The 144179-nt window shown below is 33.7% G+C and overlaps 2 protein-coding genes across 2 annotated transcripts; one reads left to right on the top strand and one right to left on the bottom strand.

The window, feature by feature from the left end:
- Positions 1-25920: 25920 nt before the first annotated feature.
- Positions 25921-51088, bottom strand: LOC150105596 (uncharacterized). Its single transcript, XM_090393989.1, has 5 exons — positions 51046-51088; positions 41679-41893; positions 28834-28969; positions 28366-28508; positions 25921-26262 (listed from the first exon to the last, which is right to left on the bottom strand). The coding sequence occupies exons 1-5, from the start codon at positions 51086-51088 to the stop codon at positions 25921-25923; spliced, it is 879 nt and encodes a 292-aa protein (XP_090250115.1).
- Positions 51089-105188: 54100 nt separating this feature from the next.
- On the top strand, positions 105189-134919 carry LOC150105595 (sodium/potassium/calcium exchanger 5-like). The gene is made up of 10 exons (XM_090394935.1): positions 105189-105500; positions 117546-117761; positions 118432-118515; positions 120806-120912; positions 121666-121766; positions 123808-123898; positions 128103-128319; positions 129736-129975; positions 134315-134416; positions 134559-134919. Exons 1-10 carry the CDS (start codon positions 105332-105334, stop codon positions 134891-134893), a joined length of 1662 nt encoding a protein of 553 aa, XP_090251061.1. The 5' UTR covers positions 105189-105331; the 3' UTR covers positions 134894-134919.
- Positions 134920-144179: the final 9260 nt, after the last annotated feature.

Below are 144179 nucleotides of genomic sequence, written 5' to 3'. Positions count from 1 at the left end.
AAAACTTATGATGACAAGAAAAAATTTTAAAGGCTATTAATGGTAGGTAATGTGAAAGAGCGAATGACAGTAATTTTAAAGAACCATTAGTCTTAAATATATGCTTTATAATTATTCCGAAATAGCTTCATTAATCTAATTGAATATTTAGAATGATAACAAAACTGGAAACAATAGTCAACGAAATATAGTTTATTATTAGTATTATTCCAATGCTCAGAGCAGAACCAAAATGATGAACGGATATTGATCTTGGATCTCAAAAATGTAACTCTTGGTAGATAAAATCACATTTGACATCTCTGGGACATGCTTTTATCGTACAGATCAAATGAATGGGTCACCACTATACATTCGAGTGAAGTGTAAGATTATGACTATTGGTCCATTGTCGATCTTGTAGAACACCCACTTACTTCGATTAGTGATAGTCGAAAGGATAACACACCTGGGTGAATCCATAATACAATCAACGCAACCAACCAACCAAATATATTGAAAAGTCGATTAGTTTTAACTCTGTCTGTGTTCAATATGACTACCGAAGCGTGTCAACATCATTCGAATAATAATGTCGTGGCCAAGTTCGCCACAGGAATAATTTTAGACGAATACGATTAGATAGCGATATTTATTACATCAGTTTTTCCCTTTCATTATATTTTATTTTATCCTTCCTATTTTATTCTTTTGTTATTGCTTATTATTTTCAATGGGAAAAAGTTCTCTTTCATATTTTGTCTACGTTCATTATGACGTCATAAACCAGAAAGCATTCTTGCGAATATCAACAGTCGTGGCAAAACTTTTATCGATTGTTTTGCCGAACACTGTAACTGTTGTGAGTTTTAGATGAGGTAGGGTTTATTTTAGCTGCATGCAGAAAATCTGCAAACCAGATATTTGCATTTTAATAAAAATTATCATTAAAAGAAATATCTCTTTTGGAATACTTTTTTTTCCCTATTAATATAAAACTAATTTAACTGTGAGAGGTTTTTTTTGTATTTATTACAGTGCTAGTTTTTCCTCTTATTTAAATTCTAGATACAGTATTATTAAAATATTTATATGCAATCTAAAATCAGAACTACGTCGGGATTTTCGAAATAAATTATTCATGTTGCCTTGAGATATACTATGGCAATAAAATCAACCATTTAAAAATCTTCCAACATATTAATGAAAGCATGGGAGACCAAATGTAACTGAATGAACTTGGATGAATCGAAGCTAAACTAAAACTAATGAATATTTCTGACACAGAAGTATTGATTAGTTTTAATTTAGAATTAAGACTCAGAAGTCGCCATTATAAAGCAAAGTTATAGCTTTGCAATGGCTTAAACTTTTGCTAACAATTAACTCTTAAAATGATAAAAAGCACAATGCAACTAATTCAGTCATTTTAATTGCCGTTTTTATCATCTAGATTGGATTTTAAGATTTATTCAGTACTGCTCGATACATATAGACTTTCATTGCGAAATGAAAAAAAAAAAAACTGATGTTGCTAAGCAAATAATTCTAGATTTGTGGGTGTATTAATACCTCACACTCCATTAGACTTTTGCTTAATTATAACTGTGTTGCATTTTTGAGATACTCTTTACTAGTTTCTCAGAAATTGAACACTATGTTTATGCTCCTGCATCTTAAGTAATATCGATTTCATGTCTAAAAATAAAAATGCATGATTCTCTTTTGTTCCCAAGGAAAAGCGATCAAGAAATCGACCAGTTTCTTCTGCTTCGTGTTATTACGAAATGTTTCGAGGTATTCCGAAATAAAGCTTTGGAACACAACTGTAGTTGCAAAGTTGCGAGAATGTGCTGGATTGTTCTCACCGCAGAATCGTTCTTTTGTTTGCTGTTATATTTTGTTTTAGAAAGAAGAAGAAGAAGATGAAGAAAAAAAAGAAAACAAGAGCAAACGAAGATGAAAAAATAGGGGGAAAGTATCAAGATGAAGAAAAGAGGAGAATTTATCAGGAAGATGAAAAAAAGAGGGTAAAATTATCAAGACGATTAAGAAAAAAAAGGGGAAGTTATCAAGAAGATAAAGAATTAGAGGGGAAATTATCAAAGATGAAAAAAGAAGGGAAGTTATCAAGAAGATGAAGAAAAGAAGGGAAGTTGTCAAGAAGATAAAGAATTAGAGGGGAAATTATTAAGAAGATGAAGAAAAAGGAGGGGAAATTATCAAGAAGATGAAGAAAAAGAGGGGAAATTATCAAGGAGATGAAGAAAGGAGGAAAATTATCAAGGAGATCAAAAAAGATGGAAAGTTTTCAAGAAGATGATGAAAACGAGGAGAATTTATGAAGAGAAAGAAGGTAATCAAGAAGTAGAAGAAAAATTAAAGAAATTAATGGTATTTTTGATATTAAAAAATAATTAAAAAACTTCTGATGTGATGTTAAAATAAAAAAAACCACACTGAGAAACAAGACGTAAATAAATTACTCCAAAATGATAAAATGACGAATTTAATGGGAAAAAAACAGAAGAAAAGTAGAGAAGAACAGGAAACCAAACCATGAGATGAAACTTGGCAGGTAACCGAAAGAGAGAGAGAGAGAGAGAAAGAGAGAGAATGAGTGAAATAGATTATTATAATACCCAGAGGATTAACAAATCCTATTCTATCGTAATTATTTCTGGCTAGAACACGAAGATTTTCGTTCGAAGCTTCGTCGTCTTCCTTCTTCCTCCTAACTTACTTTCGTTGTAATTTTCTAAATTTCCCATCTTAGGTTGCATCTTTCGACTCCCAAGACGCTAAACTCGCATTCCATTACTCTATTTGCCAGGTCGATATTGCATTTCTGGAGGACTTTCATCTTCCAAACTACCCCTTACCTTACGCTAAATGCGCATATTCTGTCCTCCTCCAAGTCGTAAGTCACCGAAGTTTCTCCGTCTCTATTTGCTTCGACATCAGAGAGCGAAATGATGTCCCCACATACCTCAAGGGGAAATACGGAACACGCAGGGCCAGACTACATTCCTTAAAGAAAATCCGCTGCACTGAGTGAAACGGTCAAGCTGTTTCGATGTAACTTTCTTAACCTTAAGAGAGAGTTTTTTTACTTCATTTTGTTCTTTTTTTTTTTTTTTCAAGAATAGCAGTAGAGGAAAACTCCGCTAAAGAGTCAAGTTGCTCACACACATAATACTCTAAGAAACTACTTACAGAGAAGGATGCGAAGCAGTCTGCTATTGAACGAAGCATTCCTGTGTTCAACACAAAAAAATTGCCTCTGGCTTTCCTAAACACCAGAAAACGCGGATGAAACCAGAGGTAGAAAGTCCTGACGAGTGTTTGGTGAAAACGTTTTTCGAGTAGTCGATGATTTCGGCAATACTCAGAAAGGGTTATTTGGCTGTCCATTTATGCTAACTACATTGAAAGAAGTTATTATAATAGTGAAAAATATAAGAAATTATAGAAGTTCATAGAAATTCGTTACCGACCGCATAATCGGAGAATTTCATAACCAGACAAGAAAATCATAGACTTTCATAGAAAAATAGTAGAATTTTTGTAACAAGACACAAGAAAAATCACAGAATTTCACAGAAATCGATAGCAAAGAATCAGAAAATGGGAGGATTTCATAAAACTTCATAGCAAGACGTGAGAAAATCGTACTTTCCTAAACTTTCATAACAAAACAAATAGGAAAGTTGTAGTTTCATAGACATTCATAACAAGCAGATGACAAAATCGTAGAATTTCATATGCTATTATTTCATAGAAGTTTTGTCCGCGCGGTTAGCCTAGTGGCTTTGTGCTTCTCAACCATATGAATGGGGAAGGAGTGTCCTGGGTTCGATTCTCGTCGACGACGTGAGGAGCTTAAGGATCTTCCTTTGCCATAACCAAGTTAGCCGGACGTGGACAGCAGGATTTTTTCCGACAGTTTATCTGGGGTTTTTCATCCCGAAAAGCAGGCAAACCGCACCCGTGAACACACACACACACGGATTACAGTCAGTAATACTGACCCAACCATAGGCCTGATTCTTCAGCTATGCCGGTTCCGGAGCCCGGATAAATTTGGGAGGGGGGGGGACTAGATGGTGCCGTATCTCCCTGTAAAAGGGGACTCACGGTCATTGCACCATCACACGAATTTATTTTATTTATAGAAGTTTGTTACGAGTTCACAGAAATGGTAGATTTTTATAGTGTTTTATAGCACGATATATCATAATAATTCATATATTCTAATCAATGTATAATATTTCCTGAAAACAGTTCAAATAATTCATAATACAATTCATAATAGTTCAACATAAATCAATTCATAACGTTCCAGTGAACGAACAATAGCGTACTCACTTTAGTATTTCGTTTTCTAGATTTTTCTTATAATTCCTAATAACAAACAATGCTTCTGTAGTTCAGTAGGTTTCAACGAACCCGCCCTTTTTGGTGGAAAGACCTGGATTAGAATCCCTCCCCCCCTTATGACGCAACGAACCATTATCAGGGCTTTTCACTGAAAGGGCTTCGCTGAATAAGTTGTCTTTTAAATACAATAAAAACAAGATAAATACCTCTCTTTAAAGAATAGTTTTGATCACCGTGTGGCTGGCAAAATGCATCCCAAACTCCTATGAATAATTTGAAATGGTTGTTTAATATTTTCACAGAGTTCTATGAGATATTTCCCTTAAGTCCCAAATGTGTAGTTCACTGGTTGTTCATTTAATTAACTGTCTTAACTTTGACTAAGAAAAGTTTCATGGAAAACTTTTTTATCTCACGAAAGTCGTGATAAGAAGAGGAACAAAAAAAACTTCATTTTTTATTACGTCTGAACTTTGCTGGGTATCTTTTATTACCCCATGCGCGATACCCAGCGATAAAACTCTTTACTAGAAGTTCGCACCAAGAAAAATCAACAGCTACACTGAAGGATGACACTAATCGCGTCAAGCTTAAATTACTTTACAGATAGCAAATCCGGAACTAAAAGTTTCTCTAAGAAAATGGCCTGCGGCAAGAGAGATACAATTGCAGGAAATTAACGGTGTCTTCGTGCTTACAAAATGTTGTGAAACTGCCCGTTAAGGACTATTAGACAGTTTCTATACAGGAAATGAATGAAATTTGGATTTATAATTGCTGTAGTAATGAAAGCAGGAGTTTTGTTCTTCCGTTTGGAATATAGAAAAAAGAATATCGGCATTCATCTATAAACATATTCAGTCTCTCTCTCTCTCTCTCTCTCTCTCTCTCTCTCTCGCTTATTCTCTTCTTCTTGTTGTCCTTCGTCATAATTCGTATATTATCATCATAATCCACATAATAGTACCTATATCATCATTAGTTCATTCATCTCCATCATCTTCTTATTCTTCATCATTTTATTGTTTATTATTCATTTTCATTTTTCATCATCATATTGAGAGGTCGACAAAGTATGCAAAACCCTTACTCGCAACAAAAAAAAATTACTAATATATATATATTAGGATAACCAAGTTATTTTATAAACTTGGTTATTTTAACTCCTAATCCCAAGTATGCAAACAATTAAGTTTGCGCCTGAAACAAAGTTCAAGTCTACAGATGATACAACACCAGGGCAACTCATTGTAAAGGTGGGCAAAGCTCTGATCACTATTCTTAGTATTTTCCCATAATGTAAAGCACATCTCACTAGAAGATGTATACTGCAATGCATTATGAATGGGGTCACTACCCAGACTATTTTCAACCTTTTTTGAGGTCTAGACCCTAAATACCAAGGTTATATGAAATAATAATAAAATAAAATTAAAAAATTATTACACACACACATATATATATGTGTGTGTGTGTGTGTAATAATTTTTTTATTTATATATATATATATATATATATATATATATATATATATATATTGACTTAACTAAAGCATTTGACACACTTGAACATGACATACTACTCACCAAACTATACTCAATAGGTATAAGAGGAACACTGCATACATGGTTCAAGAACTATCTCTCAAACAGAACACAAGTAACAAAAATAGGTACGTCTCACAGCCAGGTTATACAAATAAAACACGGTGTCCCTCAAGGCGCCATATTATCACCCACTCTATTCAATATATACATTAACGATGTTCATAACCTGGCCAGAAGAAGTCAAATATTTCAGTACGCAGGTGACACCGCACTATTAGCAATCCACACAGACATGAACAAGGCTCTTTCTCCAAAGCACAAGACCTAAATGAAATCAAAACATACTTCTACCAAAACGCAATTGTAATTGTATTATTAATGTTAATAATACACAACCCGAGAATCATGCGCCCCGCGCCACTATCGATACACTGTCACACATACCTCTGCATTAACAACAAAAAATCTGACAATATCCCGAAATTAAACCTGTAACACATGCAAAATACCTTGGTCTCTACATAAATTGCCTCCTTAAATGGACAAAACATGTAGAATACCCCTACATATGTTACTCCACATCATCGCAGCAAAACTCTTTTAAGTAAAAGACATTATTCCATCTAACATAAAAAACTCCTATATCACAGTATCTGCGAATACCTACTCCGTTTGCATAGACTATTACGATATATAGTTTATGCAAACACATCAACCAGCCACCTAACAAAATTAGAAATATTACATAGGAAAATTGTGTCAACAGTGATTTGGACACCTTATACCCAATAGCCAACATCCGACCAGCACATGGCGATACACAGAATCCTGAGCATTAAAAACCTGAAACACTACATAACATTAACAAGGAATTATTTCAACATCACTTATCGAAACAGCAGAGATACATATCGTATAACGCGACCTACAACAACTCTCTACATCCCCACACCCTTCAACAACCCATACGGTTCTTTTGTGAGATCACATCAGATACCCACGCTACTAAACATTTACCAAGAAATTTAAAACACATAGATAACTACAGAACATTAAAACCCGAATTCTAAAAAATATGCCAACAAAGTTAACAAACCATTACCACTAATATACACATCACAAATCACCAGCATCCATACATAAACAGTAACAGCAACATAAATAGTGAAGGCTAATCCCACTCTCTTCATAAAAGCTAACCCAAGCTTCGAAGTAGGTGGGATTAATTCGCCTCATTCAACTACACGTAACGCTCATAATCAAGACTGCAGATTATGTAACAAAACAGTCAGTACGGTGTATAATAATAATGAAGATACTGATATTAAAAAAATGTGTATATGTAAATAGGTTGTATAATAATAAGCTATGATATTGATATTGAAAAAAAAATTATGCACATTTATATTTAAAAAAAATCACTGCACTGTGCATTTTGTACTGAACAGAAGTGTAATAGTATACTTTATTGTATATATACGTAAATACTCTGTATGATGATAAATAAAATGTTATTACAGTTCAAAAAGAAGTATAGCGATGTTCATTACCATTCCATCTGAGCCTCCATAGCTTAGTTGTTATCGAATGCCCTTTAGTTGGAAAAAACTGGATCTGTATTCCGTCTAGGAGACGGAAAACCTTCATCGTGGGTTTTCAAGTACTGTACAGGTGAATTAGCCGATTTCATTAGGAGGTGGCGGAGGTTTTTTCCCGGAACACGGATTTTCATCCGGTAATCGTGTTAAACAGCCAGGATAACATAAGCAATTTACATACAAAATAATGAGGAGGATATGGTACGGAAGAAGAGTTATTATTATTAAACTTCAATAACTTCAATGCCATTTTTTCTTCATCATTACCATGTTGTTGTTGTTGTTATTGTTCAGGTTTCTTATTCATTCTTCATTATCACTCTCTACATATTAGCTGAATTCAGACCTTTCTCTTCTTTCTTTCATCAAAGATTGCGCTTCTGCCTTTTCTTTCGAATTATTTGCTACTGTATACATTCTTAAATCCTTCGATGCATTTGCTGATTTAAGGTAACGACTTAGCTTTTTCTTTTTCGGAGACAATCATATTAACAATTTGCTGTCACCATGAAAAAGGATGACGTGTAGAAAAAAACGAAGAGAAAGTTTGACAATGATGGATTATGTTATTTCTCTTTCCCCCAAACTATCTTTCCCCCTATAACAGATGGAAATATTATACAAATAATTATTATAATTTTTGTGAAGAGGAAAAAAAAAATGTGAAAAATTGTCTTTGCTTCGAGAGATGATTAGAATGTTAAAGGCATAAATTAAGTAAATGTTAATCGGATTATAAGTTTCTTGATGGTTCCAACCAATTTGCTACATCATTTATCCACACTAAAAAAAGGAATAGATTGAACTAAGTCAGTATCGCTGATACCATCTACCAGACACTTGAGACAAAATATCCGGGAGATTATTTCAAACATTTGAAATTATGTTCTAAAATACAAAACCCCAGAAACAAAAAAAGACTTATCGTCATTCCTTAAATGACAACTCATAATAAACCAGAGTGCGCTTTTATTAGATGTCAAAATGATCAGAAAATAATTAAAAATCGTAAAAATGATAAAGGTGAATGCCCAATTTAATCAAGCAAAAAACATAATGAAAAAACAGACGAACGTAATTAAAATTGTGCTCTGGCTGGTAACAAAAACAGTTGCTTTTTCTCTTTAGTGATAAATCAAAGAAAAATTAAATTACTAAGAGATTATTATTACTTGGTAGATAAGACACAGACGGACAAATCACTTGACTATAAACAGTAATAAAATGTACAACAGAATATCAATTCTGTAAAGACTTACAAGGAAATACAATCATTGAAATGATTCTGTACAAGCATAAAATTGAAGTCAAGAGAATTAAAATTAAAAATAAAAAGTCTAATAATATAAGGCAGTTTTTAATGTCAATACGTCAAAAAAAAAAGTAGCCTTTTAAAAAGTGCAGTTAAAAACTGATAAAAGGTACCTAAATATGTGAACAAATATTGAATAAATAAGCCACACAGTAGCTATTAATGTATATGTTATAAAATTAATCTATTTTAACTGAAATATTATGTATTTGGTGTATTGATTTTAAATCATTTTGAGACAAAAAAAATGAAGTTATTATATTTAATAAACTTTTTCGATATTCGCCATAACAGTATTCAAAATTACTGTTTTTCTAACGAAATCTTTATATTAAACTACGTTATATTAAACTTGATTTATAAACAAAGCTCAAAATTTACGAAAAAAAGATATGAGGTAGAATCCCTAAAGAGATAGCTTCCCTTCCTCATATATAGTTTCATGTCTTCCCTTCTTCATAAAAAAAAAGGAAAAAAGGGGGAAAAAACATCGAAAGCCATAAAGGTGTTCCAGAATGTAACAGTTTAGCTAACTTTCTTTGCAATACGTTAAGAAAAACTTAGAGCATTTACCAGATCGCATGTCAAATAAATGCATCGAGGGTATCAAACGGAGAAGATGATCTCGCAATTCTCTGTTAGTAAAAAGCTCTGGAAAAACAAAACCTTTAAGAAGTAGGAGCAAACGACAGAAAACAAAAAAAGAAAAGGACATAGACCAATGAGTAAGACATCACGCAAAGTAGAGATCAGTGAGAATCGACCAAATATTAACACAAGACAGTCTTCGTTATAACAAAAAAAAAAAGGTGCTGAAGCAAACTTTTCCCTTTATATTGATCTCCCAGAATTCCCTAGTCATTTAGTTTTTTAAGAGCCACTTTTATCACAAAAAAACAGGACAATAATTTTTTTAAAAAAATTTAATTAGGACAATAATTACAACTTCGTTTTGTATTAGTCGACTCCTATAATAGCAAGAAAGAATAACTAATTATAACGTTGTGTGTAATTTAATATAATACACAATACTGTGAATTTCATCACACGGAAATGAGCTACTAAAAATTCATAATATTCACTTTTCAAATCTATTCGGAGAGGATGTTTTTTTTTAGGGAATTGCTTGTTAATTGAAGACAGAAAACATGCACATTCTATGCAGTCACCGGAGTAAAAATTTTATTTTTCCATTCTAAAAATAGCCCAGCTGCTACCATCTAACTTATCTGTTTCTTTGAGTTACTAAATTAACTTCCAGATTCTATGATGTTCCTGATTAATTGATGTCTTTTCCGGAAGATAAAAATGGAGCATGCATATTACATCCTGCCGATTAGAAATTTCTTAACATGGCGCGAGCAATTTAAGCCTTATAATTAAAGAGACTTGCGATGCTCAGCTAAAGTACTGTTAAATTTCAAAAAAGAAAAAAAAAATAATAATAAAGAATAGATAATAAATATAGGTGTCGCTTCTGTGAGTAGACTTTTATAAATCTGTTGTTAGTGCACTGGTAATCAAATTATTAGTAACAATGAGGAAATGTAGATGTTGCAAAATAATGGATTGCGTGTTAATTGTTATAAATATTGGCACGCTTAGAGGAATGTAGATGTCACTAGTGTATGACTATTTTATAACTGTATTCTAACAACACTGAAGAATGACAGTAGATAATTAGTCGCTAAATTAGGTAACTAAGTGATACCAATTACTTGCTAAGTTACTAAGAAAATAGTTCAATTTTACTTATCTTTTACAATGGCTAATTCTAATTTCTCCCTTCTTCATCTTCTTTTGAGTGTGAAGCTATAGAAAGAAGTCAATACAGACGTCAGGACCAGTTGACAGCTTTTAAAAAAAAAGAAAGAAAAGAAGTAAAAAAAAAACTGAACTTATCCCTTACTTTCTGAATTGCTACAGATTACTCGGAGTTACGCTCGTGTCATTAAAGGTTCTTTCGTAACAACTTTTTTTTTCTCCCAACACTTGAACTACGATTGCTCAATCTAATTCTTCAATTTCTTGATGAGATTCTTCGACAAAAGAAACAAATTTCTAACATAGCGTTCACTACGAATGTGCAGCACACAATTGAAGAATAAGGAATCAGAGAGAGAGAGAGAGAGAGAGAAGAAATTCGGCACGTTTCCCCAAGATGAATATAGAAGACATACGTGCTTCGGAAAGTTTTCTGCCCTCTTTTAGCTCTGTTTCGTTTAACTTCTTAAGCCAATACTACACATAGCAACGTAGTGTGTGTGTGCGTGTGTGTGTCTTACTTTCTTTGCTCTGATGGGAGTCAAGCTCCAACATAAAAGGTTGCTAAAAGAAAATAAAACAACTTTCTGTGTTTCGATTATGGAGGTTGGCAGCTGTAGACATACACCATTTAGACATTCAACAGACGCCTTATCACTATTCTAAACTTTGGAATGACTGAAAATACAATTCTTTTTGGAATGAGAAACATGCGTGTGGTGCGTTTTCTGTATATTTTGATTGAGAATAATAATGTTATTATAAGCACAAAAACGGACACAATTTTTTTTTTAATTTTTGTCCAGTAGAGAATTGTCTTCGTAATCTCATAGCAATGGGATGGACCACCATGAGAAAATTACAGAAAATCTGGAAAACAAACAAGATATCTAAACAAGTCAAAATCAAACTATATGAAGCAATAATTATACCAACAGTCATCTATGGAGCAGAAGCGTGGACAGTTAAAAAAAGAGAGGAGAAAAAACTGCTGGCATTTGAAATGAAATGCTTAAGAAAAATAAATAGAACAAGTTGGATAGAAAAGAAAACAAACATCACAGTCAGACAAGAACTATTCTATAAAAAGACAATAATAGAAAAAATTAGAAAACAACAACTGAGATGGTTTGGACACACTGTACGCATGGATGCAGACAGACTTCTTAACGTCCTAATCAATACTTTTCCAACTGAAAAAAGAAGACCTGGAAGACCAAGAATTACCTGGCTGAAATTAATAAAGAACATCTCGGGATGCAGAACATATAAGGAACGTTTTCGAACAGCAAGGAACAGAGAAGACTGAAAGATCCTGCTCAAGAGAAGACTCAACCCGTCTTAGACGGAAGAGAAGAAGAAGAATCTCATTAATAATTTATAAATCCAAATCTGTAAATGGTGCCAGTGATTACAACGACAGAACTCGAATTGCGAACCCGCGTGCTATAAGGTCTTCTAGGATAGACTTAATCGATGCAATCTAATTCTAAACTTTAATATTTAAGTCACTGAAGAGTTCATTTCTAAAAATGAAACGACTTTAACTTCAAGTTAAATTATTCAATATCAATAAATAAAATGATAATAAAACTTTATAGTCGCAATTAGCTGATTGGAAGGCTGAACCATATCACATAAGCATTAAAAAAAAAAAAAGAATTGCTGCTCCAGCAATTTTTCCTGAAGTTTAATCAGCCGAATCACAAGAACATGCAACACCTACCTGAAAACGCCATTAACAACGTAATGCTAATAAAAGAAATCTTACCATTCAAGACATTTCAATGTAATCTTCATACCTTTATCCATTATCCATGGTTTACCTTTCTCACCTTGGCCTCTCAAAGGGACTTCGTTGATACATTAACATATCCACATAAGCTTGGGCTTGCATGTCACAATTAAAAAAATTTTATGCAAACCGAAATTGAATACAATTTTATGTCATAATTCATTTGAAAATTCTATTAAGGAATCCGTAACAAAATTCTATTATAAGATATTATAAAATAATAGGATATATCCTATTATAGGATATTATAAAATAAAATGATGTATCCTATAATAGGATATTATAAAATTATAGGATATATCCTATTATAAGATATTATAAAATAAAATGATATAGCCTATATATCCTATTATAAAATTATAGGATATATCCTATTATAGGATATTATAAAATAAAATGATGTATCCTATAATAGGATATTATAAAATTATAGGATATATCCTATTATAAGATATTATAAAATAAAATGATATAGCCTATATATCCTATTATAAAATTATAGGATATATCCTATTATAGGATATTATAAAATAAAATGATGTATCCTATAATAGGATATTATAAAATTATAGGATATATCCTATTATAAGATATTATAAAATAAAATGATATAGCCTATATATCCTATTATAAAATTATAGGATATATCCTATATATCTTATAATTTTATAACTTTTATTTCTCATACTACAAAAATTGTAACTTTGGTCATTCGAAATCTCGATATTGAAATGTATCACATCTGAAATCACCTCTTAATGGTTTTTAGACTTTGTTATGTACTTTTGCAACCTTTCAGACAATAACTCTTAAGGGTTCTTAAAAACTAAAGACCCTTAATATCACAATAATATAATGATCTTGATGCTAGAAGTCCAGACATGTGAACACCTAGTTTGAAGACAACGAAATTCCAGAATTAATATAAGGTTTATAAACTGCCATTATTATTCAAAATCGACAGATTTTTAACTGTCCTTATTATCCATGGTCTATAAATTATTAATTTATTATTAAAATAATTTTATTCATTTAGCATTGCTAATGGCCATACGGGCACTTCCGAATGGCTATTTGTGTTTCAACGCATACACAGCACACAACACAAACATTAATAGTCTGATTTTGTTTCCTTCATATCAATAATTCTTCACGTTTAGCATAAAACATAACAAAGAGCGAAACAAGCTGTGACCTACTGGTCAAACGAACTACCACACCATTCAGCATATCTACGTCGAAAATATTAGGCATAAATCCCTCTTCCCGCCTCTGCTAAATAAAGTCAACCGATAACATACCACAAGGAATACGTCATAGGCGCCGGCTTTTAAATAGCCGTGGAATGTTTCCAATAGCGTAGTGACGATAACACAAGCAGCGAATTATCGTGCATGATCATAACAACCTGCTTACGTTTCAAGGGCATCCCTTAAGTGTCCCTGAAACCAGTAGCCAGATTCCAACCAAGTGCACTCAATTATGTTAGTTGTGACTGGATCGTAATTACGATAGAAGCAATCAAGGACATACACACACACACACACACACACACATTATATATATATATATATATATATACCCTACTAGGAAAGAAGTCAACGGACACCATAGTGTGAGGAACAAACAGCCATGGCGCCTAATTTAATAAGATGTTCTACATCTTATGGACCAATGGTCCAATTTTGGACCATTCTTCCCTTAGCATATAATGAGATCATGGACTGTTGTTTGGTAGACATCCAACCAATCCCTTGACCTCGCCCGACACTCCAGTTCATCCCACAAACGCTCAATACCGTTGAGATTATGGTTCTCAGGAGGCCAGGTCAAGAGTGGTGACGTTCATGTCCACAAACCACGCAGTTACAGACCAGCCTTATGACATTTGCTGAAAGAGACAACGGTCAGTTCCATAGAAACATCACAAAGTAGGAAGTATTGCATTGTCCAGAATGTTCAGTTACCTCTCAGATTTCAATGTTCTTGGCACCGTAAACAGAGATCTGAAGCAAAACTAGGAAAAACAGGAAAAACTATCACACCGCCAGCTCTGAAGTTCATAGTTGAGGGTTACGCACTCTGGTAAGAGGCCTTCACCGGGTATCCGCAACACCTACATTAGTCCATCTACTCGATAGAGGGTGTAACGTGATTCCTCTCTTTATGACATAGCTTTCCAAGCGTTCACGTCCCACTGTACACTCTCTTTGCACAACTGGACGACGCTGTATGTAGATTTGGGTAAGGTTGGCTTGCATTGCTGTCCTACTATGGAAACCCCATGTTGTGAGCCTCGGTTCCGAATGTTTGTGTGCAGATTCGTGTTCCAGTTGATGCCAGGAACTCCGCATTCCACGTGTCGGGCGACGAATGACGGTTTTTAAATATTATGCTTCGTAGCACCCTACGATCATGTTCGATGAGTGTGGTGAGTTGTCCACTGAGGATAGCACTCAGTTGACTCCCTACGCTTCCATCTTAGTATGGTATCCATGATTGTTCACTGGAATGGCCCAATTTGTCAATAATTTGCCGAATAGATAGGCCCAATATGCAGGCTATGTTACAGGCTTGTCTATCACCATCTATCAATCACTCTCCTATTGCAACGCCTCTTTCCAACTCCGTCAGTTCCCTTCGCGCATCCATTTCACCCGAACACCGTTGCGCTGAGAGCATCATACTCCTCCAATTTATATTGGCTACAAACACGTGATTCGTTACATGTTACGATGCACCTTGCACATGGAGGGTGTCCGTTGACTTCTTTCCAAGTGGTGTATATTTTTCGTTTTGACATCACTGAGTAGATCGGAATTTATGCCAAGTTTAGTCCTTCTTTTAACAGAAGAACTATTTGTTAGTTTTATTTTGTAATGAGAAAAACTAAATTGTTCACTATTTAAAGAGTGAGGTAAAAGTTATCGGGGATAAAAGTTTTGTTTTCTCTTTTATGCAGTTGCAAATCAAATTCTATGTGTCTAAATTGCCAATTATTCTAATTATCCCCGAGTTAAATAGCGAAATAAAAGATAATTAACGCACTAATTCAACAAAATCTTCAGTAATTGAAATATTTTAAAGCTTGTTTTCGTTCATGTTTTAAACAATTTCACTAATTATTCAGCAATGACTTTAAAGGAATTCTCCTACTTTGAAGTCTCGTTTGGGAAATCAATCGGTTTTCGACAAACTAAAGTATCCCGAACATTTGATTTTGTCTGACACTTGCTGAGGATTTTAATTATTTGCTTGTTACTGGTCACGCAAGAGACTTTGCAGTTTAGATCATTTTAACCGCAAGATAATCAATAAAGGTATATCTGATTATGACTTTTACTTAGAAAATGTTTACAAGCTCATTTTATGCTTTAGAAGAATTTCGGTAATTAGTTCCCTGCATGTTCTGCAGAGAATGAACAGATACACAACTCTGATTTCATCATTAGCTAAAGAATGATGATCTATTCATCAACATCACATCATCACCATCCGAAGGTGGAAGCGATTATTGTAGTATAAATATTTTATAAATATCTAATGTGTGTTCTTCAATCGTGCATTTAATCTTAGTTCCAAAATATTACTAGCAGGCTTTTCCATAACAGCGTAGTCGATATTTTCTTGGTATGATTTTTTGGCTCTTGGAGAAAGTGGTCTCAGGAATTGTTCTAAAGACAAGAATCGCATGAAATGAAAGAGTAGGATGAGATGTTGGTTCAATAAGGTTGAAGCCGAACGATGTACACGTATGAGTGCTGACCAGCAGTTGTCCTTGATTTTTCACGCTTGGAGGAAAATGCAAAAATGATGGTATCCGATCGAATTTGCATGGATCAGCTCCCGAAAATACCTACAGAAGAAGCATAAATCGAAAATAAAACCTTGTTGAAAAATTGATTGGGTTTGTGAGGGGGAGGGACGTCCCACCTACAGAACTTCGTAAATCTATTGTACATCGGTATAGTGGGTGGGCTAAAGGTTACATACTCCGGAAAGTCTGATGTAAATATATCCGTACACATCAACTTTCATAAAAGCAATTAATGGTATTCAAGACCCCCCATACTCAGAACCCATCGAAAATATCTTACCCTCCGACACTTCACTTTCTCACAAGCTTCTAACTCAAGTAACACTATAACAATCGCAAAGGTTTACTCCATACAATATCTTTGATTTCAATTTTAGATTTGATTTCATACTATACATTTTAAAAGAATAAGATTAAAAGAATATGATCCTACATAAAAACACTAATAGCAAAGCATCGTGTAAAATATATCCATTGGTCATATCACGGATTAAATTTCTTTCAAACAACAAGATCCCATTCAACAAAATACTTCGCATATACTCGTAAATACAATAATAGCTACATGAAAGCCTTCGGGACTTTTATAAAACCAATATGACCGACAGATTACTATTCGATAAGAGAAGATTTGTGACCAATACATATTACAAGCTCAATACATATTAAGAGACGGAAAATTAAATACCATAATCTAATGAATAACTCTAATATACAAATAAAAACCCAGGTGGTTCAATGCAGTCATTGTGCCATTAATGTTTTTGTTTGATAATGCATACATATATACCTAATGATGTAAACATCTATGTAAACGTAGTTCTTTATATACTACACTGAAGTGCACGTGCAGTTAAGGGCATGCCTATTGTAATGTGGATATTAATCAGGACCACTAAACCGTAGCTGTCCAAGATCATCGGAATAAACTTATATCATTTATTCTGGCGTTTATAATATGCCAGAATAAATGATATAAGTGCTGTGCGACTGTAAAACGTATGTAATAATATGAATGGATTATTATTATTATTATTATTATTATTATTATTATTATTATTATTATTCAAAAAAAATTATTATTGTCGACCGTGATTCTATAAAACATTACTGAGATAATGTTCTTGCTTAATAAATTATAAAACGGAATAAACACGGATAATTTACAGATAAATGAACTGCTTTGGGCATAAAGTTTTCGACGGAGTATGTAGGTATCTTCAGTTTGAAAAATGGAACAGGATGACATACAAAACAGAAAATATTCAACATATTAACACTAATGCTTTAATAAGGTAGCAGTGGTTAATTATTACTAGAGACAAAATTATATAAACACAGACAACGAACAGAATATGGGAGTACAGTGTTCCATAAGAGAGATAAAAACATGCAGTCGGACCTGACCTGCTCAGATTATGACGAGAGTTAGCAAAAATGTTTTTTTTTTTTTTTTTTTTTTTTATAAAGCCTTTTTTTTTAAGAAATCTACTCTTTCGTAAGATCTTGATTTTCTTCGAAAGTATTCCGTTCGGAAGAGATGGCTTATTCCGCAAGGTCGGACTGTTGAGGTTCATGACCCTTGATGTACAGTTTATGTTTTTCTTAACAAACAAACGCAGATCCTCTAAAAAGGACTGAAATATGACAAACACGAATGCAGAAAATCTGATGGACAGACATCTGAAAGTCTAATGGACGAAGGTTTCTTTGATTGAAGAAATAATAGCAAAGGTTTTCTTAACAGGAGGACACACTACTTGAACATTAAGTGGCCTGAGAATTGTAGAGAAATTACAATACTTCTTTTACTGTCAGAATTTTGAATTATTTTCTGTTATGTGTGAATGTTTTTCTGTTACATTTTTATACTAAAGATATCTATTAAATTTGTTTGAAAATTGCACACAAAATACTCCATTTTATGCCAGTTATCCGTATTAATTCAGTTTTATCCTTGTCTATATGCATTCCAATTCTATAAGTAATCTATTCATACTTTTTGATTTAACCAACACATTTGTAAAACTTGATCACGAAGTTCTATTTACCAAATTATATACATCTGGTTTAGGAATTATCTCTCAGATAAGACACAAACAAAAATGACACAAATCACAGCAAGGGTATAATAGATGGTGCATGGAATCCTTCAATAGTCGAACTGCAATAACAGTAACAGTTGTCATTGCCTGGAAATAAATCACACAATACTGTTATCATTACATAGACTGTCAACAGACAAAACACCACTCCGATTTATTGCTACAAAACGCTTCCAAACAAACAAAATGCTCATCTATCACACGAATGTGTGAATCCATTCTCAGATACAATATAAATCCACACAAACATTGCAAACTCACTTTTTAAAAGAAGCATTATACAGATCTATTTGATGCTACTTTGAAGGCATCAAATCTCTTTAGCTAATGAGTAACTCTTTACACAAGCAGGAGCAACAACAACAACAACCACCACTGATACAATGCATCTTTGAGAGCGTATTTCCTACTTACGCTGTTCAACAATGTATCACCCAAACCAAAATAGTTACAGAGCACTAATTTATCAACATAATTAGTCGAGCAAACGCTAATCACATTCACACCGAATAACACAAAAAAATGAATAAATAAGATTGACATTTTATCCAGAAAAATACAGACATAAATAGGATATATTATTTATTCCAATTCTCTTCACAAAAAACCGAAGTTAGTAATGCCGGAAGTAACACAGGAGTGCGTTTTGATGTGAAGTAGTTTGCTTTGATGTTTTATCATTCGTTAATAAGGTATGGAGATCATTATTTATTTTGCTGTAGCAAAACGTCCTCGATGCATAGCAAGTTTATTATTCTTTTTCTTACGGAAGGTAAATTATGGAGATCCTCCCTTTTGACACTATAACTGCTAATATGAGATGATCAACATTACACGTCACAAAAGATGGATTACATTCTATTTGATTACTCATTATACACACTCTCCCAAGAACTAGGACATTCCAACGCCAAAGCAAAGTCAGCAAATCCAGCTTCGTGATGGAGATAATACGACAAAGTTAAATAAATAAATATACTGAATCATAATACGTTTGCGTGTGGTATTTTTGAATTAGCTGATGTGGAAGAATGGAGTTTTTTTATCGCTATATGATTTTGACCAATAATCTTTATATCATCACTGAATATGTTTATCATTCAATTAAAAAAGGCGGAAGCGAGAAATAATCTTAAAGAAAGTATATGTATAATAATAATAATACTTTTTTACCCAAATATTAATATTCTTTCCTGAATTTAAGTTAATTCTTTATTTCTAAAATTAGAGAGAAATAATTATAAAACAAGCAGCCGCGACTGATTCATCTAATTTAAATAATAACTCTACAAATAACGCCTATTCCATTATTTTCTATTGAAATGAAACTAGATGCCAATGACGTTTGCATAATTCAAAGATTACACTAGATGATCCTGCGTAATATGTGAATAGAATTTACAAAATTAAATCCCTTCAATAGTTCGCTATTTAACTCAAAATCAACACCAGCACGGTAGCGTGTAGGATTTGTTAAATAATCATTCAATATAAACACGAAATTGATAGGAAGAATAAGCAGTATTCTAACTCGAGTTGGAACAGCAATAATTATTCTCTATTTCTAACTTTATGCCATTAGTTTTAGAAAGATATCCTTAAATGGAGTAACAAAGAACTGATTACTCTATCTTTAAAGTAAATAAATCATTAAATAGATGTCTAGTCCGCGCAGTTAGCCTAGTGGCTATGCGCTTCGCAACCATATGCCTGGGGAAGGAGTGTCCTAGGTTCGATACCCGTCGGTGACGTGAGGAGCTGAAGGATCTTCCTCAGTCATAACCAAGTTTAGTCGGTCTTGGGCGTGGACAGCAGGGTTTTTTACCCGGTTTATCCTGGGGGTTTTCATCCAGCAAACCAGCCTTGAGAACTCAACACTACGGACATAGGATACACCGGGGCGTAGGGCTGACCACCTTATCTTGTGAACGGTTTGAGATCCGATGATTAATAAACCCTCGACACCGCAAGCTAAAAGAGGGGAAGATGAGATAGATGTCTAACTGCTGATTCTACTCTTGGTTGACAAAAACTGTAGACATTCGTAATGTAATACTGTATATGATCACTTGAATTCACTTTTATGATCTTGGAATTTCCTATCGAGGACTACAAATCATAAAAATGAAAAGAGCGATCGATTAAATCCTTGCTTGCTAATGAATATTGTTCACCCTTCTTTCGATTCTAATTTCATAATGTAACCAGGTGCTTGTTATTTCTACAAGTTACAAGCGAGACATTAATTCAGCTTACGTGAACTCTTTTGTGAATATTTTTTTCAACAAACAGGCGAAGTTTCTTCAAAAATTCAAAATGACAAGAATTCTCCTGCGGTTCTACGTTCTTCCCCCCCCCCGCACGCACGCACCTTAAAAAAGAAAAAGAGGAAAAAAACTTATCTATGCACATACTAGTAGTCTCTTGGTAATATAAACAAAACTCCAATATCATTCAAACGTATATGATACAACAACGTTGAGTTCTCGCGTATGTATAATTCACTATCATTTAATATGTATGAGACTAGATGTTTCTACTCCCAAAAAAGAGTGCCCGATAAATACATCACTGCTACGCGAAATGTATGAATAAAATAATACAATATTTTCTAACCATACATCGTCTGACTAACAATTATTTTCATTCTTACGTCATACACCAATTTCGAATAATTCAGCAATTCAAAATCGCATTGTTAAAGTTGGCTGGTAATTCTGAAAGACTGCATTGTATAGAAATGACTCGATTATGCAATTTTCTCTTTGGGATTGTTGTTTGGTCTATATTTATCATCTTTTCTGCTTCGGTTACGCACGGAAAAAAGGTGAAAAACATATTCCTATCCTTTATAATAGAGCTCCATGGAAAGTAGCTATATCTTGCTGATTTAATTTGTAATCATGAATGCTAGCATCTGGTCCATGACTGGGCACATCGGAGATATGATGCTTTTGAATTAAATGGAAAAGCTTTTGCTCTTGAGGCCGATTCCAATTTAGCCCAAACCAATCTTGTTCAGAAACCTGACGCATCTTTTCTTATAAATACTAAATCGACGTTTACCTTTAACAACAATTTTTCTATTTATAATTTAAATTTCCTCCCTAGAGAATTTTCCTCAATATGTAATACTCAAGCGTAAACTTCTATTTGATATGTATTTAAAATACCTCGTGAAAGATAATTTAACACTTCTGATGTAGAAGAGCGTTATTAATACATTAATGTATCATATTCTTTCTTTTTTACTTGCAAGTATTTGTTTATTCATCGAGCCTTCCTTTGTTACAGTCTGTTTTCCCGATATTATCTAAATTGATTTAATTATTCATAAGTTGGCGGTCTTTTATGTTTTAATCTTTCTCGTTTGCTTATTAATTTTGATTTTATCAAATCTCATCACAGCACTCGAGTACTAGCTATTATAAAAAGTGATCACTTTTATAACAGTAGTTGCCATTCCCGTCTATAAAATGTATTCTTATATAAATACACTTCATAGCAGCAATGCGCGCATACGTACGGATTGCAGAAATCTAAAAGTATTTATCCATTGTTTAGTTTCTGTGAACATTAACAATTATTGAGATGTAACAATGCAATTCAGTAAAGCTCGCTTATCTAACTTAGTTAACTGTCGTTTGCATTCTACGTGAGAATAGAAATAACTGATATTTAATATCGTCTTCGATGAAAACACAAAATGAATACTTAATAATTTGTGTCGTTAACGCAAACTTGTCTAATATTTCTCCTAACGGAGAATATATTGTTGTATGATCCAATTATCACAGTTATTTAAACGTACCCATTAAATAGAAGCGTTCGATTTTAATTCCATCTGTAATATAATTATCAACGGCTTTTCATATACATATTTAAATAGTAGAATATAATTCTTTTCTGTTAATAATACTGCAGGACACACCGAAAGGAGCAGATATAGTTTATGAAAACTGGATGCATGCCTAAGGAATTCCGATGCTAAATTTAATATATATTTAAATGAGCATTTCTCGCTAATATTATACCAAATCCCTGTGGATATTTTAATGATTTTCAAGCAAACTTCCAGTTAAAATCGATCACGATTTCACAGTTACGAAGAGAGAGAGATATATACTATGAAAGTAAATAAAGAACACAGGAAAATGCAGTAAATGGTCTAATATTTATTTTATTCTCTCTCTCTCTCTCTCTCTCATAACATATTATTTGTGGCATAGCAAGAAAAATGGTATTCTCGTAATTTATTAACTGCAGATTCCATTATGTCAAAGTAAAATAATCATCGTAAAGTTTGAAATATATTATTTTTTAAAATCAATTATCATTCGTTCTTATTATTTTTTCTTCTTCTCAAGTAAGTTCACATAAGTAACAAATGCTGTGTGAAGAAATAACAAAAATAGCTTTAATATTTATTTCAGATAGCATTTGATCATCTACACAAGAAAAAGAGAAGAAAACAAAACATAATATATTGCAATCCTGTCAACTTCTTTGACCAAAAGAGAAAATTAAAAAAAAATACGTCGAAATACATTCTATAATTATTAGTACCAAACTATTTGAAGTTTTCTTTACAGCCTACTAAACATAGGCAAGTAATCGCAATTTACAATCTGATTGTTGCCTTTTTCCAATAGGCAGTTGTTTACATATTAATTGTTGTCTTTTTTCAAATAGGCCGTTGCTTACATTCTAATTGTTGCTGTTTCCAACAGGCAATAGTTTACATTTTACTTCTTGTCCTTCCCGATAGGCAATGATTTAGCGATTATCTTTTCCAGTGGGCAGTTTTCAGTTTAATTGTTGCCTTTTTTTCAAGTAGCCAATTATTTATATTTTAATTGTTTCCTTTCGCTAATAGCAATGCTTATAATCTAATTGTTGTCATTTCCAATAGACAATTATTATTATTACAATAATTGTTGCTTAACAATTAGCCCATAAAATATGCAAATTAAAGATTAGGATAATCAGCTATATTATACTTGCTGATTTACTGAATAGTCCCTGTTCTATCTCCTTTTCTTTCTCTCTGCCTCTTACCAAGTAATTATTTTCCACAATAGAAGATATCAGTCTTCATTGAAACACGTCTCGTCCAGAACAATCATTTCTTCGAAGAATATCTCGCACAATAGATCAATAAAGTGTCAAGTAAGTTTCAATTTGAGCACAAAGAATTATTGTTTCTTATTGCCCCATCCTTTAAAACTTGCAAGGAAGATTACGAACGTCTGCATCGAAGCATGAATGTGACAGGCATTATAACTAAGAAGGTTTCACGAAATCAATTTTCTGTGAAGTGTCAGCTCTGAGAGAGAAAAAATTGTTTAAATATGACATGGTAAGGCTGTTTAACAAAGAAGATTACTAAAAATAAAAAAAATGACATTTTCATAAAAGCTCTTTGGCAGCCTTTCAAATTGAAAGATTTGGCTCAGAACGACTTTAAATTGTTGATCACGTGCGCCTCTTTATTACGTCACAATGATCCGCGTTGAAAGAGAGGCAACAGCTTGTATATATTGTCTGTCTTTTACACTTTTGTTCTTTTCACCCTTTGTTTTTATGTCCAAACAAAAAATGCCTTTTCCCGTATTTCCTTCGCCAGTGTTCTTAATGAAAATAAATGCCAGTAAACTTTCTAAGACTGGTACTATCACATCAAATTTCGTTTTAATATTTTTATAATTTCTTATTAAAATATTTTTAAAGCATAGTAATGGTTATTAAGCATACCACAAACCCGATTTATTAGTAATTTTAGGTTTTAATTAAATAATTAATTTATCTAAAATTTAACATCGAATCAAGCTTAATTTAATAAAATTATTTTAGTTCCACAAATTAGCCTCAAAGCTGTGTGAAAAATTAAATATATATTTCTTCTGAAAACTGGTTTTAATTAATAGTAAACTATGAACTTTTGTGTTATTACTTTTATGAGGTTTTCGAATTTATTCAGTGATTTTCTGAAGTTGTGCATATGATAAAAAGCGAGTGATCTTAGCCTTTCAATAATAGGAAAGACCTAATAATAGGTCTTTCCTATTACTAAGTAAGACCTAATATTATTAGGTCATACCTAATAATAATATCTGGATATCCATATTCTATTTTCCAAGCATTTGACCAATGGAATCCATTGGTCAAATGCTTGGAATCCATGCTATGGAGAGTTCATCTTCTTGCACACAGAGTATCATTACAAGGAAAAGATAAATGGTTCACTTTTTGTCGATAAAATAAAGAATTCGAGGATATCATCTTTTCCACAATGCATATTTAGTGTACATTAATAAATAGGTAATTAAATAAAATAATATTGTTAATTAATTCTGTGAGACTACTCTGTTATGTCTGTAAATTTAGATGTTCTTTTGGGATGAACACACGAAACAAACTCAGACTTTCCTGGAATAAAATCAACAGCCTCCGTATATTCGTAAGACCGACTAACTCATCTTAAGTTGAAAAAAAACTAATAAAGATCTTTCTCGTCTTTATTCGACAGAGAGGCATCGTCGGCACTACTGACTGGATTTTTCTAAAACAGGCAAATGTTTCTCGTAAGATCTACTGATAGTAAAAGCAACTGAATCCTCTTGTTAGGATAATTAATTAATATTTAAGTTGATTACGTCACTTATGTTCAATTTATAATTCAGTGATTGCAATTTAACAATATTTGCACATCTCAATCTTGTATATACATCTCAATCTTGTACACATTGTATATTTATAATTCAGTGATTGCAACCTAACAATATTTGCCACATCTCAATCTTGTACACATTGTGTACACATTGTATATACATCTCAATCTTGTACACATTGTATATTTATAATTCAGTGATTGCAACTTAACAATATTTGCCACATCTCAATCTTGTACATACTGTGCACACATTGTAAATATCAATAGTCTTTATAGTCTTTATAAGGACTGGCTTAAAGAGGCGAAACAAGAATGCTTTTCATCTTCCCCTTTATCTGTAGAGGAGAGTGTATGGATAAGGTGTTATTGAGCTCTTAAAGCTTTGATCATGGCAGGAGAGTAACAGCAATAGCCGAGCCTCGGTTAGAACTTCATTGGCTACAGCACTACCATCCATCACACTCCAAGGGTATTAATCACCGCATCTCAGGGTCAATTTATCCTCCCTCTTTCCCCTGTATATATATATATATATATATATATATATATATATATATATATATATATATATATATATATATATATATATATATATATATATATATATATATATATATATATTTATATATATATATATATATTGATTCATGTAATCTACAATCATTCTGAAGAAAAGTTAAATAATTTCTTAATGTTGCAAATTTATTGCAACAAATATGAAAAAAATTGTTGTCTAGCAAGCATCCTTTCTTGTTAGGCAATAAAAATATGAACTATAAATTTTTCCTCCAAGAAACGCCTTTATCGGTCTCTGGAGTTAAGTCGTTTGAAACTAGCACACTTAATGTAAATATCATTATCAGGCCTCTCTCTCTCTCTCTCTCTCTCTCTCTCTCTCTGTAAATAAAGTTATAAATTAAAGTGATTCTGTCAATAATCAAATCGACCCTTTAAGAAAAAATCCACTTTATTATACAAAACACGAGAATTAAAAGATTGACAAAGCAATTTTTAAAGGCTCCATTTGTATGCGTAGAAATGATGATCTCTGTTTCTTCTTTTTCTTCTTCTGTCACATTCTTTTTATAGCTGGAAGACTTCTGAAGGCCAACCACAACAGCTTCCTTGGTTACCATAGTGACCAGATTAGCAAAACTAGCCGTGCATTTTAATATAAATTTGTTATGGCGAACTTTCTCTTTAGATAGGAGGAATTGTAAGCTTAGTACTGATGTCTCTAATTTGTCTGGATGTAATGTGACACTGTAGTCTGTTGTGTACTGTGGCTCTACCTGGGGAGAAAAAAATAATACATAAAATTAGAAATATGAAAAAAAAAATATATGATAATAGATTTTGGAAAATAAAGTTAGAAAAATCTTTTTTTTTTCCTTCCGAAAAACAATAGGAGTTGATAAATTTAGAATATGAGCATAAATGCTAAATAAGAATAATTAGATGGCAAATGAACTAATGGTGTATAATCGTCATTTATACAATGGATGAAACAGTAAATGTATTTTATGGTAAAATTTGTTTTCGATAACCATTAAATCAGCTTTTATTATTTTTTAATTTATTGTATAACAGGCGAACAGTAATTGGTAATAAATATTATTAACTTAGTCACAATTTATTTTGCCAAATGGTAACACGTCAGGAAAAATTTTTTAAAAATATCACCAGTTTCCGCTAGACTAACTGCTGTTACCTTTGGCAATATATAATGGGATACTCATCACTCGAATACGTCTGGGACAGTAGTCTTGGAGATACAAATTGTCTGTTACATAGCACAGTTTATTACATAACTCCACAAAGTACTGATGCGTTCTGCTAAATCTATTTTTTGATTTCTAAACCTCATTATTATTTAAATGATCTATTAATTTTGGAATCAAGTACGGATTATATTATATTATTATTATTATTATTTTAATGTTATTTTAGCATTATTACCATCATTTTAAAAATTTCTTCTTTCGAATTTTTACGTAAATTTATACGATATTTTTCATTCATTGTGTACAATTTATGGAGACAAAAAAAAAGTGTTTCAAAGCATACGCGTGTTCTAACATAAGTGTTTACGTTTCCATAAATTCTACACAATGATTCATTATTAAGATTATACCCATGGTTTTAACAACATTTTATTTATTTTATGTGAATCTATTGCTGAAGATAGCCATAAAAATAATGTCGGTCCTAAATAAAAGAGATAAATTCCACGAATGAAACTCCCATAGCGTGCTACAGGAGGTAAATATAGCTGAACATAACTCAGGTAATGTACACTAATATGCTTTCTATCGAAACGGAAATTGAAGTAGTCTTCTGAATGATAAAAACATCTTAATTAATGATGGATGTATTAATATTAAATGATGGCCACATTCTCCAACACGTGGGATTGCAGCACCTGAGACCTGAGTACAATCATTAATATTTTCTTTTTTCAGCAGGTGATCTTACAAAATCTTCAAAATTTCACTGTACATGGAAATATTAAGTACAAAAGCGGCAAAGAAAACATTTCTAAAAATCGTAAACATAACAAGAAAACAACAAAATACCGAATGTTTTTGAAAGACCATCAAAATGCAAATATTAATAATTAATATCAAACATGGGAACTTAAAGAGTGCCTAATGAAGTGTAGGTCTATAAACGAAAGTAAAGACTGCAACAACGTTATTATAAAAAAAAAGAGATAAGATGTTTAATGATAGAAATGATTAAAGTAAGGAGAGGAATTATCATATTAATATGATGAATATGTCATCTCTTACAGCCGGTTATTTGAAGCAGGAAATGATAATAAGAATTTCAAATTGCATTTGTATGAAGATCACGAAAATTATCCTAAGGAACAGAGAAACTATTAAGAATATCAAAAGGAATAAAGAAACTCCCTGAAGAATATCATAAGATATAAAAACAACTCTGTGCATAAAATGATGCTAAGATGCTGCGTATTTAGTGCTATGGAAAGGCTGATATGAAAACAAATATAAAGAAGTTATTCGGTTCTTTTTTCATGGAGTACCTCTGCAAAAGAACAAAGAACTTTACATGGAGGAGATGCAGAATCTCTGTATTGAGAAGAACAAAAGATATTTTATTCTTCTTACAAAAAAGCACATCTATTCTACAAATCCTCAAACTTGAAGCACCATAAAAAGCAAAAACCTAACTATTATAATTATTCCCCATTGAATCCTTACTATTTGAATCAGTCATTATTCAAAATGATTACGAACGTAAAAGTTAAAAATAGGATAGTGATAAATAAATTAAAATTAGTTCAAGATTTCTCAAAGCAACTAAACCTAAAAAAAGTAATATTCCTAACTATATATCAAGATATAGAAAAACCACAATAAGAAATTTACCTCGCTGACTGCATTGTCATTTATATACCATTTTAGGAGCGGAACTGGCTTGGACTTTGCGGAAGTGCAGGTCACTGTGACATTATCTCCTAGTTTATACCTTGACTGTTCCCCGCTAATGGCAGGACCTTCAGTGGGAGGCACTTAAAAAAAAGATTTAGTTCAGTTTTAGTAAAATAAATTACGAATGAGTTATTAAATTAAAAGTAAACCGATTATAATAATTAAATAAAGAAGTTATTGAAATAATTTAAATTAAATAATGCATATTTTTTGCATGACAATTGTGTTATTGGCTGGCGTATTAATAGAATATTATAGGACCCAATATAAGCGTTGAATTTAGGAAATTCCAGTTGTGAGTTCGTGTAAGTAAAAGTTTTGTTTCTAAAAAGTGAGTAATCGTTGCTAAAATTCTTAGCTTCGCCTCTCTACGTAAATCATTGTATTTTTTGGATATATACTCACCGATAATTTTTAACTCCTTCTTTTCTTGGACACACATATGGACAGAAGATTCTGTAGAAACTTGACACGTATACATACCTGCTGTGTCTAGGTCAACGTCTCGCAAGTAGATAGCACTACTACCAGATTTTGATAACTGCATGAAACAAAAAAAAAAAAACTTTGGTGTAATATAAAGTTAGGAAATACATAAAATATTGTTAAGTTGATATCACGAAAAGATGATTTTAGAATCTCATTTCTATTCTAAAAAAACACCAATTAAATAGAATTTCGTGTTCGAAATTAAATTTAAACAAAATTTAAACATTTTGTTTAAATTTTCAGTGCTTCATATCTTTCAGTCCCTAAATGATATGAAGGTGCTTTGCTTATTCCTCTTCTTTTCATCATAAATTTATTTATAACAAGCAATCGCAGTGTGTACTTTCCCTCCTACTAATAAGTAGCGTTCAACATTGGGGTCCATGTCTTCACCCATTTTGAGAACATTTCTGCAAGACCCTTCACTGTGAATTGCCTAACTGCTTCTTCTTATTTCTCTTTTCCATCTTCCTTTTCTTGTTTTCCTCTTCTGCAACAGTTGTTCCTCCAGTTCGACCAACTCTTCGTTGGTCAACTCTTCAGGGGAACTTTCTATGAGTTGAATTATGTCGTCATCATTCACTTCGAGATTCAGATTGTTTGCTAGGCCCATTATTACAAACTTCCAAAATCATGCACAAACCTTTTAATGTCTTTTTCCACATGCCACTCAACATTGAGAGATCAATTCGTTCCAAGCCACGGCAATATTTTAAATCATGATAAATATCGAATGCTTTCCAGTATTGCATGAGAGGCTGATCATTTCCTTCAGTAGCAAAAATGGTTTGTGAAAAAGTTCTCCGTAGAAAATAAGCCTTAAACACTGCAAGAACTCTCTGATCCATTGGTTGGAACAATGAAGTAATGTTTGGAGGTAGAAACATGACCTTGAATTTCGTGAAGATCACCGCCATAAGACGGATGACCTGGAGCATTATCTAGAATTAATAAAATTTTAAATTCTTCATTTTCTTTCACACAGTACATTTTTTTTTCACTCGCATAGCAGCTGATTAAGGCATCCTCAAACAATTTTTGACTCATCCACGACTTCTTATTGCTCCGATAATGAACTGGGAGTGTGCTTCCTAATGTGTTTGAAGATTCGTGGATTCTCAGTGTGCCATATCACAAATGGTTTTAGTTTATATCCAGCCACATTACCCGTAACAGAATCGTAATACTGGTATTAAGAGCATTGAAACTAGGTATAGATATCTTTTTGTAAATGAATATCCGCTTGGCTATTTTTTTCCGAAACAAGAACGTTTCGTCCATATTAAATATCCAATTTTTCCACAAACTCCTTGGCAGCCTTCTCAGCACTTGCAGATTCCCATACATTTTCACATTATGCAGCGCAAAACGCTGCTTGAATCTCATGAATATGAATTTGTAGTCGTAATCGGGTCCTGCTTTCTTCTTCTTCTTCAACATGTTGAAGAGATTTAGTGCCTTAGCAGTCATGGTCACAGTGCTAAGGGGATACGCGCTTTTGGTTCAGGTCCTCTATCATGATGCAAGTAGCTTTTCCATATCAGCGATAAGACCTTGTCGTTGCTTCGTCACAATCGTAGATTTAATGGAAGCAGATCCTTTCACAGTCTCTATGATTTTAGCCTTATTTTTCAAAATGGTCGTCACTGTAGAATGAGACAATCTGAAGTCATGTGCGATCATATTGACGAGCTTACCAGCTTCATGTTGCTTTATAACTTGCGACTTCGTTTCAAGATCAATTGCTCGCCTATTTTTCTGTGATTCTTCACTAGGTTCTTTGATTGGGCAAGTAGCGGCCATGTTGCACAAAATATCACGAAATATTTAACGATAAATACACAAATGACCCATTTCTAAAGCACAAAATCAACAGAGGAACTGTTGAAGACACGTGCCGAATGCCGAGGGAGGTTGCCGCTGAAAGCGCTGTTGCCACTCTGCATGCTTTACCTTACGCTCGCTTGTACTTTTTCGAAAGTATAGCCGAAAATGTTATTTATTCCCTTATAGAATCACGGACGTATCTTCGAGAGGATGTAGCTCGAACGAACGTAAGTCGAGGGATGACTGTACATGCATATTTTATTTCCATAATGCATCTAGAATTTCAATACCAAAATTAGGCGCAATTACATTTACTAAGGGTGAGCTTTTGTATCATAATACTAGATAAATAACGACAAAAATATAACTTTTAGACGTAGTAACTCTTCCAATTAGTACTTTTATCAAATAGTTGAATTAGCTTATTACTAAAATGCCAAAAGTTTTGGAACTGCTTAAGGCAATGGTCAGTTTCCACACTTTGCTAACTTGTGATGTAAATACATAGACTATTTTTTAATGTTCGGCGCTTACCCCTGTGAATATCACTTTCCAGTGGTACAACAAATGTCTACAGTGAAGTCGTTATTATGCAGGTGATTTTTCGTTAACAAAAAAAAAAACACTTGTGTGTGTGATTGTGTGAAATACAATTTTTTCCTAAAGGAATAAGACTCCGTGAAAAAAAATCTTATCCCACAATTAAGAGGAAGTGAGGAGACCTTCAAACATCAGATTCACTCTTGAGAATAACTTTTTTTCCGTACAAATAGTCCCTGTAATCTAGTTTAGTTTTCTAGAACTGGAGTGACCCGAATAGCATTAGCATTTAACAGAATGTGGATCTATGTGGGCGCTTTTTTTTCTTTTTATATTTAGGATTTACAAAAGAGAAAGGCAACAAAAACACATCTTGTCGAAGAAATTAAAATGTAACAGGAGACGGACAAAAATACTCAGTTAAAACGTGTTGAATCTGTATATAGAATAAAGTGGTGGGTCAATGACCCTTAACACTGCAGCTTGAAGAAGATTAAAAGTGTTTTTATTTGATTTTTTATTTTTTTAGAGTTCGGAAATAATCAAAAGACACAAAAGCGAAACAGACATCTCTGGATGAATTTAATCTTAGGGTTTTCTTTTATTTATGTGTAAGCAATAATATTTTGCTATCTGCTATAAAAAATTCATTCTAACATTCATTGATGTTTTTCAAAACCGTTTTATTGCAACTTTAGAAAGGTGCGAACCATTTGGAAAGAATTGAGAAAGTACAATAACGGCAGCAGCGATTCATGCTGTAACCTTAGCTCTCTCAGAGTTCAATCAGCGATCTGTCTAGACCGGCGACTCGCTCCGTGTTGTTTACAAACTCTTGGGATTTGAGAAATATTTAAGGCAATTGCCGAGAAACTCACTAAAAAGTTCATACTGATCGAAGTAAATACTTCTGTTTCCAACAATTGTTCTTACAAGGATTACTTGACATTTTCTAGAGAAGGTGTTATGCAGGTTTTTCTTGTCGTTTATAATATTGCAGCAAATCAAAAATGAACAGCAACTTGTTGATCCTCTTATTAAATTTTTTAAGAATTCTTAGTTATGTTTTCAAAAAGTATTTATCCCATATCTCTTGACTATTTCGAGTAAAATTGAGTGTATAAATGAAAGTGTGGACAAAAAAAAAAAAAAAAAATTCGCGGTGCCTCTGCATCAGCTTCGTTTCTCTTTAGCGCAGATGTGGTCATGCAGGCTGAAGTCTTGTAACATGTTTGCTAGAGAGGCAGTAATAACAGCGGTCAGGTTTGTAGGTGCCGTTTGCTGATTCTGTTCTGGTGTTGACTTGTTTGAACGGGCCACATCTGCGTAACTTCTTGTCTGTCGTTGGTATTCTCTTTTCTTGAAGATCTCTGATTGTGGCCAATGAGCCTCTGGCTGTAGTACAGGAGCCTCTAGCATTCGTATACTTGAGGAGGAAGTCTGTTTGGGTGTATGTCTCCAAACGTCTGTTCTTCGGATGTTGAGTACATCCCTTATAATTGGCTGGATGAGGGCCACCGCAGTTGGCACATTCACCCGGGGTGTTTTTTTGGCTTGGTGCAGGTGTTGGTGGGCTGGCTCATCCCGCACTTAAGGCATCTGAACTCTGCTCGGCACAGTTTCTACGGATGGCGATTTTCTGGTTTCTGTGGCACTGTCCTGTTGAAGCCCTTTTCTTTAGAGGTTCAGGACTGATCTTAAGTCCACAGATCAATGTCAAGTCAAGTCGTAGATGTTTTTGTAGGCCTGATGGATTTCGGCCAAGATCAGAGGCATCGGGCTCTTGTCAGCTCTGGTCATTCTGCTGACCTATATGATGGTAGGTCTTGATAGCGGAAATCAGCGGCGATTTCATCTGTAGATATGTCCTCAGAAACACCTCGAAGAACCACCTTCAGGTTTTTCTTCGAGCTGAGGGAGAAGGTGAGATATTGTGCATATTGCGAGTCTAACTCTTTAGTCAATCTTCTGTAGTCCATTACAGTGGCGGGCTGGATCTTTATGCCATCGTTCACAATTTTGGCTATTTTGTATGATATTTGCAAAGTCCGCGCGGGTAGCCTAGTGGTTATTCGCTTCGCAACCATATGCCTGGGGAAGGAATGTCCTAGGTTCGATTCCTGTCGAAGACGTGAGGAACTTAAGGATCTTCCTCAGCCATAGCCAAGTTAGCGGGTCTTGGGCGTGGCCAGCAGGTTTTTCCCCAGTTTATCTGGGGTTTTTCATCCCGCAAGCAAGCAAACCGGCCCCGTGAACACACACTGATACAGTAAGGAATACTGAAGACAATCCCTCTAGCCATAGGTCTGAATTGCCAACTATGCCGGTCCCGAACCCGGATTAAAATGTGGGTGTTGAGGTGGTGCCATACCTCCCCCATAAAAGGGGCTCACGGCCGTTGAATCACCATACGAAATGAGTGAATGAATGAATGATATTTGCAGATCGGACATGGTGGTTCTTAAGGACGCCCATCTACGCCTTTCACGGAGAATGATCGGGGATACCTTCTCTTCGCAGAGGAGTTCGTGATTGGCCATCTTCATCCATTCCATTCCATGTGGGGAAGTGGAGACCACCAAATCCAGCTTCTCCTCCATATGGGCAGTGTCTTCGCAAGGAGTAGAAATTAAGGATGTCGGGCCACACGTGTTCAAATTTTCATATAATCTTTTTGAGAATGCTGAGCGCCCGCCCTTTGTTGAGCGATTCAATGTAAGCGTCGTGTTCCTCCTCGCTCATGGTAATGACCGGGAAACTTCTTGCAAATTAAAATCTTGCAGGTCCAGGGAACTGCCAGCAATATCCTGTAGACTAAGGGAGTCTATTAGTAGAAGAAAATATTTGTGTCGTGTGCACGGGTGGTGGTGCTGGAGGGAGGAGGGGGGGTGATGCCCTACTTGGCTCAGCACAAATATCCTACCTCCATAAAATGCAGATATCCACCATTGGTCCTCTTCGCGGGTGGGGGCCTACACGGCCATTGATCTCGTACACATTTAGAAAGTGTAGGAATTTGGAGGAGAAGGGAGAGAGTAAGAATTTAAGATGGGTTAGCCAGTGTGATGCAAGAATCACAACACACCTCCGATAGTGGAATGGTAAAATCTAAAGAAGCGCAGCTATGTAGTGAACACGTCCGTCTTCGTCCGAGTCTCGATCAAAAATCTAATCAGTTAATTTATTATTGACAATTGACATTAATGGCTTTAGTGTGTGAGGCAAGGTGCTTTTCATATTCCCCGCTATCTGTTACGATTATGGTGAGGAAAAATTTTATGAGCAGTTTGCTCGCCCTCAGTGGGCATGGAGATTATGTATCGCTACAGGAAGTTAAAATGGCTTTTGGTCTTTTATGTTTAAATATGTCCGTTGCCTCTTAGGCTTCAGCTTGCTGAATTAGATCGTTTGGGGTGTGTGGACGTTTTTAGAAAAAACTTTGTTGCTAAAGATTATAGGAATGAGACGATATAAGGAATATTTATATCTCCATGAAGTTGATTGTTTCTGACGAACCATGGTACGTTTAGAATCATTCGCAAGCACTTGTTTTGTACACGTTGCAGTTTGAAAATGTTAGTATTGGAGGCATGGATCCAGGCTGAGAAGCATAAGTGACTATGGGACAAATCATCAGCTGGTATAAAAGCAATTTGATTCTGATGTTTAGTTTGCTGATCCTGTTATTTAGGGGGTAGATCTGGGAGATGGCTTTAGATGCCTTTGCACACGTAGTCTTGATGTGTTGGTTAAAAGTTATTTTTTTTGTTGAGCACTACACCAAGATATTTTGTTTCTGTTTGCCAGGGAATTTTAGTATTGAATAGTAAGACGTATCCTGCTGGAGATATCGATCTTTTCGTGAAGAGAATGGCTGAACTCTTTTGGGGATTTACTTTTAGTCTCCATTTGGAGAACCATTTCTCTTAAATTTTTTTTTTTTTTTTTTTTTTTTTTTTTTGGCTAGATGGGCGAAGCAAGAATGTTTTTCATATTCTCCGTTATCTGTAGAAGACAATAGAAGGATAGGGTATTATTGAGCTATGCGCTCTGATCATGGATGGAGAGTAACAGCAGTAGCCGAGCCTCAGTTAAAACTTCATGGGCATCCATTACCCTCCCTGGGTACCTATTTTAGTCGCCTCGTACGAAATGCGTGGGCTGCAGTGGGATTAACAAGTAAAGCCACCTTTAAAAATTAAGACGATCCCCAGACCACTCCCTACGAGTAGCCGAAAGCTACTCGTAGGGAGTGGTCCGAGGATCACTCAGCGTTGGTTCCACTCTGTGACGGGCTCCTCCACCACTGAGCAGAACCGCTCATATTCCTGGGAAAAGCATCCACCGACAAGGCCCCTCACGGCCATGCCGGAGAACGCCCTGCAGAAAGAATCAAAATGCTCTCCCAGGCACCCACCCCCGAAATCTTAATCCCCCTCACCGGGAGCAAAATTCCGGAAGAAACCTAAGAGAGCGAAATTCTGCGTCCATTTTAGTCGCCTCTTACGACATGCATGGGTTGCAGTGACACTATTCTTATCTCGGCCACTACACTAAATTAAAAGTATATTAAAATATTAGTTTCTATTAGGTAAAATTTCCATGTTACTCCCCTTAAACACTATTATTATAATTATAATTACGGCTATTATAGGCTGTTTTTGTTTAGGAGTGTCCCTTATTTTAAATACATTGGCTATTATTACTCAAAAAAGGGGTGTATATATATTTTAGGGCATTATGGGTGAGTATAGAAGGCAATTATAGCAGAATAAAAGAGGTGGAAAAATTTTGTACATACCTCGTTTTGATTCCAGGATGTCTTCCAATTTCATGATCCTGCTGAACGTTGTTTATAAAGAGGGCGGAGGAAGGGAGCGTGGGGGTGTGTTTTGACGTGGGAAAATAAATTTGGAAACCCGGTTTCCAAATTTATTTTCCCACAAATAACCTTATTATGTTATGTATTTATTTTCCCATAAAATAAATACATAAAATAATAGGGTAATGTATTTATACATAAGCCTATTATTAATAGGGTTATGTATTAATAATATATATATATATAAAAATATATATTATGGTGTATAGGGGCGCATTTTGTCGGGGAGAAGGGTTTACTTATGTGGAAACTGGGGCAGGGGACGGGGTTAACGGGGTGGGGACCGTTTCGGTCGACTGACCATCATAGGAACTTTTTTGGAATGAGTGTAGGGCTATGTCAAGACTGTAAGTTCAATCTGCCAAATAAGGGCATTTGTTGTCGCTAAATGGCCGGAGGCATGGCTTAATTTGTAAGTTCTGGATTGTCCAACATTCGGAAATTAGGTAGGGGCAGTGGACGTTGATAGAATTTTCATTCCTATGACGGTCGACTGACCATCATAGGAACTTTTTTGGAATGAGTGTAGGGCTATGTCAAGACTGTAAGTTCAATCTGCCAAATAAGGGCATTTGTTGTCGCTAAATGGCCGGAGGCATGGCTTAATTTGTAAGTTCTGGATCGTCCAACATTCCGAAATTAGGTAGGGGCGGTGGACGTTGATAGAATTTTCATTCCTATGACGGTCGACTGACCATCATAGGAACTTTTTTGGAATGAGTGTAGGGCTATGTCAAGACTGTAAGTTCAATCTGCCAAATAAGGGCATTTGTTGTCGCTAAATGGCCGGAGGCATGGCTTAATTTGTAAGTTCTGGATCGTCCAACATTCGGAAATTAGGTAGGGGCGGTGGACGTTGATAGAATTTTCATCGCATTTTATGGCAATAGTTTCGGATATTCTTAGCATTGTTTCGTTGTCTTGTTTGTCTATGATTATGGCCTTGTCGATTTGGGGGGACATGTTTCAGTTCAAGGGCGTGCGCTGCAATCTCTGTCTTCCCTGTACTCTGTGTTTTATTTTTCTTTTTGATGTTGCGATGTTTTTTTTTTTTTTGTGTTCAGATATTTCGGAATGGGAATATTGCAATCCCTTGTAGTCTAGTCCATAAGAACCTAATTGTAGAGCCAGTGTAGGTAACATCACAGACTTTTTGACAAGGAAATTTATAGACTACGTTCGAATATTTCTTTGTGTGCGAAAGATTTAGTGGGTTTTAGGAGAATTAGCAACTCTCCTAAAACCCACTAAATCTTTCACACACAAAGAAATATTCGAACACCACAAAGAAGTCTACAAATTTCCTTGTCAAAAAGACTGTGACGTCACCTACACGGGCTCTACAATTAGGTCCTTATGGACTAGACTACAAGAGCACTTCAGGGATTGCAATATTCCCATTCCGAAATATCTGAACACAAAAAAAAAAAAACATCGCAACATCAAAAAGAAAAATAAAATACAGAGTACAGGGAAGACAGAGATTGCAGCTCACGCCCTTGAACTGAAACATGTCCCCCAAATCGACAAGGCCATAATCATAGACAAACAAGACAACGAAACAATGCTAAGAATATCCGAAACTATTGCCATAAAATGCGATGAAAATTCTATCAACGTCCACCGCCCCTACCTAATTTCCGAATGTTGGACGATCCAGAACTTACAAATTAAGCCACGCCTCCGGCCATGTAGCGACAACAAATGCCCTTATTTGGCAGATTCAACTTACAGTCTTGACATAGCCCTACACACATTCCAAAAAAGTTCCGGTGATGGTCAATAGAACGAAACGGTCCGCACCCCGTTAACCCCCTCCCCTGCTCCAGGATCCACATAAGTAAACCCTTCCCCTTCTCTCCTTCCCCCCACAAAATGCTCCTAAACACAATAATATATACATTATATACATATACACACATATATACATATTATTTATTTATTTATTTATTTATATATTATTAATACATAACCCGGGTTTCTAAATTTATTTTCCCACGTCAAAACACACCCCCACCCTCCGTTCCCCATTCCTCCCACCCTCTTTATAAACAACCTTCAGCAGGATCATGACATTGGAAGACATCCTGGAATCAAAACAAGGTATGTACAAAATTTTTCCACCTCTTTTATTCTGCTATAATTGCCTTCTATACTCACCCATAATGCCCTAAAACATATATATATATATACCCCATTTTTGAGTAATAATAGCCAATGTATTTAAAATAAGGGACACTCCTTAACAAAAACAGGCTATAATAGCCGTAATTATAATAATTAGTTTCTATTGTTTATTGTTTTCAAAATATATAGTATGAAAGGACTTCAAGTTCGCAGTTTGTTTATTGTTAAAAATTATTAAAGTAATTTAAAATTTCATTCTTAAAATAGATAAATTACGTAAAATCTATAACTGTTTTTTTTTTTTTTTTTTTTTTTTTTCCCAAACCCAGCATCCACTCCGGATAATCCTTTGGGTCTATAAAGGCCTACGCGGCGAAATAATGATTTGAAGCACCTTTGATGATTCTAATATAGAAAAAAAAGCTTTGATAATCAATAAATATATAAATGTAAAATTAATTTTAAATTTAAAATATTTATCTATTTAATATCAATAAAAATATTGCAGAAGTAAAATAAAGTTTGATTTATAGAAAATAAATCAAAATTCTTTTAAAAAATTAATTTTTTAATTAATTTAAACCAACATTTCAATTATATAATGAAAAATCTAGTGTCACTTTAATTTATTAAGCAATAAATTAAAGTGACAATTAAAAAGCAAATAAATTAATGTAAAATAGGGCAGTAATAAATTATTACTGCCATATTAATGTATCGCATTATAAGTTAACAGAATAAAACCTAAAATTATTGAATTGTTTATGCTTTTCTCTTGTTTAACTAAAAGTTCTAAAATTGCAACGAAAAGTTATTTTCTTTCTTAAATAAAGATATATTACTTGGGCTAAAATAGATTTGTTTGAGATGTAAATAAGCTAATAACACAATAAATTATTTGATTTTGCTGGAGACATGTTAGTTAATTTCAAACCTATTTCTTGCTTTTCTCTTGATCTGTCTCGATATATTTTTATTGTCTAAATTTCTTTGCTTTACTTCGCCCATTTGTTAATATAATCAAAGGAAGTTCTTTTTTTTTTTGTTTTTTTTTGTTTTTCAAATTAAATTTTTTTTTTCGTACAAAGAAAAACTTCTCTTCTATATGCAAACTAATCAAAGTTTCAATCACTTATGTATTTTTACTATCATTTGTCAACACATTTTTATAAATATATTAAGATTTAAGATTTAAACGAACGATTGGCTTTAATTCTTTATTACTAGAGGACGCTATAGTCACGGTGACTATTTCCGTATAATATTTCTGTATTTTCACAAAGGCAGGTTTTATTTATTTATTTATTTATCATGTTTTTATATATATATTTATTATTTTATGAAATAATAAATATATTTTTTATATATTTATTATTTCATCGCTGTATAATATCGATCTAACAAACCACATTGCTATGCGTAACATTTTTATTTATTGGTTTCATAACTCCATGTTTTACCCAGTGATGGACAGTGTATAATTTCTTCATTTCCATCTCTTGACTCTTAGTTTGATTTCTGCTTTCTATTCCTTCATCATTTTTCTATTCGCTGTCGAGTTCCTTAGTCATACGATTGCATTTCCCTGCCTTGGAAACTTTCAATTCGTATCAGTACTTCACAGGAAACTCTACGCTTTCACGTGACACCAAGATTTTAACTGCCTAGGCATCGGGTTACCGACGCAATAACTTACCAGATTCCTTTTTTCTTTCTTTCTTTCTTTCTTTTTTTTTTTGTTGTTGTTTCTTGAAGACTTAAGCCTCTTCCTATTGCTTCGCGTATATTGCACACATCGTATGCAGCAAACTATCATCCAGCGCTGGCCAGTTTTTCGTAAATATAAAAAACTACGAGTGGAGGAAAAATTATATTCCGTATCTTGGATATTTTTCCATATGACGGAAGGTTTTATTATTTGCATCGTTAGCAATATCGAAATGACATTTTATGATAGGAATGTTCATACTACCATGAAAAAAAAAATAATGTAAAAGATATACAAGGCCTGGGTCTGTCGTTTTCTTTTTCCGTTCTTATGTCATTTCTAATAACTAGTAGATTTTAAATAAATAATAGATTCTAAAATAAATACCTAAAAAATAATATATACACAGGTATCGATCGTTGTGTGTGTGTGTGTGTGTGTGTGTGTGTGTGTGTGTGTGTGTGTGTGTGTGTGTGTGTGTGTGTGTGTGTGTGTGTGTGTGTGTGTGTGTGTGTGCGTGCGTGCGTGCGTGCGTGCGTGCGTTTCTGTCTCTCTTTCATCTTATTCAGTGAATTGGACCTAATCCTATGCTTTCTCTCAAACTAGCTACATGGCATACGTATATCGATCAAGTGTCAGTTTGTTCTTCCTTCTTTTATATCCATTGGTTAGAAACAAGTAGGTTGAAATGGCATCTCGAATGCAAAAAAAACTTCATAGAGCGTTTTAAGATAAATTTGACTTAGAATTGGCACTATGAATTTGACTTCATACAGAGCTGAGAGTGTTTCTTTTCCTAGTCCAAACACAAGCAAACCAACTAGAGAAAAGCGCAAAAAAAAAACATTTAAACACCTCGTGCATGGGTTAAACGATATACTCGTAGGCTAAACAGAATGGAGACTGCTAACTCTTCTTCCAAAGAGACGGCTGACATGCAGCCGTCTCTTTGGAAAAATGTCAGCCGTCTCTTCGTACAACCTTCCTACTAAATTTGTAATGTAGTTATTTGTTACATTGTTGAGGGTTTTCAGTCCAATCGGACAAACATGGTGGTGCAGATTACAGATCGCGTCCTTCGAAGACATCAGCAGAAATCGTATCACCAACAGTTTTTAAACCAAATTCCAAATACAGGCGTTTATTTGAATTAAGAAATATCGCTGAGCAACATTAAAAAATCCCATTGTAACCAGATTATTACAATTTATTCCTCAATTGTTTTACCTATTTTATGTACAAAATAAGTGATATCTACTAAAAAAAATCAATTTGTAAAAAACGTAATCCAAGTACTGAAGAAAATTGAGACTGACTGCATGTTAGAAGCGGCTACTTGGTTACCATTAAATTTTTAAATGATTCAGAATGTAAATGTCCCTCTGGAATTCGAGCATCACCATAACAGAGTAGCAACAATAATACTGCTAATTATACAGCCAAAACATTGCAACATCTCCATCTTCCTCTGTAGCTGAATTACCTTTCTGGTATATATGACGTAAAATTGTTTTATGAAATTATTAATTGAATCTAAAATTTAATTATTACGCAGTCTAGAACTGACGATTAAGCTATTACAGTATTATTCTATTTGATTTTCCCATTAAGAATCAGATGCAACTTTCTGACCACTGAATATCATTAAAAAAAAATCAAATATTCTTCTATACTTACATCCACCTTAACACCTGGCAGTGGTAAGAATTTCACTTGTGGCCATTCCTGTGGTATGAACCTATAGAACTCGATATTATCTTTATACCACCTAACGGAATAGAGTTCTTCGTTGTCGACATCAAAGCTGCAAGTGAGGTGTAAGGATTCCCCAATAACAGTGGGTGATTGGACGTCAAACATTGTAATTCTAACAGCATGAGAAAAGGCTAATTCTAGAATAAAAATAAACATTTAATATAATTCCGATTAACTGAATGGAATATAAATGACACATAATAAGTCATAATGTTATTGTATATTAGAATTATTTAATTATAAATTATAAATTTACTTGAAACTTTAAAGTGTAAATCATTATAGTTATATTTCTTCATTTTAATCAGAATAATAAAAGTATTTAGTTTAAAATTAAAACTACCATTACAAAAAATATATATTCTTAATTAAGTAAGTTTCTATGAGCTATTAATAATGGAGGGATTGATTCATTCAATCCAATATCCTTGGAGGGTAATGGATGGCATTGCTGTAGCCAATGAAGCTCTAACTGAGGCTCGGCTATTGCTGTTACCCTCCTGCCATGATCAGAGCTTTAATAGCTCAATAACATCTTATCCCTACACTGCCCGCTACAGATAACGGGGAAGATGAAAAGCATTCTTGCTTCGCCCCTTTAAGCCAGTCCTTATAAGGATTAATAATGGAAATATCCCGGTAATATTATGTAAATATATATTATTATACATATTCGCATGTAATCGAAATACAGCATTTAGGTAATATAATATTCAAATATTAATAACAACCGAATTAAGTTCGATATTTTTTTGTTTACTCATTTTAGTATCTGATAAAATATTAATAACAACTGAATTAAGTTCGATATTTTTTTGTTTACTCATTTTAGTATCTGATAAAATTATAAGCAATATTCTTAGTAGATGATAAATTTTTAAACAATATTCCCTGTAGCGGGTAAAAATCTAAGCAAATCTGAAAATTTCGTTATGAGGAGATACCGAATTTTTCATGGCTAACGATAAATCGATTTAAAGGAAGTTTTATAATCTCTCAGCGAATGCACATCAATGAATAATTGAGCATGTTCAGTAAAAAAAATAAGTCAATTTAGTTTTAAAATACTTGGCTTCATAAATAAGCACTTTTCTCATAAAAATATGAAAAGAACCACGCACTATCTGATTTTGATGGGAATGCACAAACACCTTTGATGTATGCTCCACATGCCACCAGCTACACGTTCACATGCGTGAGATTTGAATTGTTGCCGCCATTTTAAATAATTTAGCAGCTTACTATAACGATATGAACATGACAGGATATTAATCTTTTAGTGACTTTCAGGAAAGTAACAAGCTATGATAGTGAGGAAAGACGTTTTTTTTTTTTATATATAATTACGAATCTAAGTGATATCACCAGTTAGCGGTGAGAAACATCAGCTAACTCTGACAGGAAGGAATAAGAGAGCCGCAAAAGAGATTGATTGGAGGAAGCAGATTTCGAAGCATAAGAAATTCTGCGTAAACTTTTTTGTCCATAATGAAGTTCTTCAGCTTCAGGAAATCTTATTTCAGTGATCAAATTCGATCAAGATCCGAAAGTAAAACCTTTCTCTATCTTGACTTCAAAGTTGTGAAACTATTATTTACGAAAAAAATAGCCATCTTTGAAAGAGAGAGGAGATCAGCACAGTTAATCAGAAGGCATTGGTGAAACGTTTTCTTTATGCATGAATAAATCATTGCGAGATGGAAAATATACAGGAGTAATTTATTTTAGGTACACTTCATTATGCTCATATAAAATGAAACTTACGTTTCATTGGCAGATTGATTTAGAACTTTTGGGATAAGCAATAGAGAACATAAAAAATATAATGAAGCTCTCTTTTTTTAAATATATTCTCTCTCTCGCTCTCTCTGCATGTCACGTCTCATCTGTGGTTTCTCTTTTTCTCTCACTCAATTATTCTCTCTATTTCTAACTCATTCTTTTATCTGTTCTCTCTCTCTCTCTCTCATATATTTTCATTTGTGTTTTCTCTCTTTTTCATCTCTCTCTCTCTCTGTATGTGTGTGTGTGTCATTTGTGTTCTGTCTGTTCTGTTCATACCCAGACCCTAAAGTGGAAAACATTCACATGTCTACCACTGAAAAAACTCGAAAATCGAAAAACAATGTCAAAAGATACAAGCTGCTATTATAAAAGTCCAGATATTGCTACGCCTGAGGAATTCGAATTCCTTCTCAAAATTGCGGGGAGCCGATATTTCATCTTTTATCCTCCGAAGCCTCACTTCCAATTCTTCCCTCCAACTACAAGATAATATACTACTTCCTCATGTGAGTGCCTCCAAATTCGCTCTCTCTTCGTATATTCATCCTTATCCCTCTCATCTACAAGACTGCACATGCCACCCAGTTTTGTAGGATCTTCCATATAAATCAATGTGTGCCAAACTAGATTACGACATATAGTGGAGGCTATGGCATAACATCTTGCCAACTCTCACTAAGCCCTACAAATTTCAACTTAGAGAATCGCATTTGTCTCTTCTGCAAAGTTTCAAGTATCTTGGAACACACATATCTAACCTGTCCTGCAAACAAAGCGATGAGCACCTGTAACTGGACACACGGCCACGAAGACTCCTGGAATTTAGCCCATACAGAAGAGAACAGACTCGGAATATGCAATTTCCTCTTCATCTGCGCTAAGACCGTCATCTACAGCTTCTACATTAAGCACACGAGAAACATCCAGCACCCATCAGTCACTGAATTGAAGCAAACCCCCATGTGAAACCAACATAGGAAAGTACAATGCAGGCTGACTTTCGCTGGAATATGATTATCACAAAGAAACAAAAACTATAGTCAAATTCATTAAGGAGCGGAATTCAACTGTTCTAGATTGCCAACGACGATACCCTTCAAATGAAAGATAACTAAGAGTGATACTGAATTGTAATGTTGTGTTTTTTACTAAAAATACAAATCTTCTCTCCAACTCATGTATCATGTATCTTCCTTTCTATTGTATATCTAAAAAGAAAATTCTTTCTTCTGTAATATATATATTCTTATAATATTTAAATTAGTCCTTTTCGTCGCCTATCTTCCAAAGTATATTTTTTCAAGTTAAATAAAAAAGATAAAAATATCTATCTTTTTTAACTCTTTCAAGCTTTTATGGAGATAGTGTTTAGTGCTGGAAAGGCCACGAACTGTATTATACCCTAATATCCCTGTCACCTGTGCGCACGGAACTTCGTTTACAAATAGACACATCCTAGATCTCACAACTGGACATGGTCTTTTTTTGCTATTCTACTTGAAACTACAAAGCCTTTGTAGTTTTAGAGATCTTCTAACGAAGACTTTTTAAGTGTAAGAACCCTTGAACAGTTGCCAGTTAAAAATCCCAAAGAAACTTCACAGTATGAAATAAGCCTTCACAAAAGGTTTATCCAGAACTCATAACAGTGTAAGGCATCCCAAAAAATCCCACCAGAAATTTACGAATATGAAAACTTACTTTCCAATCACATCACTTAGCACCTTTCTGCCTCTCCTGCTCACCAACTAGAGGAAAATCTACCGCACGCCGATATCACTGGATCCAACTATCCCACATGCATCCACCTCCACACGTGTGTCATCCTACTTCCAGTGAAACCTTCCATGCCTCACTACCTACAATCAGTTCTACAACCTACAAGACTACTCCACACAGACCACAAGAACACAGAATATGAAAGTACCTCTTCATCGGTGCAAAGCCTATCATGTAGTCGCCTCAATCACATAAGAAACAAAGATCAACTGTCGATCATCCATTCCAAGAAGAAAAAACTTAAGTAAATACTATAAAGAAAAGTGCACAGCAGACGTCTCCTAGAATAACATTACCACAGAGAACGAAGAACATTATTCCAGTTTGCAAAAGAATAGAACCTAACTGGCTTCCTTTTCAACATAGAAGAAGCAATATCACCCCCTCCAAAGAGTCATCACCAAAAGCACTGGAAATCGCTGTCTCCACCCTCGACGAAAGGAATAAACTCATCATTCTTGTGACGAAGTCTAACTTTCTTGTGTAAATGAGAAGCCACTCACAACTGTAGCGTGTTCGCCTTCTCAGACTTATCCTTCCACGATTTTGTTTTACATTTTTTATATAATTTAAAAACAAGCCTTACCCTTCTATATTTATTTTGTAAAATGTAAGTAGTTTGTCGTTTCCTTTCTGGAATGTGTAGTTTTATGAGGATTCGTATGAAGCTGAATTGTTTAGTTCTCCTACAGAATTTTTTGGAATTTTTTCCATTCAGAAAACGTGTGTTCTTCATTCAAAATAAGAAAACTTACAACACAGGAAAGCAACAGATTATTAAAATGATTTATTGTCCTTTCATAGCATTTAATAGGTTTACGTGAAACCAATTATTTCATCTGAAGTTGTTGAACCTAAATGGTACGGGAGAAGATTAAGATAATATTTATATCCATATAGGATTCCATTGCATATGTGGCTAATACTTATTTCGGTATTGGGAATAATGTATTAATTAATTTGCATTAAATGCTATCTTGGGAATAATAACCCTGAATGTTCAATTAACGTGATCTTAGAAAACGGTAAAATTAGCAGCATTAACAGGAGGCTATTTCCTATGCTTTTTAATTAAAAGATATAGTGAATACGAAATTCAATGGTATCCCACGATCTTATGATGCAGGTGCAGTACTAATTATCACTTTAGACGAACACGTAAGGAATTTCATCGTAGTAAATGAAAAAATAATTCAAAATAGTGTCATAAAGAGGTGTTTCAGGAGAAAAAAATAAAGATAAAAATACAAAAATACATGTAAAAGAGAAATCAAATTAATGAGCAATTGTTGGTAAAAAAAAAGCGAGGATGAAATCAAAAAACTACAAATTGAGGATAAAATCAAATCAAAAGACAAAACTCAAAATCAAATCACAAAATGCTGTCTATCTTGCATTGTTTTTATCAGCTTCTGACAGAATTTATTTTCAAAATTCTTATGCTATTGTTAGAATAACAAGTCACGTAACGCCGTGCATCTCGTTTTTCGCTTTTATGCCAAATCATTTTAACGAGTCACGAACAAATCTTAACAAGTTATGAAATTTGTCTCAGGAAATAAAGATTCGTGACAAATTCAAAAACTATTGCTGAAAAGTTTGAATTGGATTTTCAAATAACGGAAAAACAACAGCTCTTTGCCAATTTTCATAAACATCATCTGACTCTTACTCCTTAAACTCAGATCAAACAGAAACTCGATTGCTGAGGTAACATAGTAAAACGGTGAAATTTTATGCAATCTGTATGCAAATTGGCTTATTTCAATAAGATACCACGACTATTTTGATTATTTTATTTTATTCATTCAATATTATTGTAGGTGTTTGAATAGATAACAATTTATTTTATGATACTTAAAAATAATACTAAATATAACAAAAAATCTTTATTATAATTATATTTTCTATATTATTTTATACTATAAGTTTGTTATGTCAAAAAATAAATGTTGAAATTCCATTGGATAGGAATATTTAGATTTTCACATTTCTGTTGTTTTGTTTGGCGTTTACCTCAGTGGATAGATTTAAGAAATATTCCATCAAATGACAACTTATTTTTTTGACTAAAGAAGAATATAAAAAAGAAAGGGTGATTTTAAAATTTATAAACCAGTTTAATTTTCACAATACTTTTACTGGAAAGCAGCGATTTACTTCAGGATATCAAACTTCATTTCCACATCGTCAACAGATGATAAATCATTCAATACGCTCATTTAACTTCTTCTTCTTTTACAGCTTCTCCCACTTAAGTGGGGTCACTGTTTGTTATGAGTCTCCTCCACACCTTCCTGTCTTGGGCTGCCACCACATCCAAGTTCTTCATCTTCAAGTCCTCTTCTACCAGCTCCCTCCATCTCTTCTTTGGCCGCCCACGCTTCCGCCTTCCTTGCACATCCATCTGCATGACCCTTCTTCCCACATATTCGTCCTCCCTCCTCATCACATGACCAAACCATCTCAACCTTGCCTCCTGTATTTTCGCTCCTAAGTTCGTAACTTTCACTGTTCCCCTGACATAGTCATTTCTCAGATGATCCTTTCTGGTCACGCCGCACATCCACCTAAGCATTCTCATCTCTGCTACTTCCATCCTGCTCATGTTATTTTTCCTCAGGGCCACAGTTTCTATAGCATATGTCATAGCTGGCCTCACTACTGTCCTATAAATTTTGCCTTTCAGATTGATCGGCACCCTCTTATCGCATAACACTCCAGCCATCTCCCTCCAGTTCCTCCAACCTGCTTGTATCCTGCATCCCACTTCCTTCTCAGCTCCTCCATCTTCTTCCACTGTTGAACCTAAGTATCTAAAGTCTCTCACCTTCCTGAAGACATTTCCTTCCAGCTCCAGATCTGTCTCCTGGCCATCGCCCCCTGCGCAACACATATACTCTGTCTAACTTCTGCTCAGTCTCATACCTCTCTCTTCCAGTACTTTTCTCCATCTTTCCAGTTTAGTTTCCGCTTCTTCTCTTGAATCTACACACAGCGCAAGATGTCATCTGCATACAACATTGTCCAAGGTGCATCTCTCTCACCTCCTCTGTTACCACCTCCATCACAATATTAAACAGAAACGGACTTAATGCTGACCCTTGATGCAAGCCAACTGTTACTTGAAAACTTTCTGTCTGTCCCAAACAGGTCCGAACACTTGTCTTCACATTTCTGTACATTTCCAGCACCAACCTGACATATTTCTCCGGCACCTTCTTCTCCTTCAGACACCTCCAGACTTCTTGCCTTGGCACTCTATCGTATGCTTTCTCCAGATCAATAAATACCAGATGTAGCTCCCTTTGTTTCTCTCGATATTTTTCCATCATCTGTCGTAACCCAAAGATAGCACCTGTTGTTGATCTACCAGGCATGAGGCCAAATTGTTCCTTTGCAATCTCCACCTCCTCCCTCAATCTACCATCAAGAACCCTTTCTAGGATCTTCATTGTGTCGGACATCAATTTTATTCCTCTGTAATTTTTACAGTCTTGTGCATCCCCTTTACCCTTGTAGATGGGAACAAGAGTACTCTCCCTCCATTCCTCGGGTATATTTTCCTGTTGGCAAACTTTCATGAACAGGTCCCACAGCAGGTCAATTCCCTCTTCCCCCAGTGCCTTCCATGCCTCCACTGGAATTCTGTCGGGGCCCACCGCTTTTCCATTCCTCATCCTCTTCATGGCCTCCATCACTTCCATTCTACTGATGTTCTGCACCATCCCCTCAGAAGGCTGCCCATCTCCTCTGTGAGTCCTTGCATTTTCCTCATTCAAAAGTCCCTCAAAGTATATTTTCCATCTGTTTATGTCCACATCCCTCCATAATACTCTTCCTTCAGCATCTTTGATCTGCCTCACATGTAAGATGTCCTTAGCTGCTTTACTTCTACATTTCGCTAGTTGGTAAATTTTTCTCTGTCCTTCCTTTGTTTCTAATTGATCATACAGATCTTGATATGCCATGGCCTTCGCCTGTGCCACAACTCTCTTGGCTTCTTGCTTTCTCTCTTTGTACACCTCTCTGTCCTCTTCCATTCTAGACTCATCCCACTTCTGCTTTGCCTTCCTCTTAGTTGTCACTGTCACTTGTACATCAATATTCCACCACCAACCCTCCTTCTGCTCTCTAATCTTTCCAGATGTCTCACCAAGCACCTCGATTGCACAGCTCAGGATTACTTTTGAATTATGTTTCCATCAATCTTGTACACTTTCCAGTCCATCCGAAATCCTCTCTAACACTCTCTCCCTAAAACGATTCCTCACACTCTCCTCTTTTAAGCGAAACCACTTAATTGTTTTCATCCCATGGCAACCAGAAGTTCTTATCTTCGATCTTATTTTAAAGTCTGCGCACAGCAGTCGGTGTTGTTGTGCTACTTGATCTGTTGGAATTACTTTACAATTTGTCACAACCTTAAGATGTTTTCTTCTAATCAAAATGTAGTCAATTTGTGAGCTGTTGTTACCACTTCTAAATGTTATCAAATGTTCTTCCCTCTTGAAGAAAAACGAGTTCACAATTGCCAGATAAAACGCTACTGCAAAGTCCACAACCCTCTCTCCTTCCTGGTTCATCATTCTCACTCCGTGGCCACCATGCACCCTTTCACAGTCTCTATGCTGTCTTCCTATGTGCCCGTTCAAGTCTTCTTGAACGGGCACATAGGAAGATGAAGACAATCACCATCTCATTTTCTTCCATTCCCTCATTTCTTCATCTAACACGTTCCAGAACTCATCTTTTTCCTCTGCTGTACAACCAACTTGCGGGGCATATACACATAATACGACCACCCACTCTTCTCCAAGACCCAATTTCATTCGCATGATCCTGTCGTTCCTTCTACCCACGTCCAGTACTTCACCCTTCATTCTGCCACACACCACAATTCCTACACCATTTCTTCCTTCGTTATTAGCTCCAGAGTAGAACAATTTATATCCATCTCCCAGTTCCTTTGCCTTTCCCCCTTTCCACCTTGTCTCCTGCACACATAAAATGTCCAACTTCCTCTTCCTCATCATGTCTGCCACCTCTCTTCCTCTTCCTCATCATGTCTGCCACCTCTCTTCCCCTTCCAGTCATGCTTCCAACATTCAGTGTTCCCACTCGCAACATCCTCTCCACCTGCTGGGCTCGCTTCTTTAACCGCACCCGCCCTTGATGCGGTAGCCCTCCTCCACTTCTCACAGCTGTAGGGCGATGTGGCTGCGCGTCGCTTAGGGGGTACGCCCTAGCCCTTATATCATTTTCTCTTCGACTCATAAGCATAGTTTGAGTTGGCACTGAAGTTTTCCGACCGGATGCCCTTCCTATCATCAACCCTCGCATTTATCCGGGCTTGGGACCGGCACCTATTGAGGCTAGCTTGCTTCCTTCGGTGGCTGCATAAGACGAAATAACTTAGCAAGATAGGAAAGACTCACCCCTAGCCCTCAAATACTCTAATAGCATCAGGGGGAAGGAGCAAGGAGAGAAGAAAGAAGCAAAGAAAGAAGAGGAGGGACCAGTCTACAGAATAATATAACAGATATATATTACATGAAGTAAGGCATGGTCAAGCATCAGGTACCTCGGGTTTGCCATGCCCGTACTCACTAAAGTGAGCCCTTGAGGAAAATACGCTCATTTAACTATTATTTTAAAAGTAAATATTATTCAATATTGTTCAAAAGGTTCAACAATTGAAACTTCTTCATTGTTGTGAACTTACCTTCTAAACAGGCGACAATTAGTCCAACCAAGGGTATTGTCATGTTACTTCACAGCAGAGCAGTCGCTAAAATCTGTAGGCTCCAGGAGTAAGTAATCGTAAACCACGACACTGTAAAGCAAAAAAAATTCATTTAACGATTTCTGCAAAATAGTGTACTTGTTTATTAATATATGTACACAAATACCAAAGGTCTAATATTTAATTTTTTATGATCTGACTTATTAAAAAAAGCTGAAAACAGAATATAACCAAAAAAAAACAGATGTCTGCTCTAGATAACCAAAATATTATTTTATGGCGTTGTAAATGTTTCACCAATTTTCTGAGAAGAACATGTATTAGCATATTCTATATAAAAATGTAAACTTTTTTATTATCAAAATGTGTTGATCCAGATTATTCCAATATTTACAGTGGATCCATGGATCGTTGATTTTCAAATTTCGGCGCACGAAGTAATTTTTAAATAAGATCTATTTTTTCAGTAGTCTAAACAAAAAGGCTAACAAAATCATACAATTAAAAATAAATTGCGCATCTTGAGCTTATTAAGAGCATGGTTGAGCTCATAAACAAACTGAATAAACAAATCCCAGATTCGATTCAAGTTACGTGGTCATATCTATGATGCTCTCTCAAAAGCGTTTTAGGAGGCCTCTAATCTAACAAGGCAAAAAAATGTAGCCTTTGTCTCCCTCACAAACATAATTTAAATCAAAGAATATCAAACAATATATTGTCCTATTACAACAGAAGCAATCAAAATTAGTCCTTACAAGGACTGGCTTAAAGGGGCGAAGCAAGAATGCTTTTTATCTTCCCCGTTATCTGTGGAGGACAGTGTAAGGATAAGGTGTTATTGAGCTATTAAAGCTCTGATCATGGCAGGAGGGTAACATCAATAGCCAAGCCTCAGCCAGAACTTCATTGGCTACAAAATTGCCATCCATTACCATCCAAGGGTATTAATCTTAATCACCGCATCTCACGGTCCAACTTTGATCGCACTTCAATGAAAATTATTCCCTACAAATCATTATAAATAAAAAGATATAATAAAATCTGAAAGGTTTACTATTAAAAATCAAACATACGTTTTGATGTCTTTAGAATTCTAAAAATTACAAAAATTTTTATTTTAATATATAATTTACTATATATTTTATAATACTATAATATAAATTAAATTAATTTCTACAGATTTTGAAGTCACAAAATCATAAGAAATATATTTTAGGTTATCTCATGATATCTTCGGAGTTTAATGATCGTGGAGATCTCAACTATCCATTTATAAACTATAGTCAAAAATAATCACAAATATTTAACATTTAATTATATATTTTAAATGCAATAAATAAAATCATTATAATGTAATATAAAACTTTTCTGCATTTTTAAAGTATTTACTATTTTTAAACAGATAGGAATACACCTATATTTTAATATAAGAAATAATATAAGAAATAATTTTATATAATTTAATATAAGAAATAATTTTTATTTTAATATATAATTTACTATATATTTTATAATACTATAATATAAATTAAATTAATTTCTACAGATTTTGAAGTCACAAAATCATAAGAAATATATTTTAGGTTATCTCATGATATCTTCGGAGTTTAATGATCGTGGAGATCTCAACTATCCATTTATAAACTATAGTCAAAAATAATCACAAATATTTAACATTTAATTATATATTTTAAATGCAATAAATAAAATCATTATAATGTAATATAAAACTTTTCTGCATTTTTAAAGTATTTACTATTTTTAAACAGATAGGAATACACCTATATTTTAATATAAGAAATAAATTTATAAAAATGACAAAGGAAATATGATGTATTTTTATTATTATAATATTTAGTATATTATAATATTGTTATTTTCATTATATATAATACTCATTAACAATAACCACAATATTAACATAGTTTCCTATTTTTCATCTCATAATTTCTGCTAAACTTCTCTTTATTTATTCCAAATTAAAAATGTCATACTTTTTTCAGTATTCCCGCTTTACAACAAACCCTGCTTATTTCATTAGAATGCATACTATGATGCCATTTATGAAAAAAATAGATTACATAAATATGATAACTCTTACTAGCACCTCTATGATTAAATGAATGTTTAAAATGATTATGGGGTTATTCACCTAAACAAACAGGAAATCACATTATACACAAGCATAAACAGCTCTTTTGGTAAATGAGAATAAAAGTAGGCCTAGGTGACACGCAATATTCAAATCTCTTCCTCATCCAAATAACGCCAATGGAAAAAAAAAAAAAAGTGAACACCAAGTACGAGAGGGAAGATTAAAGGGTTGAAATCACGCAAGTGTCATTTTTGAGTACAGACGAACGACACGTGCTAGGCTCCAGAGCGAGTTTGTAATTCTAATTTAAAAGTTACCAATTCTAGCAGAAGAGGGCGAAAATGCAAGCGAAGAAATATTTTTCTACCACGTGGATTACAGAAAGTGCAACGTTGCGTGTGATGCAGGGAAAATAACGCGGCAGAAAGGATGACACCAAGTTTGTTGCCGAGTGGAGACAACGAAACATTAGAAGTGACATGTTTACACAAGTGGCAAAAAATCTGCAGTCGTATTTCAGGAACTGTTAGTGAAGGAATATCACCTAGTTGCACGAACAAGCCTGCTTCCTCTTGAACAATACGTGAGGCAATTATCAATTAGTTAATAATGGTAGGACAGAAATGGTGTTTAGCTATTAAGCTTCATTTTCTGGCAATGGCTTTACTGCCCGCCCCCCGCTCTCAGTTTTTTTTTTTTTTTTCATTCTTCGATTTTAATGCAAATATTAAACATTAATTAATCCTCTTTTTCCAGAAATATGATTACAACGGAAGCAACCAAAATTAGTCCTTATAAGGACTGGCTTAAAGGGGCGAAGCAAGAATGCTTTTTATCTTCCCCGTTATCTGTGGAGGACAGTGTAAGGATAAGGAGTTATTGAGCTATTAAAGCTCTGATCATGGCAGGAGGGTAACAGCAATAGCCCAGCCTCAGTTAGAACTTCATTGACTACAGCATTGCCATCCATTACCCTCCATGGGTATTATTAATCACCACCCAACCAAAATTACTTCCTACAAAACAATATAAATAAAAAGATATAATAAAATCTAAATGGTGTGCTATTAAAAATTAAATATAATTTTAATTTTTTTAGAATTCTAAAAAAAAATAAAGAAATAATGTATTTAATTTAATTTATATTTTATAATATTATAATAGAAATTAAATTAATTTTTTGGTGCACATAGACAATCATATTGTGCTAATAGATTCTAACGTATGATTTTAAAGTAAGATAAAAGTTGTTGTATTTTATAGGTTAATATTATTTTAGTGCTGTCGATGTTCGTTTTCATATTGTTATATATATTCTAAGGCTTTCCCGTTTGCTTAAAAACAATCCACTTTCCTGAACAGGTTATTTTGTTTCAGTATCTGATCAAATGTGGATTGACTCTATGCAGCGAAAGAATGAAGGAATTTACAAAACTCCATCCCTCTGTCTCTCTCTCTCTCTCTCTTTCTCTTCATCTATCTCTCAGATAGTCTACTCCAGAGAATCAACCAGAATGTATTGATATCTTGACACGCATTTCGATACTTCGCTAAATGTAATATCTTGCTATGCAGGGCACAGTCGATGATTTTTAGTGCTGAGCAATCCTACGGATTACTATTTTATTGTAGTGCATTAGCTATTGGTTGTGCTCTTCTCTAGTAGCACTTATTTCTTTATGCGATAGATATCCAAGTAACCAAAGAGAGCACGAATACAGAATTCACGAGGGCTGTTATTATAGGGAATTGGAAGGAATTCAGAATCAAATAAAAAAGAATATATTGGAAGTATTCGAAATCAAATAATGTAATACTCATAATATATTATGAAAAAAAACAAAAAAAACGTACTTTTCAATTGAAATTCACTTCAAATATAGATATTTATAGACTGCTCTGGATAAACAGTCGTTCTTTCTCTGCCTCTCTATCACATACGTACGCACGCACACACACATACACACAATCAGATAGATGCAGATAAGTACGTTTTTTTTTTTTTTTATTATTATCAAAGTAGGTAACTGGTCTTAGAAGGAGATTGGATTATTTTTCTACGAAAAAATCTAGTATTTAATCCACAGAGCGATACTGAAATCACCAGCAGTTTATGGACATAATAAAATGATATCAGATAGTCTTAATTTCCTTTGTTCGAATCAAAGTAATTAATCTGTGTTTATTGCTGTAGTCACTTCGAGTTTCATCTCTCTCTCTCACACACACACACACATCCATTTTGGCACTGACTCCACTAAACCTCCGACGCCGATGTCCTAAGGTGTTCCTGCCACCAAACAGACAGAATTACATCATAGAAATCAGCGACAGAGCGAGTTAGTGGCGTTGCTCGGCGAATTCTGCGTACCATGTGATCCCACAAATGTTTGATAGGATTCGAATAAGGAGAATTAGACGTCCAAGAGAGCACGTGGAATGTGTGGATATACTCTTTGAGCCATGATTGCATAATGCGAGCCTTATCACAGCTTTATCTTTCTGGAAGTGTGCAGATTCATGGCAACATATTATCACCGTTTAAGATAATGTCTCGTCCGAAACAAAGCCCAGCGGTCATGATGTGTTCAGTGGCGATGACAGGATGTCCCAGTGAAGTCCACGAGAACAATTCTCATGACAGGATTCTGTCGCCACCGGCCTTTTTTTTTCTGCCAACCGTCCACAGTTTGGTTGGACATAACGTTTTAGCTCACGAATTCATTTACCTTTTTTTCTCTCATTCTTCCTTTTTTTTACTATCACTTTTTTTATTTTTCTCTTACACTGATTTTCCTATATTTTCAGTTTTTCTCTCTTTCTTTCTTCTTTTCACCTTCATTACATCTTTGTCATTTTTTTTAATATTATCATTCGTTTTGCGACTTTTTTTTTGCGAATGGAAAATATATTATTATTTTTTCCTTTCTTTCCTCGTTTAATTACCTTTCTGACTTTTTTGATTCCTGTTGCTTTCAGTAAAATACAAACAAGAAAAGAAATTGTTGTTAACAGCCATGAAAAAAAAAAAAAGCGAGTTTTATAAATTTATTCTTATATTGTGACGTCACACGCTATTGCATTAATTGAACCAGAGCCGATTATGGCCTAGCATTGTTTGAATGAGTTTACTTTACCTAATTTTGCTACTATAAATGATCCAACTAAAACTAAAAGTGAAATAAGTAGATTTATTTTTAATATAGATCCTAATATGCTAAACTGTTTAAATTCCATTTAGCTAGTGCCAAATCATTGTTAGCAAAAAAATCACTAAACAAATATTGAACAGCATAGTTTCTCGTTGTCATCCCAAATCCTTCATTATATTAAAAGTTCATCGAGCTAGACAGGAGATATATTGTGGAGATAACATAACGTGGACATACTGTATTTAGTTCCCTCGTTCCTCTGTAAATAATCCGATTGAAAAGGAATAAAATTAAGAATTCCAAAACCTAATGAATAAAGAATGACCAAAAGACTTCCATGATGACTGCGTGTAGTTCAATGGACAAAACTGACTAAGGGGATGCTTACGAATTGTGCAAAAACTTCGAAATGACTAATGAACACTGGTAAATAGAAGACTATAGAATTATGATTAGCTGATTTATCTTAGTAAAACATACATTTAGAGAAGTGAAGTTGTTCAGATCTTTTAGCCAAATAAGCAAAAGACAGATAAGAGCTATATTCTTCTCACAATTTGCTTTCACTTTGTTCTTTTTTATTCTTTTTCTTTGTAATTCTTTCGTTCGCTTTCTTAGTTACAATAACTCTACTACTTTTAAATGTAAAATTCTTTGGTTGTTACGGTATGCAAATATCTTTGAATTAATCACGAGTTTAACCCGAATAATTCCATCGATGAAACACTGATGACGTCGGCATGATTATTAAGAAGTTGGATTGTTTTTGAAGTTTAGTTGACCATTTTTTTTTTTTTTGTTGAAAACTTTACTTTCTTCATATTCAATTACCTTAGACATCATTCAAGTAAATATCTCTCGAAATCCCTTCTGTTTCTATCACATACCTTCTCTTTCGTGCGTGTCAAGTTATTCTTCAAGGTTATGAAACCGTGAAAGCATTACAGGTTACAAATATGCATTGTAAACACCAAAATAATTTTTGAGTAAATTTATTATTCTTCATTAGCGATATCCGGATTTTTCATTTAGACTTTCACAACATTAACAAAATATCTAATTGGAAACTGTAGGTACTAACACCAGAAAAATTATCATTCTTACATACATTGTTTAAAATACGCCAATACGTAACAATGGAATGTTTGGAATTCTTTTGGAAAACCATAATACAAAAGAGACAAATAACCAACCATTATTACCGAAGTAACAAAGGCTATTTCACGAGGAAATATTACACAGAATAAACGTTTATTTTTCTCTTTTTTTTTAAAATAAGAATCGGCCATATTTCGATGCATTGTCATAAAACAATCGTTCCATCAGCCTGGGATAGCGAGATAACATGGAATCTTGCCAAGAATATTCAGAACGTAAAACGTAACCTTAAATTAAACAAGGAAGCAATCAATACTAGTTGCGTGCTACAGATTAACTGCTTACATCTGAGAGGAATGTAAAACAGGGACTAACCTTATTATAGAATAAGGGAGGGAAAAGAAATTGATTTAAGAAAATGTTACGGATATTAATATCGAGACTAGTATGTAGATTCTTAATTAGAAAAAAAAATTCAAAAAAAGAAAAAGAAATAAGTGTGTTTGAATAGAGTAAATATCAACACTAATATTTACGATTATACCGAAAATAAATCGATATAAGATGTTGTTGCCTTCTGAAGATGACGCATTTGTAACATTTTTATTCAACTATTTTTAAGACTTTTTTTTTTTTTTTTGCGATTAGCCACCTAGTGTGTTATGAAGCACGTCAGAAAGGTGGAGCCGCTGAAACACATTATTATTGGCGTGTTCATCGATTTATCTTTCTAGCAAGAAGATAGTAGTCATTCGCATTCCTTACTACGGTAGTTGTCTGGATAAGCTGCACACATTCTGTCCCATCCAGAGGTATTTTTAGTTTGCCGTGGCTTAGTAAATAAGCCTACTAAATAGTAGACTGTTCCTTAGAAGCTAATCTTATAAAAGTCAGGGTATGATACGCAACTGTAGCTTAACATACAGTTAATGCTACAAACTATCAACAATTATTAATTGTTGAAGCTCAGTGAGCATACGATAAATACCTGAAGTGGTACATTTATCGTTGAAGCAGGATGCGTCTCATTGTTAAATACCATTATTGAAATAATTAGAACAACTCAAATTGTCATAATTATAATATAATTTAATTACATTATTTATTATTGCGATAGAATTTTTATTAGTAGAGGAAATAGTGCTATTAAAATATTTGTATTGAAATCATTTGAAATGTTAATGATGATGTATTCATACCATGTAAGCCTAATATTCGTGTCCGGAAGTCGAAATGTGTGCTAGGGAAATTTTAAAAATAGCACCTCCGGTTTTGAATTTAATGGTTGTTTCTGTGATTCATCATTCTTACGTCATTTTGGAGAAATATCAGTCTTGTGAGCATTTGTAATTTCTATTTATAGATCTCTATTAGACTGTATTCATTTCTTCAATCCTTCTTTTATCAGCATTCTTGGGATTCCGCAGAATGTTGAAATATATTCCTTGAAATGATTTTGACAAACTTAACAATCATTTCTTTTTTTAGGAGTATTTTTATGTTCTATTCCTTGTATGGAAATCGATTTTGTACTCAACTTTTGAAAATCAAATTTGGAAATCGATTTTGTATATGATGGAAACGTTGTTTATGCAAGTTTAAAATTGATTTAAACACTTTTTTTTCAGGGTATACCTGAAAAATCAAACGATCATTTTCTTTATCGCTTGTCATTACTGCATAAAATATTTACTTTTTCATTCAATTGGAAGTAAAACGATTTTCTATATTTTTGTAACAATCTCACAATTGATGAGACATGCTTATTCTTAAAAAAAAGTATGAAAGTAAATCAAACTAATCTTGATCAGAAAAAAAAATCACCTTCGCATGAAGGAGTAAAAAATTAACTGACAGCAGAAAACTCATAAAAAAATACTCCAGGACCAGCTAATCTAGCTATCCAGCCATAATCAATATACTCATAATCTCTTGCAAATTTTGGGAACTTCAGGTAATCATACTTTAGTAACGTAATCCTTTAGTTTATTATAAGATGCTGACATAAGAGTTTATCGCAAATCCTCTCAATAATAAAGTTTGGTATATATATATATATATATATATATATATTTTTTTTTTTTTTTTTTTTTTTTTTTTGGCTGTTTCAACTATTTGAACATATTCTTAATCTTAAAATGGCTTTATTTAAACTAGACATTGGAGTTTTCAAAGAAGAACCTTAATAAAAGATCCTAAATAATATCAATCTCTGCGAATCAGCCAAATTCTTTCAAAGAAAATTTATGACAAAACATATCTAAAAAAAAATACGATAAACCACTGATGCTTGTTCAATATCAAGAAGAATCCCAGTGACGCCCTGGCAATCGATGCTAAATCAACTAGAACTGAGATTGGCAAATCGCTTACATTACAACGCTAATGGTGCTAACAAACGAACAGTTGCCTGCCTCATTGCCGAGTGGATAACGTCTGTTCTTTCCAATCATCATGCTCTCGATTCGAGTCCCCCCTGGGGCATGGATATGTGCGAATGTCCTTACTTGGTAGATGAATTTCATCACTCATGTATGAGATTACTATCCGCTTATCTTCAAACGTCGGAGTAGCTTGTAAGAAGTTCCCGTGATTAGTCCCCAATTACCTAAATCTTGGCTCATCCACCTGCAAACGCTTGTTCTACTAAATTCGTGTTTTCAGATATGAACAATTTGTTGATTTTCCTGAGAAAAACAAAAGACAATAATTCGGTATGGAACAGATACTACACTCATTTTTACCGCTAACAATGTGATTATAATCTTGATCTAATCCAAAACGTTACTTTATTGTTGTTTCCGTAAAAATAAAGTCGAATTCCTAGCGTATCATTACTAAAATGGCTTGGGTAAGGTAAGCAATTTCTAAACCATATCGTTGTTTTTAAATATTCCATTTAACAAATTACGTGGAGTACGTTTTTAAAGTTAACAATAACATTGCTCTGGTTAAATGCAATTGTTAAGAATTGCAACAATGACTCTGAGCAACAATGATAGAAATCAACAATAATAATAAAAAAATACTCTTCAATATTGTTGCTAAGAATCAGGAAATGTTTCGTAACTAAAATCTATTACAATAATAAAAACAATGCCATTAAATTTCGTTGCCATGACAACAACCATAAAAGACAACTTGATATGTTCATTACAATAATAGCAGATATTTGAAAGAGAAGGGAATAAAAGTTGTCTGTGTACCAAAGAGCCGAAACGTAAAAGCCTTGGGATGATTTTAAAAATTAATTAATATTATAACTTAATTCTATTTATTGGAACCTACACTGAAATGCATGAAACTGTAATCTTTTTAAAGATTAACTTCTCCCTTTCATGTATTAAACGTATCGCAAACGATGCCGAGTAAAAATCATTTAGGAATCAAAAATCCAATTTTAATGCACTTAAGTGTATTAAAGCAAGCACTCAAAATAGGCCTTTTGCCATAATAACTAATCCCGAAATAAATCATGAAAGCAAACAGAAAACGGTCCTATTCTGTCAGAAATTATTGATTTAATGCTCATTTTTATAGCCACCTATATTGTCAGTAAACCGCACAGCGCTTTCTGCTGCCAACAGAATTCCAGCGAAACAGGAATTCACAGTCATCGGAATTCGGTAAATATTGCGATAAAAGAAAACGAAATGCACACACGGAATTCTTCCTTTTATGCTAAGAATGTTAACGAAACAATATTACATCCGATTAGTTGGTAAGATCAAAAGAGAATTCCTCTTCTATTCTCCTATTGTGGGCATTAAACATTACGGAAATTTAAATACTTTAATTAATCTGATTAATGTCTGCTTAAAGAATTACCGTTCACTAATGCATTTATAGGTCACTGCGGAGGTCATGTTGCAACTGTTTGTCATATTTAAAATACCGTTAAGAGTCGGCATTCGTGTATATTCCGAAATGTAAGACGTGTGCTTACGAAATGTAACTACACCTCTTAGCACAAGTTAGAGGACGATATTCCAAGAATTAAATTTTGCTGACTTTTTTTCCTATTGATTTCAATTCATTTTACCTCACTAAAATTAATTGAAAACAAACAAAAAAAATCCATAATAACTTTATAAAAGCTTTTTTTAAAAAAAATAAAAGTATATCATGCGGTTATTATTGGCAGTAGCGATATTATCTTTCCACCAAGAAATTCACGTAACATTACAGATAATATCATCTTCTTAGGTTTCCAAGGCAACGCACGCACATCTCATTTCAGGTGAAATCTGCATGCTCTTCACGCCCAGTCCCAGTAGAACCTCATTGTTGCCTTTTAATTTATAGCTATCTCGTTGCAGCATATAATCCTTACTTTATTCACGACAGTATACCAACAAATGTTCAACAGCCTCTAAAGATTAATAGAGAATTCATAATAGTTTTCCTTTAATCTTTGCTGCTCATAGGATTAAAGTTAAAAAAGAAAATACTAAAACAGAATTAGTCTTTTATCATTATTGCAACAATGTATTGTTAGTTTATATTAACAATGACACATGAAAGGGAATTGATTCGTGAGTTGTTAGAGCTTCTCTACTGTAGTTTTATTAGCAAAGAAAACACATTTTGTGCAACAGCTCACCTTTATTTTACTCCACTGCAAATTCAGAATTTGCAAAAGAGCAAATTTTGTTCCACTTCAGAATTTTAAGCTGTGTTGATCTTCACACATAAGTGCCTACACATCGAGATAACTGAAGTTTCTATTTAAGAAAAACCAACACCGTTTGATGTTGAACAAAACCAGACATTTCAATAGAAAATTTTCCTTATGATGCTATTCCAAGATGTTTTATGTTTGCGATGTTTTCTTCACTATGAAAGTACAAACTAAATATGATAACCTAAGGGTGAAACAGTAAAAGGGTTATGGGGGATAAACGATGATTTATTCACAGAATCAAGTACAAAGATGATTAGACACTGATGAAATAATTAGTAATAGTTATCAGTCTGTTAGAAATCGTTAATGCATGTATCGATAAACAAGACAGAATACGAGAGAAAAGGTGAACAAGAAGTCAAGAAAAATATACAAAGATGAGGGTGTGAGTAAAAAAGGGGGGGGGGCTTCGACAAAGAATTATGGCAAAAAAAGACCCATAAACGAAACAGACAGCAAAATGTGTGTGTGTGTGAGAGAGAGAGAGAGAGAGAGAGAGAAAGTAAAATGAATAAAAAAATGAGAAAGATTTAAATTTCAGTAAAGATTAATAGGGCATGCTATGGTGATTTCCAAAAAAATACACGCTACGAAAAATATTAAAAGAGAATAGTTTAGAAAAGGTTGACGAAATAGACTAACTCTATGTTTTCAACTTGGAAAATATAACAAACATAAAAAAGGATGCTTCTCTTATAGCATCCTTTTGTTTCTAACTATTGTATATCTCAATACACCTGATATTAAAATTTATGTTATTACATAAAGAATTCTATAATTAAAACCTATTGTTGCCAGTAGCGCATATTAATCTTACCTGATAATGTCCAATCAGATACACATGTATTTTTGTACTCCAGTTTCGCGGCTCTTTCCCACTTTCAATTATTTGTGAAATAACTTCAACAGCGATCTTACAATAACACTGATGTAAGCGTTATGACTGAGGTGTTTCTCCTGCGCCGGGTGTTTATATGTTGTGTGGATAGAGGGCAGCACCATTCCATTGCCCTGGAACACTTCTATCGCATAGATAGTGCCAGTAATATACAACGCATGGGAATCGTTGCCGTAAGCAAATAACTTCTACACGAACCCCCCCCTCTATTTCCATATCGTATTGAAAATTTAACTTTTTGTAGGCAAATTTCCGCCAAACTTAATGCGATTGTTTATGAAGTATTAAATACGTGAACCGTTTAACGTGACGCGTGCCTTGAATGCAACAATAAGCATTTTTGTTTAGCAGTATTTCTGTGGATTTATATTGAAAAATTGCATGCATTATTAAACAATGATATACTCACACAGGAAGTGTGTAAAAATATGAAAAACGCAAGTAGGCCTTGTAGAGAAGTAAAGTAATGGTTTGATAGCTTGCGATCACCTATAAATGATTCTCTACAGCGGACAAACGCTTACGATACAGGAACCTATAACACTTTAATGTAAGTAAGATTTATGTAGCATGAGGTAGCGCGCCACAGAGAAGCAGCCAGCAATTTTAGAAGCCCTCTATCTATACGGGCAGCCGTTATGTCAAAGTTCAAGAAAAGTTTAAATACGATATCAATCAAATCTATATAGAGAAATGATTTAACTTCAAACTGTCATAATAACAGAGCAGGTTATTTATTAGTGTTTATAATTTAACCAGAATGCGGATACATCATGCACAGATTCATCCATTGGAACGATGGATCAATAGGTGATCATTATTTTGATATACTGTATATTAAGAGGGGGGGGTTCGATATATTAAAAGATTTCTTTTTTATCTCGTTAGAAAAATTATCAAGTCACAATATTTTGGAGTAAATACATAATAAAAATATTTATGAATGTACTGCATTTCTAAGTATTAGTTCTTGTAAATTAATCCCACCATGTCCATGTCGCACACTTCTGTGTGGGGATTTATTAGCACTAGAAGTTGACAAAATTATCTGAAGCTGTCAACATCAATACCTCTTGACTGACATTTGTTGTGCTTTTTATGCAAATTTGGATATCTCCAATTGATTGGAGGGGAGTTTGGCACAAATCTGTACGAAACTATGTCCTCCTGTGGTCACTTTTCAATTCGTGAAATTGGTGCGACAGTTTCCTCTCTGGTAGTTAATTCCGCGTTATAATGGATTTTTATTCTCTCTCTCTCTCTCTTTCTATCTATCTCCCTCCCTCCCTCTATAATAAATTCCTACAAAGATACCCTTCGAAGATTTCTGATTTTCCCTTTCAGACGTTTCCGACCGTAGGTGACTTTGTAGGCATTGCCCACAAAGTAATCCGGGCTCAGGACGGGCATATGGCTGGGACATATTCATGACTAATCCGTGTGTATTTACGGGGCCAGTTAGCCTGTTTTGTGGAACGAAAAGCCCGAGTTTCCGGGCGAGAAATCCCTCTATCTCCGTATGACACCTGCCAACTCACCTTTAGTCGAAAGAGTCCAGATAAAGGTTCCTCACATCACTGACGGAATCGAACCCAGGTCTTTCCGACCAAAGGGCTTCTTCTATACTGGCTGAGCTACGGAGGCCCTCTTCGAAGATGGAAGAAGCTAAACCTCCAGCACACCGTGAAGACAGCATCCCTTCCTGAAATCCTCATGGAGCCCATCTTCCACAACACGATGGTAAGAAACCCTATCACTCAGAAAGAGGTTTTCTTTCCTCCATGGAGCTGGCGAGGCGTGAGGATCTTGGATGACATGCTTGCTCTGAGCCTCACCTGGCACTTTCCAAAATCGCTCGCAAACCTGGAATACGGGAATCAGGCTGAGAAGATACACACTGTAAAATCCGCTTTTCAAGCTGCTATGCCTGATAGCATAACGGAAGAGGGGCTCAGCCCTTCTGATTCAGAAAATCCGGTGCCTGTCTTTCCGATAAAAACCAACGATGCATGGGAGAAACTTACACAATGCAACATAAACAAAATCTACACCACGCTAACACAACAACCAAAGCAAAGCGCTTCATTGGAAAATCCTGCATCATCCCACCAAACACTATTTCACTTGGACCTACCATATTGCACAAGTGCCACCGAATCTGAAGCAAATATTCAGTGGAGAATGTGGCACAATGCACTACCCACTCCAGCTAAATTAACCCAGATGTCGCAGATAACTGCCTGCTGTTCTGCTATCGATCAGGAACAGTCCGGCATATCTACTTGTAATGCCAGTCAACACACTATTAATCCGTTTGTTTCGGGAAAAGGCAGTTCTCACCTGTGGTAGTCTTCTTCTTCTGGATGAAAAATCTCCCTGCTCAGCCAGGAGTTGATTCCATGGACTCCTTGTCTTGGTGGAAAAGGTCCAGAGTGTTGCTCTGCTTGTGGTGACATGTGGGATCCGACTTTTCATCTTTTGTTTGAAGGCCGCAAGGGGAGGTCAGTCGCCTTTCTGCGTGAAGCTGTTGTGCTGTCTGATCTAGTATGTCTGAGGTAGAAGCTATATTACCATTTCGCAGTGATAAAGAGGTAGTTGCAGATGGAATGATTATTTGACTCGGCATGGATAACACCATTCCTCAAAGAGGATCAGATCACGGGATAACATTCAATGTGTCCAAATAGTCACGGTGGTTCATTTTAAGCTAAAGGCATTTCTTTAGAAAATCCAGCCAGGGGCTTTATAAAAATAAGTATTTTCCCTCAACCTTTAAAAATAACTATTTAATTAGGAGGGTGCAACAAATCTCTCCTTAAAAATTCTTCATGCTATTCAAAAGAAAGTGTTTCCGCTAACCGATGATCTCTCTCTCTCTCTCTCTCTCATAGACTCACATACAGAATTTTTTTTCTTATGTCTTTTCTACAAGTAATTCCATCAGCAATGTTCTTGAACTGACATCCATCATTCGTCTCCCTCCTCCTCCTCTTTCCGCTACAATACTATCAAAGAGTGGCTATCTGACATCCATTCGCAGTGTAACTGTAAACTCTACTAAACTTAATTATCCGCTACCTCTTCTATTCCATCTTCCTCTGTTTCCTGGAAACAGTACTCTCACCAAATGGTCTCTGATAACATCAAACGGAATCCTTATATCTTAATCCCTGCTAATTCAGACATCATTAATATGCTTTCGGGTCTGTCTACATGGTTTCGTATGTAGGAACGATATCACAATAGTTTCAAATGCTCTATTCAGTGAGTTTTATCACTAATTATCCTTATAAGTAATTATCACTTTTATCTTTAAAATTGTTATTTACGAAAGATCTCGAAACAAAATTGCATTTGGTAACTTTACAATGTAACAGCTCATTTTAAAAGTGACACTCTGTGACGTCAAACTCTTGCATTTTATTATATTCATTCATTGTAAGATACTTATTCTTTCCACAGCTTAATAAAAACAACTTCTCGTGCTTTAGGAATTAGTTTGTTCCGTATTTATGTTTTATATTATTGCATCGTGTGATAAAAATTTATTAACAAAGTAAGTTACAGAAATATGTTATCTCCTGTTTATTGAGGAGGAGGAGGAGGAGGAGAAGAAGAAGAAGAAGAAGAAGGAGAATAGAAACTGGTGTTTCGTACTAAAAAATTAGCCTAAGTCAGCCTCAGCGAGATACATTCAAATTAACCTATTTAAACTAATTTCACGCGACTGTAATCAATCCTATCTTTATACAAACTAATATAATCTGTGTAATGCATAACCTAAATAAAGAACACATTGCTGTAATATGCAACATCATCGCAGTCCTCTTCTCGATATTTTTCTTGACACATGTCGACTGCATTTCATATCTTTATAGACAGGCTTCTCTAATGCTAATTACTATTTGATTAATATACATGTTCTTCGATAACTAGCTTTAACATATTGATTTACTTGTATATTATCATTATACAGATTATTCATATTCATATAGCTTATGTTCCATTATATAGGTTATTACTATAGTTTTCCGATATATAAGGACACGCTAGGTACATTGGGGTAAAATAGTTTGTGCTTCTTTCACAACTTATTCGGTAATATATCAGAAGATGAGAAATAAAATCTGGAAAGAAGCGCTCCTTTCATTACTATTTATATATATTATATATAATTTTCATTTCATTGTGTTATATTTATGTAAGCTTTGTATTTGTAATTTTAAATAATAATTGAAAATTTAACTTATTTTAAAATTATAATTTTAATTGCAATTGAATTTTAGTTATAATAAAATTATTTTTAATATTTATTTATTGTTTTAATAATACTAACCCCAACCAAGTGTTTTTTGTCATATCATATCATGAAAAAAAAATTAATATTTTATTTCTCAGATAAATTAAATATACACAATAATAATAATAATATTATTTATTATTATACGTATGTCATATTTAATATATGGGCAACTATCCTTAAAACCGTAATTAATATAAAATTACTTATATGCATATGAGATTATTAAATTTCTCTACGAAATATTCAAACGACTTACAAATTTCTCTTTCTGATCAAAAAAAAAAAAAAAAAAAACATCACATCTTTTAAACATTCTTAAAATTTTTCTTCAGTATAGCAAAAAGAAATGAGAAGTAACCCAATCTAGTGAGTACACCGGAAATTAAAGTTGAACTTTTTTTTTCGTATATTTACATGTTCGTAGCTCATAAGAACCTCGTGCAGCGAGACTAAATATTTAAAAAAAAAAAAAAAAAAAGTTACTCATATACGTCACCAGGAAGGCCTATTTCCTGGTTCCACCACGCATTTCTAAATCGAGTTAGAAAGAAACCTTTAAAAAGGGGTGTCACGTCAGTTTGTAAAGCACTTTGACAACCAAATGCTTCTGCTTGCTATCTACAAGAAGGTGAAGTCGTTCATAGGAATTCTATGACAACAATACATAGATTTGTGTGAAATGTAAAAAATATATAGAAGCAAAGAGAAACATTAGAATAATTCAATGTGTTTTATACAATTAATAGTTCTATTCAGCATCGTTTGTATTCAACAGAGTACTAGCGTTCTCAACAAGCTATACAACGAATGTTGCTTTTATGTCCCGATACTCAATATGCAGTCCATTTAAATATTCGAATATACTTTCCTAAATAAGGATACTTGCTTTAAAAAAAATTCTTTCCTCATATCCTGCAGTTTCTTTCTCTTCCGTATTTTCTTTCACTGTCTTTTTTCTATATATTTGTCAAAATGTTTTCGTTTCTGTATTTCTCTCTCTTTTTTTCCCCTCTTTCGTTCTTTCTCTGTTTCAATCTCGCTCTTTTTCTTTCTCTCTCTCTCTATCTATCTTTCTTTCTCTCCCTTTCATTCTCTCGCTTTCATAATCTCACTTTCTTACATTATTTCTCTATCTATCTTTCTTTCTTTCTCTCTTTCATGATCTCGCTTTCATGCATTATTTCTTCCTCCCTCCCTCCTATGGTATCTATCCATAGAATCCTTAAAAAGAGTACACGACACCATGATTTCCAAAACGAACCAGCATAACAGTACCAGATATAAAAATAAGCCTATCAGCATATGCCGATGACGTCACAGTAATAATCCGTAATGACGAAGAAATGACACTAACCGACGAAGCACATAGATTATACGCACAAACCTCTCAGGGGCCAAATTAAAACTCTGCAAAAACCATTGGCTTGTGGTCAGGTAGATGGAAGGCCAGAACTGATTCTCCGATTGAATGAAGCTCTTCAAATGAAGGACAAATATACTTAGATGTACACCTTGGCAACATAAAAATATACAATGCACTGAACTGGACACAGCTGCTCAACCGATTTGAACAGGTGATAGGAAAATGGAACAGCATTCGATCAATGTCTTCACTGAGACGAAGAGTCTTAATAATCAACCAAATGGCTGCGAGTGTGCTATGGCATACCCACAAAGTACTGACACTCCCCCCGCCGAAGACTTTCTCCATCATATTCAAAAGGCAATCAAACATTTCCTCTGGAACAATACTAACTGGACAACATACTCTGAACTCTGCAAGCCACTCAATAAGGGAGGTCAAGGCCTGAGTTCTCTTGAAAACAAGATCACATATCCTTCAGGATAATCTTTCTGCTAAAGACACTTCGGTTCAATCATGCTTATGTAACCACCTTCGATTACATCATGAAATCATCCACCCGAGGACTTACACTTTCCACAATCCTTTAAATGGCGAGTTCTGTGCCATCACCTTCTAAACTACCTCTTTTTAAAGAGATGCTTTACAGCGTTGGAAAAATACAGAATTTTCATCACACACTGACAGAATCAACAGAGTCAGCTGTACTTACAGAACCGCTGTTTTCGAACAGTAACATAGCAAGTCTCACAACTGGCCAGCCCTTTCTTTTCCCTATATGCAACTGGGCAAGAATAAGAATCATAGGACCTCCTGACCCAGACCCTAAAGTGGAAAATACTCACATCCCTATCATTGAAAAACCCGAAAATTCAAGAGCAATACCAACAGATGCAAGCTGCTATTATAAAAGCCTTCCCAGATATCGCTACACCTCAGAGAATCCGTATTCCTTCTAGAAACGGCGAAGTGGGAGGCACTGACACCACTTCCTCGTGTCAGTGCCTCCAACTTCGCCCTTTATATATTCATACTTAACCCTCTCATTTACAAGGCTGCACATGCCACTCATTTTTCAGTGGGATCTTCCATATAAATCAAAATGTGCCAAACCAGATTCTGACATACAGTGGAGGCTGTAACATCTTCCCAACTCTTACTAAGCTCTACAAATTTCAACTTACAGAATCGGACGTGTGTCTCTTCTGTCAAGTCTCAGTACCTTGGAACACACATGCCTAACCTGCCCTGCAATCAAAGCGATGATCACCTATGTCCTGAATACAGCCTCTAGCATCTGCAATATCTGCAACTACGCACACAGCCAAGAAGACTACTGGAATTTAGTCCATACAGAAGAGAACAAACACAGAATATGCATTTTCCTCTTCATCTGCGCCAAGGTAGAAATTTACAGTTTCTACCTTAAGCACACGAGAAATAACCAGCACCCATCCATCACTGAATCGTAACAAACCCTCATGTGTAGCCTACGGCGGAAACTACAAAGCAGGCTTTCACTGGAACTTGATTACTTCAAAGAAACAAGAACTGTCGCGAAATTCATAGAGGAGTGGAATCCAACTGGTACCCTCTTCTGGATTACCGACGACAATACACTTAACTGAAAAATAACTAAAAGTGATACTGCACTGTAACGTTGACTTACTAAAAATAGAAATCCTCTCTACTACTGATGCATCTATTGCCTCCTTTCTATTGTATATCTAAAAAGAAAATCCTTTTTTTTCTGTAATATGCATTCTTATAATATGTAACGAGTCTTTTTGTTGCCTCTCTTCCAATGAATATTTTATCAAGTTAAATAAAAAAAATCTATCTTTCTTTCTTTCTCTCTTTCATTCTCTCTCTTTCGTTATCTTGTTTTCTTACATTATTTCTCTCTCTCTCTCTCTCGCTTTAACTTCTCGAATCTATCTTTTCCTTATTCCTGTCTCCCTCCTTATATTCAAATATCTGCATGTTTATTCGGTTCCTTTTTTCTATCCATTCTGCATATGCGCAGTATTTTTTTTTTTTTTTAATTTTCAACTGGTACTTTTATTAGCATTCTTTCTTTGTCTTCATTTTTCTTTATCGGCTGATATTTCAGAGGCCCACTGCCAACAAAAATGACCATGCAGTTGATATCGTATTGAAAGTTGAAAAGGATTTGCTATTGAATCACTTTCCACACACACACACAGAATTTCAAGATAAAATATTTGAAATTATTCTGTCCTGTGTCTACTACGTCGGCTTCCCGAACATTTGCTTTACCGAGTCCACCGACATCTTGAGTACAGTACAGTATATGAGATTTGTATTTACCCCTGAAAGGAAACATATTACAAAATCTTAAAGCGTTCTTCGTCGATCTGTCATGAGATTCAATAGACTGCAAACGTTAAGAGAGAGAGAGAGAGAGAATGGGATGTACTTTAAACGCAACGAACGATGTCATATTAAACATTGGAACTAAGTAATATTTATAAGTTATAACCAACAAGGCAAAATATTCTAAGATGTCAAAGAGTGAAACATAGTAAAGGTGACGCTTTAAAAATAAAAGATTTCTCTGTCAGTATTAGTTTCCTTTAAAAAAATTCGATCAGAAACCTTTTCGTTCCTTATGTTTCAAAACTCTTCCTAAAAGTAAAAAAAAAAGTCTGACTTACCATTAGATTTCAATGATTCTCTAAAAATAATTCAGAGTTGAATGGAAGCTATACCATCTTCTGATATTTGTCTTTCTAAAAATTCACGAATTACCTACTGTTTACAGATGGCGCTGCTGCTACTGCTGTACGTCTAAAGACATATTTGCAAGGCAAGTACGATTCTAATGGGTGTAGAGTGCTCTTGGCCGAGTGGTGTTGCTTTCAACAGTGGATCCTTTTGAATGATGCTTTTAAAGAAAAGTGTGGTGCTATGCTACGAGCCCCTGTGAAAAGGGGAACCCTAAGTAGATGAACAAATAAAATTTCCGGTCTAAATTTACAATAATCCATAGTCACGTGGTTACTACGGATCGAAATGTTCGCAGTGTAAGACTTCGATGGGATTAGCAATTCTTACTAGCATTCTCTGATGGTTTTTCTTCACTGTGTGTGTGTGTGTGTGTGTGTGTGTGTGTGTGTGTGTGTGTGTGTGTGTGTGTGTGTGTGTGTGTGTGTGTGTGTGTGTGTGTGTGTGTGTGTGTGTGTGTGTGTGTGTGTGTGTGTGTGTGAGAGAGAGAGAGAGAGAGAGAGAGAGATTGAAAGAAGCTATCTTACCGAAAGCATCTCGTTCTCCACTTTTAGTTCGATTGCAACTAACTCTCTTTGAAACATTGTACATCTTTTTTAAATTCATGGGAAGTTTCGTAATGAAAATAAATGAGTCTTTTAAATCAATGGGCATTCACAGTTGCATTTCTAAATATTTGGTCATAAAAGAAATATCTCGGCAATTTCCTAAAAGCGTTACATTCTGTTATAAATCAAAATTTGCTGGTGAAAACAAAACACGTCAGTTTTTTTTTTTTTTTCATGTAGCTGAATAACAAATTTCATGATTTTTTTCCAGCATATGTTTAGATTATTACTCTATTAAGAGTAATAATCGGAGCATATGAGCATATAATCGGAGCATCCTCAATGAGTGCAACAAAAGTTGAGCTCATTATTGAACTGCAAAATTAAATTATTTTGTGCTTTTAGGAGTATTAAAATTTAATTCGTTATTAACGAAAAAAAATTTAATTAAATTGTTATACATAACATAACTATTTGAAAATTAAATAGGAATCGCAATGATTTCCCAATTAAATCAACTGAATTAATATAAAATATTATTAATGATTAAAAAGTCTTCTATCACATTATCATTTTAACTATTCCATAGTTCAACACTGCTTTTAATTTACTTTATTTCTCACTAAATACTTTATATTGTTGTCATCGCTTGTTCTTTCTCGTGATTGATTCACATGCGAACATGGTTACCTAGCAACATAACAATCCACACAGAACTATGAATTAATATATAATATTATTATTATATTAGTTCATATTTCTGTGTGGGAAAAATTATTCGTAAAATTAAGCGTCCTTATTTAGGATCTGAAGTGGGAGTGGCCATCAGTAAATCGTATAATAATATTAATAATCAAAATAGTAAACGTTTAAAAAATGCGCGATTAAAACATGAATCATTTTTATCGGTATATTTAAATTTAAAAATACTAGTATTTAATTATACAAATTATAAGTATATATAATTTATTTGTCATATGACAAATATAAACTGTGTCATATGACAATAATAACAATAAAAACTACTGCTTTATAGAATATCGCTAAGTTTTATATTTAGAGTTACTACAATTACTTTTCCAAACTAGTCTATGATATTTTTTCTCTTTATATTTTCATAAATTAGTTTCATTTATTTGTTGTCAATAATGCATTTTTGTCAGGTTTCCATGACAACTATCCATTGTTGTGATAATTTTCATATCCTATCGATATCATTCCCATTATAATAATTTTCGCTATCGTATGTCAATAAATAAATATATATCCAAATTTTAGTTCAATCTGTCTATCATTCTGGTAGTTTTGTTCACATCTAAATAAGAATTTACTTTCTATGTTTTTTTTTCTTTTTCCGCTCCCTTATTCCAGCTCTATTGAAGATGTTTCAAATCCTTGACTAAAATAGACTTCCGTAACAGTAGGAACGGCAAAGATTGGTCTCAAACCTGGCTTTTAGTCACGTCGAAGGAACAGAAACGACATTTAACGTGTGTGTATTATTACTGTCACGTATGGTCCTTAGCAGTGGGGGAGGTGATATGTCAATTTATTATACACCACCAAGCTCCCTACTGGCTACTCTACCATGATAGTCACGTTCCTATTTGCCCTGTACCCAACAGCCATTTTTTTTTTTCATCTATAGCCTTCCTTGAACTTAAAGCTCCCCCGATGTTCAATATTATTTTGCTCGTGCAGTTTATTAAACAAGAAACCCGGTGGAATGACGGTTATGATTACAAGGAAAATAACCTGGGGAGGCGTTTTCATTAAAATAAATGCATCTGATGTTTTAAATGAAATGAAATGAATTGCCTGGGATGTCATGTTTGCTCGTGTAACAAGCTACCTTTGAAGAACCTCATTCATAACATATCACACTGACGTTTCTGTTTTCAGTACTTACATACTGATGACCCTAAAAAATAAAAATAAAGATATTTCATGTTATATGTAAGTTTACCTTCGTCCTCCACCCCCCACCCCCCACCCCCCAAAAAACATGATTTGATTTGATTCGCAATTCAATTTGGAAAGCTTTCTTGATATTTAATAAAGGTAAATTGGACATTCAAAGTAGGTGGCATTTTGGCATATTTATAATCTATATTTGCCGCATAAATATTGCCTGATTATATACTAAATGACTCCATTATCGGTTGATAAAATTTGCTATAAAGAGGTTCTAAATCATTTTGAAATACTTTAGATATTATGCCATGCGTTAGAAGGATTAGAGCGATAGAAGTGCATCAAAAACGTAAGGAAATTATAGTCTACTAGACCAGGTATTTATATATTAATATATATATATTATTAATAAATAAATGAAAACTGTATTCATTACTCAAATATATATTGCACTGATCTGAAAATTTATTGAATTTTATTTCATATAAAACAGCCAACAGGGAATAGAGAATATTTGGACTCGCTTTCTGTGTGTGATGCAAATGAACCTCTTGTGTTCATCAGCTTCGTTTACCGAACTCGATTCAGCTTGCACCTGGTGTTTCAGTTTTATCTTCGCCGTATTATAGCTATAATAAGAACGCTTTAATCACTGTTGCTTCTGTACATCACCTGTGATACTTTTCCTCTGAGATTTCACCTTAGCTTAACCGGTAATTATGACGTCAGTGAGCGATTGTTGTTGACTTTCATTTTTGCGCCAACTTCCTCGAGCTACAGTGTGAATTTAAATTGCATAGCTCCAGGAGAAAATTTTGAATGAGGATACTTGAAAAGAATAATTCTTTCTCATTTTTCATATGCAGCATGAGAAAACAAGAACACAAAGACTTTAGAGTGTTCTAAGTAACAATATCCCTTAGAAGGAATAAATGAATATATGAATAGAAAGAAAAATTTATTCTGTAAGTTGAATAGTAAATATAGTAGGTGACTGCTTTGCTACGTGGGTCTCAACAGTCTCAACGTATAAAGAGGAAATGCAGATGTGACACTGATGAAAAATAGGGGTGTAAATAAATGCAGAAAATATAATTAGCCAAAGCGAATGTTAATGTCATATATAGTGAAATAAATTAATGACAAAACAGTGTCAATAATCAACATAATTGCTTTGTTGTTCATTAAGGATTTATTCATGCTGAATAGGAGATTTTCCTTTGTTATTTAGGTACTTTTTCTCGCCTAAAGATTTGGGTGTTATTAAAGACATATGGACGGAATATTTTACTATGAATCCAACCCAAACTACTGTAAAACTATGGTACATTTTAAAATACCGTAGGTTGGTTCAAGTTTAGAAAATCCGGGATCCTACCTATAGACTGAAATGTGGAACATTTTTTTTCCAAGCACTTCTGATCATCCAATAAGCAGCGTGATGGCCTCAAAGTGGACGACGAAAACTGAAAATTGTTTACCACCTAAATACTTTTACAGTCTAATCTCAAGGTGTAATTCAAACCAACAAATTTTTGGTTGAATAGCGGAGATGCTGTGCACACATAACCTGGCTCAGACATCCGGTTGATTTCAATTTCATCAGCATTGAAATTAACAATGTTTTCTAGTTTTTTTTCCTACGTTTGTTTCTGTCGATTAAGTATCCCGACTATTCGTGGAAATCTTCTACCCTGCTACGAAAATTACCCGAGTTTTTGAGACAAACTTGACTTTCTTCCACCGAAAAATAGTTAAACAGGACCTATTCCTGGCAAACTTAATGGATTTACGACAACCTCCTTCCAGCAGAACGACAACAAGTGTGCCATTGTGGAGTAAATATCCACTTACAAATGGTATGGAGATCAATATTAAAGGCAGCGAACCCATCGCATCTCAAATTCCCTTTCGTGTTAGCCTTAATGGCCTATCGCAGCAAAGAAGAGAACTAAGGCAGCTATTCGAGAACTTCTTTTTCATTATTGTGGTGTTTTGGTTATCTAATAAGAAAAAGGCCTACCGTGTACAGTCATACTGTTTTCGCAATGAACAAAGTATATTTCAAAAATGCAGTCCTGTGGTGCCAAGAATAAATTTTAAAGTTTGTGGTTTAAAATTCATCCACCGTCACAGAAGGTACAATCAGAGATAAAACTGGAATCTCATGTACAAAAGACGTACAGATCATACTGGTAATACTTATTTAAGAAACCTTTGTGAAAGTCCCAGTTCAAGAACCTTAAAATATCGATAGTAACTATATTTTAGTTTCTTTTTCAAAGATATTTGTGTAATATTAGAAAAGTCTCTTTTTGTACGATGCAGGCTAAGTTCAGAAAACTAAAACTGTGAAATAGAAGAATATTTAAAAATATCCGCACAACACAGATCTCTTGAAACAATTGAAAAAAAAGCTGCTGAGCTATTGGTCAACATTCATCTTTTTCGTCTGACGTTTTCTTTTGCAAAAATGCAAAAGCTATTGAATACGATCTTGGGCATGGTTAAGAATACTTAAGTCACCAGTATAAGAGTTAAAACAAATTAAGAAGCCAGCAGATGTTGCTAATGCTTCGATAGAACCATCTGTATACACCATAATAAAATTCAATTGAAGTGAAGTTCCGATCAATAGAGAGAATCACCATGACTACCATTACTCTAGTTTTCGAAATATACCGATTCCTAATTAGGATGATAAATATTAGTTTATAGAAAATAAACAAAGAAGAAGAAGCCATCTACAATGCCATTATTCTTATTTTTAACATATTGACATGTTTGTTTATTTATTTATTATGCAAAATCAAAATAGAATGGGAATAAAAACAGACGTTTTTGGAATGATTTTAATAATTTATTTTCTTCAGCTTTCGATTCCCTGCTGTTGTTTTAAAATTCTGATATAATAATCCCACATCAATTATTCTTATTTGTGTTAAATTGTGTTAAATCACTCGTACATTTTAAGTATAATTTCAAAACTTAAAAATTTTTACAAAGAAATTTTTATAAATTATATATCTCTTATAAAGAAATATGAGTTATAAAAAATTCAAAAAAACTGGAGGTTCCGAAACTAAGATCTTACTCGCATTCGTCTTTGCATAGCAATGCATCTCTTCTTCTTAAACAGAGAAACTCAAAGGAAGAGGAATAGTTTTGTTGGGAAGGAGAGGCTCTTCTTACCTTCAGGCTTGTGAAGTAGCTAGCGTGTAACACAGCGTAAAGGTTTTTTAAGGCTGAAACCCTTCACACACTTCCATTGTCAGGCAGCAAGCTAGGATTAGGAATGCTTTTGTTTTTGTTGACAATGAAGTTGAGTGAGTGTAGGATTTTGGGCTCATCTTTTGCTGACAGAGCGGAAAACACTCCGTAGGATTAAAGCCGAAATTTCCCATCTCTTTCACTTTGAAGGGTCACTGTTTAGAAGTTCCAAAATAACGCAATGGATGACGTCAGTGCAAAAAAAAAAAAAAAAAAAAACGATACTTTTTAAAATCTTGACGTGAAATAACTGAAGGGAATATTTACGAGATTCATCTGTTTAGAGATATGTCGGAAAAACAACATTATTATGCTTATAATCTATCATCATTAAGCAGCTTATGAGCTTTTCCTATACGCTAATAAATCTGTTCATTAAAAGCAGATGCACAGATTGGATGAAGTTCTAAGACGCTGTCAGTTCTGATGATTATACGACTTGACTCTTTCTAGAGAAAGTATCCCCAACAGTAACATTTGCGCGGTATTTCTAAAACATATATATATCCCATCCCAAGGAATCGTATTAAAATCTTTATTAGCATTAATATTTAAAAAACGTATAGTTGTAGTTTCATTATAACGATTTTTGTCATTTTACACTAAGTTTAGGAATTATAATTTCTAAACCGCCATTGTAATGATGTCACTTATACCGAATGACGTCATTATAATGGCGCTGACTATCTAATTAGTTCTAATTCTCTTCATTTTATTCTGAGAGAATTAAGAGAATTGAATTGCTTACTTATTCACTTGAATTTTCCTAAAATTGTTGGTTCTTGAAAACTACTTATAAACATTTACAAAAATTCAGAGGCAAAATACGAAGTTTCGTAATTTGTTATAATTTTTTTTATCCAATTAAGCCATTTCATTGTCTTGGATGCGAGCACACGAAATATAAAATAACACTACATGTCAAATATCTTTCTTTTTTTATAATAAATATGAAACAAATTCCACGGAGAACTTTCTTTGTTCTTTAATTTTAGCAATTTTCTTATAAAAAAATAATTAGATGAATTTTATTTTTCCATTCTTTCTTTCTATAGTTGCACCGAAATATGCAACCATTTTTTGTTAGCAACCTAATCAAAAATTTTAAAGGAAACTAAATATAGAAAGCAGCAATCTTAATATGTGAAAGTGAAATAAGCGTAGTAGAAATAAGAGAAAAAAATAGCATTAATGTTTCAGGGAATTTAGTATGCAAATTAGATTTTAGCCAATTTGACGAGACGATATATACACACACACACACACACACACACACACACACACACACACACACACACACACACACACACACAATCTACCAATAATTGTCCGGAAACCCCGTATTTGAAGTTATGGAACATTCCAGGTTGGTTAATATCATAACGACTGGTATACAGATAGTAGGAAGCAGTATTTCATCGTAGTGTTGAATACAAGTAATATGGAAACACGACGTGAACTCAATGATTTCGAGAGAGGTGTCATCGTGGGCTGTCATATTGGTGGCATGTCCATACGTCTCATTTTCGCTCAATTTGGTTGACGATGTGATCAACAAATGGAGAAGTTCTCGCATCACTATTGCAGAAAAACACCCAGGGCGGCCGCCGAAAATGACTGGCAGGGACAGGAGGGTGTTAAAACGGTTGACACGCAAAAATCGGCTACAATCGGTACAGACCATCCGTGATAAGTTCCAGAGCGCCGTTAACGCCATGGTTAACACTAATATTGTACGAAAAGAACTCCACTTACTGGGTTTCCACGGAAGAGCAGCGGCACACAAGCCGAATATCACAACGAACAAGCGGCTCGTCTGGCCTGGTGTAAAGAGCGTGTTAACTGGACAATTGACCAGTGGAAAATGCTCTGGAGTGATGAATCAAGGTTCACCTGTTTCCGGTCTGAAGGCATGGTGTGGAAATGGAGGCAGCCTGATGAACGCTTGTTACCACAGTGTGTTGTACTCACAGTAAAGTTTGGTGGTGGAGGAGTAAATGTGTGAGTTGCATTCAGCTGGTTTGGAGTGAAACCACTGGTCGTTCTCCGCAGTTCCATGAAAGCAGTTCCATGATCAACAATCAGGTGATCACTGTAAGAGTTTTATAGAACGGACCCGTGTTACTATCAAGACGACAATGCCCCATCCTACAAAACTGCAGCTGTTACGGACTGGTACAATGAGATTGGTGTTAAACGATAGACTTGGCCAGCGTAGCATCATAACCTCAACCCATCGAACACCTGTGATTCGAATTGGAGTCACTTTTGAGGTCCAAAGTGGCATATTCTCGATCTGTATACGGATTTTATATATATATATATATATATTATATATATATATATATTATATATATATTATATATATATATTATATATATATATATATATTATATATATATATACAGGGTGTTCGGGATAAATTTGACAGTTTCGTAAGGAAAAAGAAAATCTTCTTTGTATCTATTAAATTTAATGAATTGACAAAAAAACATTACAGGCAGAGTTAATTACAATACTATCAACAAGATTTACTCAAAATAACAACCATTAGCATCGATCACAGCTTCAATTCTGCTTCGGAACCTCGAACAAGCTGATGCTACAGTCTCCCTGGGAAGGGCCGCAAAAACTGTTTTAATTTTATTCATTAACTGGGCTTTTGTATTACTGGAAGTGCGATTGGTGTCTTTTTCAACTGCGCCCCATACAAAATAATCCATGGGGTTAAGGTCTGGGGAGTTTGGAGGCCAAACATTTGGACTGGTGAAGTCGTAGAAATTTTCAGACAACCATTTTTGACTTTTCCCAGAGGTGTGGCAAGGGGCCGAATCCTGCTGCCATACATACGGCCTACCATTGGCTACCCTTGTTATCCAGGGCTTGACTACAGTTAGCAACTCCACGAACAAAGCCCGAATTCCAATGCCAGGGTTCTTCAACACCTGTTCCTGCAGATTTGCGAGGAATTCTGCTGTACGAACGCAATCAGATCGTCTGCTAGGGATCTTTCTTCTTGCTACATCCTCGTAGTCACCATTGCAAGTCTCTAGTTCATGCCTGATTGTTTTTACTGTATTCAGGGAGCATTGGGCAGCAGTCGTAATATCCTTATTTTGATGGCGGGCACGAATCATCATGATACAAGTTATTCTCTTCCATGATTCAGGTGGGTTCCAGCTATCCATCCTTTCTGACATCTTGTATATGAATGAAGAAGGGTCCAAACTTTTAAATGAAGAGAAGTGTGTGTTAATACATGTAACTTACGGAAAAATATAATTAATTATAAATATGTCAAATTTATCCCGAACACCCTGTATATATATATATATATATATATATATATATATATATATATATATATATATATATATATATATATATATATATATATATATATATATATATATATATATATATATATATATATATAATATTCATCAGTGCTTCCTCAGTCTTAAGAAAAGGCTGGTTATATTCCACTAATTTGAGCCCTACCCAAGGGCCTATGAGTTGTGGAAATACTTTCTGAAAATGAATGTTGTGCCGAACAAAGCGACCTTTTGTAGCTGCCCAAATTTTAATCCATCTAACTCGAGTGCTTCTAGATGTTTTTCCAATGTTTTAAGGATGGTGCCTAAAGCACCTATTATCATGGGAACAATAATTGTCCGGAAACCCCTGCTATTTGAAGTTATGGAACATTCCAGGTTGGTTAATATCATAACGACTGGTGTACAGATAGTAAGAAGCAGTATTTCATCATAGTATTGATTTGCTTCCTCAGTCTTAAGAAAAGGCTGGTTATATTCCACTAATTCGAGCTCTACCCAAGGGCCTATGAGTTGTGGAGTCACACTAATCTCATCATACCTCATGTATATATATATATATATATATATATATTCCTATTCCAAAGTAGAATCGATATATATATATATATATATATATATATATATATATATATATATATATATATATATATATATATATATATATATATATATATATATATATATCGATTCTACGTTGGAATAGGCTTTGACTGAACTTATGCATAGCCCGCTTAGGAGAATCTGCTCCTATACCTGTTAGAGTTAACCACAAATTACCCAGCAGATTTTGTAGTATATGACTAGCATTGTATTGGGATTTCTATTTTTTTAATCTATTTTATATATTTATTTTTCTTCAAGAGTGCGTTATTTTGCAAGTTATTTGTCCTAGTTTCTTCTAAAACAGTTTTAAACTAATCCCTCTGAAAGCCAAACGAAATTGTTTATAATAAAAATCACGTGGTGAAATGAATAGCGTACTAAAAACAAAAAAAAAAAAACTCCTATAAAACCTATTTATCCGAAATGTAACTTTAATTTTACTCTGTTCTATTCCCTGTTATTGTCCGGGTCTGAGCCATTTGCTTAAGAACATTTTTTTTCGACGTAAAATCTGCCAGAAAACACAGTAAACAAACAAACAAAATTCTTAATTATGTGGTAAATTCTGTTCTCCTCTGCGAAGAAATGTTCTTTCCGCACTTTTCACATTGTTTAACATGTTTATGGCAAAAAATTAAGCAATTCTGGTTTTCGCTCGCTAATGGAGGAAACTTAATATTTTATAGAGAGTATAGTTGATATTTTAGTTAAGAGAGACTTATCAGATAAAATCACAATATAGCACCGTTTTGTGCGATATTATGATTTGATCAGTTACACCAGGATATGGCTGTTAGCAATCCTTAGAGAGCAGTCGAGATGAAATTGATACTCTCCCTGTTAACTATTTTTAATGCGTGAAAACCTATTCGTTCGATCCTACGTTTCATGACAGAAACAATTTGCACCCTAATTTAACCAACAAACAATAATAAACAATACTTTAGTATGTACGTCCTTTTGTCCTTATAAGGATAAGGACTGGCTTAAAGGGAGCGAAGCAAGATGCTTTTCATTTTCCCCGTTATCTGTAGAGTGTAGGGATAAGGTGTTATTGAGCTGTTAAAGCTCTGATCACGGCAGGAGGGTAATGGCAATAGCCGAGCCTCAGTTAGAACTTCATTGGCTACAGCATTGCCATATATAAAGGTAAAGCCGTCTCTAAAAATTCGGACGATCCCTAAGCCACTCAATAGTGGGCGAAAGACCATCCATCTCAGCGTTGGCTACCACTCAGTGATGGCCTTCCACCCACAATGGAAGAACTTCGAGCAGAACCGCTCAAATTCCGAAGAAAATCATTCACTGTCAAAGCCCCTCAGCGGGCCGTGCCGGAGAACACCTTCCCCGGAGACTCAAATTGCTCCCTTAAGGCAAAAACCCTAAGAGAGCGAATTCAAAACTCTCGAATCTCAGCGCCCGAGGGGGGGGGGGGTAACAGCAACAGCCGAACCTCATTAAACTTCATTGGTACAGCACTGCCATCCATTACCCTCCAAGGGTATTAATCACGGCATCTCAAGGTCGATCCCGGTTACGTCCCTTTGTTTCCCTTATCTTATAAGGGAAATACCCTTATCTTATAAGGACTGGCTTAAAGGGCAAAGCAAGAATGCTTTTCATTTTCCCCGTTATCTGTAGAGGACAGTGTAGGGATAAGGTGTTATTGAGCTATTTAAAGCTCTGATCATGGCAGGAGGGTAACAGCAATGTCTTAGCCTCAATTAGAACTTCATTGGCTACAGCATTGCCATCCATTATCCTCCAAGAGTATTGGATTGAAAGAATCAATCACCGCATCTCACGGTCGATTGATTCCCCCGTCACCCTTTGATGAACTGATATATATATATATATATATATATATATATATATATATATATATATATATATATATATATATATATATATATATTAAAGATACCAAGCAATTTTAAACCTGGTTTACTCCATTTCCCAAGTAAGCAAACAGACTAAAAGTCAAGTTTGCGCAATTGATGCAAGTCTAACTGATCCCACAGGTAGTGCAAGACCAGGGCAACTCGTGGCAAAGGTGGAACAAGCTCCGATCACTAATCAATATTTACCCTTAATGCCAAAACACATCTCCAAGAAGGGGATGTATGATGTTTTGTATTAAAGGCAAAGGGCCACTACCCAGACCGGTTTCGACCTTTATTGAGATCTCGTCAGTAGGAGCTAGGCTAGAAATACCAAGATTTAGTAATACAGAGCTTGTAAGTATTTCACCAAAACAAGTTACCATAAGGTGATTACCATGATTACAAGTTACCATATATATATATATATATATATATATATTGCATATATATTATATAAATATATATACAATATATATTTATATAATATATATGATTATATAAATTTATATAAAAAATAAGTTAACTGTTAACTGTTAACATCTATGGTAGATGGAGTGAGCCTTGGCTCTTTATCCCTTTATCTCTATTTTACTTGTGGAAGCTGGGTGGGTACTATGCCCGCTCTTGGTGAGCTTTTCTTGAGGTTTTTCATTTTAAGATGTCTTTTGGTCTTCTGTGTTTGAAGTGGTCTGTTGGGCTGTAGTTTGATGCCTGTCTTAGTAATTGGTTTCTGTGGTTTTTTGTTATTGTGAAGAATATTTCTGCGACGGTTTTCATGAGTGTCTTGATGCTTGGCAGATTAGTATCACGATGAAGTTGAGTGTTTCTGACAAACCAGGGTGCGTTTAGTGCCATCCTGAGACACTTGTTCTGAATTGTTTGCATTTTTTTAATGTTTCTTTCTGTCTTGTGTCCCCAGGCTGGTGAGGCTTAGATTAATTTGGGTCTTATTACCGTCTTGTATATGAGGATTTTGTTATTTTGGTTTAGGAAAAAATAAGTTCTTAAAAGAACTGGGCGATGGACTGAGTCCTTGACTCTTTATCCCGTCATCTGAATGAAGATAATCTATGTGGATGGAGTGTTATTGAGCTAAAAAGCTGTAGTGATGGCTGGGTAACGGCAATAGTCGAGCCTCAGTTAAAACTTCATTGGCTACAGCATTGCCATTTATTACCCTGGAAGTCCTAAAAAGGACTTTTTCAGTCTTTCCACCCCATATATATATTCCTTATAGTCCTTATAAGGACTGGCTTAAAGGGGCGAAGCAAGAATGCTTTTCATATTCCCTTTCGTTATCTGAAGCGGACAGTGTAGGGATAAGGGTATTGAGCTATTATTAAAGCTCTGATCATGGCAGGAGGGTAACAGCAATAGCCGAACCTCAGTTAGAGCTTCATTAGCTACAGCATTGCTATCCATTACCCTCCAAGGGTATTGTTGTACTGAATGAATCAATCACCGCATCTCACGGTCGATTGATTCATTCAACCATCAATCCATATTATAAATCAAAAATAATAAGTATATATATATTTTAAAGCTCTGATCATGGCAAGAGGATAACAGCAATAGCAGAGCCTCAGTTAAAACTTCATTGGCTGCAGCATTGCTATCCATTATCCCTCCATAACCTATATATATATATATATATATACTTATTTTTTTATATAAAAGGTGTATTTGATCTCTTTGAAAAAATCAGATTATAATTAAATTTTAAAAAATTTGCAAATATCTAGAAGACACTTTTTATTATATAATTTTCTTTATTATATTTTTTAATTATTTAGTATTTAATGTAATATATTTTAATATGTTTCTTTAAGGTGTTGAATATATTGTATATTCATAATATAGAGTATATGCTACTACCGCTATATTATAAAATAATAGTGGATTTAGTGGTAGTTAGTCCCAGTAACACAAAGAACTACAAACCTAAAACGAACTAAGGGCAAAACTTCCCTTCTAGTGTTTGAAAACTCTCTCTGTCGGCTTTCCTTCCCCAACACACTAAATAATATCGGCGAGACGGAAAGAAATTTATTCTTGAGAGTGTCTGTTAATGCACAAAAAAGCGTATGTTCTATGATTTTCAATTGTAGAAACGAGTGCTTAATATAGTAATCCGTGTTTGAGTACTACTTTCGCAAAAGAACGAAATATGGACCAGGATTCTAAACTGATTGAAAATACCCACACAAAAAAAATAATAAAAAATAAAAATAAAATAAAATAAAAGATAAATTCTTCCAACAGGTTTATTGTTATTTATTTATTCAAGAAACAACGTTTTTACAAGAAATTAGAAAATGTACATGTACATATTTATATTATACTTTTTCAGAATTTGGCTGACTATTATGCTAGAGGGGGCATCAAAGTCTTTGAGACGTTGAGGTGGGGGCATGATTCAAAAAAGGTTGAGAAACACCGCCTTAAAGGGAACGTGCAACGAAATATCAAGATATAACATAACAAAACCGCAATGATAACTTGGAACTTCTTTGGAAGATGGACCGAGACCTTGACTCTTCATTACTTCATCTGATTTTAGCTTGTGTATGAGGGGATTATTGTGGGTAATTTACCCGTTCTTTGTGAGCATTGTAAGCTGTATTAGCTTTATCTTGCGATGGAGGATTTTGGTTTTTTATATTTAAAACGATCTGAGGGTTTGTAGTCTGCTGCGTGTCGAGCTAGTTGATGTGGGTGATTATCTGTAATTGTGAAGAATTTTTCTGCAATGTCTGTCATGTAGGTCTTGATATCTGGAAGGTTGGCTTCTTGGTGTAACTGAAGGTTTCTGATGAACCAAGGGGCATTAATGCCATTCTTAGGCATTCGTTCTGGATCGTTTGTAATCTGTGGATGTCCTGTTTAGACGTGTGTCCCCAAGTTGATGAGGCATAAGTTATCTGAGGTCTTATCACCGATTTGTAGAGAAGAATTTTGTCCTATTCAAAAGTGGATATAGCTGTGCAATAGTCTGACTTGCTTTGGTGGAGACACTATTTATGTGTGTCTTGAAATTTATGCGTTTATCCAGATGAACTCCTTGGTATTTGGTAGAGTTGTGCCAAGGGATGACTTTTCCAAACATTTATATGTTTGTGTTTGGTTTTGCTTTACGTCTGGTGAAAAGTACTGCAGAGCTTTTTCCTGGGTTAATTGCGATATGCCATTTTTTGTACCAATTCTCTAATTTGTGGACTACTCTCTGCATCTTGTTTGAAGCTAGATGTGGACGGAGGGATCTGGCTATGATAATTGTATCATCGGCATAGAGAGCGGTAATGGATGGGGGACAACTTGGGAAGATCTGCCATGTGTATGGAGAAGAGTAGAAGAGACAGCACAGAGTCTTGTGAGAATCCAGCCGTGACTCTCCTCTCCGTGGATCTGATTCCACTGAGTTTTATTTTAAATTTTCTGTTATTCAGATATGATTTTATAAGTAGAACTAATGCTAATGGCATTCCTACTTGGTATAATTAAAAATTTGACCATAATGCCATATTCTATCAAATGCTTATGTTATGTCCAGGAAGACTGCGCCAGAATGTTGGTGCTATTCGAACCCTTGTGTGATGTATTCAAAGACTCTGTAAATTTGAAGCGTTGTGGAGCGATATTTCCTAAAGCCGAATTGCTTGTCTTGTAGGAAATGGTTGATATCTGTTGCCTCTTGAATCCATGTGAGTATTGCGCGTTCGGCTTTGCCTACACATGAGAGAAGGCTACTCGGTCTATAATTCTGAAGAATTTGTGTATTTTTCCCAGCTTTTGGAATTAGGAAGACATTCGCAAGCTTCCATTGCGCCTGAAAATAATTTAGCAGAAGGATGGCATTAGTGATGGATACCAGATGCATAACCCCTTCACGGGGGAGTAGCTCGAGCGCCTTGTTAGTTATTCCATCCGGACCCGGAGCCTTTTTTGTTGTTTAGTTTTCTTATGATTTCATATATTTCTGTTGGTGACATGGATTTGTTGTTGGATTGGAATGAGGCGTTTTGAGTGATTTTACACACTTGTATGTGGATTTTTCATATGACGTTTATGTATATATTGGTATAATTGGGGCTGAATTGTCTTTCTAAGCTGTCTGCAAATGCTTCTGCTTTTTCCTCATCATTGTAGGCGACTCTATATTCACCTTGGATTGGAGGAAGAACGAAGTGATCTGATCATTCTCCACAATGACTGATCCTCTGTGTTTAGGTGATGTATTTTGCTATTTCAAAGTTGGTTTCGGTGGTCCTCTAGAGCATACCGAACCTGGTTTGTTGCTTTAACTGCCTGCTTATCTGCGGGATCCGTTGTTCTGTGGTATTGTCTTCTTAATTTGTTTTTCTCACGGATAAGACGTTTTATGTCATCTGGGAGTTTATTTGGTGGTGCACACTTGGTTATATTTGTTACCTGTGATATTGCTGTTATTATTTGCTTTTCAAAGGTTTTCACTGCCTTTTCTATATCTTTTTGGATGTAATATGTGGGACTGGGCCAAATTATCCTGGAAAGCTCAGTAGTTGTTTCAATTTTATAAAGACGGTGGCGTTTTCAGTTAGATCTTGATTGGCGCCTAATTGCAATATGATGGGGTTGTGATCATAACTTAAGTCGTTAACTGCTTGTATGTGATAGCTGTGCACAATGTTTTTAGTATTGCTATATCAGCCAAATATTTGCAGTAAACACAGGTAAAAAGGATTATGCAAATTTTAGTTGTTTTAGTTTAATTATTATTATTATCATTGTAACGCGCCACATATCCAGCTGGAATGAGTGACGCGGCTGTCGCTTACACCGTAGAAATGTTATTATTCCATTTTATCTGCCTTTAATGTAATTATCCGCTTGTTTTCGGTTCCGCCAGCGCCAAAATTTTCCCTATCGGCGACTTTTGATACTAAATCTTTTTTTCGCGGAAATCATCTCCCCGTGTCTTCAAAAGTCTCAATATAAAATTTGGTCTCATTCCGTTTATTGTTTTTAGCTACAGATGCCTCAAAAGAGGCAAAGTTATTTTATGGCCACCCTGTATTATGCATTGTGTTTCTTTTGACAAAGATGGCGGTGCCTGCTCCTCTTGCATAGGATCTGTCTGTACGGTAAGTGCTGTAATTGTTGATTCTGACCTTGTCACTTGGACGAGGTGTGATTCATTTATAAGGATGATATCTGTTTGGGTTTCTGCTGCAAACTCCTGTAATTCCTGTATTTTGTTGGATAGTCCGTTTGCGTTCCAGCTGAAAATCTGTAAGGATTTAGGTTTTCTATTAGTCTTATCCATTTAGGATTTCAACAAGCAGTGATTGTGTGCGCCTTAAGATGATATCCTTGGCTTCTTGAGTTGAGTTGGTTTGCCGGAGTTCAGCAAGCATTTCTGCTATGTGGCTTGTTATGTTCAGTAGGATAGGTTTGTTGTGACTGGTAGGTTGGTCTTGTTACTCCAGCATACGTCCTCCCGTCCGTTGTGGAGACTGTGGTTTGATGGGAGGATGTGCGTTCTTGTATAGGTTTGCTGGTTTGGAGTTGTGTACTTTGGTTTTGAGGAAATGCTATGCAGCCCCTATAGTTTGCAGGGTGTGGGCCTCTGCAATTTGCACAATTTGCTGGCTGTGTGCTGGTTATTTGGCATTCATTTGTTGAGTGTCTGCCACCACATTTAACACATCGGTAATCTGCTTTGGAGCAGCATTGTGAGTGGCCAAACTTTTGACAGCGATGAGATTGCGTCGTTATTTGTTTATATTTTAGCGATTCAGTCTTTATGACTAAATCACAAATAGTTTGAAGATCGTATGTGTTTCTAGTCTTTGCTAATCTCTACCAATATTAGAGTATATGGGGTTTTATCAGCTCTACGCATACGGCTTGACTTTTGTAGGTCTGAAGCCTTTGTTTTGGAGATCTGCTTGTACTTCATCTGTTGTAATGGACTCTATTACCCCCTCTGAGCACAACGTTAAGGTTCTTTTCACTATTGAGTGCAAATGTGCGGTTGGGTAGGTTGCTATTATCCAGTAATTTGGTTAGTTGTCTGTAATCAGTAGAAGATTTTGGTTGGATGCGAATTCCTTCTTCTGTGTTGGTGGCTTTCGTAAATGATATTTCTAGAGTTCGGAGTGAAGTAGCAACTGACGTCCAATGGTTTTTATCCCTTAGGATGACTGGGGGTATTCTTTCTTTTGAGTTTGTATTAATATGAGTCTCCATTTCTACGGTTTTGGGTTATTCCCTAGTAACGGGAATTTTCCTTTTTTTTTTTAGTTTTTACGGTTTGGAATTCTTCCTCTGTGTCAGCTGTATCCAATATATGGTGGCATTTTGTTTTGGGATATTTTCGCATCCTCAGGATCTAGTGACTGCCCCGAGCTTCGCTGTCCGATGTCCAATGCCGTCATGTTTTCCAGACTGTCGTCTGTGACAATTGTGGAGGGAAACGTGTCATAGAGTTTCTTTTCCCAGCCACCTACTACTAAGCATCTCACCGAAGCGGATAAATTCCCGATAAACGTCCTCAAATTTTGTCTCGTCTATCAGTTTTTCCATGTCTATGTTTATCAATTATCAAAACCTAAAGTTTGAAAAGCTGATCCTAGAACCTAAATGTGAAATCCCGTAGATCAAATCGATGATCTACCAGCAAATAGAGATCCCGTAGTCACAAAATGAAGAAAAAACTTACCTTGAAATATTTTGAATCTTGAGAGTGGATTGAGAGAAGTTTATGGAAGGTCTACGAAAGAGCGAACCACCTCTCTAATCATTAACAACCCACAATTCAATCCGTAATTACATTATTCACTATTTTTATAATTTTAATGCTCAGCCAGGCAAAGGACCAGACTACCGCAACAATGATAATCCTTAAAAGGATTGGCTAGATAGGCATGACAAGAACGTTTTTCATATTCCCCGTTATCTGTAGAGGACAATTTAAGGATAAGGTGTTATTGAGTTATGAGCTCTGATCATGGCAGGAGGGTAACAGCAATAGGCGGGCCTCAGTTAGAACGTCATTGGCTACCATTACCCTCCCTGGATATCCATTTTAGTCGCCTTGTACGACTTGCATGAGCTACATTAGGGCAATTCTTATCCCTGCCACCACACGGTAAACACAGCAATGATAACATTTAAAGTAAGGATTATGTATAAATTATGTAATTAGTATAAAAAGGTATCTGCATATTAATGTTTAATATATATATATAGTTTTTTTTAATTTAAAACTCCTAAAAATTTTTAAGAAACATTATAGTTTTAAAATATTTTTTAAATCAATAATTTTCTCTAAGTTTCTTTTTATAAGACGTTACCATCTATAACGACTAATAATGAAATCTTTCATAAAGAATATAACCACTTCGATATTTTTCCGGCTATCTACGTAATTACTATAAAGCTCGTTGTCACAAAAGTTCTTAACATTTAAAAAATAAATAAATAAATAAAAAATAACAGTTTCTGTCTAAATGATATACGAAATACAAGAAATAAGATACCATACAGAAACTCACGGTATATCAAATATTAAAGAAAAGACTGGAGTTGTCGTATTCCAATATATTAAACCTAAAATCTATTATAAGATTAACTAAATACAATTTTACTAATGTAGAAATTAACTAAAATCAAGTTATCTCAACAAATGTGACGTTTGAATTTTTCAGTGGCAATAAACTGTACAAAACACAATATATATTTATTTAATTTTTTTTTTTTAATTTAAAAAACGCAGCGCCGCCAATCACCATTTTTCCTCACTTTCAGTCTAAAATTACCTTCTTTATGTAACAGATACATCCTAATGTTTTACATGCATGTACGATCACTTATTAGATCCTTGGATCCACTGAAAACCTCTGGACAACGAATCAGTGCAGTTGAGAGAAGTGTTTATTTTTCACACTGCTGACAGATGAGGAAAATATCATTTCTATTTATGTTCAGTAATAAATTGAAACATAAACTGGCGCCATCTCCTGGAGAGAAATGAGAACTTGTCGAACGAAAATAATTAATTCATTTAAAACTGACATTAAGTAATAGATGAATTTTTAATTTATTAATACTACTAGACACTTTTTCTTCAAACAGTTTAATTCTTCTTGTACTTATTACAGCAAATCCCAACTTTCTTAATTATTCCAGTAAGTGCAACTAATGAAATTTTTCAAAAGATTTGTATATAATGTCTTATGTTTCAATTATGTTCAAGAATTGTATTTCAAACAAGCACTGAGATTTTTAGTGATTCGTCAGTCGATTTTCAAACTACATCGCTTGATTATTAATATATTCGTTGTATTTTTTGCATCAAACAGGTTAATAATAATTTCATATTATCTTTTTCTATATACCTCATTGTCGTTATCCAAATTTCGTTCACATCCAGGAATAAATTGCAGGTCTTCTTTGCAAGTTAGCAAAAACTAAATTATATTAATTAAAATTAACGATAACTTTAAGCTATAGTTAGTTTTGAAAGAGTTGATCAAATTATTACGTTTTATTTATTTTATTTTATATTAAATGTATACACCTTTCTGAATTTTTGATGTTGATGCTATGAAATCGATATCAGTACAATACACTTTGTATTGAGTAATTTCAGATTAAATAAGTCCTTTTTAGGACTTCCAGGGTAACAAATGGCAATGCTGTAGCCAATGAAGTTTTAACTGAGGCTTGGCTATTGCCGTTACCCAGCCATGACTAGAGCTTTTTAGCTCAATAACACTCCATCCACACAGATTTACTTCATTCAGATGACGGGATAAAGAGTCAAGGACTCAGTCCATCGCCCAGTTCTTATAAGAACACTTTGTATTGGATTTATTCAATCCAATACCCCTTGGAGGGTAATGAATGGCAATGCTATAGCCAATGAAGTTCTAACTGAGGCTCGGCTATTGCTGTTACCCTCCTGCCATGATCAGAGCTTTAATTGCTCAATAACACCTAACCATACACTGTCCTCTACAGATAGCGGGGAAGATGAAAAGCATTCTTGCTTCGCCCCTTTAAGCCAGTCCTTATAAGGACTATAAGGACACTTTGTATTGACAGCATTGTCATCCATTACCCTTGGAGGGTAATGGATGGCAATGCTGTAGCCAATGAAGTTCTAACTGAGGCTCGGCTATTGATGTTACTCTCCTGCCATGAGATCAGAGCTTTAATAGCTCAATAACACCTTATCCTTACACTGCACTCTACAGATAACGGGGAAGATGAAAAGCATTCTTGCTTCGCCCCTTTAAGCCAGTCCTTATAAGGACTACACTAAATTTCAGGAGGGGATCAATCGACCGTGAAATGCGGTGATGATTGATTCATTCAATCCAATATCCTTGGAGGGTAATGGATGGCAATGCTGTAGCCAATGAAATTCTAACTGAGGCTCAGCTATTGCTGTTACCCTCCTGCCATGATCAGAGCTTTAATTGCTCAATAACACCTTATACCTACACTGTCCACTACAGATAACGGGGAAGTTGAAAAGCATTCTTGCTTCGCCCCTTTAAGCCAGTCCTTATAAGGACTATATAAGGATACTAAATTTCAGATTTAGAGGCTGGAGATGCGATTACGAGGGCGGTAATCAGTCCTTTTTAGGACTTCCAGGGTAACGGATGGCAATGCTGTAGCCAGTGAAGTTTTAACTGAGGCTCGGCTAATGCCGTTACCCCGCCATGACTTGAGCGTTTAGCTCAATAACACCCCATCCACACAGATTTTCTTCATTCAGATGACAAGGCGATTAAAATGGGTATCCTTGGAGAGTAATGGAGGATAATGCTGTAGTCAATGAAGTTCTAACTGAGGCTCGGCTATGGCTATTACCCTCCTGCCATGATCAATGCTTTATATAGCTCAATAACACCTTATCCCTACACTGTCCTCTACAGATAACGGGGAATATGAAAAGCATTCTTGCTTCGCCCATCTATCCAAAAAAAAAAAATAATAAATAAATTTCCCTATATTCTGCAGCAGAGTAAATTCTTAAAGGGTATAGAAACACTGCTTATTCTTGTGATTAAATACTAAATCATAAATGATATACATTCTGCCATAGCAGACTTAGATTAAAGTTATATATTAAACTGCTATCATCCATATGCCAACAAAAATCAGTTATTCTGACACATTTATAAATACGTATAAATTTTCTGCTAAAAGCAGTTACAATAAAGGCATTACAAATGTACACAGAATTTCAAAAACCGAAATTATCCAATACAATTAATAAATTATCCAAATGAAACAGACAAAATTCGATTAACAACTCCTACAACCAAAGAAAATTTTTCAATACATAAAATAATAAAACTACCATACATCCAAAATACTTATAAAGCATTTAAATATATTTTTAAGCACACAGACCATAAATTAGCTTTCACTAGTAATCACAAATTTTCTACCCTTTTAAAAGCAACAAATTTAACTCATACAGCGAAATATTGGAATACCACAATGTGGTATTAACGGACTACTTTTACTTATTCGAAAGCAGTTGTGGGATATATATATATATATATATATATATATAACTCTTTATATATATATATAAAGAGTTATATATTAATAAAAATTTTGGTAAACTATTTTAATTTTTTAATAAGTTTTAAAAAATAATAAGTTTAATTATACACCTTTTATTTATTAATATATTTTTGATTATAATGACAACTATCGAAAGGCTATGGTGTTGGGGGGGTAGGAATCAATCGACCGTGAGATGCGGTGATTGATTCATCCAATACCCTTGGAGGGTATGGGATGGCAATTTTGTAGCCAATGAAGTTCTAACTGAGGCTCGGCTATTGCTGTTACCCTCCTGCCATGATCAGAGCCTTAATAGCTCAATAACACCTTATCCCTACACTGTCCTCTACAGATAACGGGGAAGATGAAAAGCATTCTTGCTTCGCCCCTTTGGGCCAGTCCTTATAAGGACTATAAGGCTATGGTGTTTTAGCAGCGAGAAAATACTTATTTCGTTTTCCAAGATTTTAGTTTTCGTTGGTGAGAGTAAAAATGCTATTCCTTGTCAAGCATTTTAGTTAAACACAATTTTGGTATGGAAATGTTCTGTAACATACTATAAGGAAATTCTTAAATATTAGCTCTCATTTTATTACAGAATGAAAATAGTATCTTAAATAAATATTTCAGTTATAAAGAATTCAATGTATTGTGTTCAAAATGCTTTAAGTTAATGTGGGATATGTCCCACATTTTATTCACATACACACGAAAATACCTTCATCGGCAGCATTTTTTTCATTTTAGATATAAAAATTTGAAGGGGAAAAAAATCTAAAAATAACAAAAATTTAATCGAACTGTCTTGTTTAGTTCATAGAATTTTTACTAGTTTTCTGTCTTATAAGCAGAACGGAGATGCAATAATCAGTTTTCTATTTATACATTCAAAATGCAGAATCTTATTGAGTTTCTAACTTCACCTATCTCAAGATTTATAATTTTCCTTCCTATCCAATATAGATGCGGAATTTTTCTTGGAGTTTAATAATTTCATTTCAGTTCTGGCTGAAATTCGTCATGACAGATGCCACTATGATGAATATTATTCATAGAGATTTCAATAATTAAGTCTTCGGGAAGGTCTCCAGTGTAGCTCAAATAATCAGCTTACTCCAAGAAACTTCACGATTCTGCAACTTTGTATTATCGTTCGGAAGGAGCAAAATATGAGAAATTAAAATAAATATTACGTATTCCCCTGAAGAAAAATGAAAGAACTTGAACTGACGTCGTCCTAGCTACAACACCTATAATAAAATATAGAAATTATAAGAATATTTGAAGATTAAAATGCATTAGTTTATCAATTGCAAAAGTTGCTAAAAATATTTAAAGAAAGGGCAATGAATCAGCAGTTCCCTTCAAAATATATTTAATCAAAATATTATGCATCTCATTTATTTAATTCATCTCACGGAAATTGGAACTGAATATACTATCAATTTCAGAATTCGTTTTCCTTGTAATGCTAAAGAATTGCATTAATATATTTGATGTAAGATGGCGCTACAGTCAATTTCAGAAATGTTATTTAAAAAATAAGATAAGCAATCAGTTATTTTAGAAAATTGCTATATATTACTATAAAATTAATTAAAATTACTATATATTATATAGAATAATAATAATTTTATATAATATTTTTTTATTTTTCAAAAATATTTTAAAAACTTGAATATTTTCAGAAATACAATATGTTTTATAAATACACTTTTTAATATGAAAATGGTATACTTATATATATTCGCACTTATTATATAGTAATTTATTTATTTTTATATTTTAAAATGTATTTCTATAACCATTTGTTTATTAATAATTCATTCTTTCATTGCATTCTTTTCTTTACTTTAATTCATTCTTTCATTGCATTCTTTTCTTTACTTTAATTCATTCTTATATTTATTTTTTTTCTCTTCCCATTCATTGGCACTCTCTTTTTTTCTTTTGGACACCAACCGTTTTAGGCGAATTTTACAAAAACGCATATGTACTAAAGTTTTTGTCCTTTACTACGTGGGTAGTAGGCAAGCAAGTTATTCTGGAACCGATTTCACTCAAAATTAGTGTTTGGAATTCTTGCAAAAATGTGTCAAGTCATGCTTACTTTTTTGTATCCGTTGAATCATTTAGTTTGCACAAAGTGCAAAACGAATAGAAATTATAAATTACAATAACTGTATCGTGACGTAATGATATTTAAGCTTTAGGATAAGCACAAGAAATTTTTGGTTTAAATGGCACATTGTGGACTCACTACTTAATAGCGTTGCTTGAATAACAACTTTACTAAGTAGTGCCACAATGATGGTGTTTATTATTCCAAATATCATTGTACTTTCTTGTACATTTCCAAACGTCACAATAGGATTTTGCGGAAACAACCGAAATATCCCCATTCACATGTTCTACTCTGAGCTTTCTACTTATGTATTAACGTTTATTTAGTACAGTAGTAAATGAAGCATTTTGATCACAGAATTTTTAAAGCAATTTTGTGGTAAAACGGACTAATAAACAGCTCTTTTTATATTTTCTTTATAATAATTTAATTTTAATAAAAAATGAAAAAAATGTTTTGCTAATCATTTTTGTTCTGAAACCTTTTCAAAATAATAATAATTTTTCTTTATATTAATAGAAATGAGGAAGTACGATACCTTCTCCGTGTGGTTGGTCGGGATAAGAATAGCACCAATGTAGCTCATGCATGTCGTACGAGGCGACTAAAATCGGTACTTAGGGAGGGTAATGAATGGCAATGCTGTAGCCAATGAAGTTTTAACTGAGGCATGTCTATTGGTTTTACCCTCCTGCCATGATCAGAGCTTTATATAGCTCAATAACACCATATCCTTACATTGTTCTCTACAGATAACGGGGAATATGAAAAGCATTCTTGCTTCTCCCCTTTAAGCCAGTCCTTATAAGGACTTAAGTACAATACTTATGCATTCGGGTCTAGGAATCTATTCACGTGTTACGCGATTTATTTATATACAGTACAATATGAAAGAATTTCCACCCATTTTAATAATTAAAATAAATTTATTATTTAAATTTAAAAAAATTATGGTCTTATATTTATTCCAGAATAATTTAATGATTGTAAATTACCTGATATAAGAAGAAATGCTACCACCTGAAGATTTATATATCCATGTGTATTCAAGTAAGGGAATTTTTTTTTTTTTATCAAATTAAGATATATTTCAATCCACTAGTAGGTTGTCCGGAGCAGTAGAATAATACGATACTGGAAACATACTGTTGTCTAACGTTAATAGTTACTAAACTACAACATAAAATTGATAATAATTCATCTTAATGCAGTAACGGGAATGCTTACTGTTTAAATAACATGCAGAGGGAAGGACAAGATAGTCCGTTACTGAACACAAAAAGAGAGAGAGAGAGACTAAGAGAAAAATAAGTTGACGAATGATGGCAGTCGCAAGCCAAGCTATTGTAGTGGGTGATATCTGTGTACGTTTAGTATTATCTAGAGAAGTAACAAAAAAAGAAAATGACACCATACAATGTCATCAACATCTGCTTTTGCTGTCTGAGCATCTCCAAAAGCCCAATTTTTAAAGCATTGAGACATCAGAAATACAACTGCATTAAAATACGATTACAAGAATTCTTGCAGGTTTTATATACATTGTCAAAAATCTCCGTTTAACCTAGAATCTCAGGAAATTAAACTTTAATCTCGAGGAAAATCTATTTCTTGAGAAAAGAAAAAGTTTTTTTTAAGCTGTCAAAAATATACATAATTTACATAAACTGGTTATGTTAACTGCATAAATATTTGTTGAATAAAATTACTTGAAAAAAAAAAACAGTGGGAGTCTGTGGTGTCGAAAAAATTTAATAACATCGGATTGGAGAAAATTGTGAATATCGAACATAACATGCGAAAATTGTTAGAACCACGTGATTATATCTTCTCGTATTTTTCTTAATTCAAATTATGTAGAGAAAATATATTTAACAAGAAAAGGTGTTTAAAGTTCCATTTTATTTTTTTTAATTAATAATAATTAAAAATTAATTTTTTAAAACATTTTTATGATTTATGAAGTTATTTATAAAGATCTTTAGTTATTATATGTTATCATTTTGGAGTATTATTATTTATTATTTCTTTAATATTAATTTTCACTGGGGAAAAAATTAATTTCTTTAATTTGAATAAAAAATACGAGTTATTATTTATATTCGAAATTAATTCAAATACTCACATAATTTTTAGATTTCTCAGTTGTTTTTATTTTTGTAGATTTTCTTTTTTTTTTTTAATATTACTAGATTTTACGTAATCCCGTAGGATTACATAAAATTTTGTGGAATTTCATGTTCGAATTTTGTATAATTATTTATTGACCTTTGTTGTAAATTACTAGTATTTAATTCTCTATTATTACATTTCTTTCTTTTTTTTTTTCTTATTCTAAAACATAAAAAATTACAGTATAAAAAACGGAGTCTTTTAGTGTGATTTTGTTTTCTTTCTAAAGACTGAAAGTCTAGCATTTATACTATTTTAACATTAAAATTAACGTTCAGATATAACCAAACAGCAAAATAACGTGTATATAAATAGGCTGGAAGTGCATTAGAATGCATCTATGCGAACATCTGTTCTCATTAAGAGAAAATGTAAACTGTCTTTCTCTTCAGCAGCAATATTTGCAAAGGTCTTACTGCGGTGACATCATCTATCTCAATAAACGTGATGCGACCGTAAATCTTTACTCACTACGTGAGTAAAGATTTACGGTAAAGTAGCACGCGAAATAAAATTATATTCATAATGGAAGTTAATTCCTACTCTTTTCACTCTTTCATATTTTTACCCATCTATTACCGAAAACATCGAGGCAAGAATAAAAATATTTGTGATTTCTTTAGCACGAAAATCAAATGCATAATTGTACTTAAAAGTATGCCATTTGTGCAACAAATTCTCACGCATTTCCCAGTGTAGCTCAAGTCCTCTTGGTTGGAAAAACAATAACATAACAATAATGTCATTTTTTTTTTTCATTATTTAATCTTGATTGGATCAGCTGAGAATAAAATTGAATGCCAACCTCTACAGGAGAATATTAAAAAAAAAAAAATACTTACGAATAATTCTTATAAAGGATGTTTCTTATAACACTACAATTATAAATTGTAGCTCAAACTCCACATCTCAGTGGATGTGGAGTTTGCATGCCACGGCGCTTGACCGTATGGTCAAGGAAATCAAGGAAAACTTGATTTCTAATCTAGTGATTTTTTTTATTTATATATTTGGGCGCGGGCACGGATTTTTGATTGTCTCGTGGACATGGATGTTGAAAATACTGGTGGGGGTGGGGATAGCGTTGGTGTAGATGACGATGGTAGTTGCGGTTGGTTGTAATTGGTGGATTGCGAGTGGTTTAGACAGAGTTGTAGAGTAGGTGCCTTTTCTCGACCGGTTCCAGAGTAAGTCGATCTCTGGCACGGGCAAGCGGGATTTTCCTCACCGAAACACGGAACGAAAAACCTATAAACTCAAGAAAATCGACCGTAGAACCCACACTATTTCGGACATTAAATATATTGTGATAGGGTTAGTGACCAGGAGATGGCGGCACTTGTTGATCCGCCTCTTCACTGCGTGCCGCTTAATTAGTGATAGCCTTGGGCCAGCTATCTCTGATTAGGTACCAGTGGAGATTGAACTGCCCACTCAGTCTCCAAAATTTAGATAAGGCTAAAACGGCCTCGCCTACTCGCTATATGAGAATAAAAAGGCGTCAGCCTGATTTTTTTTTTTATTTACGTATTTGGGCAGGGATGTTTGTGATTGTCTCGTGGGCATGGATGTTGAAAATACTCGTGGTGGGCTGTAGATGGCGTTGGTGTATATGACGATGGTAGTTGCCGTTCGTTGTAGTTGGTGGATTGTGAGTGGTGGAGACGGAGAGTTGTAGAGTAAGTGCCCTCCCTCAATGAATCTTTGGACTCCGTGGAGGTGTCACATAATAATAATAATAATATATTTGTCTTAAAAACGTCAAAGTTTTTTTTTTTACTTACGAAAACAATCATAAGAAGACGCATTTTGTATCCTTTCGCCTAAATTTTGCCACTTACTTATTTCTTATGGGGATTCTTCCCTTTCCTCTCCCGTCCCTAAGCATGGGTTGAGCTCTCCTAATGAGGGATTATGTTTTTTTTTTTTTTTTTTTTTTTTTTATGACTGTAGATCCGAGTGTTCGGGATCTCTTTGCCTGTTCTGAGGAAAGAAAACCTCGAGTTTTCGGGTGAAAAAAAACTCCATTCCCCACCGTACGAGACCGGTTAACCCACCTTTAGTCGAAAGAGACCACATAAAGGTTCCTCCCGTTCATTGACAGGAACCAAACCCAGGTCTTTCCGACCAATGGGCTTCGTCTATACCGACTAAGCTACGGAGACTCACTTTCGCCACTAAAATGCTAGAATCAAAATTAAATGACGGAATACATTTTTGTAACGATTTCAAATACAACATTTCATTAAAATATCGTTATGTTAATCTAATATTCACTCTGCTACGAAACGTACCTTAAGTATTCGGGTTCAATTATTGGCATTGGCAATTATGTTATAAGAAGTCATCCAGAAAAATAGACATTTCACACTTTTTTATGACCCGCTGAATGACTTCGATGCATATTTAGTGCAATGGGTAGGACGACCGACTATCATCTTATTATGAAAGGTAGGTTAGGAGTTATTAATAGCAGAAATAAAATCGAAAAGCATAAAACCTAGAAAATGTGACAATGATGTTCTGTAATCAACAAAACCTAAAAATTAAGGTTCATATCTTTACTTCTTAACCTTGACCACGTTGATCTACATCACGTATCAGAGTCTAGCTTAGAAATTCCAAAATATGACAGCAGATTACTTCTCTTGTGATTAAGAAATATATATTTTCGTTTTAAGGTTAAACACACCGCTGACTAAGTTAAGTGCTTTGATTGTGTTTACTGCTTAAAATGTTCATTTATCTTGTGTACATAACCTTGATCTACTCTGAAAATAAAGCGAATGGTAGCATTTCATAAACTGTGAGAAACAGCATTCATAATGTCAGTTACAATAGGACTGAACGTGCGCATGATGGATGCGCAGTGATTGATATAATTATTTTAAACAATAAATTAATAAAAATAAAAAGTGAAGAATGTCATCTTTTTTTTTGTTTTGTTTTGTCATTTTGGAAAATTATATGAAGTTCATTTGAAAAAGTTTTAGTGAAAAACATTTGTTTTTCAAATTTATTTTTATTTTTCTTATTTTTTTCTTTCAAACTTAAATTTAGTATTTTAATTTTTTTTAAAATCAATATTGTTATGCTTATATTTTTATAAAAATTTAGAATTTTTTTTTAAATGTGCAAAGGTGCAGATTTACAAAAAATACTCTTTGTGAAATTCTTGCTCAAAAACATTAAAGTTTAGAAATAAATTTCCCATAAAATGATGGTACAACATAACAGAATTTCATGCCAGTTGGGGTGTCTCCCAGGTTAAACAAGACCTCCGTTGCTTTTGTTAGGAAATCAGGGCGAACAGCGAAAAGCAAGCTATTGGAACAAATCCCAGAACACGTCCCAACTCAACATCAACGGAGTTCAAGATTGGTGCTGTCAAGGTGAGAAACTTCAATGAAATAGAATGGAACTAGCAAAAGAATTGTATAAGTACCAGATCGAGGTAATTGGCTTAAATGAAACACAGGTGAGATATTTTAAGCAACAAATATAAAATTTTACAGGCAATAACAATCACTGAAAAGAGGGAGTAGCTATAGTATTTAACACTAAATGTGAGGATTCTTCTTAAATGGCAGACAGCATCAAGTAGAGTGATGAGGACAAATATCAGAATTGGGAACTGCAGAATGAAACTTCTTTGTGCATATGGTCCCACAGAAGGTTATACTAAGGTAGAAGTGGAGGAATTATTTGAGGCATTAAAGAAGGCAGCTCAATGAAAAGTGAAAAGTTGGTTCTTGTTGGTGATCTAAACGGCAGAGTAGGAAATGGTTACCAGACTTATTGAAATATTTTGAGAAAAGTGTAAAGTTAATAATAATGGTAAATGAGTGTTCGATTTCTGTTCAGGACATGGACTGGTTATTACTAACATCATGTTCCAAGATGAAAATATGCACAAATTCACATGGACAGAAGAGGCGAAGAATAAGAAAGTCTCATTGACTATGTTATTGTTGATAGTGATGTTTTCTCCCTGGTGCAGGACACCAGAGTGTACAGAGGATTTGAAATTGGAAGCGATCACTATTTATTCTTGAGCAGAATAAAATTGAATTTCACATTGAAAAGAAGAACATGCAAGAAAGTTTTAAAGCGAATAAAAGTTGAGCAGCTCTCGGATGTGAACTGTAGACTAAAATACACAAAGATTATTGAAGAAAAAGTGAAAGAGTTTGAAAACAGAAACCAAACCTTGGAGATTCAGTGGCAAAGAAAAAGAAGAAGACATTGATTGATTCCGCTATAGAAGCGTGTGGTGAGGTTGTCTGTAAGGATGGAAAAATCAGAACTCCATGATGGACACAGGAAGTTAAAGAGGCAGTGAAAGAAAAGAAGAAAGTAGATCAAAAGTTCCTGGCAAATAAGTGAGCTTGTGCTCTTAGAGAATACAGAGAAAAATGTAAGAAACAGGAGAACTATGTAAAAGTAGCTAAACTAAAGTCATGGGAAGAGTTTGGTAAAAACATGGAAAATAAATATCAAGAAGGTGGCAAAATATTCTGGAGACTCTTAAAAAGCTTAGAAATGGAGCAAAAACTACTCTAAAAGGAATCGGAGATGATAATGGCGACATGAAAACCGAAGATAAAGATATTCTAGATATCTAGAGTAATTATTTTAAGACTGCGAAATGAAACAAGTAGTGTCAGCAGCATGATGTTAGAAAACGTCATCAGGATTGCAGTGAGTAACATATACCTATACTTGAAGTAGAAAAAGCCATCAAAAGCCTGAAATGTGGAATGGCGGCTGGAGTACATGATATTCGACCAGAAATGCTCAAGTGTGGTGGTATAAGAGTCTTACAGTGGCTCCACTGCATAGTTCAGAAAGCCTGGACAGCGGGACGAATTCCCGATGATCGGAGTAGAGCTCTCATAGTACCCGGGTATAAGAACGAAAATAATACTGAATGTGAGAATTACAGAGGTATATTTCTCTACTGAGTATTCCTGTTAAGATTTAAGCAAGTATACTTGAGAAATCAGTAAGAAAATTGAGGAAAAGAAAATTGGTGAAGAACAAGTTGGATTCAGGCCAAATAGAGGCTGTCAGGATTAAATTTTCACTTTACAACAGATAGATGAGAAATCATGGGAATATAACAAAGATCTGCATTTAAGTTTTGTAGATCTGGAAAAGGCATATGACATGGTGCCAAGAGAGAGAGAAGCTATTCAATATGCTACAGTTATATGGTGTCAATGGGGCATTATATCAAGCAATACTTAGTCTTTATTTGAGTTGTAAGTCAGCAGTTAGAATTGAAGGAAGTACAGGAAGATGGTTTAATGTTAAATCTGGTGTGAGACAAGGATGCACATTATCCCTCTGCTATTCATTATGAAGGAAAGCGGTATTAAACATGATATCAGAATTGGAGATGTTGATGTCAGCTCTTTGCTTTATGGGGATGATGTTATACTCCTAAATAAATCCGCTACAAGTCTGCAAGATTCCCTGATAAATTCAAGAACTGTTGTAATAGATATGGTATGAAGGCAGCAATAACAAGAAAAAGACAATGAAAATAGGCATAAACACTGAAAATATCAACTGCCATCCTAAATGGTGAACCTATAGAACAAGGGAAACATTTTAGCTGTTAGGCACAATTTTTAGTGAACAGGGAAAATTATAGATGAAAATAGACAACATAATTATTAAAGCTGTTTTGATAGGAAGTCAGCTGAATAAATTTATACGGAATAAGAAAGAAATTAGTCAAAACACTAACTTAGCTATATACAAGACGGTGTGTAAACAAATTTGAAGTTATGGATCTTAGAGTTGGGTTAGAAATAAAACTCTTGATCAAAGACTGGGGACCGCAGATATGAGAGTCCTTAGAACGATTAGAGGCTTGAGGAGATGGCATCAATAGCTATATAATAACACATTAAAATGACGATAGAATCGTCATTGTTAGCATTTAGTAATGTGTTAGCAGAGCTAATCTCAGGTGGTATAGTCACTTAAGCAGAATGAGATAGGAAAGCAGAACAAGTGTTGTTCTCTGCCACGTTGACAGGAAAAATTCCCAGAAGAAGACCAAGAAGATGTTAATGAACTGGTATAGTAAAAAAAGCGCCTCCTTAATATAAGAAATATAAGATCAGATAATATTTTGGAGGAAAATACTTGATTGGAAATTAGTAATGGTATAACTTTTTCATCTAGTTCTATCATAATATCTTGTACACCCCTTGAAAGTACATATCAGAAATTTGATGATGATGATGATGAAGTTATTCTTCACTAAAATTTAAAACTTCTTTATATTCTGCAGTTTAAAAATGAAAATAATATAGTCATATTTTTTTCAAACTGATTAACAATTGTTTTTAAAAAAAATCGAGTTTTTTCTAACATACCACCAAATATTATTGATTTTATTATTCGCTACAGGTGAATTGATTTTATTATTCGCTTGAACTAGAATCTAAGTCACCAAACTACGATATCTCTTTTCATTATCATCGCCTTCAAAAACCATTACTACCAATTTAGCAACCTCTCATCTGAAGAATAATAAAAATGTCATCTAATGCGACCTTACACGGCATAAATATCTTTTCCCTTTACACACTAACAAACTTCAATAGACGCATTCAAGCTAACGGTCTTTTAATCCTGGTTTTATCAGCTACAAGATATTTTAAACTTATCGGAACATTTAACTCCGAACTAAAGAGATTGAGAGGAGACAGATGGGTAATGACCGGAGAAATCCACGAAATATATCATTAAACAGTCTACATACCCGTAACTCATGGAAAAAGAATCTCTCCTCTCCAAATATGTTTTTTTTTTCATTCTCTTTTATGATAATTCATATCCTTTCATATATTAATAATTATATTATTATTAATATCCCACTTCAAACTTTGTGAACAGCGCCAGTTGATACAAGCTTTGTGGACGGCGCATTGTTTGATTATCAGATTGCGAGACACTATAAGCATTGTTGATATTTTCAAATTACATGCACATTGTAACTATAGCAACTAAACAGCCGCTGTTGATATTTTATTCTGGTTTGTCTGCATTTTTGAACAATATTTCACTAACTCAGAAAGATAATTTCACTTTTTTTTTTCAGGTCTGTATATATTGTTAAAATTAAAATATCTGAAGATAATGACGATAATGTTAATTGAACATATGATCAAATAATGATGGGTATTGGGAAATCCAAGGTATTGTTAGAACTTATCTGAACAGTGTAGAATAGGGGAGTGTGTCCAATGTCATTTGCCTTATCTACCTCTTGCTAAGTGTACGTTCAAAGGTTGATAACATTACCAAATAAACCAACATTCTAAATGTCTGGCAGTTTGTGCTTTGCACACAAGTTAGGCTATTCACATGACGTTTTGTATATAGATACAGGAGGATTAACTTACTCTAATGAAAGTGTCATGAGCTATTTCGCTACGTGATTCTTTTTGATAGTCCCATATAATCTGTAGGTTACTATGGCACGTTCCTACAGCAGTTCTAAACAGCTGGTTGTACAAAGGTATCGCAAATTATGGTTTATCATACCGTGTTTCGTAATGTTAAACCTTTTTGTTGCTGTTTTTAAAGAAAAAATTACCGGAAGAAGTGTGGCTGCCGAAAGCGAAATCGCCTCACAAAATGAAGGTAAGGCATACAATACAATAAAGGATAATCTTAGGCATAATCTTACATTGTTGTCAGGGGCAACGCTGAAGTAGAAAACTTAGGATTTTTTTAATGCCATGCTTTTTAATTAAATTTCAGTGAATAGACGATTTTTTTACAAATTATTATTGTATGGCGCCTTTTCTGTTTTTTTATAACTGAAGCCCACTGGAAATATTTTAAATACATACACTCTCTTGTGTCGAATTGAATGTTGTTAACCTTTTAATATACAATCTAAGTTGTTAATCTTAACAGTCGAAATTGACATGGTTGATCAATTTAGAAAATAAAGTTCTTTTGTTATAATGTACTTATAATTACATTACGGTTTAATCTGGGCTATTAGCGTATGGAAATATTAAACATATCGACATTTCAGTTGAAAAAATGAGCCTCCGTAGCTCCGATCGGAAAAACCTGGGTTCGCGTCCCGTCCATGATGTGAGGGACCTTTATCTGGTCTCTTTCGACTAAAGGTGAGTTAGCTGGTCTCATAGGGAGGTAGGGGGGGTTTCACCTGGAAACTCGAATTTTTTGTTCCTCAGAACAAGCAAACTGGCCCGTGAATACACAGGAATCTACAGTCATAAAATACATACTTAATCCTCACTAGACGGGCTCAACCAGTCCCTTATAGACTAGTTGAGCCTTCCTAGTGAGGGATTAAGTCCTGGTTCTAGTGAGGGATTAGGTTCTGGTTTCGAACCATGAAGGTTCGAAACCAGAACCATGAGGATTCATAGTTTAGCAATCCCTGAACTAAGTTTCTTACATTTATTTTCCTTCTTGCTAGAAAATAAATTGGGATATCTTTAAAATTTAAAACGAAGCAGTATTTTAATCATCATTATCCTGTAATCAATATAATCTAGTTAAAAGAACTCACTTTACGACTGTGTATTCCATTTTTCCCAACTGATAGCATTTTAAAGACGTCATAGAGTAACATGTGCAAGAGGTGTCTAATGGACATGCAATTGTTCCTGGATGTACGTATTATTCGCTTTTGCTGAGAGAATAAGAAAAAGGGAAAAAAATATACGAAAAAAGATGGTTTTCATTCGTCCTAGTGCAGTTGTTTCTGGCTAAATCTATAAGGGGAACCGGAAACTAATCAATTATTTTTAATAGGTCATTTTTATCCGATTGTTTCTTCTTAAATAACGCATAAATTATTAAATTTTATTTTTATTTAAATATTAGCATCATTTTTCTATTTAAAAAATCTGTTTTTTTTTATTTTAGATTATTTTTTGTTTTAATATGGCGAACTTTAAAGTTGCAGAGCACCATTTACATCATTGTATACTGTTTTTGTTTCACAAAGGAAAGAATGCTACCGAGGCTACCGAAATCATTTGCTCAACTTATAGAGACGTATTGAAGGTTAACAAATGTCAGCGATGGTTTAGGAGATTTGCAGAAAAAAATTTTGATCTCTCTGATCGTCCTCGATCTGGAAGGCCTCTTACTCTAGATGACGATGCTCTTAAGACTCGTTGAATCAGATCCAAAACAAACCATACAAGAATTAGCAGAGAAACTTAATTCATCATGGTCAACCGTCCAAGAGCACTTACATAAGAGTGGCAAGGTTCTTAAACAGGGTGTATGGGTACCGCATGAACTGTCAGAAAACAATAAAGCACAGAGACGAGTGATTTGCAATTCATGGTTGACCAGACAACAAAATGACCCCTTTTCGGAACGAGTCGCAACTAGTGACGAAAAATGGGTGCTGTATAAGAATAATAAACGCAAAAAACAGTGGCTTTCTCCAAATCAAACTCCAATTCAACACCTAAAGATGGACTTCATCCACAAAAGGTTCTGTTGTGCGTTTGGTTCGTAATGAATAATTCATGACATTATTCATTACGAACTCATGGAACAAGGTAAGACTATCACAGCGGCCATTTACTGTGAACCATTAGAGCGACTACATCAAGCATTGTTAATCAAACGTCCTGCGCTTGTCAATCGAAAAGGGGTAATTTTTAAAACCACATTCTTCAAGAATGACTCAAGAAAAAATTAGACAGTTATGAAGGGAACGTCTACCACATCTTCCATATTCACCGGATATTTCCCCTAGTGACTATCACTTATTCAGGTCCATAGAACACAGCATAAGAAATAAAACCTTCCGTTTGCAAGATGATGTCGAAAGGAGTTTGATATCATTTTTTGCCTCCAAAGAAAAAACTTATTTTCAAAAAAGGAATTCTAAACTTAGTAGATCGTTGGAATAAGGTTATAATTAACGATGGGGATTATAGAATTGAATAATGTTAATTTGTTCTTTAATAAAATTTATATTAAAAATGTAGTTCAAAAAATTGATTACTTTGCGGTCCCCCTAATATAATTATTACTGTGAATGGGCTAAGATTTTTTAAACATTATTTTTGCATATCCCGGAAAGCCTTCACTAAAGACCAAAGCCACTTCAGGCCTCCAATAAGGAGACGAAATTGCTCTCCCACTTAAAGGCACGCATCCATGCCCATGACAGTATTCGAACGTGCAGTCTGTTGGTTGGAGAGTGAAGTTGATCGCGCGACCATCCATCTGACAAATGATTGCATCTACGCAAATTTGATTGATTTTTGTCTCCGTATTGAATTCATCTCACAAATTTAATAGCAGGAAAAATATAATTCACGTTAAGAAGAGGCTTATTTTCCCTGTAAGCTGTGTCTACCCTACTAATAGCATACTATATTCAGTGTTTTAACATATTGATTAAAATTAATATATTACGTTTGTAATCAAAATAGGACACTTTTCTGTATAAGATTTTGGTCTTCTTCAAATAGAGTACATACGGCGATAGGAGATTAAAATCTTCTACTTGTCATATTTTATTAATTAAAAAAGCAAATGTATCTAGATTATGTTGTAGATCAGAACAATGAAATAAATCTAAAAAAAAAAAAACATGCGGTAATCAAATTATCGAGCATCGTATTACATTTAAAAAAAACTCTGCAAGAATCATGAGTTTAAATGTATGAGGATTATAAAAATTTCAACGACGTTTCGATCTCTAAGTGCGTATTCCAAAAAAAAAAAAAAGTTGGAACTTGTTCACTTAAGGCGTAACTGACACAAAAATGCCTAACTCGGTAAAGATATCGGTGTTCTGTGCATGTCTTCTAAACTCTCGTTACCATATTTAATCTGCATATATAAGAATGTATCCAAAAGGGACATGCAGAATTCCAAAGGGGGTAGTCGGCTTAAGTTGGGAACGCAAAACAACTTCAATACGTGACCGGTGTGGTGCGCCGCCTCTAGAGACTCAGGTCGCGAGCACCGAACAAGCAGAACAAATTGGCCAAGGGCCAATTCTGCGCATTCACGAAAATGTACTGATGTACAAACAAATAATCACAGCAGGTCTTTATATAGCGGACTATACGAATGGGAATTTTTTTTAGTAGTGGGTATTCTTGATTTGTGGGATATAATAATAATAAAATAAGAATTCGTGGAAAAAATGCCATACATTTGTTTCAGACAATCAAATCTCCATATTGAATGTGAATTTAAAAAAAAAATCTCAGTTTTTGCAGCTATTATTCTCTTTCACGAACTGATTATCTCGATTATTTGACTAACAGTTACTTTTATACGGAATGTCTTATTCTATAGTCGTATCTTAGCTGCTCAGTAATTTTGCTGAAGTACAATTATTTAAAAACAGTTTTGTAAAAAACAGCTGGTCGCTTTTTTAAAATGTTGGATGTTTTTTAAACTTTTTTTATTTTAATGCAGCGAAATAATCAGCATTTTTCAAAAAAAAATTAAATTTTATATTTAATTTAATTATATAACACAATCAGTCTTTAAAAAGAAACGTGATTTCACGTTTCGACGTGCTTGATGTATTTATTATTATCCTCAGAATTAGCTTACAATTATTCCAAATTTATTCCCTAATTTATTTAGAACAACGACTGCTCTAAACACAGTTCTTAAATCGTCTATTTACGAATGAAGTACTATTTTTTTAGAGGGATTATGGACGAAGTAACTAAGACTGTGGGTATTATATTTCGTAATTGCGTGTTCTTTTGACCAGTTTGCCTGTTTGGAGGAAATATAAAAAAAAATCGAGCAGGCGAGAAAAAAAAAACTGCTATCTTCATATAAAACTGGCTAATTACCTTCAGTTGAAAAGCTCATAAATTTTTTGACCTCCGAGACCGAATTCGAACCGAGGTATTTTCAACCAGAGGGTACCGTTCGTTTTCGACTACGACTAATGGATTATTTTTTTAACTTCTGACACACATGAAGAATTTTCAATCTTAAGTTGAAATGATTCGTGGCTCCTTATTGCAGTCGCAACTCCAACATCTAAATAGAAATCCTCCCTGGAATTGTACCTTTCGAGTTTTACCCTACCAGCTTCCATGTCAAGTTAGCCGGATTGTTCTCCCAAAAATGACCATAATCTAGCAGCGTTATTTACCTTTTCTAACTTCAGTACCTATTCTTTTGTCTGTTTAACATCAAAGTTTGAAATTTTAATACCATCGATTCTGCTGTTACTAATCTTAAACCAAATACACATAAACAAAACGTTTACAATGTTAACTAAGTTAATGAATAAACAAATGAAGGTGTACGAAATGAGAATGAAATAAAAATGATTCCATGCATTCTCTATACTATGCGTCTTTAGGTTACGGAAGATGATACGAATGGAGATTAAATAATACAGCTTTATGTTTGTGCATGAAAGAATGAAAAGAGAATGATGTTTATACAATGGCTGCACATCATTCATATTTGGAACTAAAACTAATTCTATTCATTAGAATAACGACATTCATGTTACCGGTATTTTTATGGCCCGTATTCATTAAATTTACATCACTTCAGCAAATATTTGTTGCGTTGTGATTCGGCCTCATCATTAAACTGTTCGTAAGAACTTCGTGAAGAATTAATACGCGTTTGTGATGCCAACAATTCCCTAGTTCTGGGTTGTACTGTAACCTATATGGTTAACTCTTTCATATAAATGCGTTCATGAGTATTGTTTATTCCAAAAGCGATCTATTTGCTAATTCATCTTTTCCACAGACTCTCAATATATGTGTCGTTTATTTTTTCTTGCGCGCACTGCCAAGTTTTCTTCCATGAGAATTCTCAAGCTACGTTCAGTAATGGCATTTTTTAAATTGTTATATATTTTATTCATATTTTTATTTAAGAATTCTTTCGCGATATTCTATTACGTATAATTTCATATTTTATGTGAATTAATATCAAATCAGGCGATACATACATAGCATTAACATTATTGATCCCTAATAGAATAATATATATCTATGTATAAGATTGTAACCAAAGTTATTACTATTTCTGTAGCATTCTGTATTGAGAATGCAATATAAATATTAGAAATTCACATACTAACACATGAATTTCATTTAAAATTTATTATTCAGATTTATGTTGAAATCAACGTCTGTTATGCTTTTGCTTTTGAAGCTCCTTTTTATTTATTTATCGTCTAACCGATGGTGGACATGCTCTATTCTAACTTTATGTTACATATTTCCGTTTGTAATTTAATTCTAATATTGTGATGTTGAATCGGAGTCATACGTAGGTTCCGTGAGCCATTAGTTGAAGTGTAAAAGGATATTGAGTAGCTGAGTAGCACTCATTAACACAGCATCAAGAATTGTTTACATTCTCATATTCGATGCATCACTCCAAACGTCAGAAAACAGTATTCCAAGGTTGGGAAGATTTGGGATTTCTACAAAAGTAGCAGCTAGAGAGATTAAAATAACCTTTGAGAGGGAAAAAAAAGAAGGCTAAGTGTTTGTAAGCCCAAGATTATATAGAAATGATGTCTGTGCCAAGAAAGGCTAAGAATATCAATTTAAGAAGCAAGATTTGTTCTCGATGAAACTGAAACTAAGAATTATCAAATGCTAAGGGAGGGAAATACAAAGTATTTTTGCCAGAAAAAAAAAGGATTTTAAAAACATTGAACGCGACCAGATTATTATCTCTCCGTTGAAGGATAAAATGTAAATTACTGGTTATGAAACTGATTGTAGATCTTGAAAATTGGCATGTTTGAGTACTGTAACGTTTGTCGTATGACTAGAAAGGATGCATGGTGCGATCTTCAGCAAAATTGAACAAAGTGAGATAACTTGGTTATTGAACTGAGTCGTGAGGAACACCATCATTAATAGGAAAATCTGAAGCGAGACCTCTCCTCACCATAATACGCAATGAATGACCCAAAGCAAAACCCACAGTGGAGGAAGGATGACTAAAAGATTGCACCTATATGCGAAACTGTCATCGCTAAACCCTATCCGTTGCCTTGGAAGTGTCAAGCGAGTCAGTACAAGTTTCTACAAATCTTTTTCATGACACGGGAAAAGTCGGTGATGTAGGCGAGGAGATCTGCTGTAGATCTTGACTAGTGAAATCCATATTGGCAGTCACTGATTAGTTGATCGTTCTCATAGCGTTGAAAAAGTTGACTGTTGATAAGTAGTCTCGAGCCTTTCCCCATCAGGTGTCATATTCAAAGTTAGATTTCTTTCACTGGTCGCACTGAATGATTCCAGAAAAATTAGTGTGTAATTTTCTATATTTTGTTGCATCTAAAAGAATGTTTATATTTTCATGACTTTTTTTTTCCTCACTAAATGCTCACTTAAATTTACAACCTGCAAAGATCACCAGTGTTCCATATTAAGGTGAATAAATAAATATAATATTATAAAATTATATTATAAATATAATTTTATAATATTTTGATGATTGAGTCTGGATATATTCAAGATAATTGTTCAAAATTTGGTCAATTACAACACGTACATTTGATTTCATGAGTGAAAAAAAATTTTGCTCGTAAACAGTAAAAAATATTCTAAAATAATTTGATATCACCATACAAATTAAAAGGAAATATCCTTCAAATTGGAAATTTTAAATTAAGACCCTTTAAATAACTAGGAATGCCCCAAAAACAAAATTTTAAAATATATATCTATCTATCTCTATCGGTTTAATTCACTTTCTGTGAGGCTTCTAATAAGGTGCCATATTCAACTTATATATCCTTTACATGCGCTTCCAACGATTGGATGCACAATGGTGAGCTTTCATTCGCTGATGTAGATATTATAATATGCTATGATTATAATAAATAAAAGGTGTTTTATTTGTTTTAGTATATATTAAAATATTTTAAAAATAATAAAAATTTAAAATTAAATCTTCAAGAAAAATATAAGTTACATTTTGTTTCTAGAAGAATAAATAATTTTTTTAAAAACTTTGTAAAAGTATTACGTTTGATAGTCAATTACGTTCACACTCAAACTTTCAAACAAACCTAATACATATTTGAAAGAAATGTCACTGATAATTGCATTAGCAGTCTCCTTAGAAAAAAAAATGACATTAAATAGTATTATATAGCAATTTATATTTTCAGTTTGTAAACATAATTTATGCATATGATCCTCGTGGTGTAAAGTGATGTTCGGTGTTGAATTACGGGATATAATTTGACCTATCCGAAGCTGGTTTCATTGTTATTTTGTTACAGTATTATTCCTAATCAATTTTCAAACAATTTATTTCTGCAAGTTGAAGTAGAAATTCACTACTTTGGATAATTCCTTAAAACATCGCACTGGTTGTTTTCTTGTTTTGCTTCATGAGGGTTTTCTACTCACTATTCCAAAAGATTTTCCTGTCTGTTACGCTGTAATTCAACAAGAAGAACACGGTTACAATTTATCGCTGTTTTCCAAACCTGTCAGGACTGCCTTGTCGAGTGCTGAGCTCGTGTAATGGTTTGTATTCTGCATTGATATATATTTTTCTTTTATCGTAACCGCTTCTTTTGTGGAAATATTGTAGACGATATCAATGCACACAAATATCTTGTCAGGTTACCACATATACAAATAAAATTGCAGCGACAGAAAAAGCGGTCATTGAAAAACGGGTGTGCTGACTAAAATTGTACATTAATTTCGCCAGGATATTTTACATTGCTGAATACAGCAACGTAAGATGCCTTTATAAGCTTCTAACTCACATAAAGCTGAAGATGCCGATACACAGAATGCTGCCGATAATTTGAGAAATTAAAGACGCAAACACAAACTTACAGAAGTAAACTTAATAAAATGTTTTCCTAAGCATCAAAAGCATTTCAATACATCATTTTCAAAGCCTGTGATATGTCTTACTTTGGCAGATTGGCAGATAGAACTTCATTGGCTATAGCACTGCCATCCATTACCCTCCCTTGGTACCAATTTTAGTCATCAGTCGTGAGGAACACAAATGTTATATTCAGTATTCTCGAACGTGGCAGTCTGGCCTAGTAGAACATACCATCTCAACTAAATATAGGTTTCTTTGGAAGAAAACTAAATTAGTACATAAAAATAGATTCCTTGTAGACAAAGAGTTGTGAGGTCTTTCTAAACCGACTGAATATAAACAGATAAAGAACACATCTGATGATCTTCAAATCCCCTTTATAGGAAATAAAGGGGATTTATTATTTTATGTATAATCTTATGTAAATTAATGATTATTATATTAATTTATTATTTTTTTAATTTTTATTTTTAAGTGTTTACGTGTTTATTTTTTAATTAGGATTTAACGGCCATCTGCTATCTTAAGTTGTATTAGCGATTTTGAAATTAATTATTTTATTGCATTTTATTTTGTGTTCCATTAAACCTATTGAAAATATATAGGTAGACATAAATTTCAAAATAATCACGAATAATCACGCAGTCTGTATGCTTTCCTTATAGTCCTTATAAGGACTTGCTTAAAGGGGCGAAGCAAGATTGCTTTTCACATTCTCCGTTGTCTGTAGAGGACAGTGTAGGGATAAGGTGCTATCGAGCTATTAAATCTCTGATCATGGCAAGAGGGTAACAGCAATAGCCGAGCCTCAGTTAGAACTTCATTGGCTACAGCATTGCCATCCATTACCCTCCCTTGGTACCAATTTTAGTCGCCTCGTACGACATGCATTAGCTACATTAGTGATACTAAAGTAAAGCCAATCTCTAAAAATTAGGACGATCTCTAGACCACTCGATAGTGGTCGAAAGACCGTTCAACTCAGCGTTGGCTCCACTCGGTGATGGGGCACCCCCCCCCCCATTACCGAGTGGAGGCCTGTATGTTTTTCATACAGGACATACCATATCACAGAATGGGGGCCTGTATGTTTTCCTTCCTCCGATAAACATTGAGAGACTTATAATTGTAATAATAAATAGGTGTGTTGTTTAAAGAAAAGAATAAAATATTCTCATACATTTAAAAATAATCCTCTATTTCTTTAATGTTTCATAAGAAATGTTAAATAAAAATTAGTTTTTGCATTAAAAATAAAGAACATTTGAAATTATCTGAATTTTTTTCACAAATAAATAACAGCCCTGTAGATACTGTTCTATACCTTACAGCAGGGATCGCCAAAGTCATTTTCCCGTCGGCCCCTTCAAGCGTTTCTTGACTTTTTATCGACCCCCTCTATTTTACTATTAAGTAATTCTAATAGGACAAGCAAAAAAAGACGCTTATGTGAGTTTTTAGATTGTTTATTTTATAGTTACAGTGTTTATCGTATGTATAATATAGTATATATTATTATATTACTATTACTACTAATCACTAGTAATATTAATAAACTACTGATATTGATATCACTGGTATTACTACCAGCGCTGCTCAACTCTTCAACATAGAGAAGTTTAGTTCGTGAATGAATAACAATTGAATTATATGTATGTTGATGAATTTTAGAACATTAACGCTCACTTGTATGTCGATGCGCAAAAATGAGACTGGGATCGAATACTTGTAAGTATCAGTAAATAAGAACCACGCACGTGTTGCAATCTCGTTCCCACTGCACGGGCCGGCAGGAACCACCAACATCCGTTTATTGGTAAATACGTCATTTTGGCCTACTTGATTGGCCTCAGTAACTATTTTCATGACCTTACTCCATCTTACAGGTCCTATTCATGGACCTGTAAGATGGAGGTACTGATCCCACGATTCACTCTTAATTGCGTTGTCATTACCTCCATGTCTTTTGTCATGGAGGTAATCCAAGTTAACCGAATTAAATGTTACCCATACAATGATGTCTTATATTTTTCTGTCGACCCCTAACAATGTCATATCGACCCCTTTGGCGACCACTGCCTTAGAGGGATACAAATCTGCCTTTCCCATAAAATCGCAGAAATATTTAAATATTTTCAATATATATTGAAATATATACAGTGTTTCCTACCTAAATATAAAAATGAGGGGAGGAAGGGGAACAGATGAAAAATTGGAAATGTAAACACGCAGTGAAAATGGCAACAAATAACAACGAATAAAACTTGATCCATACCAAAAAAATCGAACAAAACAGTGATGGTTATCAAAAGAACAAAATTTCTATGATTCGAAATTCATATAATTAACTCAATATAAGAAGATTATTTGGCAATGATAATAATATTATAAAAATATCGAAAATATTCAACTAAATTGAATAAATAAGTATGTGTGATTTTATAAAAGGAGATAAAAACGATAAGACATGAACATCGAAATAAAATTAAAGAAAAATTTAAAGTCCTAAAGTTTCTATAATTTTTTAATAAAATATAAATGTATCCTAATATATAAATCCAAATAAATGATTTTATCCCTATAAAAAATATTTCTTTCAAAAAATAGAACTTACAATGCAAACCATCTTTTTTCTCAAATATTCAAAACTTTTATTTTTTTAGAAAATGCTCTTCAAATTAGAGATGCAAGATGTATAGAAAAAGAGTCCTTTTGGGGACTTCCAGGGTAACGAATGGCAATGCTGCAGCCAATGAAGTTTTAACTGAGGCTCGGCTATTGCCGTTACCCAGCCATGACTAGAGCTTTTAGCTCAATAACACTCCATCCACACAGATTTTCTTCATTCAGATGACGGGATAAAGAGTCAAGGACTCAGTCCATCGCCCAGTTCTTATTAGAACTATTAGAATAAATAAATAAATAAAAATGGTGTTAGCAGTGGGAGGTAGATGAATGATAAAAGTCCTTTTTAGGACTTCCAGGGTAAAAAATGGCAATGCCGTAGCCAATGAAGTTTTAACTGAGGCTCGGCTATTGCCGTTACCCAGCCATGACTAGAGCTTTTTAGCTCAATAACACTCCATCCACACAGATTTTCTTCATTCAGATGACGGGATAAAGAGTCAAGGACTCAGTCCATCGCCCAGTTCTTTTAAGAACTTCAAATTAAAGAGACAGGAATCGACCGCGAGATGCGGTGGTTAAGATTAATACCCTTGGAGGGTAATGGATGGCAATGCTGTTCTAAGTGAGGCTCGGCTATTGCTGTTACCCTCTTGCCATGATCAGAGCTTTAATAGCTCAATAACACCTTATCCCTATACTGTCCTCTACAGATATCACGGGGAAGATGAAAAGCATTCTTGCTTCGCCCCTTTAAACCAGTCCTTATAAGGACTTCAAATTAGAAAATAACCCAGCATCAGAACTAGGCTGAATAATTATGGAATAATTTTAAGAATTAAAAATATAAAAATTTTACTGTAAAATTTATAACGTGATATTAAAGAACGCTGATTTCTCGTAAGTATTCAAATATTTTCTTGGATTGCAAATGCATACGTCAATAAATGGACTTTAATCCAACTTGAAATATTATTAGGTTCTTAATTCGGATATCTCTTTCCAACAGCTTTTTTTTTTTTCCCTTGGAAATATTGATGCAAAATCCAAACGGCCATTTCGGTGATTTAAAATTTCCAATGAATATATTAATCAGAAATATCCGAAAGATTGCATTCGCAAAATTAATATACATCGAAATCCAGACAAGAATACTGATTTGCCTGGCGAACTCATCCCACTGTATAAATCAACTGAAATTTAATTATGCTTCTTTCATTTCAGCTACATCAACCAGACAACTACTACAGAGCAAAGAGACAGAATTCGTCGACTGCATACCTCCTTCCATCGATGATTTCCCTGGCGACTTTTTCACACAAGAAGAACGCGTGAAAGGCGGCCTGGTCATCCACATTCTTATCGTTGCCTACCTTTGTGCCATGTTAGCTATAGTTTGCGACGACTACTTCGTCCCATCCCTGGAAATAATATCCGAGTGTAAGTACAGGATTATGAGTTGTTATAGCTAAATGAACATACTTTATGTCAAACACCGACTTAGTAAATGGATGTAATTTCCACTCCATCGCTCGTTGCCATGGTAACGGAGCATCTTCCGAAGCCATTTACCTTATAAGAGATTTTAGAACCCAACCGAGTAGAAATCGTAAAATATTTAGTGTTAATAAACTTACCTTTGCTCAGTGTCCTCGGTTGGATACACTTAAATGCTCCGCTAGGTGTGAAAAACGTATTTTTTTTTTTATTACCGGTACAAATTCCTACATATTGGAGAGAATAATTACACTGTTTTTGTTGAAAGGTAGTTGCACACACAAAAGTGAATATAGGCTATCCTAGATACTGATGCGTTTCTTCTGTTCCATTTTTAGCAGTGAAGAAAAACCAAATCGTTCACATAAAATTTAATGTTCATTATTAGTATTTGCCTTTTATTATTATTTCTTTTTATTTTATTTTATGTGCATGTTCAATCGCGCTAATTACATAATATCATCCAATCAAATATGAACTAAACTATTCATAAATAATAATAATATTTAATATATCATAATGATTTACGAATATTTCTAACGATAAATTTAATTTTTAACATATTTCTAGTTTAGTTAAATCCACTGAATACAATTTTTTTTTTTTTTCGCAGTCCTCAGAGTACCAACAGATGTCGCTGGTGCAACGTTTATGGCCATTGGAACTTCATCTCCAGAATTGTTTTCATCTATTATCGGTAAGAAGCTCGCAGTCAGGTCAAGAATTGCTTTTATTTTTAATTTTTATGTGTTGTGTGCCTCACAACCACAAAGGGTTGCAGACACCCTATAGGGAATGAATACAATGGGCCGCTAAAGTTGTTCGTTTCTAGAAAATTTATATTCAATATTTATGTTAACATTTCATCTTCAGCAACTATTCTGTTAACCAACTTAACGTTCATAAATTCTCGTTGCGGAGAGCAATAATCTGTCTTTGTACGAGTCAAATGACAAATATCAGACACTTCCTCTTTTGCGCATTAATCAGTAATTCCCTGAACTGCTGCAGTTCTACGCCTTCTCAGCTGTCTCCAGAAGAGTCATTATGCCATTAGAGTTACATTTGGCAAGTGTTTAAGCATCCGTTAGATTCGACTTATCCATCGAGGTACGCACGCATATAATGTATAACAACTCCTCTGTGGCTAGACAGATTTTGATGAAATTTGGAACCGTTATTGTAATACGTGTACCCACTTCAGTATCTGAAATTGGATTAAAACTGAATCTTTTTAGTCCTAAAAGATATTAAAATAATAGCTCTCTCACATTTCATGTATTTTAACGAAATTTAGTATTTTTGGTTGACTTAAATGTTTTTATTATTTTTAGTTATGGCTTAAATCGAGTCATTCTTAGAGATATATATAAATAAGCTAGTTGAAAACGACACAAAATGTTATGATACTAATGAAAATTAATAAAACTTTGTACAACGTACAAAGTTTATTCATCATAATCTTCTTCATCATCCAATACTACATTGTTGATATGATGAATTGCATAAACCCCCAGAATTATCAGGATCCTCTTAGTTAATCCTCTGTCAGGGAATATACTCCCTTATCGAATTATCTGTAAGAAGATAAATCATAAAATCTCGTAGAAAAAAAATATATATCGTTTTTCAGAATTATAAAATGCTCTCTAAACATAATCCATACAAAGAGTTTTAGCAAGCCAACAGAAAACAATAAAATATAAAAAAAATGTAAAATCTAAAAGGAGCTACTCGAAATAGAATTTAAAAAAAAAAAAAAAAGAAACAAAAATCGAAGAGCCAAAATTCTTTCTTGAAAATGGTCCAGCAATAGCCATTTCAGAAGTAGAAATGCATATCCAGCAAACATCATTCCATCTTACTAATCACCGCATAACCAGTCTATAGTAGCCATGGGAATATATTCTGTGGCGTAAGCTGATGGCTTCGCAACTTAGGAGATTAACGTAGATGTATAGGGCTACCAGTTCTAATTTGCAAAATGATGCATATTTCGGAACTCCTGAGACAGAAATCTACCGAAAGGAATTGCAGACACGTGAATCCAACCACATAACAGCGTGCATGCATGCAGAAAGTGAACTATCACTTTACACAATCAATGTAGGAAGGTACAACGAACCGGAGGGGGGAAAAAAAGACTCTAATATAAGCCTGAAGTCGTTCAATCGTTTTCCACCAATTACCATAGAAGAGGTACTTACAGAACCAAATTCAATTGCATTACCCATCGAAACAGAGGCTTAGTAACGCAACTCGAGTGATATTGCTAACTGTACTCTAGTTCTCGAAGTATCTGCATGACCTCGTATTACAAATCAGCAAGTAGAGATCACCGCACTTGATACATATTGCTCCCAAAATGTTCATTATCACACAAAACGCATCAATTCTATACGTTGGAGTTATAAAATATAGGAGGATATTTGCATCTTTGCCAAAGATTGTTATATTCATCTCTGATATTTTTAATTCATTGTTTGCTTCCCTTTACAACAATAGTATTCCGTTGCGAACAAAGAAACTGTATCTGATGCTAACGTTGGCTTATAACAATGGAAGTGATTTTCTAACAATACAACTGGAATTTATCAGTAACAATACAACTGGAATGTTCAGCGAAACTACACACATTTGTGACAATGGAGTTTATCATACATAAAAAACGTATTACTGAGCATGCATATTGCTGCATTAAATACTAAATCATTCAAAATGAAAGACATCTTGAATGATTTAGTTCATCTTGAATTATGAAAGACAATAGTGATCATGACTATAATTAAAGATGGTTAATTATATTTACGCCGGTACTGTAAGTGAATAAACGGCACTGTAAAGTTAAGACTAATTAGGAAACAGAATTTTCTCTGTCTTTAAAAAAAAAAAAAAAAAAAAAAAAAAATCTAAACTGACCATTAAATGACAAGCTTTTGTTTTATGTATAGCATTATATTTATTATATTTCTATTTTTATTTTTAAGGTGTGTTTATCACGGAGGGTGATATTGGTGTTGGCACAATTGTGGGATCGGCAGTGTTTAACATTCTTGGAGTTACAGGTCTTGCCGGTTTAGCAGTTTGGACTAAAGTAAGTGATTATCCTTTCACATCTACAATAGCATTGTAGACTTGTATTTGCTATATTACTGACCATATTATTTGCCACAGTTAATCAATCCGCCAACATCCGTCCTATAACATTGTGATTATGAGCTCTTCCTATCAAACCTGTTTTGAATTCCTGAAAAGATGAAGTTCACTATATTCAGATAAACATAAATCACCGAATATCATTTAGTGGCGTAGTCGGTAAGTCACGTGATTTTTACACTAAAACAGAAGGAGTTTTGAGTTAAAATAACTTAGTGTCTGGCATACACCGAAGATGATGAATAGTTGCTAAATCTAATTCCCCATTTTAAAGACATTCTGAACTCCTTGATTATTTTTCTTTTATTAATTGTTATTTTTCCTTTAAACATAATCGTGTAAATGCAAATTTTTCTACCTATGATTAATATATTTTTTTTTTTTATCAAGCATATGCTTTTGGCTCTCCAGAGGACTTGTAGTAGGTAGCTCAAAAAAAAAAAAAAAAAGGGAATTTTATTTTTTGCTGATTCCTGCGGGGTAGTTTGCCGACATCTCGTATGATACAAAAACATATTTCTTCTGTTCTAATAATGCTCTGTGTAGCGATTTCCTACAGACGCCTTTAATGGCCTCAAATAAAAAATAAAAAAGGGGGGGGGGTGGTAAGGAAGCATTTCTAAAAACCAAATGTGCTAAACTTTTATACTGTAAAGTTAGTACGTTAGCGTATCATATGATTTCTTTGCAGGATGTTCCTGTCGACTGGTTTCCTATTACCCGGGACTGCTTGATGTATGGGATCACTGTAGCTGCTCTCATAGCTGTGATAAACAACAACGTGGTTTTATGGTAAATATCTAAGAAAATAAGCTTTTCCTCGATGACACGGAAATGTGAATATCATGCTACTTTATATACGTTAGTAATTAACTGTCATTTGGTGATTATTCGAAATATTTCTTACTTTAAAAAAAATTCATCTATTTTATTATTATTTATTTATTTTTATACTTTTCGTTAGCTTGGAAAATTTATTCTAAACATATATTTAAAAAATAAAACTATTAAAAAATAAACATTCTAACACATTTCTCCCCAAAGTAAGTAAGCACAGCTCTTTTAGACTTCATTACTTTTAGAAGATTGGTGCACATCTAGTCTTCACCCCCACTCTAAAAAGCTGAACCAAAGGCCATCAGTCATTCCAAAACTCTTTGATTGGTTAAGGGAGGAAATTGTTGCCCTTCAGTTTCTAGACGTTAGTTAGATCTAAACAATCTTGTTTACTCTCTTTGGGATATAAAAAGCATTAGAGAATTTTTTTTTTTATTCATTAAGTAAAATAAAATAAGCAAAGCAAAAGAAAAGATATTACGCATAATTAAACTTAAATTTTAATTAATTTAAAAGATAACAAAGCAACATTTGTATAATTTATTTATGTGGAATACAAAATGGTTTATCATCATATTAATCAACTTTTCATTAAGAAAGTTCTGAAAAATATTTTTATAATTACGAGTTATGCTATTCAAAATATTGCCAAATAGCTTATAGAGGAATTTTATTATTTATTTTATATATATTTTCAAACTATGGGTCAAAACAAATATAGACAGTGATATAGATTCTTGAATTGTGTAAAAATAAAGTTACGTAAAATACGATTCCTCTTTCAGACAACGTGTACGCATTTCTCTACATATCAATGAATATCATTTTAGCCCATTTCTAAAAATGCTTAATCAACTGTTACGTTTTTTCATCCCTATGCAAGTCATTTCTGAAATCTGGCTGACGAATTTTAATGAAATTTGATATTTTAAATCTTCCCAAAAATTTGATTTTTTTTTATCCCACTCTTTAGGGAACAAAAAGGGTATAAACGCTCCTAAATTCATAATGTAATATCTGTATGATCCTAGATCTTATTAATCAATTAATTAAACGTTTCAACAATTTCAGAATAAACAGATTAAAATCAATAAAAGGACTGTAGTATTCGATACAGCAATTTCAGTTAAAGACTAACTGATATGTTTTTTGTTGGAGGAATTAATATGCTTATCAGCATTTTATAAGCGCATAAATTAAATTATATAAAGAGCTGTACTCAAATAAAAAGGCCCTGCAAACATGTAAAGGCCCTGTTAAGAGATAAAAAAAAAACTATATAAAGATGTACAGACTCTGTAAAGTGCACTAAAGGACAGGGAAAAAAAAGCAACGCCACCTGTTTTTGAAAACCACAAAACAAAAATAAAGGCGTCTGCTTAATTGCATGCCAGTCAAAAGGCTTAACACATTTAAGAGGCAAACACAGTTATCTAAATAAAAGCTCAAAGAAATGCTCATATATAATTGAATCCTCTCTCTCTCTCTCTCTCTCTCTCTCTCTCTCTGTTCAAACGTAATCACGGAGCAGACCTGCAAATCAACTGTTGCCAATTTCTTCTTTCCTCTTCCACTTAATTGGCTTCCTTTCACAAACGTACGTGGGTTGATACGAGCAGTAAAATCTTCCCTTTTAATGCCTTCCGTTAAAATGTTCACGTCCACGGTATTAAAGGTGTAAACATTATTTCCCAAAAGAATTACAAAAAGTTGTTTTTCTCTGTATATTTTAAACCATTCTTAATTTCAGATAAAATCTTTTAACAATGTTCATTTATTATACTGTTAACTTTATTGTCATTGGCTGTGATTAATGTGACTTATACAAGCTTTTGGTATATTTCGAAGGTGACCTTGATAAAAATCCAGCGTATGTTCTTGTTAATTTTAAAATTCTGCTAAGTCAAACTGGGAATTTAAATACACTACTTGATAAATGAATAATATCAGGCGTTGAAGTTTTCTCATAATAAAAGCACTGTGATTTATCAAATAGGTGGGAAGCACTTATCCTTCTAGTGATGTTTGTCGCCTACATTCTGCTGATGTACTTCAATGCCCAGGTTGAGAATTCCTGTACGCAGATGGTAAGTGGATAATTTATTATGGCATTTGTTAATTTATTAAAGCATTCCCATAATTTATATTATGGGAATGCTTAGCTTGTTATTTTTTTTGTGTGTTAAGAGAACAACGAATCAAAAGCATCTTGTTATATAAAATAGGTCAAACAACCGGAAGGTTTTAAAGGCAGTGTGGATATTGTTATATTTTGTAATTGTTAGGATTACAACAATAGAAACAATTTGCATGGAAATATTAAAGATAAAAATATTTTGTAATTCTTAGGATTACAACAATAGAAACAATTTTCATCGCAATATTAAAGATAAAAATATTTCGTAATTGTTCGGATTACAACAATGTAAACAATTTGCATGGAAATATTAAAGATAAAAATAGATGTATTCATATATATATATATATATATATATATTGATTTCAGATCTAAGTGAATACTGAACATAGTTGAACTTACCATGATTAAACGAGCAGCTTTGTTTACCTTTCTCATATTTACAATAATAATAATAATCGATATTGTTAAGCTGTTGAAGTCTAAAATAATTGACCAAGATTGTTTCGATTTTTTTCACCTCACAGCAGTGGTATCGTTTCCCGAAACGAAATTAGTGTTGTTTATATGCCACCTAATGATATTTCACGCAACTGGTGTAATCCATCCCTGAAGGCTAATGTTTTGACGCTGAGCCTTAATTAACAGATACCTTTTATTCGATTTGCTAATCCAGATTTACAATAAAGCTCCTGGCCTATATCATACACCTCTGGAGAAGTACCATGGATGGAGAATCCTGTGCTGGTGCATATTTCCAATACATTTGATAAGATCTCGCATCGAAGACTACTCAGCACTTACGATCTTATTGTCTGCCTTCCTCCCTTTATAACCGGGCTGCCAGTTTTCTTTCAGGTCACCTACTACGTGTAATGATGTAAGGTGTTCTTACTTCTAATTTTAAGGCAAGTTTCCCTTCCTTATTATACATAAATGATCTGTTCTCACTGATCTCAATCTATATTCACAGTTTTGCTGATGATAGCATTCTCCACTCTTCCTGCTCATACAATAAACGTCTCAGTACTCACACATCTCAACCTTTAAGATCATAGTTTTGCCTGTTTCCTTGCAAAAAAAAAAATAATAATAATAAAGAACTTATGAAAAGAAAAAAAACTTATTCATGCCGATGTCCACACACGAGCCTTTTAAACAATAGGGCTTCTCTTGTGTGGGAGTGATGTATTTAAAAAAAAAAGTTTGAAATATTTCATATTGTTATGTTATCCAACGAATAAAATATTGTCTATTTTCCATGATGTTAGAATGTTAACATCGTGGAAAATGACTGAAATAATAATGTAAACAGGTTATTTAATTTTAAGGTAATACAACGTAACTACATTAACTGCATCTTGCATTATCTAATCTCTCTATTCCTTCCTTTGTGTATTTGTTAGACAAACAGATATCGTACCATCTGTGGTGAACAGATTAAGTAACAGATTTCCTAATTTTAATCAAGCCTTACGGTTTAAAAATAAAAGGCTTCGAGTTAATTTGCATCGCCCAATAGAATAACTAACACGTTGCTTTCTTTATTAAATACGATTCATTCGGATAATCTAATTTTGATCTAGCAATCTAAAATAATTAAGAAATACTTTACATTTTTTTAAATAAAGAATTTATAAAATAATTATAATATTTGTTTTGAAAGAAATATGAATTTTACTAGTAGTATTTATAAAATATTCTGACTTTCTTATTTACACCATATTAATAAAAAAATGCACAAACTGAAATTGGAATAAAACCAGAATATTGGAATAAAATCATCGTAACCCAATGTGGTGGCTGGATAAGAATAGCATCAACGTAATCTATGCTTATCGTAAGAGGCGACTAAAATAGACGCTGAGCTTCGAGAGGTTCGCTCTCTCAGGTTTCTTCCGGAATATTGCTCCCGGTGAAAAGGGGGGGGGGGGTTCTTTGTCTCTGGGGTTTGCCCTGGGAGGGCATTTTGAGTCTCTGGGGTGGGTGTTCTCCTGCGTGGCACGTGAGGGGCCTCGTCGGTGGACACTTTTCACTAGAATATGAGCGGTTCTGCTCGGTGGTGGTGGTGGGGAGGTGTCACTGAGTTGGACGATTTCTCAGCCACTATGGAGTGGTCTAGGGATCGTTTTAATTTTTAGAGGTGGCTTTACTTAAAAATCCCACTATAGCTCATGCATGTCGTATACGAGGCGACTAAAATAGGTGCCCAGGGAGGGTAATAGATGGCAATGCTGTAGCCAATAAAGTTTTAACTGAAGCTTGATTATTGCTGTTACCTTCTTGCCATGACCAGAGCCTGTAGCTCTATATTACCCATCCATACATTTTCTTCTACAGATAACGGGGAATATGAAAAGCATTCTTATTTCACCCATCTAGCAAAAAAAAAAAAAAAAATCATCATAACAGTCAAACAATATGCAAGTGTTGTGTAAGTCTTTGCAACTGCCATAAAATTGCTGAAAAATAACAGAACAAAATCATGAATAAAATGTTTTACACAACACAAAATAAGTGTAGAAAGAAGAAAAGAGCTCATAAGGTGAAGGGAAAGAATTAAAAAAAAAAACACTAATCGATGAAAAAATATTTAACATTTGCTCGGATTTAAACTGAAAATTATTAATTTATAAATGTACAATTTACATTATGTTTTATATAAAGTATGGTGTATATATAAAGTATTTTTTTACAAATTCATCATGTTAAAACCTCATGAAGAAACCTCGGTCGCATTATCTGAAAAACGAAAGGCATTACTGACAACGAATCCAAAAATGTCAAACAAATAATACCGCAATAAAAGAAACATATTTTAAATGATCAAAAGGCTCAGCTTATTCCTGTAATATTTTTAATGTCATATTTCGCTATGGCGAGCTGTTTGTAATTAAAGAATGTGGGGGTAAGAATTAGTAGAGAGAGCAAAGGTAGTGTTTAATTGAATAAAAATTAATATTATTACTGTTCATCCATCAAGAGGCTTAAAAACTGGAAAAAAATGAAGAAAATAAAAAAAAGGAATCAAAACGAAAAGAGAAAAAAATCATTTAAAAATACTTCATTTTTCTTAAAAGGTAACGTGTCTTACTAAAAAAAAAAAAAAACTGTTTTTTTTTTTTATAGTTTTTATTAAGCTAAGTAATCATAAAACACAAGGAAATAATCTGTTGGGTTAGTGGAAAGTGTGCTAGAAAACACACCTATCCCAATCACAAATAATCGTATTTTGTTTTTCTTTATAGAGTGCTTGAAGTGGAAGTTAAAAACACCAAGCAGAATGATTTCGGGAAGATAATACGGATAACATAAAAGATAGCGAAACAGTTATAGACGTTCTTGATAAAAAAAAAAAAAAGTGAAAAAGATAAAAATTGTATCCTGCTTTACTCTCATCTCGTTCCAAGCGTTGTTTTTATGTTCAGATTATTTTTTCACCTAATTTATCGTCAATTTGTTGCTACCTGCTATTTTTATTCAAAAACTAAACTGTTCTTCGTTGATTTACATCTATGCACGTTTACGTCACTACCGCTCCGCCATCTAACGGACTATTATGGAATAAACGATAATTGAAAAAAAAAAAAATTAATCTTCAAACAACCATAGATCAAAAAGAGGCAAAGTACAACAAAGCTATCTTCGTTATTTAATTAACACTCAAAATACAAAACAAAAACAAAAAATAAGAAGTTGAAGTACGGAAGAGAAAGAATGATCTTAGTAAGTTCTTAAAATCACAGAGAACATGTTCAAAGAAAAATAATTGATGAATACCAGATTTTTTTTAAAACTTAACTTTACCAGTTAGTAATCATCAACGTAATCTATCCAATAAATTATTTGCCTAATTAAAAAAAAGAAATACATAAATATATAATTCCTTAACAAGGTATCTGTCATTTTTTGAGTAATCTTTCTTAGCTTATTAATAATAATCTTCTTAATTTCTTCCAACGGTCTTTCAAAGTAATTTGTACATAAAAGTGATCATTTTTTGCGTATTTCTGCGTTTCCATATAATTGCAATGTTTGACATTATTATTTTTGTAGTCTAGCAATGTGCGGTCGTCACTGGACACCATAGACCGCATTAAAACATATTTGCTTATTTTTATACTCTGATCTGATATTTCTTAATGTGAATTTAGGTAGCTAAGTTTCAAAAGAGGTTTGGGAAAAATAAGATGTGCCAAGAATCCCAGGAAAGTGCTCCTTTATTAGGGAATGAAAAATATTCGCCGGAAGTGCAACCAGACGAAGAAAAAGGGACACAAACTCCGATTGAGGACAGCCTGCAAAATGATAACAGTGATGACTTTTTCCAACAGCGATCCAGAAGAGAAAGTCAGATCATAAAGGAAGAGGGTAAGAGAAACCAGGAAGAAATAAATAAAGCAGAGAGATAAATCAATAAAAATTATTAATACGAGAAAGTGAGTGATTAAACTGAAATAATAACAACGCACAATGTGGATTTAATGGGAGAGATTTCGTGGGTGGAAGTCAAGATTAAATAAAATAAAAATTAAAATAAATGATTAAATCTGTATAAGTCGGGAAGTTAGAATAAATCAAAGCAACTAATGCTTTAGATCATCATAAATCATGTCTATGAACTATGCTATCTAAGCCTATAGTACTTGTCTTAGCAAAAAACCAAATCTAAGTTTCCAGATTTGTTTTTGCAAAATGGAAACTCTGCCCTCAGTAATTTATGTCATAACTCGCCTCGATGTAATCCAAATGCTGTTATAAATAATTTAAGTAATTTAAGTTTTTTTTTATAATTTTATAAGTTGCGATAACAACAGAAAAACGATTTCGTGCGTAGATCAAACTATACGCTAAAATGTAACAGAATAAAAACAAGACTACACGTTAGTCGATTCACATTCCAAGTACACTCCTGAGGACGAGCTGTTGTCCTCCTCAGACAAAACTGTCTGAACAGACGCAGTTAACAGACATAATCCTCTGATCTCATGGTGTTAACTGCTTAATCCTATCGGCATAATGTACTGTGACCGTCAATTGCATGTGTTCTCTTTTGGCCTGTTTTTCAGTATTAAAAAATCGGCGTTTTCGGAAAGAACAATCTTACCACCTCCGTATGAGACCGGTTGACTCACCTTCAGAAAAGACCTGATAAAGATTCTTCGAACGAGATTCGAACCCAGGCCATTCGAAGTCCTTCGTCGAAACCGAGTAAGCTATGGCGGTTCTGTCGTACGGGTGAGAACAATCGAGTTTGATTGCATATTAATTTCATCGATTTAATCTCTCTCTCTCTCTCTCTCTCTCATAGTTAATTAATTAGAGTGTTTACTTGTGATCTGTCGCTTTTTTTTAGAAATCAACTTTCTTCATTGTCAAGCTAACTTCTTTCTTTTATCCTTTAAGGGAAAAAAAAAATTCATTTTCTTAAAAAAATATTTATATCTTTAGCGAATAATTCCCTCTTGGTTCATTAGTTTTAATTTTTAAAAATTGAAATTAAAAAATTAAATAAAATTAATTTAGAACAAATTAAATTAAAAACAAATTTTTAATATATAGTAAATTATTTTTAACTTAAAATGTTTAAATTAACTCATTATCAATTTTAAAAAAGTCATTTTGTTTTCAAACTTGAACCTTTAAAAATTTTAATCTCTAAAAAATTAATAAAATTAAAAATGTTAAATAAATTTTAAAACTTTAAAATTTATTTAACAGATTAATTGGCTAAAGTGTCATATGGATTATTGTTTCTACATAACTAAATTTTTTACACATTTTTAGTAAAGTCGATGCAGGGAGATGAAGAAGAGGATGAGGGATCTATATGCTCCATGCCATACAAAGGAATACTCAGACAGATTGCTTGGGTGTTAATGTGGCCAGCTTCACTACTGTTCTTTGTCACTATTCCAGACTGTAAAAAATCAAACTTCCGGAAGTTTTTCCCATTAACGTTCGTAACTTCTGTGGTATGGTTAGGAGTTTTGTCTTACGTAGCTGTGTGGATGGTCACAATCATAGGTAATAAATGCATTGAAATTGTCATTAATTGCAAGAAAGTCGTATGTTAAGTCATAAATACATTTGAAGTATCTAAAATATGTCTTTAGTTACTTCAAACATGTAGTATAGTCAGAACCGGCGCTAGGGTCTTTGGCGCCGCATGCAATTTCTATCTACGCTCCCGTGTAACGATCCGGGCGTGTGTGGTTCTTTTACGATAATAAAAATTTAAATTATTTGAAATTTCTTAAAGAAATTTTGACAGAACAGCCACACGTTGGTTCGCTAAATGTAACGAACCGGGGGTGTTGACTAGGCAGGCTAATCTTTAAAACCCGAATATTCAAAAAATTCTCAAAAGTTAAAGCAAATTTTGATAAAGCCACTTCACTTTAATCGTTGAATATAATGATACAGGGATCTTTAGCCTTCTCACCGACCCGAATCGCTAACAAAATTAAATTAATTTTAATTAAAGTTAAAATTTGTTTGATTTAAAGTTTAAAAAATTCTTTCATTTTACAAGTTAGTAAATTCTTAGTAACTTGTAAAAAATTTTTAATAATTTTTATAAGTGGAACTATCTTTTAGGAAAATAAAAGAAACTCAAGATGGATAAGAAAATAAGAAAAGAATTCAGAAATAATTAGAACATTTAATATAAGTATTCAAAAAATAACATCTTTACAGAATAACAGAAAATAAATTAAATTACATAAATATACTTGAAATTTTTTTAAATTAAAATTTTAGGGTTTTTGATTTCATATTCATAAAATTAGAAATAATGGTCTTAACGTCTAATTCTGCACATTTTTAATTTTCAATAGCTATTAACGCCAAATTAACAAGCCTTTTTTGTGACATACTTGCTCTTAAGTAGGTTTTAAATTAAAACCTACTTTTAATCAATTTCAACTTGGAAAAGGAACGTACACCGCTCGCTACTCTAGCAGGTAAGGTTAATAGTATTCTTAAAGCAATTGAAAAGTTAGGGAAAGATAAATTATTAAACAAAATAAAATTAAGAATATCGAAAGGGTTTTGAATATTTAAATTATCCTTTCGAAAAATATCCCGGAAAGCACATAACTCGTCATATAGTTCTATTGCATTTACGTCTTTATTGTCGCCGTCCTTCAAGAGAATCTCTAAATCGTCATAGTTTTTTCGTAAATCTTCGTTATTAATTTGTAGTAATCTATACAAGAAATTGAAATTATTATAATATGTTTTTAGTTGTTCAAAACGTTCTATTAACGAACACGTTGCAACGTCTAGAAGTGTATAAAACACATTCACTGTAAATTCTTCTGGCGATTGTGGCGTTTCGTCATGATGCTCGTAGTCCAATTGTCATGTCTTCTTTCGTCGTCGAACTTCCATACCAGTTTTAAATTCTCGCTCTCCATCCACCTCTTCACTCAGTTCTTTTGCCGTTTTAGAACTTCTTTAAAATTTGTATCTGATCGATACTCTTGTAAGAATATTTTTAAGTTTTCGACAGATTCTAAAGCAAGTGTAATGTTCATATTTTTGTCTTGAAGCATTTTACTCACAGGTTTATTCTGTTAAGTAAATCATGCCAAGTTATAAGAGAGCAAATAAATTTGCAGTCCTTTATTTAAGCACATAATGTTTGTGCTTCATGCTGAGTTTATTAAAATTTTCATTATTTAAAATTTCAAAAAGTGCATCGTAAATTTTTCCTAACTGATATCGTAGAGGGCAGATTGCATTAATTTTACTTTGCCATCGCGTTTCTGATGGCTGTTTCAATCAAATTTTTTACGAACTTTGAAAGGATTGCCCAACGTTTGTAAGAGAATGAAAAAACATTTTATATTTCTTGAATAATTGCAAAGAAACTAACTGTATCTGCATTCACTTTGGTTGCATCGTTAATGATTAAATTTAGAGTATGAGCAGCACATGGCACGTAAAAAGCTCGAGGATTTTTGTTCAAGAGGAAATTTTGGAGCCCATATTTTTTTCCCTTTCATGTTTGCCGCATTGTCATACCCTTGACCTCGCATGTCTTCAATGGGAATGTTCCATTTTTCCAGTTGTTCCATTATTGTTGCGCATAAACCACGTCCTGCAGAATCTGATATATCTACAAAACCTAAAAACTTTCCCTGATCTTGACAATTCCATTGTCACAGGAAACAAAGCGAATGATAATGGTCATTTGTTCTGTTTTACTTGCATCACGTGTGCAGTCTAAAATTATGGAATAATATTTAGATTTTTGAATTGATCATAAAATTGTATCCCTGATTGCGTTACTTAAAGTTTCCAATATTTCATTTTGTAGGGCCTTTCCTCAAATAGTGTATTTGAGGAAAGGCCCTACAACGAAGAAACTCTATTGTTTCGTGGAAGGCCCTTTCAACATGATTTTCCATAACGGGATCAAACTTCGCAAACAGTTCGACTAATTTTAAAAAATTGACGTTATTCCTTTCATACAATTTATTAGATGATCCGCGAAAAGCTAAATTTTGGCTACCAAGGAATTTTATAATTTCAATCAAGAGTTCTAAAACACTCGTCCAATGTTTCTTTTCCATTTCATACATGCTTTGAGTCTGGCAATCAATAGCAGTTTTGTTTTTTTAATTTTTTATCAAGTTCCTCCCATTTTCATGTCAGTTAAACTAGTCTCATGTCAATGCAAAGTTGTACTTACATTTCACCAACCGTTATAACCTTTTACAAGACTACTTGATTCAGTAGGTGCGAAACGTTTGCAACAAAAGCAAAAAACAGAATTTAATGTTTCGGAATAAATGAGCCATGTTCTTGGCACGAGCTCCCCGTTTTCCATTTTTCTATTATAATACGTATCACCAAATGTATGACCATATGTATCTCTGGGATATATTTTATTTTTCTTTTGAACAGGCCCCATTTCAATTAAAACAACTCGTAATTTTTCATCAATATTTCCCCATTCACCTGGATCTTCTAAATTTACAGAGACCAACAATGAGTTAGTTTCATGATCAACTACAACTAAATCTTCTCCTAACTGTTTTACTGTTTTTCACTTAAATCATGGGTCTTGCTATCTTGTTTAATAGTTGCAATAGTATTTTCATGCAAACTGGATGATGTGCACGGTTCTTCAACTCTGATTTCTGATGTATCGAGTTGGTTACAATCTGCATCAGAATATTTTAATATTTTAACAAATTTATTAAGAGCCCCACTTTGTTTCTTAATAACTGCTTCTATCGCAGCATGACCCTCACGATTTTGTGCACCGGATAACTTTTTTTTTAAATTTTTGATTCCACTTCTATTTTATACCCACAAGAAATTATTATACAACACGACACAGAGACGAAATAATAGTCCGCACTGCGCTGCTGTCAGTAGCCTACTGAGATGCGTACCATATGACTGGCTAACTAGCAACAAATGTTTTGTACGAAAATTCGTTTCTGCGCATAAAAACTGTTCACCGTTTCACTTTAGATAGACTGCAGTAGATACAACATTCTGCAGAAAAGCATTTAGCCTGCTCTCGCTGCAAAATTGTACACAGCCGGCTGATCAAAGAGGCGGCAATACACACTTTTTTTTTAATTTTTATTCGGTGTATACTGCCTTATTTATTTTAATACCATTCATTCTAAGAATTTTTTGTTTTTATGACAAAAATTTTGTTTCTTAAAAATGATCTTATGAACCGTGCCCCGGCGGCTTAACCCCCTTCGTAGCGGCCCTCGCATGCACGCTTCCGCCGGCCCTGAGTATAGTATATTAATATTAAGTACATTTGTTTGTGTCATCTTAAATATCTGCTTGTTTTGCAAATCGCTTACTAGATGGCGGCACTAACCACCAGTTATCAACACTGGTGGCAATTACACCTGAATTAATTTAACATATATGTGTATTTAATTTAACATGTATAGGCATGTATAATGTATGTATATTTAATTTAATATGTATATATATATATATTTAATTTAATATGTATATATATATATATATATATATATATAATGTATATATATATAATGTATAATATAATATAATGCTTCTCACAAACATTTAATTTATTATTTAACTTAAAATTAAATTAATGCAAAATTTTAAAATGTCTCCTCGAACATATTTTTGTTATTTAAAAAATTATAAGGTGTATTGTTGTTATTAATTTATTAGCATTATTTTAAAAACTTAACTATTAGTTTTTTTAAAAAGTAACTTTAATTTAATATGTTTTATGAAAATTGTTAAAAATGTCTTTTATCACACAATTATTAATAAGCATTAGCTATGCACATGAAGCAAATGTGATACTGTAGTATTTAAAAATGATGTCCTATTTTGTTATATTTAGGCTATACTTTAGGCATCCCAGATACGGTATCTGGAATTACTATTTTAGCAGCTGGAACAAGTATTCCTGAAGTTATATCCAGTGTGATTGTAGTGAGAAATGGTAAGTTTAATTAACAATTAAAATGCCATAAAAATCGGATTTTTATTATTATTACAAATATATATATATATTTATTTATTTTATTTTTTTTTTTTTGTCTAGTACTTTGCTAATTATTTATTTGGTGTTTTTGTTTTTTCAGGCCTGGGTAACATGGCTATATGCAATTTATTAGGCAGCAATATATTCGACATTCTATTCTGCTTAGGGGTTCCATGGCTTATAAAGAGTCTGGCATTTTCACCGGATAAAAGTGTTATCATCAACAGCTCTGCCCTTACTTATACTACAATAACTCTTCTATCAACGGTCGTTATAATATTTGCAGTCTTTGCTATCTCCGGATGGAAATTGAACTGGAAAGTTGGGATCGCCTGTCTTGTTCTGTATATCGGATTTCTAACACTGGCGTGTATGTACGAACTTAACGTGTTTGGTGAATTCAACCCTCCCCCATGTCCACGTATAGATAATTAAATACTCAATTAAACAAATTCATCATATTTCAGTTTCTGAAATCAAAAACAAACAGACAAACGGATTTCTAATCTGTTATATTGATATCAATACAGAAATAACTACGTCATTGTTGCTATGGAAATAAATATCTGAAAGCAAAGTAGATGAGATGAATAACGCATGCCCAAAAATGTTCGTTTCATTGTTGTTATCATCATTGTTATAAGATTTATTTTCACTTAAAACCATTGTTTATTGTTAGCAGTGATTGTATATTCTTTAAATCTAAATTCAATATTCACCACATATAATTTATAAAATGCCATTATGTTATTGGTAATAATTATTTCTTAATTATTGAAATATGATGGTATAACCGAAAATATACAAAGACATCTAACAATTGTAAATATTATGTACGCCAAACTCGTAATTTATTCTTTTTAATAATTCACAATATTTATTCAGTCCATTCAGTTGCAGTGCATTAAAACGTAATCTACCATAAGTTTATTATCATTTAATAAATTATAAAAGAAAATAAAACAACATGTTGACTGCATAGGCGACAATGTTTATCCCTCTGTTTTCACAGTCGTTTAAATACATCCACAACCGACTTTTATTTGTTAGTAAAAGTAAATTTCTCCTAACTGCAAAAGATGTCACAAGATGAGAATTAATGCGCTGCAAGTAAACAAGTGCACTTTACAAAATAAATATGTGCGAATGTAGTTACCAGTCAGTATTGCATATGATTTGTTAGCTAGCACATCGCCATGATTATTTCATTAATTTTGTGACAGCTAAAAGGCAGAGTGTCTTACCAAAAAAGAAAAACAGTTGATAAGGTGTATTTCTAAAACATCGAGATGCATCTTAAGAGAGTATAACTGAAAATTCTGCATTAGCAGCGTGTACACTAACTCATACATCCGCAACTACCTCCTACCGCTTTCAGGTGATGCCGGAGAAAGCTCCCGAGAAAAAAAAAGTATCTTCATCAAAGAATTCTCGTGTGTTTTGGTTTTCTTTCCACACATTTCTCTCTCTCTTTCTCTGTCTGTCAATTTAAATGTTACGTCTAAAAGAAACACACACACACACACACACACACACACACACACACACACACACACACACACACACACACACACACACACACACACACACACACACACACACACACACACACACACACACACACACACACACACACACACACACACACACACACAGAGTTCCTGCCCAGTCTCCTCTCACTCTGCACAAAAAAAAAAAAAATCTCCAAGGAGACAGGTCGCTTGCAATGTAATTAGAAGCAGTCTCAGGTGCTGAATGAAGTGGTTTACGAACCCACGCTTCTTCTTTTACAGGGTTGGATGCGCCAAAGTAGAGTACGACCAAATAAACTCAGATGTAAATAGATTTTGTGTGGTCTTCTTTCGATCTTGGTGAAGTTTGCTTCTCGTCATCCTCTCATTTCTTTATTTTTCTTATAATTTTATTTCTTTTAATATCTCTTTATCTTTTTTAAAAATCGATATAAATAAATAATAAGTAAAATGAGTAAGCTAGCTGAGATTAATAAGTAATCTCTTTTCAACTTAAAATCATTAGTACTTATATAAGGACTGGCTTAAAGGGGCGAAGCAAGAATGCTTTTCATCTTCCCTGTTATCTGTAGAGAACAGTGTAGGGATAAGGTGTTATTAAGCTATTAAAGCTGTGATCATGGCAGGAGGGTAACAGCAACAGCCGAGCCTCAATTAGAACTTCATTGGCTATAATTGCCGTCCATTACCCTATTGAATATTGAATCCTCTAAAATCATTAACCCCCACACGGAGAAATATTAATAAAATTGATATATTGAAATAAACGGTGTGGGAAATAATAATAATTACTTCTAACATAAATTCAAATATATTTCATTATTTAAATTTTTTAATAATGAAATATATTTGATAATGTATGGAAATATATAATTATATCTTTCCATACAGTTGAATATAAATTATATAATTAATATTATAATTTACATAACTGATATTAACAATACAGGGTGTCCCATAAGTCACGAAAGTGAAACATTTAATATTTTTTTTATTTATTAATCATTTTATTCCTTTTTTGTTGTTATTATTATTATTATTATTATTATTATTATTATTATTATTCGTGACACCTCCAAGGAGTCCGAAGACTCATCGCGGGAGGACACCTACAACTGTCTCAACCACTACACCGAACCTCTACTACCAATAATCTGCATCAACGCCATCTACCGCCCACCTCCACCACTGCCACAACTAGTATGTTTTGTCTGTAAATTGCGTGTGTTCTGAATTGCCGATTTGTCTGTATGCGGGATGAAAAACCCGAGTTTCTGGGAGAAAAAACCCCGCTACCTCCGTATGAGCTCGGCTAACTCACCTTCGATTGAAATCGTTGAAATTATTATGAAACATAAAACCTGGAGATTTTTTATTAGTTATAAGTTATTAAATGCTTAAACCCTTTCATGACTAATGTGCCGCCCTGTATAATTTATATGTATTTATATTAACAATAACCAAAGTACGAATTTAGAACTAGCCAATAATTATACAGTCAATACAGAATCATAATAATAATTTACAGTTATATATATATATATATATATATATATATATATATATATATATATATATATATATATATATATATATATATATATATATATATATATATATAGGAGGTTTTAGATGCAAAAATGCTATCAAATTTGAAATTTGTATTACAGTTTGTGTGGGTGGAAAATAGATTCTTGAGCCGAAAAATTGCTTAGTGTTTTTTTTTTTTTTTTTTTCTGATGATGAGGGAAGTGAGTTGAGATTCCTTTTGCGAGAGAAAAGGCAGTTATCTTCTATGACACTGTATTTTGGTGGCATAGAAGATAACCAAGTTATCCTTGTCCCCACTGAAGGATAGTTATGGAGTCAGTGTTTAAGACACTGATTGCAGTGCGTCGGCGAAACTATGGATAGGATTTGTAGTGATTGAGAGTAGGTCATTTATGTATAGAAAAAAGAGGGTAGGTGAGGGAACAGAGTCCTGGGCCACTCCTGCATTGGTGGCAAAGCTCGAAAGAGAGGGTGTAGTATGACACGCAGAAAGATATCCAGTTATAGAGAGCGGCGGGTAGACCGAAGGAATGCAAGTTTGCAAAGCAGACCTTCACCAAACGCGATTGAAAGCCTTAGAAACGTCAAGGGCAATGGCACACGTTTTTCCGACCTTTTCCACGGCGCATGTCCAGTGGTGAATGATGCAAGCTCAAATATAAGCTGTGGATCTGGATTGGCAGAATCTATACTGGTGGTTGTTCATTAGCTGGTGAGTTTCCAGGTAGTGAAGAAGTTGACCATAATTTTCCTCTTTATGTTGGAGAGGACTGAGGTGATGGTAACTGGTCGGTAGTTGGACGAAAGTCTTTTGCCTCCTCTTTTTTGAAATGGGCTGGATATATGCTAGTTTCCATAAGATTGGATATGTGTCAGCTGAATTGAAGATTGAAGAGATGATAGAGGCATGTTTTAGCTCTGGAACACAGCGTTTGAGTACAATAAGAGAGAGAGAGAGAGAGAAAGAATTCAGTTGCTGGTATGGAAGGAGACAATTTACCTTCATCGTCTATGCAAGAGTTAGAGGGAAAAGAGTGATGCTAGGAGATCAGCTTTTTCTTTGGGTGCTGTGACAGTGGTGCCATCTGGATGGTTGAGAGGAGAGAAGGCAGGTGGGCAGAAGTTGCGTCAGATGGATTTTGTGAGGGACCAGAAGACAGGGAAACCATTTAGACACGAGACGAGTTTTCTGCTATTGGCCTTAGTGAAGTTGGATTTGGATTTACTGATGGTTGATTGACATTTAGTGCGCGCTTTCGCATAGACTGAGTATGAAGCTCCCTTTCTTGATGGAAGACATCTTCGGTATGCTGAGTATTTTCTTCGACTGTTTTCATACATATTCTGTTGAACCAGGGCTTGTAAAGCGGACGGAATGAGGGATGAATGCCTTCATGCCACTGAGGATGATTTCTGTGATTTGCTGAGAACAAATGTCTGCGTTAGAAGAGAGGAAGCAATTGTCAATCATGGGAAAGAAGAGGAATAGTTCCGGAGATTGTTGGATATGGTCAGAAGAGGGGAGGCGTTCTGTGAGACCGGAAATTTGCACTAGTTTGTAGTTTGAGATGCCGAGATGAGAGGTGATCTCTACAGTGTGTCTGGAAGGAGAACTGGTTAAAAAGATCAAGGGTATTGCAAAAGTGGAGGGATTTATCTGGAATTCTAATGGTTAGCTGCACTATTTTCGTTAGATGATTGTGTATGGCAAAAAACTTCTCCATCACGTCCAACTTGATTGATAGTACAAAAAAGGGAACCATTTGGAGTTGTGAACATTCAGGTTAGCTTTCATGAAGAGGAAGTGGAAGAGGTTTTTGTGGTTTTGGAGACCAATAAATGCATCAGATGAATGTTATTAATTGGAGGAAGGATACCTTCATCCAGAGAAGGCCAAAAGGAGGGATTCTAAATTTAACATTCACTGGCAGGCAATGCTAGTAATACAAAGGCACAGGGGTTGCCTATACCTTTGTACGTTTTTTTTTTCAGCCAACATTATTACTGCCCAAATTGCCGAGAGCATCCAAGAATAAATTAATACAACAATATGAGTTATCTCTCTCTATCTTTTCATTGAGGGAAAAAACCTCGGTTTCAATCCCGTCTAGACGTCAGTCTCGTGCGGGGGTGGCAATTTTTTTTTTTTTTTTCTCGAAACTTGTGTTTTTCATTTTGCAAAATTGGCAAAGGGGATCAGAAGAACACACGCATTTCACACATAATATGTGACCTCATAATGTTATCTGCTTCGGCGTAAGATTACACCCTTAAGCGCCACCACAAACTGTTAACCTACAGAAAGTTCTCAGTAAACTGAATAGAAGCACAAGAATACAGTTAAAAATAAATGCATCGATTCGATTCCCCCTTAGATTTTAATCGCACATTATATTATGCGCCTCATCAAAACAATGATCGTATAAAACACAATAATTCTATATAAATAGCATAAAAAAGGAAAGTAAAATTATAAAAAGTACCATTGCCTTATAAAACACAGTAGTTATCTTATTTCTTGATAGATGGCGCCACAATAAAAGTAGTAATATTTATGAAAAGGATGGAATTGTTTGAATTTTAATGAAGAAAAATTCCAATAATTAAATCTATTCATTCACAAATATTTTAAAGAGATTACCTTAAAAAGAGCAAAAATATGAATTTAAAATTGATTAATTTTATTTAAAACATTTATTAAACATTTATATTGTTCTGTGTGAATCATTTCTGCAGTAGTGTGTAGTTGTAGCATTTAATTATTCCTAATTACAATGACACATTCGGGAGAAACGCATTTAATCATGGATTATATTAAATATATTAATTTATTTTTAATCTGGGAATCTTTGGTTGGACGATTGGTTTCAAATTAAGGATCGCAAAATCGTAACTTTTATGTAACTTAAAAAATAAAAATAAACTATGACCAACCGCTAATTGGCTTGTTATGACACGTAAATGTAATTCTGTGATCAACAAAAATCCGATAGTAAAAACACTTTACTTTACAAAATGAATGATTATCATTTCTTAAAGCAAACAAAAGCAATCACAGGAAAGCCTGTTAAAGAAAAGAAATGAGTTTCAATAGCTAGTTCTGTAAATTTCTCACACACCATTTAATATGATATCCTATTATGATGATAGATGGCAGCACTTTTAGCTTCAAATCATGTCATCTCTTCCATGATTCTCGTTCATTTAAAGCTATCGATTTTAGTATTTTTCACATATTTTTAAAATTAAATAATTATTATATTTTCTCGTGGATAATAACTATTATTATAAAATCAGTTTTTTTATATAAAAATATAGTATACTAATTTATTTAATTGAATGGGAAACTGATGATTTGAGACAGTTAGAAGTATTAATGATAGATGGCACCACTTGATAGAATCAGATTAGTACCAAACACAAATAACACGTTTTTTTTTTTTTTTTTTTCCTAAGTGTTGAACTATTGGCGACTTATAATTAAAATTTTTACTAAGTTAAGTAATATCTTTGGTAGTGTTCAGAAGCACAAACCTCTCCTCTCTCTCTCTCTCATTTGATTTTATTTTCTGTTTTTCCATGAAATTTGAGTAACGAAAATCTCTATCAAAGAGATGATGGAGCAATTGTCTGATTACAATGAAATATTTCTGATCTAATCAGTTACAAAATTGAACATTAGGGGGAAAAAAACTGTTCTGTCTTTAATGCATTCCTAATCACACTCTGAAGTGATTCAGATGTTTCTGAATTAAAACCAAACTCGTCAAAATTGCCTTCAGAAGTAGTTTTATTATTAATGTAAGCATCGGTACCAATTACTTATTAAAATCCATTACAAAGATTAGAACAACGAAAGTAATAATTTTAAACTCTCGTATATTTTTATTTAATTCTGACATTGACAATATACAGGAGGAGATAGCATAATTCATTTCCCAATCTATGGTGAATGTTCGTAAAGAAATTAATCTGTAATCTATAGTGCTTTAATCATCTTAAAAATGAAAGTCAAAGGAATTTCAATTTTGCATTTTGATTATAAAACTGCTTTAAATCAATTGTTTTCAACTGTACATTAAGTTATTTTCAATTATCTATCTCAATTTCAGTTGTGAAACTATTAATCATATGTTTAAGAGTTCAATGAAATAGAATAAATTAAGAAAAGCCACAATCAGGTTCCTTCCTTCATGGTATGCTATAGACATGTACGTTTGCTTCGGATTATTTGCATTATTGTCAAAGAAAACAAAATGCTAGAAAAAATGTTTTTTAATGAAATTATATATTATAATAATATTATAAATATTATATAAATTATAAATATGTTAATGGTATTAATATTATACCATTAATATACATACAATATATTAATACTATATACCATTAATATATATATCACTAATATATATTATATATATATTAATACTATATATCATTAATATGGTATATAATATATACCATTAATATATTATATTATATTAATGGTATATATTATATTGCTAAAAAAATATTTTATACATACAACAAACATCTTGTGTGACATTGCACCTTATAATTTTACAGAGATCAGCACTAAGTGCTGCAATTCCAACATTGGATTTCGATGAAAATTTTTAATAATACTTTTTTGCCTTTATATTATGTATTTACAACATATGTTCTTCTAATATTAACAATGAAGATTATACAGAATTTTTTGTATAATTTTTTATTTTTATTTTTTATTTTTAAAGTTGGAGAAAGTGTGATTATACATACAAATTTCTGCATTTGCTTATAAGGATTACTTGTAGATGAGTGAGGCATGTTAATCCCACCTACTTCGAAGCTTGGGTTAGCTTTTATGAAGAGCATGGGATTTAGCCTTCACTATTTGTGTTGTTGCTACTGTTTATGTATGGAATGTAGGCACTGGATGCTAGTGATTTGCGATGTGTATATTAGTGTTAATGGTTTCTTAACACTTTGTTGGTATATTTTCCAGAGTTCGTTTTTTAATGTTCTGTAGTTATCTACGTGTTTTAACTTTCTTGGTAGGTTGTTGAGTTGCGTGGGTATCTGATGTGATCTCACAAAAGAACCGTATGAGTTATTGAAGGGTGTGGGGATGTAGAGAGTTGTTGTAGGTCGTGTTATACGATATGTGTCTCTGTTGTTTCGATAGGTGATATTGAAGTAATTCCTTGTTAATGTCATGTAGTGTTTCAGGTTTTTAATGCTCAGAATTCTGTGTATCGCCATATGCTTGTCAGATATTGGTTATTGCGTGTAAGGTGTCCAGATCACTGTTGACACGATTTTCCTGTGTAGTGTTTCTAATTTTGTTAGGTGGCTGTTTGATGCATTTGCATAGACTGTTATTCCATATCTGAGTAGGGATTCGCAGATACCTGATATAGGAGTTTTTTTTTATGTTGGGTGGAATAATGTCTTTAACTTGGAAGAGTTTTGCTGCGATAATCCGGAGTTTGGTGTGTACGTATTCTATATGTTTTGTCCATTTAAGGTGGGAATCTATATAGAGACCGAGGTATTTTGCGTGTATTACAGGTTTGATTTCGGAACATTGGCAGGTATTTTTGTTGTTACTGCAGCGGTATGTGTGACAATGTATCGATAGTGATGCGGGACGTATGATTCTTAGGTTGTGTATTATCAATATCTGTGTTTTGGTGCCGTTGATTAGTATTGCGTTTTGGTGGAAGTATGTTGTGATTTCGTTTAGGTCTTGTTGTGCTTTGCAGAGAGCTGTGTTAATGTCTGTGTGGATTGCTAGTAGTGCAGTGTCATCTGCGTATATTTGACTTCTTATGAATATGTTATGAACATCGTTGATGTATATGTTGAATAGAGTGGGTGATAATATGGCACCTTGAGGTACACCGTGTTTTACTTGTATACTCCGACTGTGACATGTACCTATTTTTGTTACTTGTGTTCTGTTTGAGAGGTAGTTCTTGAACCATGTATGCAGTGTTCCTCTTATACCTATTGAGTATAGTTTGGTGAGTAGTATGTCATGTCCAAGTGTGTCAAATGCTTTGGTTAGGTCCAGCAGTATAAGGACGGCGTACTTGTTTTTGTCGAGAGCTTTGTTTATTGTGTCGGCGATGTTTTCTAATAAAGTAATGGTGCTTTTTGTTTTCTGAAAGCCATATTGGTTTTGTGAGATGATGTTGTACTTCTGTAAATAGTTCTGTAGTCTGATGTGGGTTATTTTTTCTAGAATTTTTGAGATGACTGGTAGTGTAGCTATTGGTCTGTAGTTCTGAGTATCGTTTCTTTTGCCGTGTTTGTATATTGGCGTAATTATTACTGCAGTTTTTAGTTGTTGTGGAATAATGCCTGTGTCGAATAGTATGTTCACGAGTTTCAAAAGTTTTGGATTAATTTGTTCAAAGTGTGTTATAAGGTCTGTGAGTCTTATTTTGTCTATTCCTGGAGTGGTCTTTGGTTTTAGCTGTAGGATTGCTTCTTTCAGTTCCTGTTTTGTTATGGGTGGAAAATACATCGTTTGTTGTATTTTGTGTCGGTAGTTTTTTGTTGATTGCTGGTAGTTTGTTTTTTTTTTGAGTTGCGTGATGTTGTTTGTGAAAGCATGGTTGAATGAGTCTGCTAGTGTCCCCTTGGTT

The sequence above is a fragment of the Typopeltis vanoorti genome, chromosome 6 (genome assembly GCF_054136105.1).
Source record: "Typopeltis vanoorti isolate ZY-2024b chromosome 6, IOZ_Tvanoo_1.0, whole genome shotgun sequence".
NCBI classification, from domain to species: Eukaryota; Metazoa; Arthropoda; class Arachnida; order Uropygi; family Thelyphonidae; genus Typopeltis; species Typopeltis vanoorti.
This window is presented reverse-complemented; position numbering and strand designations above follow the sequence as displayed.

Coding starts and splice junctions, on each gene's coding strand:
- LOC150105596 (XM_090393989.1), bottom strand. CDS start 51,088: ATGACAATACCCTTGGTTGGACTAATTGTCGCCTGTTTAGAAG. Junction 41,894..51,045: donor AATTGTCGCCTGTTTAGAAG/GTAAGTTCACAA, acceptor TTTTTATTCTAG/AATTAGCCTTTTCTCATGCT. Junction 28,970..41,678: donor TGCCAGGTGTTAAGGTGGAT/GTAAGTATAGAA, acceptor TGTTTCATGCAG/TTATCAAAATCTGGTAGTAG.
- LOC150105595 (XM_090394935.1), top strand. CDS start 105,332: ATGGCACGTTCCTACAGCAGTTCTAAACAGCTGGTTGTACAAAGGTAT. Junction 120,913..121,665: donor GTTTAGCAGTTTGGACTAAA/GTAAGTGATTAT, acceptor ATTTCTTTGCAG/GATGTTCCTGTCGACTGGTT. Junction 121,767..123,807: donor AACAACAACGTGGTTTTATG/GTAAATATCTAA, acceptor TTTATCAAATAG/GTGGGAAGCACTTATCCTTC.